This window comes from Enhydra lutris, unplaced genomic scaffold (genome assembly GCF_002288905.1).
Source record: "Enhydra lutris kenyoni isolate GAN:26980312 unplaced genomic scaffold, ASM228890v2 scaffoldscaffold15, whole genome shotgun sequence".
Classification (NCBI taxonomy): Eukaryota; Metazoa; Chordata; class Mammalia; order Carnivora; family Mustelidae; genus Enhydra; species Enhydra lutris.
Genome location: NW_019154099.1, coordinates 41,632,091 through 41,776,269, shown reverse-complemented (window position 1 = coordinate 41,776,269; position 144,179 = coordinate 41,632,091).

The following is a 144,179-nucleotide window of genomic DNA, read 5'->3' as shown; positions in this document are numbered from 1 at the left end:
TGTTGCTCTTTCTAAGCCATCCACATCTTTTCAAAAGCACAAATATTTAGATAAATACAAGGATGTCGCATATATACTATATATATTGTTTCTCCCTCCTACTCCATATGTCATAACTTTCATTCCAGAGATGGAATTCTCTGTTTTTCCCCACCCCCTGCATTCTCCCCTCCACCCTGGCATTAGCCAGTACTCTAGAATCACAGAGATAAGGAAGAACTATATATGCCTAGTGTCCTCCACGAAATGAGGACTGTGTGTGTGTGTGTGTTACCCATGCCTAAGACTGACACATTTCTGTTAATACCACATCAAAATCTTTCATGTATTCAGGTATGATCTACAGTTTGTTTCTAATACCCAACTCACCATATATATAAATTTACCCCAAGATAAGCTTCTCTCATTCCTTCTCTTTGTCCTCTCTCTCTTTGCCATCTTATTTCACTTTCTTCTATTTATTCTGTTATTCTGTTAGTGAGCCAAAGAAAAGCAGACAAAAACAAGTGAAAAAAAAAATTTAAAAATGTTTAAATAATGGCTGAAAAGTCAAGGTAAACGTGAATATTTGGAAAATCAAAACCAAATGGAACCCCATTTATTTTACATTTAATTAGACTTAGTATACGGTTAATCTTTCCAGTGGCTTAACATGCTGATTCCATCTTTTTCCCCAGTTTGGTATTTACTTCCAATTATTTCCAAAACTTAAGTGGCCTTCTAAAGTCATAAGGGTGAGGAAGTGTGAGGGAAGCACTGTGTCAGGGAAAGCTCTGACAAATGAAGCAATGATGGCTGCCATAGATATTCTATATGATGTGTCACCAAATCAAACTGTTCTGCTTGTGGAGTAGTCAAGGGCTTACTGGAGTTATTTATCTCCCAGAAGTTACTGGTGGTGTTCTGTTAATATTACAGAAATACTTCAGGAAGTGATGTTTTTCATCTTAATTTTCCTTCATCTTGTTCTGCCTATACAATAGCGGCGAGAACGTCTGCAAAATTTCTATTTGGAAAAGTTGGATACATATTAGAGACCCTGAAGTCTATCTTCAATGTGTTCACATACTTTTGTAGAAATCATGTTTTCGATAAGTAACAGTATAAGGCAAATCAAGTGAGGAAAATGATGGACGCATGAGCTCATATCACTAAATTTCTAAGAAAACACTTTATTTCTTAATGGCTCTTATGTTTAAAAGGCCCTTTTAATTTTTACTTAAGAACATGGATAATAGAATCATGTTTGTCAGATATTTGGTTTTTGGAGGTACCAGCTTGATAAGTTTGACCTTGGGCAAATGAGTTAAAACTCTGCTTCCTGATATATGCAAACAATTCCTACAAAAACTAATGTGTATTAAGCATTTTTATTGAATTCCAGGATTCATTGAGTATCAATATTGAATATTATTATTGTATGAAATATATTTTTATTAATTTTAATTTATGCTTTATCCATTAATCCCTGTTATCCTCCCGCTAATCACAGAGACTAAATATAACACTTTTACAAACAACAATCCTTGAAATATTTAAACTGCAAAACCATGGTCCAAAAATCTTTATTTGCTTATGCTAAACCTTGTGACTTTAGAAATTATTATGACTGAGTTCCTCATGATTGATCTTCCAGGTTACCATTTTCTGGGTATTTATTAATAAACATTCCTTTTCCATATGAAACCCTGAAATAAATTACTATATTCCAGATATATCTTTATTTAAGATGCAAAGATTAACTATTTTTCAATTTCTTAACCAGCATTATACATTACAATTGATGGCCTTTAAGATTGTTTTGAGCTCTGTCTCTTCCTTGTGATTTTTCTCTTTCAAAACCACTTTATCTTTCCTTCACTTCTTCCCTTCAGTTATTTTTATCTAAGAACAAAGTAGGCATCTAAGTTGGAGATGGGGGAGGCAGTGTTCCAGAGGAGGTACCAGAAGAGTGGGAGAGAATGCAGTAAGATGCTGTGGGGACAGATTTAGTAGGGGATATAGGAGCTCAACTACTGTGAGAAAGGCATCTGAGCAGTATAGGGCCTCGGGACAACACACCAGGGCCAAAGCAAGGTAAGGAGTGTTTCTGTAAGGAATGGATCTGGTAGGGGTTCCCAAACCTAGGCAGCTTAGAAGAAGGCAGGGACAGGAGGAGATGTAGCACAGTGCAGATTGCCATAGGCAATGCTGGGGTAGAGAAGGTACTCGCAGCCAACAACGGAATTCAGAGTCTGAGTGGAGCCTACACACCACACGGAGGAAGTGCAATCTGGTACAGGGTATTAGAAATCGAGCAGGATAATATGGAGGTTCTGTGAGGGGCCATTTAGGTGGAGTGTTCAAGTCCAACCAGATTACAAAGGGAATCCTTGCAGGAAGTGGCCAACATATTGTATTGAAATCTGAATACAGTATGTAGGTTGCCCATGCAGGGGAAGAGACGTAAGTGCAGAGGGCACGGAATATCTGAGTACTGAATGTGTTTTGGTTTTCATGGTGTCCCTGCTCCCAGACTTTGTCTGTGTACTTACTAGAGAATACAAATGTGACCAGATGCATAAGTGTGTACCCACAAAAACACTCATGCATATATGCAGTTTTACATATATATGAATACATACGTGCTTATTCCCTTAATTCTGGCATTTCTAATTCTGATCTAAAACACGAGTTTCCTCTCCTCTGTATTTGCAGATTGCTTCTACAATAGGAGGAAAACCTAGCTCCTGTCCTTTTTTTTTAAAATATTTTATTTATTTATTTGACAGACAGGGATCACAAGTAGGCAGAGAGGCAGGCAGAGAGAGAGAGAGAGAGAGGAGGAGGAAGCAGGCTCCCTGCAGAGCAGAGAGCCCAATGCGGGACTCGATCCCAGGACCCTGATATCATGACCTGAGCCGAAGACAGAGGCTTAATCCACTGAGCCACCCAGGCGCCTGCTCCTGTCCTTTTTAAAAAGATTTTATTTTTATTTTTTGGGGAGATAGAGTGAACGAGAGATTGCACACACACAAGTCAAGGGGAGGGGCAAAGAGAGAGAGAAACAGACTCTCCACTGGGCAGGGAGCCTGATATGGGGCTCCATCCCAGGACCCTGGGAACGTGACCTGAGCTGAAGGCAGATAGATCTTAACTGAGTGAGCCACCCAGGCACCCTCTAGCTCCTATCTTTAATGTTTACCTATTTGAACATTGTGTGTGTGTGTGTGTGTGTGTGTGTGTGTGTGTGTGTGTGGCTTACACAAGTATTTAAACCAAGTGTTAATGATTGTCAAGTGATGAGGAGTTTTAACATCCAATATAATACAATGTTACAAAGGATACTCATTGAATGTAGAAAATACTGGAAATTACAAGTAGTCGTAATAAACAACATTAAGTTTCAGTTATACAGATGAGGAAGTTCTGAAGATCTGATGTGCAGCATGGTGACTATAGTTAACAGTATGGTATTGTACACTTGAAATTTGCTAAGAGTAGATCTTAAGTATTCTCACCACACAGGAAGGAAGGAAGGGAGGGAGGGAAAGAAAAGTAAAAGAGAGAGAGAGAGAGAGGAAGGAAGGAAAGAAGGGGGAAAGGCAACTATGTGAGGTGATGGATATTAATTAGGTTGATTGTGATGGTCATTTCATGATGCATACATACATCAAAACATCAAGTCGTGTAATGTGATTATATATAATTTTTATTTATCAATTATACCTCAGTAAAGCTGAACAAATCATGTTTTTTTTTTTTTTTTAAGATTTTATTTATTTATTTGACAGGCAGAGATCACAAGTAGGCAGACAGGCAGGCAGAGAGAGAGGAAGGGAAGCAGGCTCCCTGCTGAGCAGAGAGCCGGATACGGGGCTCGATCCCAGGACCCTGAGATCATGACCTGAGCCGAAGGCAGAGGCTTAACCCACTGAGCCACCCAGGTGCCCCTGAACAAATCATGTTATACAAGACTACGTAATGGTTTAGAAATTTTTTTCAATATGTTATTTGGGAAAAATAAAAGATTACATGAGTACAATATGACTCCAAAACTGTAAAAGGAAAATGGATATTTGCACATAAAGATAAGTTGGGAAGATATATAATCCCCCCAATACACATAATAAACATGATAAAAGTAATACAAGCATATGGTAACAAATCCGTACAGTAAGAAAGAGAAAGAAAAAGTAAAAAGTCATTCCTCTCTCCACTTTCAACTCCTGTTCTTCCAGAAACAAACTTTTAACCATTTAAGATCCTAGTTTTTATCATAGCTATTATCCCATTTTGAACTATATAATACACTTAAATCTTTATTTCTTCAACCATCAACGTAAAACAATCTCTGTTGAGTTCCCAAACCTGCTGTGAAATATGAAGAGTGTAGCTTGGTTCCCTCTCATAAGACTTTGGGGAGATGAAGGAATGGTATGATTTTGGTCTCAAAACCCTAGAATATGTAGATATTGTTATTAATGTGTTAGCAGAGTAGCCACATTTTTTGTACCCATTACTGTGAGGAAGCTGTGGGTCTGAAATGAGGGAAATTGGCAAACATGTCTTAATTTGAAATTACACCTATTTTTTATTTTAGAATCACATTTTTTTGGAATGTTTCCATTATCAAATTGAAGAGAAAGAATGCCTTTGAATTTTAGGTAGACAAGTTGTTGTTGTTTTTTGTTTTTTTAAAGATTGTATTTATTTATTTGACAGACAGAGATCACAAGTAGGCAGAGAGTCAGGCAGAGGGAGAGGGGGAAGCAGGCTCCCCGCCGAGCAGAGAGCCTGATGTGGGGCTCGATCCCAGGACGCTGGGATCATGACCTGAGCCAAAGGCAGAGATTTTAACCCACTGAGCCACCCAGGCTCCCAGACAAGTTGTTGTGTAGATAATATGTTTGTAGATAATCCCTTTAAGACACAATTTCAGGCCTGGAGGACTAATTTATAAGGATCAAGATGTGCCTTTTTTGGGGAAAAGATAGTATTTGGTTGATTCAGTAGACTTAGGCTCATATATCAAACACAAACTACTAGGTCTTTAAAGATTCATATTACTACAGTGTCTGTTTTCTCTGTTGGAAGGCTTAATGCAATTAGGAGGGTTTTAAACATTGTTTGGGTATTATATTTGATAGGGAATAAAGGCCATGAAACAATTACAACCAGTTCTGTCTTTAGAATTCCTGTCCTTTTTAATTTATTTTAGTGAAACATAGTGCTGCTTAGGCAAAAAACAAAAACAAGATATAAATATAATAATATGCATTCACTTTAATAAGCTAGTTTTAATAACAGTTTATTTTAGAGAATTACCTTATTTTTCATGTTTTTCTCAGTGTTTTGTAACTTCCATATTTTCTTCTAAACTAGCAATATTAGTATATACTATTAATATATACTTATAGCATATGTTACATAGTTACACATTAATATTTAATGTATGATATATTACTTTATAGTGTATAAATGTATTAATGTATATAATGTATATAATTCTATGTAGGAGGTAAAGGAGAATATATTTAAGCAATCTATTAAAAAATTTCAGTTTTTAGTTTTGCTTTCACTCCTAGCTGATAGTTTTACTGGAAATAAAAATTTCAGATTAAAGATATTTTCCCTCTAACAATTCAGTTATTTCCCAATTTTCTCTATCATCAAGTGTTAGTAATAAGCAGCCTGACACCAATCTAATTTTATTATAGGTAGGCTTTTTTTCCTTCTTGGAGACATTTTGAATTTCTTACTTGCTTTCATTGGGGTGAAATTTTACTTGTCATGTAAAAGTAAGATACTGATTTTAAAAGCTATAGACATTCCTTGAAATAATCAATATGGCTCCTGTTTCACTTGCTACAGTATCTCTGAAACTGCCCCCACCGTCTCCAAGAATACATCTGGAAACTCTTGGTGTGCCAAAGAAAGAATGGCAACCATTTATAATATTTCCTTTTTAATGGTCTGTCTAGCTGTGGCTAACATGGTATATGTTCCTATCTACTTGGCCTTCCACATAATGTCTCTTCTTCACATGACTCTTTCCTTTCCTCCCTTTCTTAGAGCTGATATGTATGTGTGTGTTAGCTTGTGCATGTCTATGTTTATGTAAACATTTCTTTAACATTGTTTCACTGGGTCATTCATGTGTTTATCATAAATTGTACAAGAGAATGTTTTCTAACTTCCTAAAATGGAGTGACTTTAGTACTAAAATTTATTGTTAAGAGAAAATCCATCCCTTTTGAAACTGATCAATTTTTTAAAAATATTAATGGACAAAGTTATTTCTTTAATGAATACAATTTTTTTAAGTTGTTTTTTTTATTTTTTAAATTTCTTTTCAGCGTAACAGTATTCATTGTTTTTGCACCACACCCAGTGCTCCATGCAATCCGTGCCATCTCCAATACCCACCACCTGGTTCCCCCATCCTCCCACCCCCCACCCCTTCAAAACCCTCAGATTGTTTTTCAGAGTCCATAGTCTCTCATGGTTCACCTCCCCTTCCAATTTCCCTCAACTCCCTTCTGCTCTCCATCTCCCCTTGTCCTCCATGCTATTTGTTATGCTCCCTAAATAAGTGAAACCATATGATAATTGACTCTCTCTGCTTGACTTATTTCACTCAGCATAATCTCTTCCAGTCCTGTCCATGTTGCTACAAAAGTTGGGTATTCATCCTTTCTGATGGAGGCATAATACTCCATAGTGTATATGGACCACATCTTCCTTTTCCATTCGTCCATTGAAGGGCATCTTGGTTCTTTCCAGAGTTTGGCGACCATGGCCATTGCTGCTATAAAGATTGGGGTACAGATGGCCCTTCTTTTCACTACATCTGTATCTTTGTGGTAAATACCCAGTAGTTGGTTTATTTTAAGTCTTCCACTCAACGAGACAATAATAGGATTCATTATCTATAAAAACATATTTTTGACCCATCTATAGAAGGAAATTTAGACTTTATGTTCTTTATAATTTTATACTAAATGACCATCTAGTGATGTCTGGAGTATAAGAACATTTATATATGGGCATGTAATGTGTGTGTGTGTGTGTGTGTGTGTGTGTGTGTGTGTGTGTGTGAGTGATCCTATAGGCATGTACTCAATCTCCTTTGTGTGCTAAATGTTGTATTTACTAAGCACAGAAATAAACAAACACCTTACCATCATGGAACTTCCATTCTATATACAACCATAAAGTGAGCTAAGTATCAGTAGTGAAACCGAGGCACTTAATCTGACACCTCCTTGACAGATAAGAAGCCCTTAGTGAGACTAGTCATGAGGTGGGCAGCTCTGAGGAAACCTAGGGATAGGAAGAAATTACCTAGAATGTCTCTATATCTCAGTGACTTAGGAACTCTGAAATGTTACCTTTCCATCCTTACTTCACTGAAGATCTATGAACACTATGAAACCCAGACATAATTCAAAACAACATCATGGCACCATAGGAAAATTTTCTGTAATTTAGTATAGCTAAATTTTGAAGCTATTCTTGCCAATCACAAGCTTTATATTCTTTGTCATACAAAAAAAAATTATTGCTCAGTATAAGAATTAATTATGTAGATCCTGTCAAGGGGAAAAATAGCTTAAGTTTAAGTAGTCAAACAGAGGTAACAGTTTTTATTCAGTTGTTGCACACTAAGGGAAATCTGAAGATTAGGTAATTCCCTAAGGCATAGCAAAATTAGAAATTTATAAGTTAAGGAGAAAAGAAAGATACAGGCCCAGGTCACTGTTTTCTTAATCAGTAACTGCCATGAAATCTATGTCAGAATGGCTAGAGATCTTCCATTTTTCCATGCCTCTTGCTCAGGATCCTTGGTTCAGTCTCATTCTGGAAACTGTCAGAACATTTCTTTCCAGAGCTGCATTTATTAAACAGTCGGAGACCAGGTGCTATCTGCATTTGGAATTATACAGGGTTTTTACACTGCAGGTGAAGGGGGCAGATCTTAGGGACTATCTCATAGATTCTTTTATAGATTAATAGATGGTTAGATAAGTAGAAAGGTAGATACATGGGAGTAGGAAGGGAGAAAATGTTACTTGCTGTGGATCTTATAAAGCTCAAATTTTGTATCAGTTCAAAGTATCCTGGTCTTCTACTGTCTTAAAAAGTTGAGAATTGTGAGTATGATGGTTAAATGGCACATATATTAATTATGCAAGATATCAAAGAAGTAACTGAAATGGTTGTCATATACAGTTAATTTGAGAGTAATTTATCTGCAAACCTGCTTTACAAGGTGAATATTTTAGAAAAGTGCTATGAACATGTAAATGAAACATTTGAACGTGCCTTAAATTAGAAACTTAAAAATATACTCTGCACATTATTCTGGGTATATCCTCCTCCCTGGTTACATGAGAATCTATGGGCTAATTTCCCCATGTAAACTAGTGAAAAAAATATTCAAAGAAGGAAATATTATTTTTAAGAGATGATTCTTAAAAAGAATAACCCAAGCTTTCTGGATTGTTGAATATAATAAAATACAATTTTATATTATTGAATATAAGCAGGAAGCTATTTTAAATGAAGGAGTAGCATATAACTTGTAAGGTTCCTTTGAACTGTATGAGGGTTTAGCAACAGGTGTGTTTCAGTAATCACTCATTTTTCTTTAATATGCTCGTCTTTAGAAGCCCTTTCTATAAATAGTTAGAATCTAAGTATTGAATTTTTAATCTCCTTGCTGCAGAGCAATGGGAAAACTTACGTTGTGTCAGTGCATTTAGCACTTGAACATTTTCAAAAAATATTTACACTTGCCACAGTTGATTTTTTTTTTTTTTTAAGATTTTATTTATTTGACACACAGAGAGAGAAATCACAAGCAGGCAGAGAGAGAGAGAGAGGAGGAAACAGGCTCCCTGCTCAGCAGAGAGCCCGATGTGGGGCTCGATCCCAGGACCCTGAGATCATGACCTGAGCCGAAGGCAGAGGCTTTAACCCACTGAGCCACCCAGGCGCCCCTACCACAGTTGATTTTTAATTGTGTCCTCTTGATTGATGGATCTGGCTATAATAATTTTACTAGGAGATTTTTGCAATTTTTTGTTTATTTATATAAAGGACATGGTAGCTACTCCTTTCTTAAAATTATCAAGCAATTAAATGTGTTTATGGTATGGAAATAATAGTATATACAGACAAAACATTAAGAATATGAGTATGCTATTTCAAATGGAAAAATAGAGTTTGCTTACATATGTCAGTAGAAAGCATAAAACTGTCATTATTTTATTTCTTCTTTGGGATGAGGCAGAGGCTGTTATTTCATTAATTTTTATTTTCTCTGTGTTCAGTCCTAAAACCAATAGATCAAAGATGTGTCCAAGAATTAAGTATGTACTTAGAACTAACACAAAATCAGTATTTTAGTAATTTGACTCTGTTGAAATTACAACTGGCTTAAATATTTACCCTTGGAAGTTTTGGATGTGCTTTTGTCTTGATATTTTTTTACATGCTACACCACATGCAAAATTAAAATTATCTGTATTTCATTTGCGATGTAGGCCAACCTATCTCCCTAACGTCTTTCTAACCACTTATATCATGCCTTTTAGAGCTTTTTAATCTCCATTCTGAGGTGCTACAAAGATATCTTAAAAAAGATTAATACTGTTGCCAAAATTGTTAATAGAAATCTGAAAAATCTAAATACCAAATAACTATCTTTTTTTAAACTGATTGCAATACTTTACTTAGCAAACAGCTCCTCATCTAAGTTTTCTTTCCCAGTGATTGGCAGCACCATAAATTCATTTGCCACTGTCTGAGATTAGTATAGCCATTCATACAGCGCATAGCCATTCATATCTCTATGTTTCATTATCAATCATTAAATCTGATTGGCTCCATTTTTATATTCTCAGATTGTTTGTTTCTTCCTACAAGCCTTGTTCTCGGATATATAATGCAGACAACTGATAGTTCTAATCTGGATAAGGGACAGTGTTCAGTCATCTCCCTGAAAACAACCTAGGTGAATTCTTCAAAACAAATTGTCACCCACCCCCAACTGAATTCCCATTAAATTTAAGATGAAGTCGAAATGCTTCAGGGTGCCTATACATTATTATATAAATGCAGCCTAGCGAGACTTGCCCTTTTTCTCACTGTTTCTGAACCAGTCATACAAAATTGATCTGTGATTACTTGTTTCCCCAAACTTTTAAACTTGCAGACATCTCTCTGGTTAAAGTACTGGCACCTGGGTGGCTCAGTGGGTTAAAGCCTCTGCCTTTGGCTTAGGTCATGATCCCAGGGTTCTGGGATCAAGCCCTGCATTCGGCTCTCTGCTTTGCAGAGAGCCTGCTCTTCCTCCTCTCTCTCTGCCTGCCTTCCTGCCTACTTGTGATCTCTGTCTGTCAAATAAATAAATAAAATCTTTCAAAAAAAAAAAAAAAAGTACTGGTCTCTTTCCTCTAGCACTATGTTATCTATCCACCAGATCCACTAATCTAAGACTCAGCTTTTTCAGTCCTGATGCCTGAGTTGATTGTCTTCTCTGTGGGTTGTTATTGCTTGTTCACTTACCTACATTCTCTGTCCTAATTAATGTTCATCTCACTTTTGCCATTCTCATGGACGCATCACAATATTTAGTTCAGTGCCAGATGCATGATAAACATTTGATAAATATTTCGAATGAATCAATGAATGACAGTTAAGAGAATGAAATATAGAATTATTCATGTATCTGTATTATACAATAAATTCATTATTGCATTATTGATTTTGTGCTGGTGTTTTTTTCTTTTTTGGGGGGGGCCATATCAGTGTATCTACATCTGCAATGTGTTATTCAGTCTCCTTTAATTCTATGTCCTTTTGAGAAAAATGACCAAGTGGAAGATTTTGAGGAAGTCAGAGGTGAAAACTCTAGACAATAGATGGGGGGAGGACATAGGTGCATATCCTTTCACTAGTAAATGAAAGAGAAAATGATGAAATTTAAATATAGAAGGGAATTTAGCTCTTTCAGAATGGTTGATTTTTTTTAAAAATGAAGACAGGACAGCAGCAGAGGAGAAAGAGAGAAGCTTCCTCTTTGAAGATGCACTTTTGGTAGATGCTCACCAGGACTAATCTTTAAAAAGAGAAATTTAATCTAAAAATGTTGGAACTTAGAATTTAAAAGTGACATTTTATAATTTATAAGCATTGATAGTGACAGAATCTAGAACCACTGCTAAAGAGTAAGGCTAATTTATATTTTGTTACCACTGAGTATATTTCTTGGCATAATTTTAAAATTACTATCCTTATAAGAGAATTATTACAGAAAACAATGATAGTGAAAACTTCAAATATACTGTGCTCACTGTTACTTTTATGAAGTCCACTGCAGCAAAAGCCTTCATTTTCATCTGGTTGTTACATAGATTATTGAAGAAAAATAAAAATGACTGCTTTAAGGTAAAAAAAAAAATAGAGTGTAACAAAGGAATGAATCACAAAGGTCAATGAAATGGACAAACAAGGAAATACTTTCTATTTTCTTTTGCATTTACAGAGGAAATTTTACCAGTTGCACATAGAGATGTATTTATTTTTTTCTAGAACTATCCCATTAATATTACTAATGTGTGGTATTTTATTTTATTTTATTTTATTTTGGATGGGGAGTGTCTTACTCAGGTTCCTTACCCAGTGTGGAGACCAGCACAGGGCTCGATCTTAAAACTCTGAGATTGAGATCCGAGCTGAAACCAAGGGTCAGATGCTTAACTGACTGAACCACCCAGGCACGCCTGCTCTGTGGTATTGTGATGGCATGTGAATTCATTAATTAAAATGATTAAAATCACATTATATATAAATTCAAATTCTAAGAAAGCATTTTTATTCTTATCTGTATATGATATAGTTTGACATGTTTTTAAAATTTTCCCATTTTTACATTCTTCCTACAAGCTCTTTCCCAAATTCCAACCCATTCACCTCATTAGGCTGATTTTCTTCCCCAGTTAGGAAGAGAGAAGACTCCAGTATTTCCATTCTCTATTACATTTTGTTTCGGTTTGGTTTTCTGGGTGTTTTGTTTGTTTTTACATGTTTTCCAGCTTTACTGAGATATAATTGACTTACAACATGGTGTAAGTTTACGGTATACAATGTGTTGATTTGATACATGTATATATTATGAAATGATTACCATTGTAGCATTAATGAAAACCTCCAACATATCACATAATTGCCATTTCTTTTTTTTATAGTGAGAGCATTTAAGATTTACTCCTTTAGCAACTTCCACGTGTATAATGCAGTGTTGTTAACTACAACCACCATGCTGTACACTAGGTCCCCAGAACTTTTTATCTTATAAGTGGAAGTTTGTACTCCTTAACCAACATCTCCCCATTTCTTCCATCTTTCCACCCCAGCTGCTATTAACCTCCATTCTGTTCTAAGCTTCTTTAAGTTCAGCTATTTTAGATTCTACATATAAGTGATAGAATACTGTATATGTCTTCCCTTTTCTGACATAGCATTTAGCATAATGTCTATGTTGTTGCAAATGGCAAGATTTCTATCTCATGATTCTCATCCGTTATTGTATATCATATATAAATACATGTATTATTATTATAAATTATAATATTATATTGTAATATAATTGGATCTTATATATACAAATATATATATACACACATACACATATACACATACATACACACACATACACAAACCACATCTTCTTATCCATTCATTCATCCAATCCAATAATACCACTTCTGGGTATATATTCAAAGAAATCAGGACCTCAAAGAGATATCTGCATCCCTGTGTTTATTGCAGCTTTATTCACAATAACCAAAATATGAAAACAACCTAAGTATCTCCATTGTTTTAATTGTGATGCTTCCATGAAGTACCAAAACATAGAGCAGAGCTAGGTGACGTAGAAAAGTAGAGTTTCCTATCATCTGTGTTTATATCTCTTGTTTGTTTCCTTCCTCTTTTCACTTTATATCACCCTTATGTTTCCAGGACAACCCACTGAATCTCTAGTAGTTTGTGAAGAACTGTCCAACATTTATCTGCTTAGCATCCCTTAATCTGAGATCTGTGCCCTTTTCAATGTGACAAATAACTAATCTGGAAACCTAATTGTTAATTGTGTGTGAGAGGAGAATTCATTATTCATATGTTCTTGAGACGCTATGGCTATATTCTTACAAGTAACTTTTTGTGCAAAAATGTTAAATTAATGTGTTATACAGCAGGATAAAGACTGAATTACCTTCATCCAAAATGACTATTTTAAAACTATTTTATTTTTTTAAAGATTTTATTTATTTATTTGACAGAGAGAGAGATCACAAATAAGCAGAGAGGCAGGCAGAGAGAGGGGGAGCAGACTCCCTGCTGAGCAGAGAGCCCAATGTGAGGCTCCATCCCAGGACCCCAAGATCATGACCTGAGCTGAAGGCAGAGGCTTAACTCACTGAGCCACCCAGGTGCCCCTTTAAAACTATTTTATTTGCAATTTCTCTTCCATTGACCATGTCATCATACAAACTTTAATAACTGAAATAATAGTGTGGAATACCATCATGTGTCAGTTATCTCACAGAACATTTATTGAGTATTCACATTGAGTTTGGAATTTATAGAGTGGTGTAGAGGTAGCTTCAGATAGAAGGAGCTTATGTGTATTTGGAGATATGACACATAAGTAGAATAATGCCAAATAGAGTGATAGCAAGTATATTAAAGTCCTGTATGGGTGCTGTGTAAACATATCAGTGAGCAACTGATCAAATTTCTGAGAAGAATTTAAGTCAAAAATGAAATGAGACATTGGGAATACAAGGATCTGAACAAAGTCCTAAGCAGAAAGAATGACTAGAAAGAACAACTAGAAAGAAAGAAGAAGAAGAGGAAGCATGATATATAAGGAAACTGCAAAAATGTGTGCAAAGTGCAGGTACACTGGTACTTGAGCATATGGAGAAGGTATTGGGAATAGGAGGAGCAATTTTGGATGAGAAGATCAGTGCTTCAAGACCAGGTCATGAAGGATGTTGCAGGCCATGCTAGGGATTTTGCCCTTTATTCTCAATGATGTTTGCTCTCTTAATGAATATTAAGTAGAACATCATGTGATTATTCATGTTAGGAAGATTATTTATTTATTTATTTATTTTAGCTGAGTCTAGACTTCAGGCAACAAGACTGGAAGCAAGAAGGACAGATAGGTAGTGACTGCACTAAATCAAACTTGGAAACATGAGAGACTGAACTAAAGTCAGAAAGTTAAATTGTTAGAACTTGGACTCTGAGGAGTGAGATGTTGATGACTCCTGGGTTTCTGGATTTTCCATCTAAAATATATGCAACTGTTGGTGTCTTACTTGTAGCCTACATCAGTCAAGGGTCAAAGTTGACTGTACCACCATCTTGTCTCCCCTGGATAAAAAGAAAAAAAAATTGTTCACAATTGTTGGGAGCTTCCCAAATAGGATCTGTGTTGGTCAGTGGTAACTGAGCTATGGAAAGTGAATGAGAGTAGGGCAGACATATGGAGGTGTATACAAGTATTTTTTTCTGAAAGTTGCAGGAGCTGGGAACATACTTAGCTTTTTCTGGTAAAGATTTGATAATGATAACAGAAATGGTGATTATTAAGCTATGATTAGAACCACCTGGAAAAGAATGGCAGCTCTGTTGGTGATTTAAATTTAAGGAGCAACCATCAGTTTGTGAGAGCCCCAACACACATTTCTCTTTGTGAGGAAGGCTTTCAGGGGACACTTTGGAATACAGTGATTTTGTGATACTGGAGACATATTGCGATAGAATAAATACCCTATCTACATATTTAGATCATATAGATCTATATCTATAAAGTTTCTTTCTTTCCCTCAGATTGAGGTTGTTATTCTCCCTCCATTAGTGCAAAATCATTGAGTTTCATTCCAGTAGCAAAACTTCACCCTGAGAGTGGGACAAAAGTTTGATTTAGTTAATTTCCTGGCGGCAGTCTTGGGCAATTGCCTCATATGATTTTGCCTCTCTCACTGGATATGAATGGGTCAAATTCTTGTAAGAGTCATTGATTTGGCATGGATTTATGCACTCCACATCAGAACAATAGAGCCCTTTATTTATACCCATTCCATTACAATGAATATGTTTTCACATCATATTGGATGAGAGGTCCAGCCAGTGACCGTGACAGTCTGTGAGGTGCAGACTTGATTAATGGCTTGATTGCAGTTGGTCACATCAGAGAACAGGCCCTTACCAAGAACATTTGTCAATGGGTCATCTGTTGTTCCCCAAAGAATTTTTCTTTCTCAGAGAAATCTTCCCAATAGGGCCAAAGAGCAGCTTGACATCAGTCAGGACCCACTGCAAAATCTCTGAGATAATTTCTGTCTCCAAATGGACTAAGGTTGGCTTGACATGCTACAGGAGGGTGGGCTGTGAAGTTGTTTAGGTGATACAGTTATCCCTTCATAAGCATTATGCATCAATTTTCTTCACAAGCCAACTATTTGAAGTTTCAGTGATTCACCTGGTTTTGCACACAGCAGTTACAAATTTCACCTTTTCATGCTTAGTATAGATGGGTGTCCCTGTAACTTTTACCTAAAAGGGTTCAGAAATTCCTGGCTACCTAGGAGGACTGAAGGCTGACTGTCATAGTGATGACTAAGTCCACTTGCCCAGAGAATGGTTAGCAACAACCATGGTACCAGTGAAGCAGCTGCCTTTAATTCTGCTTCCTCAGTCTCTCATGTTCTGTTAACCAGGCCACCAAGACTCATCCTTCCTCTTCCTAAAAGCCATATCTCTGTTAGTGTCCCATCCTCATTGCGCAAACTGTCAAGAACTGGGAAAGGTCTGAAATGTCACCAGATATGCAAGTTTAAACATTAGTCTCTTACTATTTCTTGGATGCTGTCAGAAGATATGACTCTCCTAGAACAAAGACAAAGTAATTAGCCATTCCAGTAGCTTTAATCAGAGTGTCAAGGTCTTACTGCACGTGTTCTATAAGCCCATATTTCTAAAGAGTGATGTAAAAAGAGCCAAGTGAGTTTTGCACACACAATGGGTTGAATTACAGGAGAGGAACATTTTTCTTTGGAAATTCAAATCTTTTATGGTGGACAGTAAACATACCTGTTATCTGCTCTGGAGGAAAATATCTTCTAAGGCTGTTTGCTATACACACAACCTTGAAAAGGTAATTTAGAAATAAGGCAGTTAGTGCCTCTGCTGAATTGGTAAGTGGAAAGGGAAGACACCCGTGAAGAATTGTCTCCAAGTATGCAGAAGTGGAGAAAGGGGAATTAAAGGAACAAAGGAAAAGCTTTCTGTTGTATAAAAACCTGAAATGCATGCCCTTGTCTCATGCATGGATGAAACTGTCCTCAAGACCCACTTTTACAAGTCCCCTTCTATTACAAAAATGTCTGAAACAAAACTAGATTACAGCATAAACCAGTTAGAGAAGTGCAAAGCCTGCTTTCAGAGGGCACAGCCTCCACACTGAGGCTGTTAAATAATTTTGCAAAATTATATTGGAGAAAAATCTGTCATTAGATTTGATAGAGTAACTGAGATGTGACTTACCCAACCATCACTTTTTGGACATTAGAACATAGGCAGGACTTAGAGGTCCTTCCCAAACTGCAGTGTTGGGAAACAGATTCTAAGCAGAGCACAGCCTCTTGGAATTAAGGAGACAGTTCAAAGTTAAAGATGTTTGTAACATAAACTTATTTGCATCTTATTTTTACCGTTTCACTCAGTTGGCCATTTCCTCATATTCCTAGGGTTTCAATTAATATACTGTGTATGATTTTTACATTTACTCTAGTTCTCTTTCAATGCATAATAAAAAGAAGACCATACCAAAGTTATAAATTTATGATTGCTGGAGAGTTGACTCTTGCTGGGTACCTAAGATATGAGTGCTTGGTCCAAGGACATTGTTTGAAATGAAAGCATTCAATATTATCCTGAGTATATCTGTCTGCCAGTCTTTCTCTCTCTTTTGTTTTCTAATGTAATGAAGCTTCACTTTTTATATCATGGGATATTATGTCTTTCTTTTATGATTGGAAACCTGTATATAGCTTAACAGTATTTCTTCAAAATTTATAAAGTAATTTAGTAATTTTTTTCTATTTTTTGACCAAGGGATCATGTCTACACAATCTTATTCTTTGAAACATTTGACTAATTTATGTTTTTGAAATAGTGACTGATCTTGTTAATAACTGGTCACTAGTGATCACCAATATTTGGACTCACTTTTAATTCCTGTTTTTGCTGCAATTTTTCAGTATTTAAGCATATTTTTGTCTGAACATTTTAGTGTTTGTACTTTAGCTGTTTTTTTTTAAGATTTTATTTATTTATTTGACAGAGAGAGATCACAAGTAGGCAGAGAAGCAGGCAGAGAGAGAGAGAGGAGGATGCAGGCTCCCCACTGAGCAGAGAGCCCGACGCGGGGCTCGATCCCAGGACCCTGGGATCATGACCTGAGCCGAAAGCAGAGGCTTTAACCCACTTAGCCACCCAGGCGCCCCTGTACTTTAGCTGTTTTTAAAAGCTTGTATATATATGTATATATATATATATATATATACACACACACACACACACACACACACACACACACATATACTTGCTTATATGGTTACACATACACACGCACATACACACACATATATATACACACACATACACATATATATATACACACATACACACACATATATATACTTGCTTATATGGTTCATGATCAAGTGCATAATTATTAGGATAAAATGCCCTCTATATGAAAGTAACTTAAAATTATAACTATTCTATTTTGTCATCCTTTTACCCTTGTGTATATACTTAATTTTCTCTTTTGAACTCGTAGATTTTTATAAATTCAAATGATCCAAATTACCATAATAATTTTTAATATTTAATTGTCTAATTATTATAGTGCGGTCATTGAGAGACCCTTTAATACGGCTTCAGCACATCTTGAATGCATTTTATTTTTCCATTTTATTTTTTTAAAGATGTTATTTATTTGACAGAGATATCACAAGTAGGCAGAGAGGCAGGCAGAGAGAGAGGGGGAAGTAGGCTCACTGCCAAGCAGAGAGCCCGATGCAGGGCTCAATCCCAGGACCATGAGATGATGACCTGAGCCAAAGACAGAGGCTTAACCCACTGAGCCACGCAGGCGTCCCTTGAATATATTTTAAATGTAGATAGTGACAAAAGAGTTCACGCCAAGCCTATTTGTTTCTCCTACCCAAACCCGTGAAATCAATGGTCCTCCAAGGAACCCTAGTAACTTTAATTAGAGATTAGTAACAGAAGTGAAAATAACATCTGAATTATTTTGTAAAGATGTTTGTGAAAAATTTTCATGGACTAAATTGTAGTTATTCTATTAAAATACTTTCAGAAATGATAGAGCTGGAAGACACATCTTTTTGTAACTGATTTCCAACTAATTTCCATTATAGCATATACCTTTCTTACAGTGTGAGGCTTTATAGACACCAAAGACATTGTCATGCCTTGATTTATGTCCTCTCTCCCTTTTAAACTTCAAGGTTGTTATACTTTTAATGCACTGAATTTCTGTGTCAATTAACAATTTAAATTTGTGTCCATTTAGAATTATAGGCCAATGATATGATGTTAATGAGGAAAAGCAACGGTATAGATTTAATAAAGACTGAGCAACATCTTATAAAGATATAATTGTTTTCAATCTCCATTCTAACTGAAGTTTCAATGTAGGGCAGCCAAACCCAGTATATCACAGACTAAATCAGCCTTTCCAGGCTTACTTACTGCAATCCCTCAGGCATACATTTTAAGGAACATGAGTTGACACTTTCATCTCCCAGACTGAGCTTCCAAAGCTAAAATTCTTGAGATCATTCTTTCTCCCCCATTAACTTTATCCCCCACATCCAATTTATTGTCAAGTTCTCTTACTTATACTTCCTGGATATTGTTAGAATCCATCCTCTCTTCAAGGTCATCACTGTTACTGCCTTTGATAAAGCTGATACCATTTCTCCTCTCATTTATTGAATTATCTTCCTAACTTTCCTCTATTTGTCCAGTTTTGACCTTTTCCTGCAATTCCTTTTCAGACTGCTGTCAGTAATTTTTATAAAAGAAACACATGATATTGTTTTATTTCTTAAAAAGCTCCCATGGTTTTCTACTACATTTAGAATAAAGCTCAAAGACCCAGTCACTGCATAGGACAACACTGTATTCTCCTGATAATCCCTTCAGCCTTTCCTAACATCTTAACTTCTTAAACTGAAGACATTTTTTCGAAAGTGCCATTTCTTTCTTTTTTTTTTTTTTTTTTTCTGACTCATAAAACCGGTCTCTGAAATCTTCTTGCTAAACTAATTTTTCTTCCTCTGGGGAAATCTTACTTATCCTTTAAAATTTGGCTTAGATATATCTTTTTGTTAAGGAGCTTACCTACTGTTTCCCTGGTGGATGGAATAATGCTGAAGATGTCCAGACCCTGATCTCCAGAGCTGTTATCTAACATGGCAAAAGAACTTACAGATGTGACTAAGGCCGAGGACATTGAGGTAAGGAGATTTTTCTGCAGTACCTGGGTAGGCCCAATCTAAATATGAGTCCCTAAACGTGGAAGAGAAAAGTGGAAGAGTGAGTCAGAAGATGCAGAGTGAGGACTAGACCTGCTATTGCTAGTTTTGAGAGAAAAGAAGGGGAATAGGAGCCAAGAAATGTGGCAACATCTAGAAATGGTTTAGTTTACAGTCCCGAAGAAAACAAGGGCCTTAATCCAACAGCTGCAAGGAGCTGAATTCTGATGATAATACAATTCAGCACGGAGATGGACTTTGTTCTAGGAGCCCCCAGAGAGGAACACAGTTCTGTGGACTTTTTGATGACCCATACAGGACTTCTGATGTACAGAACTATAAGGATGTTCTTTGCCTGGGATTCTAATAGCAGCTGGGATTATCTTTTAAACATTCATAATGCAGTAATATGATGTCCCTTGACTTGTCAGTGTCCCCAATAGACTATCCCCTTCTAGTTGGCATTGTCTATATTCCTGTGAACCTTCAGAATGCCTGGAACATAGTAAATATACAATAAATCATGGCTGGATTAATGTATAAATATAGCACTATTCATACATTTATGTTTTGTCCTTTATTAGAAATAAAAATATCCTTGTATTTCATAATTGATTTTTAAAGTGTCTCCCTCTGCTTTTTTTTTCTTTTATCTTTTAATTATCTCCATCTTTTTCTCTTTTCTTTCATTTTTTATTTCTCTTATTATATCTGCCTCTCAAATGCTTCAGCATTGCCTTCGTATTAATAGATTTGGCCATTGAATAAAGCTTTTTTTCACAAGTACAAAAAAAAAAACACAGAACTCAATGCAAGTATATTAAATTTGACAATTTAGTACAACTTACTGACAGCCAAGTTATAGCTTATTTATTATAATCTATTGACAAATACATTATATTGGGCAAAAATAATCACTGGGCTAAACAAGGTGCTATCATATTTTTTAAAATTAGTTTTATTTTATTTTTTTTTCAGTGTTCCAAAATTCATTGTTTATGCACCACACCCCATGCTCCATAATACCCACCACCAGGGTCACCCAACCCCCAGCCCCCTCCCCTCCAAAACCCTCAGTTTGTTTTCCAGAGTCCACAGTCTCTCATGGTTTGTCTCCCCCTATCGCATTTCTATTTGAAATTTAATAATGATAAATGGGAGAAGTATAAATAGATTACATGGAAAGTGACAACTGCACAGTATTTCATTGCAACTACTTATAAAAGTTTTAAAATTTCTTAAGAACTACAAGAGTTTACAAATAAACCCTATTAGCATTGGTTAATAACTTAACATCATTATATTGATTATGGATCTTCATATATGAACATTAGATTGCTTATTTTTGATAAACATAGGGTTTCACTGCATATTCAATTAATGTTAGTTTAATTGATTAATTAATTTACAGCCTTAGAAACTGACATGATTTTGATCTTTACTCATAACATGAATACTTTTAAATGCAAATTGATCTAGGAAAAGAGAGAGAGAAAAGCAAGGTATAAATAATAAAATTTGTCTCCATCTTGACAATCATGGAGAAGTATTATTACAATATGTCCTTTCCAAATTGTACGTTTGTCTTTTGATTTCCCCTTTCTCAAAATCCTATAAAATCGAAGTAGAAGAGAGATATTTTCTACATCTAACAAAATGGTGTTCACATCAGCAGGGCATTCTAACAAAATGGATTATATATTTTTTTAAATTTTCCTTTTGAATAATACATTACCATTTTTTCCAGACAATGGTGGAGCATTTGGTAAACTGGCATTTAGAGGAATATATTTTAGTTGCAAGTAGGCCACAACTAACTGTGGAAGAGAATGGAAATAAATTCTCTGGACTGTATTCCATACTAAATGAAGATGAACTAGGCTGAGGAATTTTTTCAACTCTGCTCCTTAGATTTTCAGTAGTATTTTTGGGAAGTGTTTCATGAGCCAACTCAGAATAGCCAAAATCAGGGTCTACCATTCAAGAAATTAGACCCTTATTTTCACTTCAAACAGAGTAGGTTCACCTATTTTTTTTTTCATATCAAGTACTAAGAGTCTGTGTAAGATTTACATGAAATTTTATAATACTTCTATGTTTAAAGTGCTGAATTATAGTATATCAGTTATTAGTCTTAATCTGAAACTCTATTTCTAAGTAGTTTATGAAAGGTTTCAGTGTCTGTGAGTGGTAGAGTCAGAATCCGGTTTGAGTCAAGGTGGTTTCACTATTCATGTTCATCCTACTACAACATGAGTGAGTTTATTATTTACTTCGGCTAAGAATTGCATCCCAAACAATCTTTCATTTTTCTCTTAGAATTCCTTAAGACATAACAATGTGTTCTCCAGAATTAAAGATTAGAAAATGTTCTTAGACACCATATCTTATTTACTGTTCTAGAAGTCTATTGCCTGATTCCTGCAGGGCAGCCCGATTTGTCATGGCTACCGTTTCTGGGTGTTTTGTTGTTGTTGTTGTTGTTTTGTTTTTTCAAAAAAAATTGGGAAAAACAACCTTAACATACTAACTCTTTGAAAGTAGGGGCACTGCCTTTCATGGTGACAAAGGTATTCTCAAAGCTGAATGCAATCAACGGGGCATAGCAGGTCCTCCATAAATGTGTCTTTAGTAGGTGAATCTGCTTCTGCTAGATTGGTTTCTTTATTGTACATATTTGGCATCTTACCTAGATTTTGTAATTGATAACAATTAACAATAACCTGGTAACAGGACATAGAATAGATAACAATAATCTAGTCCACTAGACAATGAACATTTAGACAGTATAAGTTGTGCTTTAGTCAAAGGAATATGTTTACTTCTTTCCTGCGATTTTGATCACACAGTCTAACTCTTAAATGGAGTCTCCGCTATACTCCTTCTAAGGCCCTTTTAACTTCCACTCCTTTGTCATGGAGGAGGTTTACATCCTATGCTAACAATTTCAAAATTACTGTTTACACCACAGTTTGATGGAGTTTTTTCCCTTTCCGTCCTCCCATGATTCATTTTTTACTGAGTTGCATCTTGTACCACTCCCATTTTCCCTTGTGATTAGAGTGGTTTATAAATAAATTTGTATTGAACTAATATTTACTAAAATGCCATGATCTCTGTAAATAATACATGTTTGAAATTTGTTTTCTTTCTTCCCCAAATGAATCTTACTTCACGCTGTCCCAATAATATATTTACTATTTAAGGACTCAGTAACAAAAAGTGTTCACAGTTTTCTAATGATTCACACTTGAAGTCCTATGTATATAATTTACTCAAATACCATGACCTCTGCAAATTACATATGTTTGAAAGGTTATTTTCTTTTACCCCTAAAACAAATTTTAAGCTGTCTCAATAAGATATTTCCTATCTAAAGACTCACTAACAAAAAGTGCTTACAGTTTTCCAATGATTCACTCTAGAAGTACTATGCTTATATTAATTAAATATTTACTTTAGCCAAAAAAGGTGAAGTTGTTTTGAATTTATCTCATAAATAGTAGTTATTTGGGTTAATAATTTTTCTTTTTGTCCAAATAGAAGTAATCAATTACTATGAACCTACTACTCTACTAATAAATTACCATTACTTTTTAAATAAAATTTTTAAAAATTAATTTTTTTAAATTAAATTTTTACTGACTGGCTGCGTCAGTCAGTAGAACATGCAGCTCTTGATCTCAGAGTCATGAATTCAAGCCCCATATTGGGCATAAAGCTTGCTTAAAAAAATAATATTTGTAAGAGTAATCTTTTATTGAGGCACCTGCATGGCTCAGTGGGTTAAGCCTCTGCCTTCCGCTCAGGTCATGAGCTCAGGGTCCTGGGATCAAGCCCTGCATCGGGCTCTCTGCTCAGTGGAGAGCCTGCCCCCGCTCCCCGCCTGCCTGCCTCTCTGCTTCCTGTAATCTCTGTCTGTCAAATGAATAAATAAAATCTTAAAAAAAAAAGTAGTCTTTTATCTAAACAAGCATCTAACAAAATAGTGTATGTTAATTCTAAAATAAATAGGCATGCAAATGTACATGTTATAAGCTCTGTTATATTAACTTTTGCACCATTATAACATTAGTTTCATACCATTTCTCCAAGCCTGTATTTTTCAGATATATTTTGAATCATTTGGTATACAATCAGAAAAAAATATATTTGATAAAATTAAATATGCCCTCAATTTATATTTTGTATTTTTAAGTTCCAATTCTGAATTTCTAAATAAAGAATTTCTAATTCTAAATTTCTAAATGCAATTTAAATTTTGTATTTCTAAATTCCAAGTCATCATCTTTGTACAAAACTGTTACATTTTTTATCATTGCATTTACGAGGAAAATTCAACTTAGTGGCAGATCATACTCTTTTTAGCAAGCCAATTTCTAAGATAGCAAAGTATTTGCACATTTGAACATGATAGGGTTTTGATGATAGAATTCTAGTTAAAGTATATTTAGTGATAATGTGGTTTTCAAATGTTTAATTTTGATAAGAGATACTGAAGTAGCAGAAGAAGGTAGTAGGCTGTGTTTTGACAACTCTTGTTCAAACCTAATCAAATACATTTTAAAAGGTTAAAAAATAGAGCTTTGCCAAAATATTGCAGTATTAGTAATTCAATCAAAGTAAAAATAATGCTAAATAAGGGGCACCTGGGTGGCTCAGCGGGTTAAAGCCTCTGCCTTCAGCTCAGGTCATGATCCCAGGGTCTTGGGATCAAGCCCCACATCGGTCTCTCTGCTCGGCAGGGAGCCTGCTTCCCCCCCTCTCTCTGCCTGTCTCTCTGCCTACTTGTGATCTCTGTCTGTCAAATAAATTTAAAAAAATAATAATAATGCTAAATAAGAAATAGTTTCTATTTTCTTTCAGTGTGATATGTGAAAAAATTTTAGATAAATAACAAAGATAAAGGATATGTTTTCTGAGACTTAAAACAGGCTTCTGACATTTTCAAAGGCTTAGGCTAATAATACTGGCTTTTTCTTAAGCCTCACTTAATTTCAGATTGCATGGTCGTTCCAGTCCAGTCACTGAAATGGAGGAAATATTGACTGACACTAAATAATGATTAAGGTGGTTTTCTGATTTACAATAGAAGGAAAATATTTTTTTCTAAACATCTGAGGAAATTTTTCTGAAAATAACTTTATTTACCTTTGCATATTGCCATTACCATAGCTTCATGATGTTCTCAGTTTTCTTATTTAGTTATTTAGTTATTTGAATACTTAACATGACATCTACTCTCCTAACAGATTTTTACATGTACAATAATTTTTTTTTTTACCTACAGGCACTATATGGTAGATATAGATATAGATATAGATATAGATATAGATATAGATATAGATATACAGATCTCTAGAATTTGGTCATCTTCGATACAATTTTTTTTTCTTTCATCATCTTTTATTTTATTTTTTTAATTTAAATTCAATTATCCAACATATAGTACATCATTAGTTTTAGACGTAGTGTTCAATGATTCATCAGTTGTGTATAATACCCAGTGTTCACCACATCATGTGCCCTCCTTAATGCCCATCACCCAGTTATCTCATCCCCCACCCACCTCCCCTTCTGCAACCCTCAGTTTGTTTCTGAGTCAAGAGTCTTTCATGGTTTGTCTCCCTCTCGATTTCTCCCCCTTACACTCCACATATGAGTGAAACCATATGATAATTGTCTTTCTCTGATTAACTTATTTCACTTAGCATAATACCTTCCAGTTCACTGATGTCGATGCAAATGGTAGGTATTCATACTTTCTTTTTTATTTTAATTTTTAGTGTGTTATGTTAGTCACCATACAATATATTATTAGTTTTTGATGTAGTGTTCCAAGATTCATTGTTTACGTATAACACCCAGTGCTCCATGCAATCCGTGCCCTCCTTAATATTCACCACCATGTCACCCATCCCCCACCCCCTCCCCTCTAAAACCCTGAGTTTGTTTCTGAGTCCACAGTTTATCACGGTTCATCTCCCCCCTCCAATCCCCCCCCCTTTACTTTTCCTTTCTTTCTTTTAATGCTCTTCATGTTATTCCTTTTGTTCCACAAGTAAGTGAAACCATATGATAGTTGACTTTCTCTGCTTGGCTTATTTCGCTCAAAATAATCTCCTTCAGTCCCATCCATGTTGATGCAAAAGTTGGGTATTCATCCTTTCTAATGGCTGAGTAATATTCCAGTATGTATATGAACTACATCTTCTTTATCCATTCATCTGTTGAAGGGCATCTCGGCTCCATTCAATCTTTATACTTATCAAACAATTCCCCATTTCCCTCTCCCTTGCTTCTTTTGTGTTCTACATTACTAACTAGATTATAAACAACATTGTCTTAATTCCTGTCTTCATAAAACCAATCCATTCATATACTACTGAAAACTTAAATGATTGAAATTCTTGTTCATAATATTTATTGTTGTTAAATTAACAATTCAAATCCAGGCTGATTATTAAGTATTTCCTTCATGTTGATGTCTTTAGGCTCAACCACAGACTTACTCAGTTTTTATAAAAATATGAAAGGCTTTATCATTATTTAATTATCCTAGCAATTTTCAAATCTTTCCTGGATCCTACAACATAGCAATCAAAAACACAATATTAGTAGACACTGGTTTTAAAGACCATGTGACTTTCAGAATGATATGAGAAGGTTCATCTCCTTCCCTGCAACACTGAAGTGAAGTGTTACTTGGTTCTCTGAATGCCAGTAACCAACCAGACTATGGGACTATGGAGTAACTGAGTATATAGTTATAAATTAAGTCAGACAGGAAATGAAAATAATATTTTTAGATGATGTGTTGACTCATTAGCAAGAGACTTATATTCTCAGCTGAGTGAATGTTTCTGATATTTATAAATGACCAATTATATGTTTTTATATCTATTAAACCATTTTATTAATACAGGCCATCACTTCTGGTACCAGAAGACAACATTACACAAGTATATATTTGTTTTTTATCCAGTGGCTGAGAATTATATTTGTACATATTGAGCATAAACAGCCTACATTTGATGTATCTGATGTACATATAACCTTTGGTTACCAAGAAAATAAGCAATGGAGAACTATAAAAATCTGCTGTAATAATGAGTTTTTCTTTCCTTTTTTTTAAGATTTTATTTATTTATTCGACAGGGAGAGAGATCACAAGTAGGCAGAGAGAGAGGGGGAAGCAGGATCCCCGCTGTGCAGAGAGCCAGATGAAGGGCTCAAATAATGAGTTTTTCATTAAATATACTTAGTAAGGATACCACAAAAAAAAAAATTTATTAAAAATAAAAATGAGTTCAATCTGGAAGCTAGATTAATTGTTCATAAAAATCAGGTTTAAGTACTTATTTATTTATTTTGTAGGGTTTGAACATAATTAAATAATACCATCTATTACATATAATTCTGCCTTCTATCTTATACATCCCATTCAATAGACAAGTAATAAAGTGGAAATTGATACAATTAAAGAAAAACTAATTTAATGACATAAACCTGTTCAAAATTACTCAAAGATATATATACCACAACGATCAAGATAAGATTTAGGTTCCTGAAAAGCAAATTTTTAAAACAATAAATATAATGCTAAAATATAAAGTAAATTAAAAGATCTAAAAAATACCCAAGTATTTCTCAGACAACTTATTACTGTTTCTAAGAATTGACAAGATAGACAATATATAGTGACACTGATGACATGACAAGCCAAGAAGGGAGTTAAAACTGGAGAAGAAAATTAAGTGGCTTTCAAATTAGGAGATGAAGCAGGCATGGGGGAATACAAATAAAGAGATGAGAGGAACAAAGAACATTAAAAAAGTGACTGGTGAAATCATAAGGAATATAATTTAACCTCTAAATTAAATAATGGAACCATCATTCATGACATTTAATTGTTTTCAGATTTAAAATTCATTATGCTTAATATGACCCAAAAGTCCCTACATAGTCTGGATCGTTTTATTCCTTTTTACTTTATGTTCTCTGCACTCATCTTCAAACTCTCCATCCTTATTGGCCTTCCTCTTGACTCCCAACTCCTACTCTATACACACATTGTTATTTCTATTCTTCAGACATACTCATAGTTAATGTCTCAGATATTCCAATCATTGGCAAGGATCTAAACACTGAGACAGAATGGGATTTATCAACTCCCACACATAGCACATCTAAGTTCTTCACATACAAAAACACAGGAAATTCCAACTATGTTAAGAACACTCTCATCTCTCCATGATGAGCAACTAAAAAAGTTGTCTTCAGGGATTGATATTCTACCCAATAGAATTGTTCATTGAATACTAGTCATTATTAAATGAAGCCTACATAGATAGTGATGTTGTGCATTCATAGTTAGCCTGGTCAAATTGAGTGTATAGTGATACAGTAAGGTCTTGATAATATTTAAAGAGCAGTATCATATCTGATACTATTGTCAGTGGCCATGTTCCCTTTATAGATGAAATCTTATATCCTAGAATATTCTACTGTCTTGACTATGTTTGAATCTCTGCTTGCTCAATCAGCATGCTACAACATTATCATCCCCAAAATTGTTTCATGGCATCTCAGGTTTTCACATGTGGTTATATATGGTAATCTTTAATTAAATACCCATAGATTTTTGTAAATCTAAATTCTGTAAGCCCTTACATGTTTCATTCACCATGATTCATTTGACACATTTTCACCATAATTGCTTCATTAACCGTTTCTCCTCTTTTTTTAATTTTTTTTTAATTTTTTAAAGATTTTATTTATTTGACAGAGAGCACAAGCAGGCAGAGTAGCAGGCAGAGGGAGAGGGAGAAGCAGACTCCTTGCTGAGCAGGGAGACCAAGGAACATGGGGCTGATTCTCAGGACCCTGGGATCATGTCCTGAGCTGAAAGCAGATGCTTAGGTGACTGAGACATTCAGGCACCCAGTCATTAACTGAGTTTCTACTGCTGTAATTTTTTTGTTCATTTGCTTCCTAGATGTGTTTCCTGACTCATTGAAGATTAATATGTGTGAAAATGATTCATCAAATGCTGAACTGAAGAAAGTCCTTTCCTGCTTGTTGCTAGGTATTTGAAAAAGGTGTTATCTATCTGTCTATCTATCCATTCATCTATCCCCATACACCTGCACTATTACATACTAATGATTAAGAGTATAACCCTAGTACACCAGGGCTCAGACACTGAATTTATTATATATTATTTTTAGGACATTTGGGTTATTATATAACTTTTTCAGACCCCAGATTTCCTTGTCTGTAAGAAAAATATTAATATGAGTAATGTTCAGACTTAAAGTGAATATTAAATGATATAATGTATACAAAGCATTTAACCTATTCTTGTCACATACACGTTCTAAAATATGTTACTTCTTTTGTTAGTTTTACTACTGCTGCTGTTGCTGCTACTTCTGCTATTCTACTACTAACACATTACCAAAGTATGTTTTGCTGCTAATTTACCTGTTTTATATCAGCCATACTACTCTTTGGTTATACTGTGTCACACTAATGTAATTAAAGGTAATAGAAATATGAAGCAAGAAGTGATCAATATGAACAATATTGCAGAATTAAATTAATTCAAAAATTATTTGTTTGTTTTGGTGTCATTATTTCTTCCATTCATTCAAGTGAGAGACATTATGTGAATCTATGTATACAAAAATTAATAAGGACTGATTGCTAATTTAAGAAACTTATGTTTGATTTACTAATTATTGTTGGAGCCTTTAGAATATAAATAACTAATATTTTGAGATTATTAATAGAAAAGGCTGATCCTTATTGGGGGCCTTATATTTTTCTAATGATAAGATTGTACAACTTAATTTCACCTAAAAACTGAAATTTATATTTTTATGGCCAAATTTCTGTAATATTAAGCATTCAATCAATTGTCAAGGATTGAAGTGATTATATCCTCATCTATAGAAATGTGGTTTGTTCTCCCTTTAAAATTATGAAAAATGTCTTTTACAAAACTGTAAATTCATGTTTCGTTATATTCTTTTTTCACTGTATCCCTGGCACAGTATAAAAAATGCATGATGGGGGTGCCAGGGTGGCTCAGTGGGTTAAACCTCTGCCTTTGGCTCAAGTCAGGGTCTCAGGGTCCTGGGAGGGAGTCCTGCATTGGGGGAGGGGGTTCTCTGCTCAGCAGGGAGCCTGCTTCCCCCTTTCTCTTTGCCTGCCTCTCTGCCTACTTGTGATCACTCTCTCTATCAAATAGGTAGATAAAATCTTTTCAAAAAATGCATGATGACATATAGTTCCTGTAGAGTAAAAAATAGAGAGGAGTATATTAGAAATTCTCCATTTAGGGAATAGTTTTTCAGTGCTTATGACAAAGGTAATGCTAAGATTGCTTGTTCTTAGTTCCAATGATACCTTTTCAAATAAAGGTCCCAGACAATATTATTTTTTGTTACAATTATTGCTGATTGAAAGAATCACATCAATACATGACATCAGTCACATGTATTTATAAAAAGAAAATGTTTTCTTGACCATGTTTGGAATGTTTAACCAATCACACAGCATGCAGATGCATGTGTGTCTGTGTGTGTATATAAATAGGAAACTTGTAATTTTCATATATATACATATATTTTCATGAGTATAGGGTTTATGTAAGCATAATAATTTTGAAAAATGGATCAAGATCTGTGATAAAGATTATAATCTCACCCTGTTTCATGAACTATTCTTCTAAACTTACTGCCCCCAAAAGTCATTAAATATGTGCTTAACTATTATCAGAAAAACAATATTGTGCATTTTAAGCATAATTTACAAGCATACATTTGATCCCTCTAAATTATTATCAGCATTTAAAAGACGAATATGACGTGAGATAGATCATTTGTTTGGATTATAACCAACACTGGATCCTTCAGCGTGAAGAATGGAGTAAAGAGTCTGTATATATATTAATGTTTTATTTATCAAGATTACCGTACTTATTGACTGGAGAATGTGGAAGTCCTTTATATGTAATTAAAACATAAATATATAATTTTCACCAAGATAAAGACTCCTATAAATTGAAACATCAGATATTACACTTCATGCATTCGTATTTGTTAAATGATCAAAAGGAAGAAAAGACAATTTTGTATAAGGAAATATTACAGCTTCCTACATTCTGAAAATTGACAGATAAAATATAGAGATGATAAAATTAGTATGTTGGAAAAGTTAAAGAGAATATAATGTAAAATAGCTGTCATGTTGAATATTAGTAGTGGTGGTAGAGACGTGGCAGTAAAGAACATACATACCTACAACAAGAAATAAGAAAGTCCAGATGCCTAATGAGACAAAATCTTGAAACCTCAAGGACATCAATAACCTTATGAAACACAAGAGTCTTTGAAATCTCAAGAATGGGAACCACTATGCCAATCTTAACTTCTGTATCTACAGAAGGGAGCGAGACAAAAGATTACACATATCTGAACATTCATCAAATGAAATACTGGAATTTGAAATTATGTAACATTCAAAAATCATAATAATATATGATGATTTATTTCATATATAATTTAGCACTTTTTAATTATTATAATAGAACTGTGTATTCAAGAAGACATCCTCATTTAACAATCTCAACTAACTCTAGGAAAAAAATCAAACCATGACTATGATTAATAGAGTAATTACTAAACCAATTTATTTATAAAAATAGACTTGTTTTCTTATATCTACAATTTTGGTGATCTTTTTATTTGTCATTTTAAGTCATTCTTCATTAGTTAATTAACACTGCTGGGGAGCATTCAAAATTAGTTAAGCTGTGGAAAAATGTGGGTGTCTAAGAATATTAGTCTTAATATTATTTAATTTATTTAGAAATTTCTATTATATCAGTTTCTGTCAGATTACTGAATAATTTTACATTGATAATTAAAAATGTTCTATTTTCATAGGCTTTTCAACATTTTAAATAATGGGTAAAATACCACAGGTGAATTAGACTATGAAGAAAATTTGAAGGCCCCTGAATATGACTGTGATGGAGTAGTAGGTATCAGACATGCTCGCCCTCCAATTAAATCTTGATACAGTAGTTAGAACAATTGTAGCAGACAATCAACCAGGGTAGTGAATGGCTTGAAAAGAAGGAAAGATCATAAAAAAGGAAAAGAAGGAAAGATCATAAATTGTGATCCATACTCATATAATTGTTTCTTTGAGGGCAGTTTCCATACAGGAGCAGAGTAAAATAGAACTATCTGAGCCCATAATCAGTGAAAAATACCTTTAAAAATGAAGGTGAAATAAAGATGTTTTCTAACCTTCCCACAAAAATTTAGAAGAATTCAAAGCTAGAGACTTTTCTTATGAGAAAACTAATCTCCTGATGAAGGGAAGCAGTAAAAGCACCATAAGCAGTAAATGTATGGGTAATTAGAAATCAGTGTTAGATTAATACTAAATACTGTGGGATTTATAGCATATGTAAAATAACATATGCTAACACAATGGCAAAAATGGAATAAAGGGAATATTTAATGTTAAACTACTGAAAGTTTCTTGCCTTTAGGGTAAGTGACAAGTACTAATTTTAAGTAGGTTGCAATAAATCATTGGTAGTATAACTGCTAAAAGAATGATAAAAGAATGTAACATCTATAACTCTTATAGGCAAGAACAGTTGAGTAACATAAGGTATGACTAAATAATAATACATAATACAAGGAAAAATAAGAGCCTAATATGGAAAAAACTGAATAATCCAAGGGAAAAAATGGGGTTAAATATAAAATCAGACAGAACTGTTAGAAAATAAATTGCAACATGACAGACCAAAGCCTATTATGTCAGTATGTTTACTAAATAGAAGTGTTCTCTTAAGTAAAATACGAAGCGTGGTTTTCCTCAGGATTTGTATGGCTGCAGGTCTCAAATTGAGATTTTAATCCATTCTGAGTTGATTTTTATGTGTGGTGTTAGAAGGTGGTCTGGTTGCATTCTTTACTGTGTAGCTGTCTGGTTTTCCCAGCACCATTTGTTGAAGCGACCTTCTCCCTATTGTATATTTTTGTTTCCTGTGTTATATAGACTAATTAACCATATAAACATGGGTTTATTTCTGGGTTCTTTATTTTGTTCTATTCTTCTAGGTTTCTTCTTCTTTACTTTTCTTCCTTGCTTTTCTTGCCTTGCTTTGCCTTGCCTTGCCTTGCCTTCCTCTCCTCTCCTCTCCTTTCCATTCCCTTTCTTTCCTTTCTTTTTTACCAGTACCATACTGTTTTGATTACTACAGCTTTGTAGTATGTCTTGAAGTCTGAAATTGTGATATCTCCAGCTTTGTTTTTCTTTTTCAGTATTGCTTTGGCTATTCATGGTCTTTTGTGACTCCATGGAAATTTTGGTATTTTTTGTTCTAGTTTTATGAGAAATGCAGTTTTTATTTTGATAGACATTTCATTGAATCCTTAGACTGTTTTGGGTACTGTGGACGGTCTGACAATATTAATTCTTCCAATTCTTGAGCATGGAATATATTTCTACTTGTTTGTGTCATCTTAAACTTCTTTCATCAGTGTTTTAGTATTCAAAGTACAGAATTTTTACTTCCTTGGTTAAATTTATTCTTAGGTTTTGTTTGTTTTTTGTTTTTTGGTGTGTGTGTGTGTGTGTGTGTGTGTGTGTGTGTGTGTGTGATAGCAAATCTCTCACACAGAGAGAGAGAATCTCAAGCAGGCTCCCTACCTACCACAGAACCTGATGCAGTCAATCCCATGATACTGAGATCACAACCTAAGCTAAAGTCAAGAATCACTTGCTCAGCCAACTGAGCCACCCAGGTGTCCCAACTAAAACTTTTCTAATAAGTAGATTTTTTCTATTAAAAATGGAATCAATGATGTGAATTCCAGTGTAAGGCCATATGCAATAAATATATAAATGTATAAATATATCAACAATAAAGAAAAATACTGAATAGAAATAATAAAAATGAAAGCAAAAAGCAGTAACATAGTAGTCAGACATGTAATAGAGAAACTCACAAGTTCTTTTTGAAAAATAAAGTATATGGAAAATCCTAGCAAGACTGATAGAGTAATAGAGAAAACTAAGATTACCGATATTGTGAATAAAAAAGGAAACACTATTTCAGATTCTACAGAAATATAGAGATAGAGTATTTATGATAACTTATGCAGCTAATTTAAAAAAAAATTTTTTCATATAGACAGATTGCTTCAGAAAACATGTTATAATAAATGCTACAGGAGAAATAGAGATAAATTTTTCCACAAAAATTACATCAAGTTCAGATGGCTTTACTAACAAATCTTTTCCAAACATTACAGAAGAAATGCTAGCAATCTTACATAAACTGTTTCTTTGTATAGAATAAAAATTACATTCAGGTTTTTCTTCTTTATTCATTTATTTAAGATTTTATTTATTTGTTCACTGGGCTCCATCCCAGTACCCTGAGATCATGACCTAAGTTAAAGTCAGCCACATAACTGACTGATCCACCCAGGTGCCCCACATTCCAGTTTTTCTTAAAAATATAATTGCAAATTAACTGATGAATTACTGAACTCTGATCTGAAACTAATGATGTTCTGTATGTTGGCTAATTGAAATTAATTTAAAAAAATATAGTTACAAATTTTTTGAAAACCTGGCAGAAATAATCCAGAAGTATATAAAAAGAGTATTATGTTGTCAAAAAACAAGATTTAATTTAGGAATAGAAGGTTGTTTTTAACATTGAAATTTAATCAATAGTTTTCACATTAAAAGAAAAAATAAAATAAAAATAATATAATTATTTTAGATGACTAATTGAAGACATATCTATTATTTTGCCAGATCTTTAATCTGGTATGATGTACATAGAAAAAAATAAATGCCATTATTTAATATTTTGCCCCTGAGACTGAGAAAAATGTTTATCCATTATTGCCAGCTCTAGTTTACATTTCATTGTGGGTCATAACCAGTGTAATATGGCAAGATATTAACATGATAGCTGTTAAAATTGAGCAAAAGTTGATTTTTTTACACATGTGAGAATAACATCAGAGAAAATCATCTCCTCCTCAAAAAAGAATAAATGCCAAAAAAAGGAATTAGTAATTGAATTTAGCTGAATACAAGGTAAATTTTTTTGTCAATTACATTTCTTTATACTAACAATTAACAATGATAATGGAATTTCAATAGATAATTCTATTTGTTACAATGTCCAAGCATTAAATGCCTAAGAATATCTAAATAAATGTACAATTTCTTTAAGTTCATTGATTGTTAGACTGGTATTAGTAATACGCCAGTTCCTGCCAAATTTCACTAAAGATTCTGTGCCATCCCAGATGTCAGCAGGATTTTTTTTTTTTCAGAAATTGAAAGGATGATTCTAACATGTGGATAGAAATGCAAATGACCCAGAATATCTAAGGGAATTTTAAAGCAGAATAAAGCTAGAGAACATATATTACTACTTAGGAAGACTTACTATAAATATACCTTCATTCAAACAATGTAATATTGTCTCAGAAACTGACAAATGGTCCAATGGGACAGAATACAGAGTCCAATTAGAGACATACATACTAATTTTAACTGAGTTTTGAAAAAACTCCACTGTAAATTTACTGGGTAAATAATTTTCTTTTCAATCTGGTGGATATCCATAAAGGAAAAAATAATGTTAACCCATTTCTCCTTCCAGACAAATATAAATTAATTTTAGATGGTGCATAGACTTTTAAATGTTAAATCTAAAGTGATCAAACTTCTAGAAGAAAACACACAAATGTCTTCATTAACTTGGTCTGTGCACATAGAAAGCAATAACTATAACAAACTGTTGAAAAATTATACTTCATTAAAATTAAAAAACTTCTGATTTTCGGAAGACCTGATCATTTAGGGAAAAGGAAGCATAATACCTCCACACAGAAACATTCTTATATTTCCATAAGAAAAAGGCTGCAAAGAATTTAACATGTGCTTCACAAGAAATATAAAATAGCTTTTAAAAACTTATGGAAATATTTCAAAATCATTATTCATTATAAAAATTAAATTAATGTCACAAGGAACAATCACTGCATATCCATCAGAATGTCTAAATAAATAAAAACAAAATACCTAGAGTTGTCAATGTAGAGTAATGGAGATGATACTATACTGCTTGTGAGAATAAAAATCTGTAAAACCGTTGTGAAGGAAATGATTTGCAAGTATCTGTTTGAAAAAAAAAAAAATTGCAGAACCCATTCACACCCTTGGAATCAGCACTTCTGTTCTTAGTATATGCCCAATAGAAATGCACCAGAACAGATGGATAGAAGTTATATTCAGAATCCCCAACTGGGAATAAGTCTAATGGCCAGTAACAGTAGAATGAGTAAATTGTGGTACCTTTCTATCTTGGAATTCTTTATAGAAATGAAAAAAGATCAAATTACTGTTATAGTACATTATGTATAAATTTCACAGATATGATGTTGGTAAAGTGAGATAAAAATGAATGAAGTGAAATTAAAAAAAAAGTTTGTGTTATATGATTTCACTTGTGTTAAGTCACAAATAGGCAAAACGAATCTATGATTTTAGGTCAGACTAGCATTTACCATTGGGTATGATTCTGTCTAGGGTATGGCATAAGGGAGTCTTTTGGGGTAATAGTTACACAATCTTGATCTGGGTATGGGTTACATAAGCTGCACATTTAAGATATGTAGGTTTAATATGTGTGATAACTCCAGAAAAGGAAAATAAGAATATTTGCCTACACTAATTCTATGATGTATATTATAAAATAATGCTTTGACAATTGGAAAATATCCTCATTCTGGAACTCACAAAGTAAAATATATAATACACAGATTAATGCACCACTGTGAATTATATTATTCTTACTTAGTTTTCTTGTTCCAGTAGTATAATATGATATTAAAACCATAAAATATTTTAGGCAAGCATACACTTACTTAAAAAAGGAAATTAGCATCATCTTCCTTCATCATCCTATCCATTTGTACCTTACTTAGTGTAGAGAGTTATTAAAAAGATTCTAATAGGGATGCCTGGGTAGCTGTTGGTTAAATGTCTATCTTCAAGTCATGTCATGATCCCAGGGTCCTGGAATCGAGTCCCGAGTCAGGTCCTTTCTCAGTGGGAAGCCTCCTTCTCCCTCTGCCTGCTGCTCCCCCTGTTTGTGCTCTCTCTTCCTCTCTGACTAATAAATTAAAAAAAAAAAAAGACTCTAATAAAGGATAAAATTTCAGGTTTTTAAGAATTTTAACATGATGTGAGATACGAGTATGCATCAGATCACTGAATAGTACCTACATGATACCTGAATATCTTGAATAATAAAATACAATTATCTTAAATAGTATAGCATTGCACTGCACTTTTTAATATATGGAAATAATTACGTATGGAAGTAAAATTCACTGACATATAAAAGTAGAAGAAATTTGATCCTAGTTTTTGAAGATTGTTGAAAAATGAAAATAATATATACAGTGTCAGTCATTTGTCAGACACTATTCTTTATCCTAGAAAGGTAATGTATTACTTAATCTCACAATAAATACAGTATGTATCATTATCTTTTTTATTGATGGGTAAAGTGAATTCGGAAAAAATAATGCCCACATTCAAAAGACATCCATACACCTATGTGTAATGAGACATGAAAGAGTTAATCTTTCCTAAAGCCCTTATAAACAAGTTCTAAACCTATTACAACATTAGCAATGTGATTATTAGTATTGCTTCTACCAGGAATTCTTCCAGAAGTGGCATATTTGGGAGAAATTAGATAAAATAATTCTTGGCCCATTTTATCAGAAGTGATATTTTCTTCTTCTGGTAAATCTGTAGAGCCAAAATGTCCTTGGATAAGTCTTAATTTAAATCCTTCTTAATTATACCTCATCAGTAAAATTGTGAATTTAATTTGGAATATAGATAGAAATTTTGCTCATTTGTGGTCAAGACCGAAGAACATTCTTAGCTACTCTAATACTTACTAGAATATAGCAAAAACTATTTTACATAAAGGTTTCCAATTAAGGGGCAAAGTACCGAGGGAAAACAGTCAGAGTTGTCTTTGTTTTTGGCAGTCCTCCTTGATTGTCTCCTTATAGTAATCTCCCAGACATCTTCCATGCTATTAGAACTCCAATCTGCTGTATTCAGATTGTTCACAAACCTCCAATCTGCTATATTTTTCAAGGGTTCTCTGCCTCTCTTAAAAAACAATTTTTGCCAGAAATAGTGGTCTCATTTCTCTCAGTAAATGATTGTTTTAGGTAAGGGCAACTGACAAAATTATGGCAATTCAGACGACAGAAAAGTTCCCAAAAAGCAATTTATGAAGGTTTTTCTTGTTCCTAAAAGAGATGAAAGATAGAAATATTCTTTTTTCTGCCTCTTGATCCTGTCCTCTACATGTGACGACTTGAAATGGGAGTGCCATCTTGAAATTATTTGTATAGAGTCAACATGTTGAGGAGGGAAGAACCAAAGGCTCCATTCTTATTTAGACATGGAATTAACCATACCTGGAATTGCCATACTTCCATTCCTATTGTTGGATTTTTTGATCATTGCAGCTGCAAACATAATAAGTTTTATTTTTTATATTTTAAAGTTCTACAGAACTAGTCTTGTGTCATTTTAAAGCCGATTCTATATAAATACAATTAAAATGTTTAAATTCTGTATGACTGGAAGGAGAGCCAAAGAGATCACTTCAGAAAACAACTCTGTGTGGGTTCTGTGCAAGGAATGAGAATATGATTCTTCTTCTCCATGATATTAAAGTTGAATAATCTCAAAACAGCGTTGGAGCTATTAAGACCAATGTAAGAGCATCCCATATTTCGTGAGCATAGAGAAACATTCTTACACTCCCAAATGTTTTTTTTTTTTAAAGTGAATAAACTTACATTAGTTATTAACAGATACGAAAATGTGAAACTTCAAATTTCACTCCTTATAAAAGTGTAGTTGACTGTGGTATATTTGAGGATGCAATTTAAGAATGCCAAAGAAAATGAAGTACTCAGTCTGAACATGACTCTTTGACTACAAAGAAAGTTAAGTTGACAATGAGCTACTCTTCTTCTTATGTCAACACTTTGAACGTGTGAAAGCTTATGGCACACAAAGAGAAAATTGCAAGAAGAGAGCCAAGTGGCATTGGCAGAGTTTTGCAAAGAGTGTCTAAAAGGGGCATACACTCTTTATGATTCCATATTGCATGTAAATGAGCAGAAGAATATTTTTACCAGGCGTGGCTGGGGTAAAGAAATATACACATACATAGATACGGATATGCACTCAATCTGTGAAACCTAAATCTATACATTTCATAAAAATTTAATACTTTTCATTTCTTTTTAAAAAACTGGAAAATGTGCCTGCACTGAATTTGGATTCCCAAAGGGCAGCAGTCAGCTGTGACTGCTTGAATTCTGTCTCCTTTAGTTGGAATATGCACTTTCTCTCCTGTGGGCCACAGTCATCCCAATTCTTGATTGCTTCTCAGAACATTAAAATCAGTGACCAGCTGCTATCTACTTTCAAACCCCAGCAGCATTCATTTCTCCATGAGGCTGACAGCTTGGTACATAAGTGTATTTGTGTTTGCAACCTTCATGTGGCTTCTTCAGACTGACATCTTCAGTGAACTCACCAAAGAGTTTTAATTTTATGTTTGCTCCTTGACCATTTTGAATTTTTAATTTTAAGTCTCACTTACCTTACCCTGGCTTTGCTTAGGAACAGATTTTTTTTTTTTTTTTTTTAAAGTTTTCAGCTCCTTTCTACATTGTAGATAGTGCTCAGGTCATGGATTTGTACCATTGACTAGATAGGGTTTTTTAAACTTTTTTTATGAGCACTGTTCTCAATACAGACTAAACACTGTAGGGATCTACATGTTGAGAATAAGATACTAAATCTTTTAAGGGTTAAAGGTGAAAAAGAAGGGAGTTACTTGTGAATGGGAAAATTGGCTTCTAATTCCTAATTATGTAGCTTTCTCCAGCATCCCCATAATCACTTTTTTCCCTTTTATTGTTAACTTTTTTCATTTATGATTTTCATTCCAGTTTGCACACACTTGAGTTCCTTTAGAATCTATATGATTGACAGGAGACTATGAAAAAGATCCATACATTTAAAATATTTTTATCAGTAGTTCACATATACTTCCAATTTTTTTTTTTTTTTGGTCACAAGTCAAAATGTGAAAACATTTTATAATTAAATGTATATTATGCGTATTGTTATATTTCTTTTATTTTCTTAATGTACATCATTTGGGTAATCTCTAGTTGGGACAAATATAAAACTACTAGGAACATTTTTATACAAATATTTTTGTGAGCCTAAGAATTCCATTACTCTTGGTTAGACATCCACAATTACAATTTCTTAGTCATAAGTAGGATTATGTTTAATTTTATAAGACATTGCCAAACCTTTTATCAAATTGGCTGTATCATTTATGTTTTCAACAAAGTACGAAAATTCCAGTTGTTCCATATCCTCATCAACATACGGTGTTGTCAGTCTGTTTTTAACTTTAGCCATTCAGATATGTATACAATGGTGTCTCTGATTTTTTCCTTGTATAGTAAGAATTTATTTGTTTTGTAAAGAACCATCAAAGTGGCTTCCAAAGTGGCTGTATCATTTTGCATTCCCAAGAGCAATGGATGGGAGTTTCTTTTTGCTTAAGTTTCCATTTAAATTCCAATTAGTTAACATACAGTAGTATTAGTTTCAGGTGCACAATATACTGATGTAACACTTCCATAAACTACCCAGTACTGACCTCAAATGTATTCCTTAATCCCCATCACTCATTTTACCCATCCCCCCACCTACCTTCCCTCTGGTAACCATCAGTTTCTTTTTTTTTTTTTTTATTTAATTTTATTTTCTCAGTGTTCCAAGGTTCACTGTTTGTGCACCACACCCAGTGCCCCATGCAATACGTGCCCTCCTTAATACCCACCACCAGGCTCACCCAACCTCCCACTGCCCCCCTCCAAAACCCTGTTTGTTTCTCAGAGTCCACAGTCTCTCATGGTTTGTCTCCCCTTCTGGTTTCCCCAACATACTTCTCCTCTCCTTCTCCCAGTGTCCTCCATGTTATTCCTTATGCTCCACAAGTAAGTGAAACCATATGATAATTGATTCTCTCTGCTTGACTTATTTCATTCCTCCATTCCTGTCCATGTTGATACAAAAGTTGGGTATCCATCCTTTCTGATGGAGGCATAATACTCCATTGTATATTTGGACCATATCTTCTTTATACATTCATCTGTTAAAGGGCATCTTGGCTCTTTCCACAGTTTGGCAAGTGTGGCCGTTGTTACTATGAACATAGGGGTACAGAGGGCCCTTCTTTTCATTACATCTCTATCTTTGGAATAAATACCCAGCAGTGCAATTGCAGGGTCATAATGTACCTCTATTTTTAATTTCTTAAGGAATCTCCACACTGTTTTGCAAAATGGCTGTACCAACTTGCATTCCCATCAACAGTATAAGAGTGTTCCCCTTTCTCTATATCCCCTCTAACATTTGTTGTTTACTATCTTGTTAATTTTGGCCATTCTAACTGGTGTAAGGTGGTATCTCAATGTGGCTTTGATTTGAATCTCCCTGATGGCTAATGTTGGTGAACATTTTTTCATGTGTCTGTTAGCCATTTGTATGTCTTTTTTTTTAATTTTTAACAATTTTTTTATAAATATATAATATATTATTAGCCTCAGGGGTACAGGTCTGTGAATCACCAGGTTTACACACTTCATGGCACTCACCATAGCACATACATTCCCCAGTGTCCATAACCCCACCACACTCTCCCTAACCCCCTACCAACCCCTGTGATGTCCATCTGGTCCAGTGTGTCATTTAAGGCCTTTATTTCCTTGTTGATCTTTTGCTTGGATGGTCTGTCCATTTCAGTGAGGGGAGTGTTAAAGCCCCCTACTATTATTGTATTATTGTCAATGTGTTTCTTTGATTTTGTTATTAATTTTTTTTTATATAGTTGGCTGCTCCTATGTTCAGGGCATAGATATTTTAAATTGTTAGATCTTCTTGTTGGACAGACCCTTTGAGTGTGATATAGTGTCCTTCCTCATCTCTTATTATGATCTTTGGCTTAAAATCTAATTGATCTGATATAAGGATTGCCACCCCAGCTTTCCTCTGATGTCCATTAGCATGGTAAATTGTTTTCCACCCTCTCACTTTAAATTGGGTCTAAAATGAGTTTCTTGTAGGCAGCATATTGATGGATTTTGTTTTTTTTTATCCATTCTGATATGCTGTGTCTTTTGATTGGGGCATTTAGCCCATTTACATTCAGGGTAACTATTGAGAGATATGAATTTAGTGCCATTGTATTGCCTGTAAGGTGACTTTTACTGTCTATTGTCTCTGTTCCTTTTTGATATACTACTTTTAGGGTCTCTCTTTGCTTAGAGGACCCCTTTCAATATTTCCTGTACAGCTGGTTTGGTGTTTGCAGATTCCTTCAGTTTTTGTTTGTCCTGGAAGCTTTTTATCTCTCCTTCTATTTTCAATGATAGCCTAGCTGGAGATAGTATTCTTGGCTGCATGTTTTTCTTGTTTAGTGCTCTGAATATATCATGCCAGCTCTTTCTGGCCTGCCAGGTCTCTGTGGATAAGTCCCCTGCCAATCTAATATTTTTACCATTGTATGTTACAGACTTCTTGTCCTGGACTGCTTTCAGGATTTTCTCTTCATCGCTAAGACTTGTAAATTTTCCTATTAGATGATGGGATGTGGACATATTCTTATTGATTTTGAGGGGGATTCTCTGCACCTCCTGGATTTTGATGCTTGTTCCCTTTGGCATATTAGGGAAATTCTCTCCAATAATTCTCTCCAATATACCTTCTGCTCCCCTCTCTTTTTCTTCTTCTTCTGGAATCCCAATTATTCTAATGTTGTTTCGTCTTATGGTATCACTTATTTCTCAAATTCTCCCCTCATGGTCCAGTAGTTGTTTGTCTTTCTTTTGCTCAGCTTCTTTATTCTCTGTCATTTGGTCTTCTATATCACTAATTCTTTCTTCTGCCTCATTTATCTTAGCAGTAAAAGCCTCCATTTTTGATTGCACCTCATTAATAGCTTGTTTGATTTCAACTTGATTAGATTTTAGTTCTTTTATTTCTCCAGAAAGGGCTTTTATTTCTCCAGACAGTGTTTCTCTAATATCTTCCATGCCTTTTTCGAGCCCGGCTAGAACCTTGAGAATCGTCATTCTAAACTCTAGATCTGACATATTACCAATGTCCATATTGGTTAGGTCCCTAACCTTCGGTACTGCCTCTTGTTCTTTTTTTTTTTTTGTGGTGAGTTTTTCTGCCTTGTCATTTTTTCCAGATAAGAATATATGAAGGAGCAAATAAAATACTAAAAGTGTGGCAAAGACTCCAGGAAAATGTGATTTAACCAAATCAGAAGAGACCCCAAACCATGGGAGGGAGGAAGGGGGTAAAAAGTTCAGAAGAGAAAAAAAATTAAAGAAAAAAAACATAAAGAAAAAATATAAAAATGAAAAAAAAATACATATATGTATTAGACCAGTGAGTAGAACAGGGTCACCCACTTAATTTTGGGAGTATTTTAGTCTCTTAGAAGAAACTACCTCCCAAAATTTTAAAGAATGAAAAACATATATAAGGATAAACACAATGAAGGGATGGAATATGACTATAAAGATGAAAAAAAATTTTAATTTCTAAAAAAGGAGTTGATAAGTTAAGTTGGTTTGGAGAATAAAGAAAAAGAAAGTGGAGAGAATTTGCTCAGGCTGGAGACTAGAACAAGCCCAGTGCTAGATTTAGGGTGTATTTAGATCTATTAGAAGAAATTGTACCCCAAATTTTTTAGAAGAAAAAAACCCTATGTGTATACAAAATATAAAGTTAGATACAATGAAGGATAAGATATGACTATAATAATGAAGTTTCAAAAAAGATAATTTTTTTAATGAAAGGTATTGTTGAGATAAACTAGATAAAAAACGTTAAAAGAAAAAAGTTAAAAGAGGAAAGAGTAAAAGTTAAAAAATATTAGCAGAAAAAAAATTTAAAAAATTAATTAACTTTGCGGGACTAAAGAATCATGGGGAGAAAGCCATGAATTCCAGCCTTTGCTTTCTCCTGCCCTGGAATTCCAGCATTCTCCTTGATAAATGAACATGGTCTTGGCTGGATTTCTTGTTGATCTTCTGGGGGAGAGGCCTGTTGTAGTGATTCTGAAGTGTCTTTGCCCGAGGCAGAATTGCACAGCCCTTACCAGGGTCTGGGCTAAGTAATCCCCTCTGGTTCGCTTTCAAGAGCTTTTGTTCCCTGAACGCTTTACATAGAGTTCCAGAGGACGGGAATGAAAATGGCGGCCTCCCAATCTCCGGCCCCAGAGCACTCCTCAGTGTGCCCTCAGAGAAAAGCGCTCAATCACTCCCATCTCCCCAGCCTCCAGCCCCACTCGGAGAAAAGTGCTCAGTCACTCCCGTCTCCCTGGCCCCCGGCTGCACTCTGAGCTCACCCAGCCTGTGACCAAGCGTCTCTGTCTCTGGCACACAGCTCCGCCTGTAGTCTCTGGAGCCCCCAGATCCCTGAGCTCTTCCAGGGAGGTTCTCCCAGGAACTTGTGGGGACCCCACTCACAGAGCATTGGCCTGTGCCACGGATTATGGTTCAAGGTTACCCCGGGTTGAGAGCTCACTCCTCGGTTCTGTCTCTGTACCCGGCTTCCCAGTTTTAATACCTGCGAGCTATGTGACACAGCTCTGCGACAGACACCCCCAATCTTTCTGTGACCCCGCAGGACCTGAGGTCACGGTGTCCCCGTGTGGCCTTCACCCCGGTTTAGCCTCTGGAGCAATGTCCCTCAGTGGAGCCAACTTTTAAAATCCTGGTTTTGTGCTCGGTTGCTCTGCCACTTGCCGGGCGCTGTCCCCTCCCCCCACAGTCTATCTTCCCGTCGCTTTGGATTCACTTCTCCACAGGTCCTACCTTTCAGAAAGTGGTCAATTTTCTGTTTCTAAAATTGTTGCTCTTCTCTTCAATCTCTTATTGGATTTGTAGATGTTCAGAATGGTTTGATAAGCTATCTAGCTGATCTTCTGCTACCTGATGTCATCTCAGCCTGCCATCTTGACTCCTCCCCTAGTTGTTCTTTTCTACTTGCAGAAGGGGCCATTTGTATGTCTTTTTTGGAGAAGTGTCTGTTCATGTCTTCTGCCCATTTTTTGACATGATTATCTGTTTTTTGAGTGTTGAGTTTGAGGAGTTCTTTATAGATGCTGGATATCAGTTTGTTCTCTATAGTTAAGAGTCTCTTTCTTGGTTTACCTCTCTCTATTTTTCCCCCTTGCTTGCTTGTTTTGTTTCATAAGTTCCACATATGAGTGAAATCATATGGTATTTGTCTTTCTCTGACTGACTTATAAATTCAATTATTTATCTGACATACATTTACTGAGCTGCTTCTTAGTGAGCTGCTCAAATTATTAAGAGAAATTGGATAGTGCAGCAGTAACAATTAATGTAACATAATATAATATAATATAATATAATATAATATAATATAATATACTTTTTTTTAAAGATTTTTTTTAATTTATTTGACAGAGATCACAAGTAGGCAGAGAGGCAGGCAGAGAGAGAGGGGGAAGCAGGGTCCCTACTGAGCAGAGAGCCCAATGTGGGGCTCAATTCCAGGACCCTGAGATCATGACCCAAGCCGAAGACAGAGGCTTAACCCACTGAGCAACCCAGGCTCTCCAATATCCTTTTAAGTTGGTCCCTAAATGTTAAATAATTTTGCATGAAATTTCTTTTCATTATTATTATTATTAATGGCTATATAAAGCAATGCAAAATTATTTTCCAGGCTATAGTATTTCTTTATCATGAAAATGGAGTCAAACAAATCAAATTATGGGATAACCTCAGGAAAAAAAATGCATAAGTAACTAAAATATGACTAACTTCTTAGCTAGGATAGCAGTACTCATAGTCTCCACTCTGGGGGAAAAAGGGGGGGGTAAACAGTACAGTCTCAGATATAATTTCCTAGGATTGCTTTTTTATATTTTCCCTATAAACTTTCTCATTTATTTTATTCACTATAACCCAGATTTAAAAGGACACATTTAATTTCTGTCTCCTCTGTCTCCTTCCTCTCCTCTTCCTCCTTCTTCACCCTCCTTCTCTCCTCCCTCTCCTCCTCCTTATTCTTCTTCTTTCTCCTCCTCCTCCCCCCTTCTTCTTCTTCTCCCACTCCCCCTGCTCCCACTCCTCTCCATCCCCTTTCTTTTCTTCTTCCTCCCTCCCCTTCCTCTCCTTGCTCCTTGACCATTTTGAATTTTTAACTCAAATTTGGTTAACCTCCCCCTCCCCCTTCCTCTTCCTCCTCCTCCTCCTCCTTCTTCTCCCTCTCTCTCTTCTCCTGTTTGTCCCATTCCTCCTCCTCTTCTTCTTGCACAATCACCATACATTTAAACAGGTATCACAAATATTTGTATGGTGTTCAATGGCCTAATGTTTCTAGAGAAAATGTAGTCCTCAAAGAAGGTTTAGTTGAATACCTAGCAAGGAAAAATCAATCAGCCATACACAGCAAGTAGAGGTTATTGACTATTCAAAGTGATGGTAAGAAAGAATGATTTAATTTTTGGACTTAATTTAAAACTATGATTACATAAAATTGGTATTAATGTTATAGTATTACAATTTGATTTTAATTTGATCTGTTTTTTGAATTATAGAAAATATTATCCCATCATTATTTCCAAAATTATGCCATTTTTTTTTAAAGATTATTTATTTATTTATTTATTTGACAGATCACAAGTAGGCAGAGAGGCAGGCAAAGAGAGACAGGAGGAGGAGGCAGGCTCCCTGCTGAGCAGAGAGCCCGATGCGGGACTTGATCCCAGGACCCTGAGATCATGACCTGAGCTGAAGGCAGAGGCTTAACCCACTGAGCCACCCAGGCGCCCCCCAAAATTATGCCATTTTTTAAAAAGTTTTTATTTATTTGACAGAGAAAGACACAGCGAGAAAGAGAACACAAGCAGGGAGATTGGGAGAGGGAAAAGCAGGCTTCCTGCCAAGGAGGGAGCCTGATGCAGGGCTCAATCCCAGGACCCCAGGATCACAACCTGAGCAGAAGGCAGCCACTTAATGACTGAGCCACACAGGTGCCCGCCCCAAATCATGTCATTTTATAAAAACTTCAACTTCACAACAATTTCTCATTATTGTTATTTTATATTGCCCCTTTACAAAGGCATACCTATATTATAGAAACATTTTTGTTGTTGTTTCTCTGCATTTAATGTTATCTACCTTACAATTTGGAGAAAGACAATTGTCAAAAAGGCAGAGAAATGTCAAGAGAATATTTGCATGAACCATAAGGAAATATTTAGTTATTCTGACAGAGATGGTTTCAAAATAGGTAATTCTGAAACAACATTCATGTCATATTACAGTATAAAAAAACATAGTCTGAAAGGGAGACCACAACAAAAGAAGAGGAAACAGACATGGTGCCATTTACCTGCTTATAGAAAGTTACTGGACAGGTGGCCTTCATAATCACAAATTTATGAGTGTTTTGGCTACTAAAGTTTGTTTTTTGTTTGCTTGATTGTTGTGTTTAGGAAATAAGGGGAGAATAAATTTGGTATATTTATTTTAGAAGCAACTTTTGTTTTACAAACAAAAGGTATGTTAGTGATGAAAACTAATGAGTAAAAGAGCAATATAATAAGGGGACAAAGATGACAGTAGAGGGCACCTGTACACCTCAGGGTACAAATAAGAGAAGGACAAATAGCAACGTAGTAGAAAAATTACATTTCAGTCATGGCAGTGTGTAGTTGACCTAATGACAAGGTCGAGTATTATGCACTGAGTGTAAAATTAATGTCAAGTCGAAATAGGCTTTTCATCTGGATGGCACTTGCTAATGCAAAGCATTTTAAAAAGAAGCCATCAGCAACACTTGGGGAAAGATAATTCTGAAAGGGGAAATAATTCATGTCATTTATTTTAAGAGGAAAAATAAACCCTTGAGAGCAAAGCTTTCATTTCCATGTTTAATTTTGAAGAAAAAGAGTCAGATGCAGACAAAAGTCAGATAGATATCAATAATTACTTCTGTCCACCTGGAACCAGGATAGTAACTTAATTTGAATTAAGGGAAAATTGTACATTTTTTTTTCTTTTTACTGATAAAAGATCTTTGGTATAATGTCCAAACTTAACCAAAGTAGCACTTATTATTTTAAAAAGAAAATGGTAAACAATGTTACTTAGACTAATAATACTTGATGTGTTAGATGAGAATCAGGTCTCCAGCCAGCACTAGACTTTCCAGGCCCCTGGAGACTAAATGCCTCTGTCAAAGCATGTAGAAAATAGGTCCTGCTTCTCAAACTTTTCTCTGCCAATCTGCCATTGAATGCTAAGGATACAGATACACTAAGAAATGGAAAGAATTCTGGTCCTTAGATCATTACATAGAAGTCTACTCATTGCCTTGAACCATCCTCATTCAATGAAAGTGAGAACAAGAACAAACTCTATAGAGTTAAACCACTGAACTTTTGAAATTTTCTTTTTCATACCTAACTAATCCACCTGCAAAAACTATACCTGTATTTTCCTTGAAAAACAGTGACTCTTCACACACTGTTAAAGTTTAAGAGGAAACTTTTAAAATCTGAAATATAATAATGTACCATACAGGTTTGGTAAATAAATATCCATCTTCTAGAATCTTGTAAGAAGGATTTCCACATGGGTATAATCAGTCTACGGGAACATAGCCAACAGACGAATAATTTATTACAAATTCAGTCCAGGCTGGGTTTTATCTGTTTGTTTTCTAATTTTCAATGTTATAAATACGTATTTTAAATTTCCATTCAATATGTAAGTAAATATTTGGGGAAAAATCTGTATTCATTTTATTTGGAGGAATTTGTGATAAAATATACATCGAACTTGATACCTGGTCAATTTAATACCTTCAAATAAATTATGAGAGTCTCAAGAATGAATACTCCCTTTTTTGAAGGTTGAGTAATCACCTTATATTTCTTTGTCAGTAATTTCAAGCTTCAATACCAATTAAAAATAATTAAGTCAAATTCCATATTAACAGGTTTTGCACACAATGTTGAGAACTGTATCATAAAGGTTGATTTATGGTAAATAAAACATCAGTGTCAGGAACGGAGTTTGTTTTCTCAAGATCCAGAAGAATAGAGAGCAAAGCAAAATTATAAAACTGGAAGTCAGAAAGTAACAGGCACACATATATGAAAAATTTAGTAGCAGAAGAACAATAATAGTTTGCTTAAACTGAGCCTGGAGACACGTTTCTTGTGGTTTCCTCTTAGCTGTTCTTGATATGTTGGTTAACACACATCTATCTTTCTTTCCTTCTTTCTTTCTTTCTTTCTTTCTTTCTTTCTTTCTTTCTTCTTTCTTTCTTCTTTCTTTCTTTCTTTCTTCTTTATTCCTTTCCTTCCTTCTTTCCTTCCTTCCTTCTTTCCTTTCTTTCTTTCACTCTCTCTCTTTCATTCTCTTTCTTTCATTCTTTCATTCTCTCCCTTTTCCTCCCTTCCCCCCTTCCTTCCTTCTTTTCTTTCTTCTAACTTTCTTTCAAAATTGTGTTTATGTTGAGTGCCTGCACCCTTCCCCCTTCCAAACTATTCACATTATATAATACAGAGTGTGTACAAAGACATTTAAATATGAGACAAAAATAACTACTTCATAGATTTTATTTCCAAGCTGTTATTGCCCAGAATGGACTAATATATTTGAGATGTATCAGATGTTATATTAGACAACATCCTTCTTTGCTTAGGATATAATATTTTCTGGGAATAATAAAAGTTTTGAATTTAAACCCTTTAAATAAATAGCATATTGCCTTATTATGTGCAGAGGATATCACAATAAATAGCTAAATATTTAAATAAAATAAATAACATATTGCTGATATGTACAGAGGATATCACATTAAGTTGCTAAGTATTTTTACATTATCAATATTATATTACTAGCACTTGTGAAGTAAAATAAAATTCATGGCACAAAAATCTTTTGAACTCTTACTATCTGTACTATCTATATATATTTTGAGTTTTATCGTCTGTATATATGAACCAATGTGACAAATTTCAGTCTTTAAATACCTGATATTATAGGAATACAGTAAGGAGATTGATTGTTTCAATATAGGATTAATAAAATAATATTTTAAGTTGTCAAAGTCTCCAAAGGAGAGATATAAGTTAAAGCTACCACTCTGTTATAAATGGTAGTTGGGGTGGGGTTGCTGGGTAGCATTTATCTGAAGAAGCTGGGAATTTTCTCTTTCAAATTAACCCAGTTGCATTATTTTTTTGTTTTGTTTTGTTTTGTTTTCTGGGGATCCTTAATGAACTTCACCTGGGATCTGTAGTTGACTAACCTCCCAGGGATATATTACAATTGCTATTCTGCCTTCTTCAAGAGTATGATGTGTTTTAAGATTCCTTGAAAGACTTCCCTTTGCATAGATGAAGTACAAGATCCCATGTAGTAATGAAAAAATGTGCTATGGACTGGATAGACTAATGAGACTATATGGGTAACACAAAAAAAGGTTAGTGATTTTTTTTTTTTGCATATTTGATGGTTTAGCTAAGAAAATACACTTAAATGGGTTGAAATGAATTGGCTCTCTTCTCTAATTGTAAATTTTAAATTTGTCATCTTTATTGCAATTTACAAATGAAAAGATTTTGTAGCTAAATCTCACTCACTTAGCAAATGAGAATGTGTTTTTTCAAGTTACATAGGACAAATGTTTATAGTGATTGAATCTTAATTGTCTTAAGAAATAAAAATTGTGGCAGACTTTATGTACTATACTATTTAATTTTTATGTAACTCTAGGTCACCTTTGAATACTTGGAGAAGGGCATGATGTGAGAGACAATGTCCATACATGAGAAAGAAAAGATAACTAGTTAATGAGGATCTAGACCAGGCAGAAGCAAATGGAATGTAAGGCAGATGCAGAGGTAGCAGCAGAGTGCATCACAGGTGATGAAGGATTCATCTTTGGTAAGGGCAATCACACATGCCGTTTTGAATCAGGAGAAAGAAAGAGATTAAGTAAGGAAGCAGGTGGATTTAAGATTTGGTCTCTGAAAGTTGAAAGTTTCTTCCTAAGTATCTATTTTCTTAATGATATGTGAGAAAAAGGGGAAAGGAGGGCTTAAAAATGAGATTTAAGAATGGAGAAGGTATATGCCCAAATTATTTTAGAAAGGAAATTATTTTAGGAAAAGAAATGACCAATGAAATATATAAAAATCTCTCTGAATTGCTGAGCACCCAGATAGGGTTGCTGATTTATATTTCCATTTATCGTGCTGCTTACTTAGTGAAAAGCTCCCCAAGCCAGAGAAAGAGGATGACTGGAAATAACCAGGGCTGTGGGTGTCTTATGTGGATACATCAGAAAGATGGAGCAGAAGGCAGGCCAAGGGTATTTGTGAGGCAGTGACTGTAATGATAGAAACTAATTTAACTTATGTGATTTTATTCAATATATTTTAATAGAATATACATAAGAGAACTATGTAAAAGCTAATGGTGTTAGACTATACTATGCATGAGATACATGAAATGAAAGATGGAATGCTTTAATATGTTGCATTTATCACAAAGTCAGTAAACATTACAACATAAATGTATGGCATTTTGAAAGTTATGTTATAAGATCCTTAATTACATAATATGCCTACATACAGAAATACAATGATTATTGACACATCATGTTAAAAATACAATTTAACTCCAAGTTTTATTAAAATTATACTTGAAAGTTTTCTATAATCAATTTTAATAATAAGTAATAAGAACATTTTATTCTTTCTCTAAAGTCACCTTCTGGAATGGAGAACAATTGGATATTTTACACAAGCATGTTTTGGGGGATTTTTTTTGAGCAGAGTTTTACATTTTCAGCCACATTTTGTCATAGTTTAACCAATCTTGAAAAGAGTATGAATCAGGCAAGATTAGGTTACAGGGCAATAACAAAGAATCCCAAACACATTGATAAAGTTATAACACTTGCCTTGTTTGTTTCCATTTTTCCTTTCTCAATTTCTCTCCCAAGTCACATATATAAAAGGTTCATTTAGGGCCTCTCATCTGTGTCATTGTCATCCTCATGAAGTAGCCACCCACTATTAGAAATATTGCCTCAAAAGGGGAAAAAAATGACCCTAAGCATCCTCTATATTTATTAAATAGTCTACCTGGAAATGAGACAAATCACTTTTGCTCACATTTTACTGGAAATAATAACAAGAAAAAATATAATTTTAAGATGAGAAAGTTCAAGCATACAGAGTGAGTGAAGAAAAAGAGCTAGCATATCTGTGAAGCAATGTCATGTGCATTAGACTCCTTGTTAAATAAAAGACACTGAAACTTCTTGTGGTGTAAATGTCAAAATTCTGAAGTAAACATTAATTTTTCTGTGTGTCTTCCTGATTAGAAAAATTGATTTACTTTCTCTATTTCTCATGTCAACTAAACATCAAAGTTGAATTTGGAATTTAACTGCCATTTAGCAATTGGTTGAGAAAAAAATATTTTTTCAGAGTTAAAAATGGAGAAACATTCCTTGTCAAGTTAACTGAATGCAAATGGTACTATAAATTTGATTCCAGCTCTATTGAAAATAAATTCCACATTTATGAGCTTCTGTAATTAGTTCCAATCAGCATGCTATAAATATGTAAAGGTTTTACCCATCTATCACTTGTATCTTCAGTTTAAAGCTCTTCAGCTGAAAAGACAAACACAAATTCTGAGCTGGCATTCCTTCAGAATGGATTTGACTGTGGCTAAAATAAAAGCTATGGATAACTCCTTTTATTTTCTTGAGTGTTAAAGTCTTATTTTTCCTTCTACTGAATAGAGTATTCATTATTCTCTAAAATTAAAAAAAAAACAACAAGAGAGGTCATGTTAAAATTGAAAAGAAATAAATTTTGGTTATCACGGAGGCTTGAGAGATGGTGATAAATCCTCTTCATTAATCATCTAAAAGTTTATACAATGATAGCAATAGCAGAATAAAAAAAGAAAGGTTGCTTAGTAAATATTTAGTTGAAAGAGTGTGGGAGTTTCCCATAATTCCTTGCCTTTCTCTTATACTGTAGGTCCTCTATTTACATCAGTAGTGTTCAATACATTTGCAACATATAAGAAGTCTGACACACTTCAGGCAGTAGCAATCCTGCACTTTTGCAATGATCCTTGTAAAGGTTTACAGGTGGGATGGAACACATCACTTGAGGGATGCTTTGCATTTCAAATTTTCTCAACAGGGTGATGCCTTAAAATATACAATTGGAACATTACCTCTGTAAAGGGTTCTGACATACCCAGCTTCAAATAGGTTATTTTGGTTGAGAGTAAATGGAAAAATATCCCAACACTAATTTTCTTTATATGTAAAATAAGAAGTCAAGCCTGGGAATTTCAGTGGGTTCATATTCCTAGAAATTGTCAGAATGTCATGTTAAAAATTTTACTAGTATAGCTTGAAATCCATTCCATCAGAAGCATCTATATAAATAAATAATACCCAACAAGAGCAAACAAGAACAACTAATAATGGAATAACTATTCCAGTATGCTTGGGCTAGATAAGTTTAGGTATAATACAACTGATTTATATCCAATTTGTGAATTTATTTCAGTTCAGGTAATGAGATTTCGATCTCAAAACCAGTGTAAATTTAATGGAATTTTGTTTGGGAGCACCTCATTTTTATAGATACTACAGATATTCGAAGATAGTGTATTATTATGAATCTTTCTTAATATCTCAATATAAACACGCATTTTAAAGGCATCCATTACTCATTAACTCATTTATTTAGCATGTGTTTATTGAACACCTCCTATGCCCACGCATTGGTAATGAAAAGGTGAGGAAAAAATGATACATTCTGGAGCACCTGGGTGGCTCAGTTGGTTAAGCATCTGACTTCAGCTTAGGTCATGATCTCAGGGCCCTGGAATCAAGCCCATATCCTCAGGCTCCCTGCTCAGCAAAGAGTCTGCTTGTCCTTCTCCCCCTCCTCCTTCCTGTGCACCCTCACTCTCTCTCTCAGTGGATAAATAAAATCTTTTAAAAAAAGATACATTCTATCCTTGTAGCCTAGTGGCAGAAGACAGTCACCCAAGTAAATTAAAAATTACCAAATACAGGTAATTGTTATAAAAGGAAACTATAAATCACTACTCAAAAACATATAATGCACACTTCACTAACTTGGAAGATAAGGGAAGGTTTCCTGCAAAAAAAAAAAAAAAATGACTTTTAGCTATAATATAAAGAATTGTTAGAAGTTAAATAGACAAATCTCAATGTTTGGGAAGCAGAGCTCTGCAGAGAGAATTTCTTGGACCTGAACAAAATACATGAAAGTCCTAAATGCAGAAAATAGTATGAGATGTTTGAGGAACCTGTATCAAGCCAGTGAGAACAAGAGGGCAACCATCTGGAGAAGGAAATGTAGGACATAAAGCCAGAATGCTTTACAAGGTATAGAAAATATGGGATCTCATATGCCAACTTATAGGTGTGTGTTTTGGGACCATGAGTAATGAGAACTTAAGCAGATTCATTAAATTAGATGGTATTAATAAATTATTAAATTGGCATTTTTAAAAGATAATTTTGCTTCCAATGTGAAGAACGAATCAGATGTGTGGAACACAATAAACTATGTAACATATAAAATAAAGTTTTTCCTTCACCATGCAGTAATCACCATAAGACTGTTAAAGGAACTTTTTTCAATAAAAATTACTCTAAAAATAATGCCCTTACGGAATTTTTTGAAATTTTTTGATAATCACTGTGGAGATTTTCCATCTAAATACACATATGTATTCAATCTCTAAAAGGAAAGGCTTAGTAAATTGAAATAGTTGCTATGTGATTTAAAATGAATAACTTAAAAGTGAAGATTAACAAAAAAAAATGATAGAATACATTGCACAGTAAGAGGCAACTATAGGGTTTTTTTAAATTTTTTTTTTCTTAAAGATTTATTTACTTGACAGAGAGATCACTAGTAGGCAGAGAGACAGGCAGAGAGAGGGGGAAGCAGGCTCCCTGCTGAGCAGAGAGCCTGATACAGGGCTTGATCCCAGGACCCTGGGATCATGACCTGAGCCAAAGGCAGAGGCTTTAACCCACTGAGCCACCCTGGCACCCCTATTTTTTTTTTATTGGAAACAGTATTTTGAGCGTTTTTATACTGATTATGGTACTATAACTTTTTTAAAATTTATAAGATACATTGTTGACAAACTCACTATATTACAGTATCATATCATATTGTATAGTATAGTATATTACCATAAAGCTATATTTCCCTATCTATACTAAAAAAACCTTCCTCTATTAAAACAGTAAAATCCAAATGGCTAAATAATTACAAAATTTATCAAAGATGTACTAATTCATGGAGGCTATCTTATTATTGATATATTGTTAATGTGGAGACAAAAATGCAAACAGATCTAATTCTTACCTAGTTTGAAAATGGTCCTATTAATTCAAGTAAAATGACTTTTTTTTTTCAATTTTTTTTTAAAGTAGGCTCCATGCCCATCATGGTGCCCACATACAGCTTAAAACTTGGGATAAAGACCTGAGCTGAGACCAAGAATCATATGCTTAATGGTGAGCCACCCAGGTGCCCCGTAACATTGCCATTTTAAGTCATATTCTTAAGTGTTAATAAAATATAAGATGTGATAATCATGTGCTGCTTTACTCTCATTTTAAGGAAAAGTTATTTAAGATACATAAATGAGGACATTTTCACTCTTTGACTACTATAGAAAGAAATAATGCAGACTCAGGGACCATCCTCAAAAACCTCTGTTCACATACTCTGGAAGGCCAAGAATAACTTCCAGATGAGGGCATAATTGTCCATTTTACAATTTTTTATAAAATGAGCTTTCTCCCACTTGGCAGTCTCCAGTAATACATTAAGTCATGGCAGGTATTAATTAATGATGGGTGCCCTTCTCTTGACATCCTGAGTCTCAAAAATACTTTATCTTTCACTAGATTAGAGACTGTAAGAAATGACTAAAACCAAGAATAGGAATTAATTAAAGATTTCCTTAACCTCAAAGGTAATGTCTGATTTGTTTTCAAGCTGAATTTCACAACACCCTTGTCAGAATCAAGCTCAAATCAGGTGACTTAATGGAATATCTACTGAGTGAAGAATTAGCATGACTGTTACAACACTTGAAGTCATATGATTATATAGAATAGACATTTAGAGTTTTATATTAATAAATATGATTAGAGGTTCTTTTTGATTATTTCTATCACCAGCATATTGAGGCAGTCAAATAAGTATACATTGTGGTTTTGTTTTGTTTTGTTTTTTTAGTTTATAAAATGTCTTACACCCATTTAAAATGAAAATCCATGTCCTTCTTTTAATAGCATTATACATATAGTTAATATAAAAAATGTGGGATAATAAAATGGAGAGAATAACCTGTAGTCCTGGGATGGTGGTTAATATTTATCCTATAGCATCATAGTTTTCTTTTCATCATCAACATCATAATAATTGTAGGGATGGATTTATTTTTTATTAGTCAAAATGTCATAATCAAAACATGTCTCAAAGATGATGCTTAATGGAACAACAATTTAACTAGGAAAAAATATTGTAGAAGGAAAATATTCAAAGTTGTTATAACATTTTCTGCAGTGGTTTTGTTATTTTGACTATTGTCTAATGTCAAGTTCTCTAATTGGAGTCTCAGTGAGTTAACTCCATCTTGGACTATTCCTCTAGAAGGAATAGCAAAATTTCTATTTGTAAGGGTCCTTAATAAAACAAATGTGAAAATCATTACACTAAAGGTATGTATGAATTTTGGCCAAGGATAAATCCTTATGACAACAAAAATAAAAGTGTATCCCAGTTACATTGCAGTAGTTAAGGACATATTTTTGCAAATTCATTTGAAATATACCTGAATTCAAATAAGCACCAGAAGGTGCTAACAATCTTTGTATCTTGACTTTTGTCAAAGAAACACATCCATCCTTTTACAAGAAGGAGTACATCTCTAATTATAACAAAGAAGATATATAGCATATATTTTACTGGAAATTTTCATCTAAATGAAAATGGGATAGTTTATGTATTTATTAAATTTGTAGCTTCTAAAACTGAAATAAAACAAAAATAAACTATTGGGACTGTATCAAAATAAAAAGATTTTCCACAGAGAAGGAAACCATCAACAAAACAAAAAAGACAACCTGCTGATGGGAGAGAATATTTTCAAATGATATATCTAACAAGGGGATATTATCTAAAATATGTAAAGAACTTGTACAGCTCAACCTTTCCCTCTAAAAAAAAACACAATATGGTAAAAGAGGCAGAGGACTTTAATACACGTTACTCAAAAGAAGACCTACAGATAGTGAACAGATACATGAAAAGATGCTCAACATCACTCATCATCAGGGAAATGTAAATAAAAATCACAATAAGATATAACTACACACCTGTCAGAATGGCCAAAATAAAAAATAAGAAATAGCAAGTACTGGCAAGGATGTGGAGGAAAAGGAATTCTCAGGTACTCTTGGTGGGACTGTAATTAGTAGAGCCACTGTGGAAAATGGTATGACATTTTCTCAAAAACTAAACATAGAAATACCATATGACCCAACAATTTCACTAGTGGATACTTACCCAAAGAAAACAAAAACACGAATTTGAAAAGATATATGTACCACAAGGCTTATCGCAGAACTATTTACAGTAGCCAATATATGGAAGCAACCTAAGCATCCATAAACAGAAAAATGGATAAGGAAGAGATAGTGTACACACACACACACACACACACACACACACACACACACACACAGGAGAATTATGCAGCCATAAAAAGGATGAGTTGGTGCCATCTGCGCTTCAATGGACCTAGATGGTATTATGCTAAATGAGATAAGTCAGACTGAGAAATACAAATACCATAAAATTCACTGATATATGGTATCTAAAAAACAAAACAAAACAAATGCATAAACAAACAAACAAACAAAAAGCAGAATCAGACCTAAAAATACAAAGGCAAGCTAATGGCTGCCAGAAGGGACATGGGCAAAATGAGAGGAAGGCCATGGGGGATACAAGCTTCCAGTTATAATGAGTCTATCATGCAAATCAAAATAACAGGATAGGGAATATAGTCAGTGATACTGTAATAGTACTGTATGTTGACAGATGGAGCCACACTTGGCAGGGAGCATGGTATAACATACAGAGATGTTAAATCACTATGTGGTCCACCTAAAACTCATGTAACATTTTGTGTCAAATATACTGAAAAAGAATTATAAAGTAAAATGTATGATATTTAAGCTAATCCATTGCTTGATAAGATGCTATCATTTGGCAAGCTCTAATCATAGGAAAATATTCCAAGGTCCTTTCTTGGAAACTTAAACAGATTTAGCTCTGCATATTATTCATAAGTGACATAGGCTTTAGACACTTTTTTTTTAAAAGATTTTATTTATTCATTTGACAGATAGAGATCACAAGTAGGCAGAGAGGCAGGTAGAGAGAGAGGAGGAAGCAGGATCCTGGCCCAGCAGAGAGCCCGATGTGGGGCTCGATCCCAGGATGCTGGGATCATGACCTGAGCTGAAGGCAGAGGCTTTAACCCACTGAGCCACCCAGGTACCCTGGCTTTAGACACTTTTGATAGTCAAGTAGTATTTGTATAAATTCTTCATCATGTGATGAAATGAAAATTCCCCTGGGAGTCAGGAGTTGTGCATTTTCATCTCATTTCTGCTGCTTCTTAGTTAGGCAAGTCACTGAACTGGCCAAATCCCTAAGTTCTTCATATATATCTGTACAATTCTCATTTATAACTTCTCTAAGGTTTTTTGTTATCTAATATTCTATCGTTTTTACATTAACATTTCCAGAAGTGGAAAACTCCATACTCTTTATTAACCAATACATAGATATTTTGCCTGAGTTTTGCTGAATGATAATTATACCCAAAAAACTATTTTGGAATTCGCCTACATAAGACCACGATTGTATGTGTCAAAATAAATGACATTGTATAAAACCTGTATAAATAACTTAAGTGAACCTTAAAACTTAATCTCAAAACACCCTATGAGATGCAAACATAGATCTAGTTACTCCAAATTTAATTGATTCAGGAATTGATGCTTTCTTATTTGACTTGTACAAATTTAGTATAGAGGCACCTGGGTGTCTAAGTTGGTTTAGCATCCAACTATTTTGGCTCAGGCCATGATCTTGGGGTCCTGAGATCAAGTCCCATGTCGGGCTCTACTCTCAGTGTGGAGTCTGCTTGGGATTCTTTCCCACTTCTTCTCCCACCCTATCTGGCCCTCTGTGCACTCTCCCCACTCTCTCTCTCTCTCTCTCTCTCTCTCTCTCAAATAAATAAAATCCTTAAAATAAATAAAAGAATATATAAATAAATTTGTAAGTATAAAAAGGTCATCACTAGTACTAAAAATGCAGCCCTCTGATTTATATATCAAAACAGCAATCATCATTGGTATAGCACTTTAAATTTTCAGTGTTCTGTTTTTCACACATATTATTTACCTTATTATTTTCCTGGGCTTGAAAGCGTAGAGGACACTGAAACCATCTACTTGGGTACCAGTGGGAACCACAGAAATCTAACACATAGATAAAGGAGTTAGTAAGGGAAGAAAAAGGAATATGTGAATAGATGCAGGAGAAAGAGGGAGAGTGAGGGGAGCGGGCAGGAGGAGGAAAAAGAAAAAGAACCATGTAGAAAGTGATAAGATTAATACTGGCCAATCATTTACAGCTTATTTTACGACATCTGCCGCCCAGGGACTTTGAAGCAGGAAAATCTCTCCTATTGAAGGATTTGGCATCACTAATTACTGCAATATAGCATAAAGTTTTGTTAGATCCAACCATTAACTCAATTCCCAGCTCATTTCATATTATCTAAATTCACAAGCTGACACTTGAATATAAACTCTTATAAATGAACTAGTTTTGAAGTGTATTTGTAACATTCATTCAGTAATATTTCAAGTACCACTTGTGCGTTATGCTCTGTGCGAGGTGCTTAGATACAGTGAACATAAGCGCTGTCTTCAACAGAACAGTTCCTAAATTGTAATTTACATTAAGAGTCACCAAGGGGTGGGGCGCCTGGGTGGCTCAGTGGTTAAAGCCTCTGCCTTTGGCTCAGGTCATGATCTCAAGGTCCTGGGATCGAGTCCCACATCAGGCTCTCTGCTCAGCGGGGAGCCTGCTTCCCCCTCTCTCTCTGCCTGCCTCTCTGCCTACTTACCTCTCGCTCTTTCTCTGTTGAATAATTAAATAAAATCTTAAAAAAAAAAGGGGTCACCGAGACTCTTGTTAAATTCTTCAGTGCTTGAGCCATAGCAAAATAATATGATAAACTGGTTGTAGAGTGGACTCCACAAAATTGGCATTTTGAGTTATGAATACAGGTGGTTATAGCTCCAATATAAAAACAAATCACTTTGGAGTCAGAATATGAGGATAAATAATTAATTAATTGAATAATATGAAATAATATCTTTTTTATTAATTATTTTTATTAACATATAATGTATTATTTGCCCCAGGGGTACAGGTTTGTGAATCTTCAGACTTACACACTTCATAGTACTCACCATAGCACATACCCTCCCCAATGTCTGTAACTCAAACACTCTCTCCACACCTCCCTCCCTGCAAGCAACCCTCAGGTTTGTTTTGTTAAGATTAAGAGTCTTTGATGGGGGGCGCCTGGGTGGCTCAGTGGGTTAAAGCCTCTGCTTTCGGCTCAGGTCATGATCCCAGTGTCCTGGGATCGAGCCCCGAATCGGGCTCTCTGCTCAGCGGGGAGCCTGCTTCCTCCTCTCTCTCTGCCTGCCTCTCTGCCTACTTGTGATCTCTGTCAAATTAAAAAAAAAAAAAATGTTTAAAAGAGTCTCTGATGGTTTGTCTCCCTCCCAATCCCATACCTTTTTGTGTGTGCAAGCAAAGTACAGGATAGTATATAAGGAAAATAACCAGAAAAAAATGAATCCAGTCTGTGGTGAAGATCAAGTAAAACTTAGTTTGAGACCTGGAAGATGTATAATACTTAGCCAGATGAAAATGTTACGTTTTCATCAATTCAAATGTTATATCTTGGAAGAAATTTTTCAGGAAGAGAAAACAACAGGTATGAAGATCCCAGTGATTGGGAGGAGTTTAACCTGTATGTCAGAGGATGTGTGAGTATAACTAGAATCCAGAAGGAGGATAGCTGAGGAAAGAAAAACCAATGTCTTTACCCTGAGCTCCTTAGGCACTCCTAGTTCTCCGTAGGAACTCTCCAACTCCCCAAGATCCAAAAAACACGAGATAATGCCTAGCACAGCAAGAGGTCATTGACTGGGATGTCTTCTGGCAATTCCACGCCTGTGATATAACAGTGTTTAAATAATTTCAGTGTGATCTCTGTATATGGACAGAAGATTAATCTGGAAAGTTAATTGGGAGCTAATGATGAAACACTTTGTGAATAACGTTAAGAATTTTTAACTGCATCCTGAGAATAATTAGAATCCACTGATAAAGTTTAAGCAAGTGAATTCCATGATTAGAAATATATCAGTATCAAAGCGTCTGCGGATAAGAGTGTAAAAGAACAGAGGCAGAAATACCTTCTTTCAAAGCAGGACAGCGGAAATGTGCAGAGGTCTATTTCACTGTGAATGTTGAATATTAATTCTCAGAACATGAGAATCAAATTTAGAGTTCTCATCTGGTCACACAATATTGAAATAGTGTCTAGACTTGCTGATTGGCATCTGAGTGCCTGTTTCTCATTAAAGTGTAATACTCTAGCTAAACACGAGAGTAGTTGAGTCTTCAAATGAGATTTTCTATTCAGAGCCAGTATAATTTGGTTCTCCTCTCACTGAAGTCTATTATCACTTTGTCAAATTATACTACTGTATAACGTAAAATCTAGTTATAGAGACTTGAAATCCAGATTTGGCAACATTTAACACATTTTTATCTTGCTCCAAAAATCTCTTTTACCACTATAAGCTCAAGTTTTTCAGCCTATCACATCTAGGCAGGCAGAAGAATGCACAATTACTTCATAGTTCAAGCCATAAACTTTGCACCATCATGCAATGAGGTAATATGTATTGCGATTTTTCTCTCAGTTTTGTTTCTTCTAAAATGTTGTTCTCATTTCTGATTTTAATATTAAAATGTTTTCAGTCCTGCCATAAAAACGTGTAATGTGAATGTTTGCATATCTTCTCTGCCCAGTGAATAATGCAGTCTCCTAAATATTAAAATATTCTCATAATTAGTAGTGTCTGCTGTATCCACTTAATGCTGGGTGTGCTTCAGCTTCTTTTGATGCTTCTGGTAATTTACTCAAGCAAACTGCATACTGTAAATGAAGTCAGCCATTATATGTTGCACACTGTAAACTAATGAATATACATTTAAGAGTCTTTTCTCTCCACTTACTTATGTTATATTTTATTCATTGAAAATTAGGAGAGATGTTTAAATTACTGCTGAATTGATTAATTTAACTTGATAACACAGTTCATCAATGTGACTAGGCACTAAAGCAATTTCTTTCCTGTTTTTTGTTCTGTCCTATCCTTTTTAAATGTCTTCATTGTTGACCCGACTTCCAGAAAATTAATTCTTCACACATTTTATTTGTTCTATCAGCATAACAGAAACAAAAACTTCCAGCCATAAATTGTACTTGCAGTTAGAGCTCAATGATAAATAGGTTCTTGTTCTCTGCTACTTCCAGTGATGAAATGCTATTAGCAGTGAACTCTTACTTTACTACTCTAGGCCCAATGAATAACATTAATTGTATTATAACCCTACACCAACTCATTCTGCCTGATTCATAAAACAGTTATGCACCATTTAGAAGCATTTCTCAGTAGGCTTCATTTTCCCCCTAAAACAAAGACTTTGACTTCATTAATCTCCCTTTTTCCCTCAAAATACAGCAGGAACTTTGAATTATACACTACATTTTCACAATTCTCATAGTCTCTGAATTAGCTGAGGCAGAGAAGATTTAAAGTACATCTAAATGTAGATTTAGCACAAAAGAGTTGTAAGGAAAAGATGTCAGTTATTTTTTTTAAGATTTTATTTATTTGCCAGAGAGAGAGAGAGCAAGCAAGTGAGCACAGGAAGGCCGAGTGGCAGGCAGAGGCAGAGGGAGAAGCAGGCTCCCCACCGAGCAAGGAGCCTGATGTGGGACTCGATCCCAGGACGGTGAGATCATGAACTGAGCCGAAGGCAGCTGTTTAACCAACTGAGCCATCCAGGCGTCCCGATGTCAGTTTTTTTTTTTTTTTTCAAAGGTTTTTTTTTTTTTATTTGAAAGACAGAAATCACAAGTGGGCGGGGGGGCGGAAGGGGGGGGGGGGGGGGGGGGGGGGGGGAAGCAGGCTCCCTGCTGAGCAGAGAGCCTGATGCGGGGCTCCATCCCAGCACCCTGAGATCATGACCTGAGCCGAAGGCAGAGGCTTAACCCACTGAGCCACCCAGGCGCCCCTGATGTCAGTTATTTTTAACAAATACTTCTGTTACCTAAATTTATTTCAGTTAAAATATTTTAGCAAATATTAGGCAAAAACGATATTTGGTGCCTAAACGTCAAAGAACAAAAATGATATTTGAAGTCCACCACAAATGAACACTTAACAGCAAGTGCTATTCAGACCAGTATTCAGAAATATGAAGAAAAAATATAAATCCTGTATTTATAGTTCAATGAGAGGTGATAGGAAAGATTGGCTTTAATTCTTGGCCAAGGCTCTGAATATTCCAAATTATGTAACCCAGTAATCCAGAAAGGTGGAGAGAGCAGGCAGTGAAATTAAATTAGTAATTAAAAATCTTTTACAAATCTATAAAAGCATTGTATGAGGAATTTTATAAAGAATATTGTATCTCACTATGGATATGTAGAAAGCCATGTTTAATATGTGTTAGTGTAGAATGCAATCTTCTAGGTAAATGAATTAAGTGTTGACTTGTATTAACCATTAAGACAAAGTAGTAAAAAAAAAGTTTTTGTTTCATCTTGTCTTCATTTTCTTAGGCAGGATTAAAAAAATAACTAATAATATGTACATCTCTGTTTTGAGCACATATGACATGTTAAAAAAAAAACTATTGGAAAATTAACCACTGGAAAATATGGATCCGTATGAAACAGCACAAGCTTAAAATGAGTAAGAATGGGGCAGACTCACAAAGAAGACCATGTATACAAGACAAGAATGCAGAGTAGACATCTTTTTTTATTATTTAGATGGCACTATTAGAAAAAAAATCCAGCCTCCTTGTTGTTTCTGCATTAAAGATACACCAAAAAATCGAGGCCAATTTAAATAACATGGTCCAGAATGAATCAATATGTAATGATCAGAAGGAATCAACATGTAACAAAAATAAGCTACATATGGGAGAAATAACTCTGTCCATGACCCCAATAAATGGAGTGCATTTCTTTCATTAGTTACTACTATTCAGAGTACTGAAAACAATTGGATCACAATAAAGGATTAGAATAGGCAGTCTTTATGGCTATACATTTAGCAGCCATAGGAAATCTACACACTTCTAGAATTATCTGATTTTACTAAAAGTGAAGAGTATTTCTAGACATGCTTTAAGGTTTTTATCTCCATAATCATTCAATAAGATTTTTTTTTAATTAGGCACATGTTATAACAGAATTAAAATAACTAAAATAGCATCAGTCTTTATCTTCCTTCCATATAAAACTACTATAGTCAAGGATCTAAAGGGAAAGTTTATGCTGTAATATAAATAACAATATTAATAAACAGTAATGAAGGCAAAGAAATATACTCGTATATTTTGATTTTATAAAATATATTGATAATCATATCTATTGATAATCATAGCTTGACACATATATTTAAGATGACTGCTGCATAGTTGCTTATCTCTTTATTCAATTGTAAGTACAGTGAAGAATTATACAATTATTTATTTGGATAAATATTAACACTAGTGAGAAGTACAAAATTCTCTCTGACAACATAGAGAAGAATGTCCAGGAAATGTATACATGTTTTTGCCTGGTGGAGAAGGTTGGAGAAATGACATAGGGGAATGAGCACGATTGTGGATCAAACGCTTGTGTCTTCTGCAAATTAATATGTTGAAGCCCTAACCCCCAATGTGATCTACTAGGATGTGGGGCCTTTTGGACATTGTTAGGTTTAGTTTAGATAAGTTCATAAGGGTAAGGTCCTGAAGATGGAATTAGTGCCTATGTTAGAAGAGACCAGAGAATGTTGTTCTCTTGTTCTCCCTCTCTCTTTCCATCAGGCAAGTATATACCAAAAAATTGCCTGTCTGCAAACCAGGGAGTGGGTTTTCACCAGGCATCAATTATTCTGGCCCCTTAATCTTGGACCTCCAAACTTCCAAAACTGTGAGAATGTCAGTCGTATAAGCCACTGAGTTTATGGTATTTTGTTATAACACCTCAAGCCAACTAAAACAAGAACAACTGCCAAACATTCTAGTGACTTCTATTTCATGTGTGTGTTTCTGTGTCTTCGTGTATGCGTATGTATACCAAGTTCCTTATTAGCAAGTATAACAAATTCCATTTTAGTGTGTGTATTTGTATGTGTGTGTTCTTCATGAATAATTTTGTATAAAGATACTGTTTGAATAAGAAAGGGCTTTCCTAAAACTTTTGTGGAGATGACTTTGGATTGTATTTCTACATGGAAACAGTTTATTTCTATTTGATTAATTTTATAAACTAACTCATAATTGTACATATTGCAGTAGGAGAAAGTAACTAAGTAGGATAGGCTAGAAATGGCTTATGTTGGGTATAATAAACTAAAATTTGAGAAATAAAAAATAAAAAGAAACTAAAAGATTTTTAGTGAATCAAATATTTTATAATAATCTGACATCTTTGCGGCGCCTGGGTGGCTCAGTGGGTTAAGCCTCTGCCTTCGGCTCAGGTCATGATCTCAGGGTCCTGGGATCAAGCCCCGCATCATCGGCTCTCTGCTCAGCAGGGATCCTGCTTTCCCCCCTCTCTCTCTCTGCCTGCTGCTCTGCCTACTTGTGATCTCTCTCCTTCTGTCAAATAAATAATAAATAAAATCTTTAAAAAAATAATCTGACATCTTCATCTCTGAGAAGGCAGTTTTTTACCTTTCCATAAACACATGGTTGTTAAATGTAATGCAGAATTCAACCCTTAAAAAAAATGACTTCTGGGCACCTGGGTGGCTCAGTGGGTTAAGCCACTGCCTTCGGCTCAGGTCATGATCCCAGTGTCCTGGGATCGAGTCCCACATTGGGCTCCTTGCTCAGCGGGGAGCCTGCTTCTCTCTCTGCCTCTCCCTGCCACTTCGCCTACTTGTGCACTCTCTCTCTCTCTCTCTGACAAATAAATAAATAAAATTAAAAAAAAAATGACTTCTAAATAGTGTAACATTTTATACAACTATCAAACTTACATATGGACAGTCCTATGCTTTCATTTCCTTATTCTATGTTTAAACTATTTTTGAGTAATTGGAAAATGCAGCACATAAACTAAATAAAAGTCTTAAGGCAGTAAGGAGAAATATATTTTAAAATATAATGTATAAATAGCATATTTCATGGTCAGTTTTATATATCAACTTGGCTAAGGTATGGTGTTTGATTGAACATGAGTCTAGATAGGTGTAGAGATGATCAAAAATCAGTAATGAAAAATCAGGAAAGTACATTACCCTGGAGAATGTGGGTGAGCCTTATTCAATTAGCTGGAGGCCTTAAGAGTAAAATTGGAAGTTTCTCAATGAGGAAGACATTTTTCCTTAAGTCTTCAGCATAGAAATCTTGTCTGAGTTTCCAGCTTGCCCTGTGGATTTCATATTTGCCAGTCCCGGCAATTATGTGAATCAATTCCTTTATCTATAAACACACAAAGACTAAGAGTTATGATATGCATAATATATTAATGTTAATTTGGATCAGGGTGAAGATAGTGGCATTAAATAGGACATACTGAGAAACACTTATGTGACCCTGCATGTACCTATGTGCACATATACTGAAATTTGGGACAGATTTTTGTGAAGGTTAAAAAAAGAATTTTCAAGGAAAACCACTTTGGCTGAGTAAAATAATTTATTATTGCAACTAAACATGTGTAATTTCATGTAGATTCCATGAAGATCTAAACAATGTGTGTTTATGACTTTTAATTAATTGGCATTTGATTATAAATTTTTATATAATGAGATTTGCTAGAAAATGTGGATTTTTTTGTTGAATTTATCAATTTGTCCTGGACTTTCTAAGTTCAGTGACTAAGCAATGACTTTTTCCAATGATATCAAAACATGCTTCTAACCTTTGTTATTTTTGAAGTTCAGAACAAATGTCAAACCAAGAGAAATTATAGCACTTTACAATAGAGTTTTCAAAATGAGAGTACATACATCAAACCAAATTTTATCTTTAATGTTCTATATTATAGACCATTTTTATCAAAGTAAATGATTTGTTGTATCAAATTTTTCAAATTATAGCTTCTCAAATAAAACACAATTCCTTTTTATTTAATTATTAAAGAAAACAATTGTTTTGAAATAAAATGTACTTACATTATACTTTGAATTTAAGGAAACTGTTGGTTTCATCATCACATGAATCTGTTTGCCTATTACATCATTTCAAACCAATGTTAATGCACATTACATAACTTATGCCCATACTTCTTGGGTAATTTTTGGTAAAAGTGTGTGTCACAAGTGACAGACACCGGTAACTCTACTGGACTCTATTCTGATCTTGTGCTTAAAAAATCCCACTAAATTATTATACTTAGAATCATAATATTCATCATTATATATATATAAGCAAGGTCATCTTGGGTAATCCTTTGATATGATCCAAAAACTAGTGGAGATACACACATATATACACACATACACAGTTTGGGGGAGAAACTGAAATAAATAACTATCACAGGAATTTGGCTAACAAAGCATTCAAAATGTGAATGGTAATATTTAAATAGATCTTACCCTTTTATTTCTGGTAGCAACAGAAAGAAATATTTGGAGCATTCAATAATGATAATCTTTTTTTTTTAGAATTATTGATGAACTAATCTAAAGATTTTCTATTTTTTAATTTTTCCTTTAAAAATTTTATTTAAATTATGTTAAACTAACATACACTGTATTACTAGTTTCAGAGGTAGGATTTAATGATTGATTAGTTGCATGCAATACCCAGCGCTCATTACATTAAGTGTCCTCCTTAATGCCCATCACCCTGTTACCTCATCCTTTTACCCACCTCCCCTCCCGCAACCCTCAGTTTATTTCCTATAGTTAAGATTCTGTTATGGCTTGCTCCCTCTTTGTTTTCATCTTATTTTATTTTTCCTTCCTTTCCCCCATGTTTATCTGTTTTGCTTTTTAAATCCACATGAGTGAAATCATATGATAATTGTCTTTCTCTGACTTATTTCACTTAGCAAATGCCCTCCAGTTCCAGCCACATCGTTGCAATTGGCGAGATTTCATTCCTTTTGATGGCTGAGTAGGATTCCATTATATATATATATATATATATATATATATATATATATATATATATACACACACATATATATACATATATACATATATATATATATGTATATATATATAATCTCTGTTGATGGACATCTGGACTCTTTCCATGTTTTGGCTATTGTGGACATTGCTGCCATATACATAAAAAGATTCAAACTATAGACAAAATGTATATATAAAAATTATTTAATTTTATTTCTTTCATAATGTAACCACATTTTCAATTCTGGTTTCTTCCTTTACATTTTATAGGTATGTGTGGATTGGGTTTCTTGTAGAAATACTTCAAAGTCTTATGTTTAGTTGAACTGAGTTTGTAGTAGAATTCTTTCCTTAAAACACAAGACATGAAGAAGTTAAAATTTTGTGAATATGTTTTCTGAAAGAAGTCCTGGCTAGTGAATATGCTCTCTGGAGGCATGTCTGGATCAAAACTTTGAAATAAATAGCACTCCTTTATCTTTCATTCATTCATTGTCACCTACTTTCATCCCAAGATATATTTTTTTAAGATTTTATTTATTTATTTTCTTATTTGAGAGAGAGAGCATGAACAGGAGGAGGGGCAGAGGGACAAGGGAAATAGATTCCCTGCTGAGCAGGAACCCGATGCAGGGCTAGATCCCAGTATCCTGGGATCATTACCTAGCTGAAGGCAGATGCTTAACTGACTGAGACCCCCAGGTGCCTATCATCCCAAGATTTAAGCATGTAAAGCTAAAGAAGGAAAACAATGACCTTGACAACATTTTTTATTTTGGGGGAAACAAACTACAAGCAAGTAAAATATAACTAAAGAATATAAACTCAAAGAGTGGTAAGTAGAATGATAAAAAGTAAGCTTGAGTAACTTAAAAATATTAATTGTATAATAAAAGACATGCAATCAAATCTAATCATATTTCCTTCTTTTACCAATATACTTATTACTCCAAAATGTTTCAGCAAGAGTGGAAGAGACACCATTCTGAGGTAACTAGCCTTATTTCCCTAGCAAACAAGAGCACATTTTTGCCTGGGGTTCAATTAAAGTGCAAGAAAAATAACAATCACAGAGTAAATACAAAAATGCAACAGTCATCTGTTCCAATTCTATGTGGACAGATAGATAAAAGTCCAGAAAGTGGTGCTCCAAACTCTCCCTCCTCTTTGTACCACTCCCTTAAAAAAAAATCTAATGAGAACTAAGGATCAACAGCAAGTAGCCAGATGCAGAATGGCTTCCAGACTGCTTTATCCAAGTCCTTTTTTTTTTTTTTGTCATCCTACACAATGCAAAAATAATACATCAAAATTAGAAAAATACTATTATTTTTGTGACCAAAATGGACCTGGAATCAACCACCCATCCCTACACATTGCTTCCACAGCAGTTTATATGATCTATATTCCCAAATTTCTATTCCTGTTCCTAGAGCATATATTCTCAATGTTTGGGCTTCCATTCTTATAGATGGATGTGATTGGTGACAGATAGGATCTTGGTGAGCTATCCTGGTCCATGACATGACTTCACTGCTCTTAGGTTTTCCTTAGGCTTATTCTAAGAAAATTAAAAGTGTCTGTTCAGGACTCAGAATATCAATGAGACAGATAGCTTGCCTTCCCTGCCCAAGGCTCCCACTGTTATAGAGATTCCTTTCTTTTAATTTCTACCCCCAAGAAATCTGTCTATTCCTGACTCACCCTTCTTTTCAAAGACAATTATATCAGAAATAGTTGCCAGATTGTTTCCTCAAAAGGCACAGTGAGCAAGCCCTGATGTTTAATTATTATTCAAAAAATATCATATGTAAAATAGTCACAAAATAGTGAAAAATATTTCTGATTTAACAAATATTCCTAAACAAAACACTCAAATTGTAACCCCAAATAATACCAACCTTTGGAAAATACCCCTAATCAATCTGACACTATTCTTTTATTTTGCTTATATGAGATAATTACAAAAATACATATAAACATGCATTTATAAAGAAGTATATCACTATTCTTGGCCTCCACACTAACATGAGAAATAGTCAAGATCATTTCAGGTTCATGAGATGAATTTTTCTTTTTCTCCATCCTCAGACTCATAGCCACACCTCAACAAAATGTCTGACGGCATTTGCACTAAGTCTTCCCAGATCTATGTCTTTATCTTATATTACTCATTATAAGGTGCCCCAAGCCCAGTTGCATTTCAGTCTCTAAATCCCATATTTTACCTCATAGTCCATTCCTCATGAACACCACAAAACTTTCAACTGTAGCCTCTGGAATTCACACTCCACATGCAGCATAATCTCTAAACTTTGTTTCTCCTATTATGTTCACATCACCTTGTCGTAGTAATGGATATAAACTTTTTTTTTAATTTCACAAAGATACTGACAAGTGACTCATTCTAATACAACTTTAATTCATGGTAATTCCAATTTTCACATGGCTGAAAATTTCAGTACTTTGATTTTTCCTAGCTTGGACATCTTATTACCTTAGAATTGCAATATAATTATATCATAATTATATAATGATGTATATTATCATATTCCATTATAATAATATATATTATATAAGTATAATGTATTATATAAGTGTATTTTAATATAATTATATGATAATATAATTATTTTTATAATAATTCCTCTAATTATTTTGTTCTCTGGTCTTCCTCAGCCACATAGTTCCATGGTCATATGTTAGATCTTACCATAAATTGGAACCAGGAGAGGCATCAACCTCTCTTACACCACCTCCTTTATTTCCTAATCACTTTGGATAGTAATCTGATTCCAGCAATTCTTCAGTTACCCCAGGATCTAAAATCCATTGTCCCTACTGTCTTGAACTCTCTCTCTCATTTCCCCCACTTTCTTTCACCGGAAATCATATTGCTTTATTATTACTATGGATTTCTTGTGCATTTCTTCAATTTCCTTGTCCTTTCTCCCTCCACCATACTCTCTGAAATCATTACCAACTTGTTAAATCCAACTTACTGTTCACGCTGTATGTGCTAGGTAATACTCTCCCTTTTCCACCATTGATTTATTATTCTCTTTTTCCCCCTTCATCTATCCCAGGTTAGCTTCTATGGGCTGCTTCAACTGAACTTCCTGCTTTCTGTTTCCTGCTAAGATCAACTAATGGAATGAAATAGAGGGAGGTTGGAGGGTGGGGGAGGTATATTTAAGGTACATGTTCTTCTGGCTTGCTTCCTGTCAGGTCATGCGTGTGCAGAGGCTAACAGTTCTCTTGCTAAGCTTCAGTTCCTAACGAATGTCTTTCACACCTTCAGCTTTGGTCCTCTCCATGCTTTTAGTTTATCTCTGAACCATGATCAGTCATTGGATATCTTCTCCCTCTTTCTATCTTTCCTCCTCTGCTGATCTGATCCATTTTCAATACTTTAAATTCCAGTTCTATCTATGATAATGAATGTCATCTTTGATCTGCAGTACAGACTTCTTTCTTAAATTACAGAATCCTTTGCAATCCCTGCACTGGGATGTTTGATAATTTCTCATTGCCTCTCACTGTTCCCTTACAGTCTCAATCTTCCTTTTGTTCATGCCACTTCTTGCAGTCCTTAAGTATACCAAACTTGTGTATACCAGAGGGGCTTTAAACTTGTTACACCATCTATCTAGATTAGTGTTTCCTAGATATGTGCTGGCTTAACCCCTCTCTTCAAGCTCACTGCATAAATATCATTTATTCAGGAGACCTGCTTCACCACCTTCTAGAAAGCAAAAACATACCCTCACCCCAGGCTTCCCTATGTCTCTGATTTTACTCAATTATTTTCCACAATTTATATCACTACTTAACATACATATTTATTTATGTTTTACTTACTGCTTCCACACTGTTATATTTCCTAGAATAGAGTCTAGCATATAATGTGTGCTATATGAGATAATAAATATTTGCTAAAAGAATTAATGAGAGATGAATAACAGAAGATAGCCAGATAGATAGATGATGGAAAATAGATGTTGTATATTCTCTATATAATCATAAAATATTCTAAAGGTATACTAATGTTCTCTTTTTAATATTATCACAAGACAGAGTAAATGATGTATTAATACCCAATAGATAACCTCCAGAACTGTGATAAGATATTACAAATAGAAGAAATTTGGTGTTCCAGCAACTTTGTACTTTACATGAATTAAAAATGATTTCTTTTCCACATTAAATCTCTCATGTCTTAGTATATAATTGAATAAACATAGCCCTTTTTATTAGAGACTAGAAAATTACATTCAATATGAATGGCTAAAATGATGATTAAAAAACAAAACAAAACTATGATTGTCAATGTATCAGACTCCAGTGCACTTCTAGGCTGTTTTGCATCATGATTTTCACTTAAATATTTGTTTAATTTATACTAATATAGTTCATAGATTTTCTAAAGTATATAGATATTTGTTTGGATCATCATGCCTTCTCCTTCATCATATCAATAAATACACACATAAATGAGGTATACCTTCCGTATGGTGTTTCTTAAAGTCTATACATTTTTTTTAAAGATTTATTTATTTATTTATTTATTTGGCAGAGATAGAGAGCACAAGTAGGCAGAGTGGCAAGCAGAGGGAGAGGGAGAAGCATGCTCTCCATTGAGCAGGGAGCACGATGCAGGGCTCGATCCCAGGACCCTGGGATCATGACCTGAGCCGAAGGCAGTGGCTTAACTTACTGAGCCACCAAGGCACCCCTAAAAGTCTATACATTTAAAAGACAACCATATATCTTTAAGACACATTATAGCAGAAGCAAAATACTAGGCAATCTTTCTAGAAAAAAATAGTATATTATCAATGCCATTAATGTGCTTAATAAAATTAGAGTTTTAATATACTATTTTATGCAAAATGTATTACAGAATCCAAAACACTTTTCTGCAATTGCTTAATAATGTTCTCAGTCAGCTGGGGATGCCTGGGTGGCTCAGTCAGTTAAGCATCTGACTCTTGATTTTGGTTCAGGTCTGGATCTCAGGGTCATGAGATCAAGCCCCATGCTGGGGGCTTAAGATTCTCTCTCTTCCTCTACCTCTGTTCTTCCCCCCTTAAAAAAAATAGTCATTTGGTCTAAATTGTATGTCTGGAAATATTTTTACTTTACAGGTCATTGTAAACAAAAGAGACAAGAGAAGATTTTAGCCATCCTGACTGGTATGAGGTCGTATCTCATTATGGTTTTGATTTGTATTTCCCTGATGCCGAGTGATGTGGAGCACTTTTTCATGTGTCTGTTGGCCACTTGGATGGATAGAGTTAAACTGAATAAAAAATTGGTACAAATTAATTATCTAACTCCTCAAGTTACCTCACACTTAAGCAAATTTATGCTTTTTCAATAAACCTTTAAACAGTGTCCTGGCCTGATTTTAGAATCCATATATGTAACAAATGAAATACTTGTTAATCCCCATACTTCCCTATTTTCCTTCACCTTAATAGATAAGTATTGCCAGGAGATATCATAAATTTTAAAATTACGTTAGGCCTTAGCATACTACCCATTTTGCAGCACTCCATATTGTTCTGGTTGTGTTTATTTCATCATCATGATATAAAAGGAAATAAGGATATAAATCATATCATCATTTTTATAGAAAAAATACAAATATGATATTTTAAATTTACTTCTCATTAAATTAAATACATATTTATACTTTATACTATATTACACTGAAACTTAAAATATGACTACATTGAAATATTTGTAATCTGTTCTCTGCATGAATTTGTCTTCTTTTTTTTTTTTAAATTTGTCTTCTTAAAAGTACCTTTGAGTTAGTCTAAACAGGAAAGTCTTATAAAGAATGCATTTCTATGAAGTATAGCTATTAGTCTAATCCCTTAAAAATGTCAGATGTAAATGAAATAAATTAACTTATGACTATAGGTGACTTATAATATTGAGATTTTTTTAGCATTATCAGCCTTCACTTCGCATTTATATTTATGTATAGGGAAATCAGTTTATTCATTAGTCATTATAACATCCTAGGATACAAGAGAAAGTTTGTTTGATAAAAGAACAGACTTCATTTTATACAGATTTTCTATTCATACTCAAATCAGATTAAATATGTCTATTTTGCCACCACATTGGCTAGAAATTGTCTTCACTAACATACAACTGCACAAATTTAAGTTTTGATTTAGAAACATCAGCAGCTAATTTTGAAAAATAATATATTTGATTTTTTAAGTATTTTTCTATCTAGGCACTATTCTATTTCCCTTCTAAATGTTGTTAAACTTCCTCTCAGATAAAAAAATTTATAGAAATTTAACATTAGAAGTAGTAGAAGAGGAGGGTGATTTTTTTGGTATGATAACATCTTTTGTATGATAACATCTAAAATATGAGAAATTTCAAAAAATTTAGGATGCCTTGGTGGCTCAGTCAGTGAAGTGTCTGCTTTGGGCTCAGTGTTACATTTGTGGATCTCTGAAAGAACACCTATAAAGTTTGGCTCAAACAATACATAGATTTATAATTCATCATATTTTACCTACTTTTAACTCCAAGAGAGCTGACTTTTCCCCACAGAACTTGACTTCAATTTCATCCAACACAAGAAAAAAGGTTCTGGAAAATTCAGTGTCATGCTAATTAACTAATGAACTAGATTTATTAATTGGTTTTTACCTTCAAGTACATGAGGGATCCATTGATACAGCTAATCACTTTAAACTTGCCGTGGCATAAAATATGTTTTCAGAAGTATCTACTAAAGAGTAGAGCAACAGGGGATGCTAAAGAGACATTAAACTCATGATACCTTAATAAATCAAGTTCATGTAGAAGATACTTCTTTTTTTTTAACTCACACTTTTTAAAAAATTTTTATTTTTATTTATTTGACAGAGAGAGAGAGATCACAAGTAGGCAGAAAGGCAGGCAGAGAGAGCAGGGGGAAGCAGGCTTTCTACTGAGTAGAGAGCCTGATGTGGGACTCAATCCCAGGACTCTGAGAACATCACCTGAGCAGAAGACAGAGATTTAACCCACTGAGCCACCCAGGCACCCCTAGAAGATACTTCATTAGATATAATCAGGCCTATTAAGAGGAGGGGAAGAAAAGCGTGTGTGTACATGTGCATACAAACTAAGGGAAACAGAACTTGTTTGGGAGCACTTACATATTTCCGTGGAATACTTGAAAGTAGTGGGAGGAAATACCTTTCAATCATTCCAGATAAAATAAAATAATGATGTACATCAGTGATATCTGATCAACACTTCAGTAATTGATAGTGTGGCACCTCCAACTCAATTATATATAGATGAGCACTTCTCCTCACTTCCTGAAAAATAGTTACACTATAACTAATCCTTCTAATCAGAGTTGACAGGAAAAGCATTAATGTTGATCTTGCCCAACATAGTCATTCTGCAGATGAAAACACTAAGACTAAAACAGTTAGTTTTTTGAAAGTACCTTCCAAAAAAAAAAAAAAAAGTGATCGATTGAAGGAGAAAATTTGAATTTGAGCCTATGTCTTTCAGTTCCAATGTCTAATTATTAATGGATAGAATGCATGCTTATTAAGTTTTGGTTAAGTTGGTTAAGTGTTGGTCACTGTAGTGAGTTTTGGAGAGCTAGTTGTGAAGTGGAAGTCCATGTTCTCTTACATCTCTATTCTTCATCTAGTTTACATCATCATACAGGGAGGTAAGCAGGAACTCAAGATATGCTACAATAAGCTACAGCATTAATGGGAGAAGAACAGCATGTTTTCAGATCAACTAAGAGCAATATCTGGCTTAGTCTCAAATAGACCCATGGGGTGTTTTAGGGAAGACTGGTTGGATGAGGTGGTATAAATTAAAACCTGCAGTTTGGTATTAGCCAGGAAGAGCAGGAAGAACATATGTTCCTGGCATGTGTACCACCACCCTGGGTGTAAGAGACAACACAATTTGAAGCATGGAGTTCAGTTTATGAACTGTCCTTCTTTGCCTCTTTCCCTTTTTCTTAGACAGCCTTTGCAAAGATGAAAGATGAGATGAGATGAAATGTAGAGGAGAGAGGGGGCGATAAGAGGGAAGATAACTGGCAAAAAGACCTTCACGTGCAGACCTCTAGCACAGATGACACATTCCTAGTCAGCTGTTTGTAATCAATTTTCAATAGTTGACAACTTCTGGATATCCTTTTTTTGATTTGCCCATGTTTAGCGTTTTTCAAAAGGGGGAGAGGTACTTAATCCTGATTACAACAGGTTTAATAAAATAGACCAAGTTTTCCAGAAGTTTCTCCAGAAAACTTTCACACTTGGAGAAGCTTGAGTGGGGACATTCTATTGCCTATTTCTTACAGAAAGGGAAAATGAACCAAATTCTCATGACTGCTCAGCCCAGTGCAAGATTCTATTTATAAACTCTCTTATATATTCAAATTAGATGATAAGAAATGGTTCTCTTATTCCTCAATGTGTTAAACACGAAGTTATATAGCCCAGAAATTCTATCCCTAGTTATAGACCTAGTAGGTAGAAAGCATATGCCCATCCATTCAAAAACATATGAATGAATGTTCATAGAAAAATTGGTCTAATAGTCAAAAGGCAGAAACAATCCAAAGGCCAATCAATGATGATTATGTATAAGCAAACTGTGGCATTTCTATGCAGTGCCATATTATTTGGCAATAAAAAGGAATGGCATTCAGGTACATGCCACAATGGGAATGAACCTTGAAAACATTATGTTAAGTGGAAAAGCCAGACATAGAATACCATATATTATATGGTCCTTGAATTCATATGAAATGTCAAAAATAGGTAAATCTATAAAGACAGAAAATAGATTAGTGTTTGCATAGGACTGGAAGTAGGTGGATGAGGACTGACTGCCAGTGGGCATGGTGTTTCTTTTGGGGTGATGAAAATGTTCTAAAATTAGACCGTAGTGATGGTTGCACAGCTCTGTAAATACACTAAAAAACAATTAATTGTACACCTTATTGACAAACTTTGTGACATGTGAATTTTGTTTTTATGTTTTTTAAATTAGTGTTTACTTACACTCCTTGTAAGTCCTTCATAGATATCTTGCACTTTGTTTAAGATTAGCCTATGTGAGGGAAAAATAAAATTAGCCTATGGGGTACTTTACACCAGTTGTTTACAGCTTTGAAAACAAATCCCAAGATAAAATATTTATGTTAACATATATATACAATTTTACTCTCTTTAGTCACAAATAACTAAAGATGGTTTATAAGAATACATATAATACAAACAGAAAAGTATATTTTTTATGGAATCCAGGGCCAAATATAAAATTAGAAAAGTAATAGGTCAGTAAAAAGGATAATTCTCAGGAATGCAAGCCATAAACTTTTTATAAAATTTCAAGACCCTAACTATATATTAGTTATAAAAAGTGTCATAAGCATCCTAGCCACCAAAACAAGTAGGAAAATATCAGTTGAAAGTCTAAGTTTGTAAAGATTAAAACAAACCTAATTTTCAAGATATGCAGGGTTTTTTTTTTTTTTTTCCAATACAGATAACTGAGAAATTTTTCTCCCCAGGGACATAAAAGGATTCTAAAAGATGCAGACTAATGCAGCCTTAACGTCATTAAAACAATAGGTACAATTTAGAAAAAAAAAAAAAAAAAGTCATGTTGTTCTTTGTTTTAAAAGCTTTTAATGTTAGGTAAAGGTATACTCTGGAGTCCATTACAAGAAATGAGACCAATAAAGAAACTAAAACGATACGTTTCCAACATTTTGTTCTCTGATTATCTGTCTTGGTCCATTGTTTCCAGTTTAAGTTGAATAAAAATAGAAGCATTACCTCCAAATTAGTTAAAGCCATGTCCCATTATTTAAGTGGGCTTTTCCTTGAATAGCTGAAAATTTCAAAATCATGTCCTCTGAAAAGAACATATTTTGTGTTGCCTTTCATGGAAGGGCCCTTTGGATTATTAATTAATAAAATACAGTAATATAAATATAAGAAACCCTAAATACATCAACCAAGGTTCCAACAGAAGACCAATTTCATAGTCATTTTGGGAAATTTGTAGAAACTTTAATAAGGACCACTGATAAAATCCTGGGAGTATAAGATAAACACAAGAAACAGCTCATCATTCTAGGAGCTAGAAATAGTAGGGTTCTTCCCACCGGTAGTTCCTGAGGGGACAAGGACAGGAAGCAATGATCACAATCCAGACAGAGAAAGGGAGGGGAGACAAGGCTGGTTTCAAAGAGCTGTGATCTCAGATCAAGGGAAACTACCAACCGAGACAATCCCATAATGAGAGAGGAAAATAAGAACCCAGGCCTTCCTCTTCTCCCATGCATTGATTTCATACCCCCATGGTTATATGCAAGCAAAAGCCAGAACACAGGAAAACCTATTGATATTTGGATTCCCTATAGATCAACCTGCTGGGCACTGATCAGGGTAGAAAATGATTGTCAATGGATCAGGAGGGACAACACTGAAATTATGCATCCAAATAGTAGAATACCTAACTCATATTAGAAAAGTCACCCTTGTTACCAAACTCAACTTAAATTATGTACCTTTTTTTTTTTTTTTTTTTTTTCAGAGAGAGAGAGGGAGAGAGAGCAAGCACAGGCAGACAGAATGGCAGGCAGAGGCAGAGGGAGAAGCAGGCTCCCTGATGAGCAAGGAGCCCGATATGGGACTCGATCCCAGGATGCTGGGATCATGACCTGAGCTGAAGGCAGCTGCTTAACCAACTGAGCCACCCAGGCGTCCCAAATTATGTACTTATTTTTATGTAGTATTTTCTACCACCCAGAGACTATCCTTCGAATAATCAACATTACTATAGATGTTTTTTTAAAGATTGAAAGGATCAATATTTAAGGTGATGTCAATAATCGAGCAATGCTGTTGCCAGATAACAGTTGGTTTACTCTAGATGAGAAAATATTGGAATGAAATATTTAGTTTTTAAGTAGCAATAGGACTTGTAAAGTCATTTCAGCATTATATTACAAATGCCCTCCTACCAACTCCCCTAATCTACTGTTTTTGTTTTTTTTTTAAGATTTTATTTATTCATTTGACAGACAGAGATCACAAGTAGGCAGAGAAGCAGGCAGAGAGAGAGGAAGGGAAGCAGGCTCCCCGCTGAGCAGAGAGCCTGAAACGGGGCTGGATCCCAAGACCCTGGGATCATGACCTGAGCCGAAGGCAGAGGCTTTAACCCACTGAGCCACCCAGGCGCATCCCTAATCTACTGTTTTAACCAAATTACTCTGAGTGAGGCATGTTCATGTCAGAAGCAGATTGAGGGAAATTGGAAGGGGTGGTGAACCATAAGAGACTATGGACTCTGAAAAACAATCTGAGGGTTTTGAAGGGGCGGGGGGTGGGAGGTTGGGGGATCCAGGTGGTGGGTATTGGAGAGGGCACGGATTGCATGGAGCACTGGGTGTGGTGCAAAAATAATGAATACTGTTACGCTGAAAAAATAAAAAATTTAAAAAAAAAGAATGTAAAGCTATGTTTTTCTCTCTAAGCATAATAAATGCCTTCTGCAAATATTAAAAAAAAAAAAAAAGAAAGAGGAACCAGAAAGAATATTACAGTTACAGTTCTGTTAGTGAGAACACCTGGGTTAGTCATGAGGCAGAGGGAGAAAGGAGAGTTGTCACCAAGAGCGCCTATCATGGTTCCCATGGGAAATAATGCTTAGAATTAGTAATTATAATTTCTGCGGCACAGGGGCTGTCCCAGATTATCTGATATTTAGCCTGGGGGAGATTAGGAGTGCTGTATGAGTTGTGAAGGCCTGCTAAGGCAGGTGACCAGGGTGTGAACTGATTCAGCCATTTAATAAGGGGAATTGGCTGGCCTTTAGCCAGTATTTCAAAAACTGGTGAAGATTTTTTAAAAATTATATTACATCTACTCACCTTCTAAAACTATTTAAAAGTAAGAGGAAGAAAAAAAAAGAGGAAAAAATTTATAGCTTCAGTAGTGAGAGAGTCATGTTACCTCACTTTTTCTACTATGTAAATCTGCATTAGGAACATTTTATTGTAAGGCAATTTTATTTATTTTTTATTATAATTTTTTTATTTCACAGATTTACATAAATTGATCACCAAAAATATGTCCCTTTTATTGATACAACAAAATTATCTCTCCAGACTCATATCCTAGTATCTTGTTAGAACCAGTGACTACAATAAGGCAGAAATAATATTATTTTTAAGTGTTGAATTAAAGTAAACATTTTATCACCCAAAATAACAATAATGACAAAATTAGTTGACTGATTACTGTGGGTCAGGCACTGAGCTGTTTTACTTATGTTGCTTATGATCTCACAGGAAATATTTGAGGTACATATGATATTCTCCATTTTATAGATCAGAAACCTAGGGCATTAAATATTACATTGCACAAAATCATTTAATTACAAATAGCAGTGAGATTTGAATTATACCTTCTGCCTTGAGTACTCATGTACATAACCCCTTATTGTTAATATTAAGGAATTATTTATGTTGCTTTATATATTCTTGGGTTTGCAGTTAATATGAACATAAGAAACAGGAAGCAATTATGACTAATTATATGAATATTTTATGGATATATTGAGCCAAAGAAGCTATGGTTATTTCCCTCAGAAAACTGTGTGCTTCTCAATTGGTTTACAAAGTGTTGGGCAGAGCAGATGAGCACTGCTAAAAGCTTTTAAGCATTCTAACACATTATTTAAATAATATAATATTTATATTGTTATATCTTCTGTGATTTTTAAGAAAATAATGACAATAAAAATATCCAAGAGAAAAAAAGAAATGTGTGTTAAGCTTCTGCCTTTGGCTCAGGTCATGATCTCAGGGTCCTGGGATTGAGCCCCACATTGGGCTCTCTGCTCAGCGGGGAGCCTGCTTCGCCCTCTCTCTGCCTGCCTTTCTGCCTACTTGTGATCTCTTGTCTGTCAAATTAATAAATGAAATCTTTAAAAAAAATAAAATAAAATGATCATTTAATGAAATTAGAAAAATACATAAGCAAGAGATTTGTATAAAAGCAGTGCACTAAAATTCCTTAGTTATTTCACCTAAATATTCTAATTCATTTTCTAAATATTTTACAATGGATATGAATTTTTCAAAGCATTTTATATTTGTATGTTCCCTAGAAAGATCAAAGTCATTATTTTAATTTTTTTCATGATACAACACAGTAAATCTTATCTGGTGGTGGGCATTGTTTTTAAAAAGTATCTAATGGGTACAGAATTTACAACGAGGATGTTATTTAAATACCTCATGAGTATGGTGCTGTAAGTCTGGCATGGACTGGGTTTTGAAGTATAAGTCTGCACCTGGAAATGATACAGTAGATGCCAAGGTAATCTTGAGGAAGTAAATCATGACAAGTTATAGACTTTCCTACTATCTCTTATTTCTGTGGTGCCTTTATCTAATGTGATATAAAGATCCATTCAACTTCTGTTCTACTTCTAACTGTTCTATGTTCTGATTAATGGCATATTTGGAAAAACTACTGACTTGGGAAGGTAGGAGGAAGTGCCACTTTGTATAAAATATGTAATCATTTTTGTACAAGTGGGAACATTTTACTGTCCTCACCCTGGGTTTTGAGGGTATGAATACCAAAGACTTTTCTATAATATATGTGTTTCTTAACAGCATCTCTCTTTAACCTTAGTGAACAATTTTCCTTCACCTTACTGAGGGAAATTAGTTTATGAAAGATATGAATGACTACTTACACAAACCAAGAAGGACAGAGAGGAGGTAACTAGCAGTTAGTAAAAGAAAATAAAGCGGCTCAGAGAATATTTCTCCTATCAAACAAAATGAGTGATATATACCATATATATCTATATCTATATATCTATATATAGATAGATATCATATGTATATACATATATATGTGTGTATATATATATATATATGAATGACCACTTTCCTCATCCTTTGAGAAATATTTAAAAAGCTTATTGTGTTTTGTATTAATGGCTATCTAGTGGGATTTAAAATACCTAATGATTCATAACTATTTTGCCTTAGTTTATAAGGCATTTCTGCATAAATTATCACAAATAGTCCTCATAATTATTCTAGGTACCTCTTATATTTTATAAGCAAAAATGTTTAAGTTGCAAGGTAAATATCCATAAGGTATGTCCAATATTTCATATGCTGGTTGAAAAATTCTTTTCCTGCTCTCTTCTCGTTTAAAACACTCAATGGAATAAACTATAAGTGGGTATGAATCACAGTACCAATCCCTGAATATCATAACCTTTCAAAAATATCTCTTCGATCTGTGACGAGTCAGAATTAATGAGCATGAAAATAAAATGCCTGAGGCTGAAGGCTCATAGGAGGCTACACGGACCTTCACTGCCTGATTTTGTAAAGATTGTTTCCGCTCTTTGGTCCAACACTAGCAGAGTTGTTCTTTAATGGGTCAGTAGTATTTGTGTATGTGTGAAGCGGGTAGGTGAGGTCACATTACACACTCTATTTATTCAAGATCTCAGGCAGTCCTTGCTTTAACACTCGATATGGCATACTCTAGCAGAGACACTAGCTTCTTTCCAATGGACAAAGGCATAGTTGCTGAACTATATTGTTGATAAAAAATAATGCTTTCTTTGAGTGTATATACATGGGTGAATAAAAATAATTTTGGGTTATTGGACTTCTAAGAAATTTGTGAAACTGATTGCTCCAGATTTCTAACTGTTGCCCTTATACAGAAGTTTATCCATTTTAATTTGGATTTTATTTTTTTAATTTTTTTAAAGATTTTATTTATTTATTTGAAAGACAGAGATCACAAGTAGGCAGAGAGGCAGGCAGAGAGAGGAGGAAGCAGGCTCCCCGCTGAGCAGAGAGCCCAATGTGGGTCTCGATCCCAGGCCCCTGAGATCATGATCTGAGCTGAATGCAGAGGCTTAATCCACTGAGCCACCCAGGTGCCCCTCAATTTGTATTTTAAATTGTATTTTATTATTTACTTATTATTTTATAATTTATCTAATGCTTTTACAATATTTTCAGTTTTTCTTCTGAAGTTCATAAGAATTTTCTATATTAAAATATATTCTAATATTGCCTGAATATTCTCATGCTCCCCATTTCTTCATCTGTAATTAAGTTGAGCAGGCCATGTAGTATACAGCACTACTTTCTAAACCGATATGCATATTTATCTCTACACTTCCTTCCAGTATGTTTAATTCCTTTACCTGACACCAATGAATTGTGTCAACCTCCTGGTAGATATGACATTTTCAAATAAGCAAGTAATGAAACACAGACACCCACCCACATGCTCAGACACACAGAGATACACAGATTCATAGACAGATAAATTGATCGAGACTTTTGAGATCACAACCTGATAAAATATATATTCTCCTTTATATTACCCATTCTTTCATGATTATCTTTTTGTTTGTTAGTATAATCATGTTCATGGGTGCATATTAATACATGTGTTTTACTTTTATAAATACTGAAATTTTACCTAAAGTAATGTTCAATTTTGTTTATATCTTTTAGGCCCAAACCAACAATATTTCCAAGTCAAGTGACTAAAAAGTGTGTTATGCTTGATCCATCGGTTTCCCAAATCACATTGATATGTTTTCTGGCAAATATATCATTGCTCTAGAGGCACATTGCACATACAACTTAACCCCTTGATAGTGCTGAATAGCAATCCTTAATGTCTTTCCAATTTGATAATCAATGAATATATTTACATTTTAATATTTTATTTAATAATTTGCTGAAGAAGTTGACAATTCATATATTTTGAAGTAGTCACGCATTAAGTCTTACAAAAGATAAAATGTTTTATAAGTATACTATTTAACTTATAATATTTTTAAGGTAAATCATAAGTTCAATTATCCAAAGAGAGAAATTCAGTGAGATGAATATTCACAATTAATATTTATATCTGTTTTGTAGGAATCCATATCAAACATAGACTCTATTCCTTCAGCTCCCAACATTTTCTTACCATGTTTGTAGAAGATCAAGCAAGAGAAAAACTGAAATATGCAGTTACCCCCCTTAAAATAATTTATAGCCTCTTCTAACACTTTGGTAATGGAAAGTATCAGAGGTAGAGACTCTTGATTTATTTGAGATGATAATTTTTAAGTGAAAATGACTGCTACTCATACATTTTTGCATCTGACACTTTATTAATATCTTCAATGCCAATATTTGCTCTCTCCTCTTCATTTTCTGATTATCACAGCTTTTAAAAACACGTCTAGAGGCTTTTGTGATCCACTTGCTATGTGAATGAAAGCGTGAAAGAATTGCTGCTGCAACCACCCAAGCTTCCTTCAAATTTCTTAGGACCAGCTGTTCTTCATATTTCCAATGTTTGATAGGAGAAATAATCAGATTGCTCTATTCCTACAAGACAGCACTGATCACTCCCCGAAAAAATTGCTATGTGTAACTGAGAAAAAAGATATGTATTGTTTTAATATTTATGTGTATGATTACAAAAAAGGTTTCTCTGAAAATATATGGTAACTGTAGTCTTTAATATTTCTGCACATTAATCAGTATTTTAATTTTTTCTTTATATAACATCTTTACTTCATATTCTATAAATTCCTGGAAGAAAGGCAAAAATAACTAATAATCTTAAGTTAGAAATTATAGTGGAATTTGATGGCTTATCAGATATAATCATTTTAATCCTCCTATAAGACAGTATTAAATACTGGCCTATGAAAGTGACATTAATGGACATAACGTGAAATCCATATTTTTGTAGTATTAATTTTTCAGAGAATATACCTATTATATTATATTATATTATCATTTTTAAAATAATTCGTGAGCTTATATTATGCATGTGTACATGTTTAGGGAAAGTGGAACTCCAATCACACAGTGTGAGATCTTTGCAAACAGCTGCTTTATTTTTTTTTTTAAGATTTTATTTATTTGACAGACAGAGATCACAAGTAGGCAGAGAGGCAGGCAGAGAGAGAGGAGGAAGCAGGCTCCCTGCTGAGCAGAGAGCCCCATGTGGGGCTCAATCCCAGGACCCTGAGATCATGGCCTGAGCCAAAGGCAGAGGCTTTAACCCACTGAGCCACCCAGGTGCCCCTCTAGATAATGTCTTTTTTTTTTTTTTTATTATTAATTTTGTTTTTTATAAACATATATTTTTATCCCCAGGGGTACAGGTCTGTGAATCGCCAGGTTTACATACTTCACAGCACTCACCATAGCATATACCCTCCCCAATGTACATAACCCCACCCCCTCAACCCCCCTCCCCCCATCAACCCTCAGTTTGTTTTGTGAGATTAAGAGTCACTTATGGTTTGTCTCCCTCCCAATCCCATCTTGTTTCATTTACTCTTCTCCTACCCCCTTAACCCCCCATGTTGCATCTCCTCTCCCTCATATCAGGGAGATCAAATGATAGTTGTCTTTCTCCGATTGACTTATTTCGCTAAGCATGATACCCTCTAGTTCCATCCACGTTGTCGCAAAAGGCAAGATTTCATTTCTTTTGATGGCTGCATAGTATTCCATTGTGTATATATACCACATCTTCTTTATCCATTCGTCTGTTGATGGACATCTAGGTTCTTTCCATAGTTTGGCTATTGTAGACATTGCTGCTATAAACATTCGGGTGCACGTGCCCCTTCGGATCACTACGTTTGTATCTTTAGGGTAAATACCCAGCAGTGCAATTGCTGGGTCATAGGGTAGTTCTATTTTCAACTTTTTGAGGAACCTCCATGCTGTTTTCCAGAGTGGTTGCACCAGCTTGCATTCCCACCAACAGTGTAGGAGGGTTCCCCTTTCTCCGCATCCTCGCCAGCATCTGTCATTTCCTGACTTGTTAATTTTAGCCATTCTGACTGGTGTGAGGTGATACCTCATTGTGGTTTTGATTTGTATTTCCCTGATGCCAAGTGATATGGAGCACTTTTTCATGTGTCTGTTGGCCATCTGGATGTCTTCTTTGCAGAAATGTCTGTTCATATCCTCTGCCCATTTCTTGATTGGATTATTTGTTCTTTGGGTGTTGAGTTTGCTAAGTTCTTTATAGATTTTGGATACTAGCCCGTTATCTGATATGTCATTTGCAAATATCTTCTCCCATTCTGTCAGTTGTCTTTTGGTTTTGTGGACTGTTTCCTTTGCTGTGCAAAAGCTTTTGATCTTGATAAAATCCCAATAGTTCATTTTTGCCCTTGTTTCCCTTGCCTTTGGCAATGTTCCTAGGAAGAGGTTGCTGCCTGTGTTCTCCTCAAGGATTTTGATGGATTCCTTTCTCACATTGAGGTCCTTCATCCATTTTGAGTCTATTTTCGTGTGTGGTGTAAGGAAATGATCCAATTTCATTTTTCTGCACGTGGCTGTCCAATTTTCCCAACACCATTTATTGAAGAGGCTGTCTTTTTTCCATTGGATATTCTTTCCTGCTTTGTCGAAGATTAGTTGACCATAGAGTTGAGGGTCTATTTCTGGGCTCTCTATTCTATTCCGTTGATCTATGTGTCTGTTTTTGTGCCAGTACCATGCTGTCTTGATGATGACAGCTTTGTAATAGAGCTTGAAGTCCGGAATTGTGATGCCACCAACTTTGGCTTTCTTTTTCAATATTCCTTTGGCTATTCGAGGTCTTTTCTCGTTCCATATAAATTTTAGGATTATTTGTTCCATTTCTTTGAAAAAAATGGATGGTACTTTGATAGGAATTGCATTAAATGTGTAGATTGCTTTAGGTAGCATAGACATTTTCACAATATTTATTCTTCCAATCCAGGAGCATGGAACATTTTTCCATTTCTTTGTGTCTTCCTCAATTTCTTTCATGAGTACTTTATAGTTTTCTGGGTATAGATTCTTAGCCTCTTTGGTTAGGTTTATTCCTAGGTATCTTATAGTTTTGGGTGCAATTGTAAATGGGGTTGACTCCTTAATTTCTCTTTCTTCTGTCTTGTTGTTGGTGTAGAGAAATGCAACTGATTTCTGTGCATTGATTTTATATCCTGACACTTTACTGAATTCCTGTACAAGTTCTAGCAGTTTTGGAGTGGAGTCTTTTGGGTTTTCCACATATAGTATCATATCATCTGCGAAGAGTGATAGTTTGACTTCTTCTTTGCCGATTTGGATGCCTTTAATTTCCTTTTGTTGTCTGATTGCTGAGGCTAGGACTTCTAGTACTATGTTGAATAGCAGGGGTGATAACGGACATCCCTGCCATGTTCCTGACCTTAGCGGAAAAGCTTTCAGTTTTTCTCCATTGAGAATGATATTTGCGGTGGGTTTTTCATAGATGGCTTTGATAATATTGGGGTAGGTGCCCTCTATCCCTACACTTTGAAGAGTTTTGATCAGGAAGGGATGCTGTACTTTGTCAAAGGCTTTTTCAGCATCTATGGAGAGTATCATATGGTTCTTGTTCTTTCTTTTATTAATGTGTTGTATCACATTGATTGATTTGCGGATGTTGAACCACCCTTGCAGCCCTGGAGTAAATCCCACTTGGTCGTGGTGAATAATCCTTTTAATGTACTGTTGAATCCTATTGGCTAGTATTTTGGCGAGAATTTTTGCATCTGTGTTCAACAAGTATATTGGTCTGTAGTTCTCTTTTTTGATGGGATCCTTGTCTGGTTTTGGGATCAAGGTGATGCTGGCCTCATAAAATGAGTTTGGAAGTTTTCCTTCCATTTCTATTTTTTGGAACAGTTTCAGGAGAATAGGAATTAGTTCTTCTTTAAATGTTTGGTAGAATTCCCCCGGGAAGCCGTCTGGCCCTGGGCTTTTGTTTGTTTGGAGATTTTTGATGACTGTTTCAATCTCCTTACTGGTTATGGGTCTGTTCAGGCTTTCTATTTCTTCCTGGTTCAGTTGTGGTAGTTTATATGTCTCTAGGAATGCATCCATTTCTTCCAGATTGTCAAATTTGTTGGCGTAGAGTTGCTCATAGTATGTTCTTATAATTGTCTGTATTTCTTTGGTGTTCGTTGTGATCTCTCCTCTTTCATTCATGATTTTATTTATTTGGGTCCTTTCTCTTTTCTTTTTGATAAGTCTGGCCAGGGGTTTATCAATCTTATTAATTCTTTCAAAGAACCAGCTCCTAGTTTCATTGATTTGTTCTATTGTTTTTTTGGTTTCTATTTCATTGATTTCTGCTCTGATCTTTATGATTTCTCTTCTCCTGCTGGGTTTAGGGTTTCTTTCTTGTTCTTTCTCCAGCTCCTTTAGGTGTAGGGTTAGGTTGTGTACCTGAGACCTTTCTTGTTTATTGAGAAAGGCTTGTACCGCTATATATTTTCCTCTCAGGACTGCCTTTGTTGTGTCCCACAGATTCTGAACCGTTGTGTTTTCATTATCATTTGTTTCCATGCATTTTTTCAATTCTTCTTTAATTTCCTGGTTGACCCATTCATTCTTTAGAAGGAAGCTGTTTAGTCTCCATGTATTTGGGTTCTTTCCAAATTTCCTCTTGTGATTGAGTTCTAGCTTCAGAGCGTTGTGGTCTGAAAATATGCAGGGAATGATTCCAATCTTTTGATAACGGTTGAGACCTGATTTAGGACTGAGAATGTGATCTATTCTGGAGAATGTTCCATGTGCACTAGAGAAGAATGTGTATTCTGTTGCTTTGGGATGAAATGTTCTGAATATATCTGTGATGTCCATCTGGTCCAGTGTGTCATTTAAGGCCTTTATTTCCTTGTTGATCTTTTGCTTGGATGATCTGTCCATTTCAGTGAGGGGAGTGTTAAAATCCCCTACGATTATTGTATTATTGTCGATGTGTTTCTTTGATTTTATTATTAATTGGTTCATATAGTTGGCTGCTCCCACGTTAGGGGCATAGATATTTAAAATTGTTAGATCTTCTTGTTGGACAGTTCCTTTGAGTATGATATAGTGTCCTTCCTCATCTCTTATTATAGTTGTTGGCTTAAAATCTAATTGATCTGATATAAGGATTGCCACTCCTGCTTTCTTCTGATGTCCATTAGCATGGTAAATTCTTTTCCACCCCCTCACTTTAAATCTCGAGGTGTCTTCAGGTTTAAGATGAGTTTCTTGTAGGCAACATATAGATGGGTTTTGTTTTTTTATCCATTCTGATACCCTGTGTCTTTTGATTGGGGCATTTAGCCCATTAACATTCAGGGTAAGTATTGAGAGATATGAATTTAGTGCCATTGTATTGCCTGTAAGGTGACTGTTATTGTATATTGTCTCTGTTTCTTTCTGATCTACTATTTTTAGGGTCTCTCTTTGCTTAGAGGACCCCTTTCAATATTTCCTGTAGAGTTGGTTTGGTATTTGCAAATTCTTTCAGTTTTTGTTTGTCCTGGAAGCTTTTAATCTCTCCTTCTATTTTCAATGATAGCCTAGCTGGGTATAGTATTCTTGGCTGCATGTTATTCTCGTTTAGTACTCTGAATATATCATGCCAGCTCTTTCTGGCCAGCCAGGTCTCTGTGGATAAGTCTGCTGCCAATCTAATATTTTTACCATTGTATGTTACAGACTTCTTTTCCCGGGCTGCTTTCAGGATCTTCTCTTTGTCACTAAGACTTGTAAATTTTACTATTAGGTGACGGGGTGTTGACCTATTCTTATTGATTTTGAGGGGTGTTCTCTGCACCTCCTGGATTTTGATGCTTGTTCCCTTTGCCATATTGGGGAAATTCTCTCCAATAATTCTCTCCAATATACCTTCTGCTCCCCTCTCTGTTTCCTCTTCTTCTGGAATCCCAATTATTCTAATGTTGTTTCGTCTTATGGTGTCACTTATCTCTCGAATTCTCCCCTCGTGGTCCAGTAGCTGTTTGTCCCTCTTTTGCTCAGCTTCTTTATTCTCTGTCATTTGGTCTTCTATATCGCTAATTCTTTCTTCTGCCTCATTTATCCTAGCAGTGAGAGCCTCCATTTTTGATTGCACCTCATTAATAGCTTTTTTGATTTCAACTTGGTTAGATTTTAGTCCTTTTATTTCTCCAGAAAGGGCTTTTATCTCTCCCTAGAGGGTTTCTCTAATATCTTCCATGCCTTTTTCGAGCCCGGCTAGAACCTTGAGAATTGTCATTCTGAACTCTAGATCTGACATATTACCAATGTCTGTATTGATTAGGTCCCTAGCCTTCGGTACTACCTCTTGTTCTTTTTTTTGTGGTGAATTTTTCTGCCTTGTCATTTTGTCCAGATAAGAGTAGATGAAGGAGCAAGTAAAATACTAAAAGGGTGGCAACAACCCCAGGAAAATATGCTTTAGCCAAATCAGAAGAGATCCCAAATCGTGAGGGGGGAGAAAGGGGATAAAAGAGGCTCAGAAAGAAAAAAAAAAAAAGAAACAAAAAAAGAAAACCAATAAAGAAAAAATGTAAAAAGGAAATATATATATATATATATATATATATATAAGATAAACTAGTTAAAAAACGTTAAAAAAGAAAAGGGTAAAAGTTAAAAAAAATTAGCAGAAGAAGAGAAAAACAAATTGAAAAAGAAAAAAAAAAATTAACTGCAAGGCTAAAGAATCATGGGGAGAAAGCCATGAGTTCCGTGCTTTGCTTTCTCCTCCTCTGGAATTCTGCTGCTCTCCTTGGTATTGAAACTGCACTCCTTGGTAGGTGAACGTGGTCCTGGCTGGGTTTCTTGTTGATCTTCTGGGGGAGGGGCCTGTTGTAGTGATTCTCAAGTGTCTTTGCCCCGGGCGGAGTTGCACTGCCCTTACCAGGGGCCGCGCTGAGTAATCCGCTCGGGTTTGCTTTGGGGAGCTTTTGTTCCCTGAGCGCTTTCCGTAGAGTTCTGGAGGGCGGGAATGAAGATCGCGGCCTCCCGGTCTCCGGCCCGGAGGAGCCGAGAGCCCGGGGCCCCACTCCTCAGTGCGCCCTCAGAGAACAGCGCCGATTTACTCCCGTCACCCTGCCTCCGGCCGCGCTCCGAGCTGACCGAGCCTGCGACCGGTTCAAGGTAACCCCGAGCTTAGAGCTCACTCCTCGGCTCTGTCTCTGTAGCCGGCTTCTCTGTTCTAATACCTGTAAGCTCTGCGACACTCAGACACCCCCGATCCTTCTGTGACCCTGCGGGACCTGAGGCCACGCTGGCCCTGCGTGGGCTTCACCCCGGTTAAGCCTCTGGAGCGATGTCCCTCAGCGGAACAGACTTTTAAAAGTCCCGATTTTGTGCTCCGTTGCTCCGCCGCTTGCCGGGAGCCGGCCCCTCCCCCTGCGGTCTATCTTCCCATCGCTTTGGATTCACTTCTCCGCCAGTCCTACCTTTCAGAAAGTGGTTGATTTTCTGTTTCTAGAGTTGCTGTTCTTCTTCTCTTCGATCTCCCGTTGGATTTGTAGGTGTTCGCAATCTTTAGATAAGCTATCTAGCTGATCTCCCGCTACCTGAAGTAGTCTCAGCTGCTACTTCTCCGCCATCTTGACTCCTCCCCTCCAAACAGCTGCTTTTTAAAGGTAATCAAGAAACTTATATGATATCATGGTGTTAATCAGTAATCAACTTTTGACATAGAGCGCTAATTATTTGTTTTATAAAAGAAATTTGCAGGAACATACACATCAATAATTTTAATAGTTAAAATAATAATTAGTTGTTATGCCTCTTGCTGATAGAATGATAATCACAATGTATGAGTTCTCGAATTCTGATTTTCTTAACAAAATAGAATTCATATCATTTTTTTCTGTCATAGAAATGGATATATTCAGTCTTGGATCAATAAGGAGGTATCTTATTTACCCAGTGCAGCAGCCTCTGTTCATAAAACATCATAATCTTATCTTTCTACTCATATATTCTTCTGAAAAGTGAAATTGTCTCTCTCCTATCCAGAAGTAGAGTAGTGTATGTCACTCACTGAATCTGAAACAATGGAATATCATAGAAGTAATGATGTTGGGCCATCAGTGAGCACAGTCTTTAAATGGCTAGCCATTTACATTTTCCAGAAACCCTGTAGGAAGTGCAATTACCCTGAGACAAACATTCCATTGGGGGGAAAAAAAACCTGAAAGAAAGCCAGAGCCTTAGAAACGAGATGAAATACAGACAGGGAGAGAACGAAAACACTTAAGATGTGTAAGAAAAGGATCCGCCAATTCCAGGCACTCCATTTTCTGCCAACTGGACACGAACCACAAATTGGGCCCTTCTACAAAGCCATGAAAAAAATGAATTTTTAAAATATTTTTTTAAAAGATTTTATTTAATTATTTGAGAGAACGGGAGAGAGAAAGAGCATAAGGAGGGGGAGTGGCAGAGAGAGGGAGGAACAGGCTCCTCTCTGAGCAGGGAGCCCAATGCGGGGCTCTATCCCCAAGTATCATGACCTGAGCCCAAGGCAGAGGCTTAGCCCACTGAGGCACCCAGGTGACTGAAATTTTTTATTTTAAACCATTACTTTGGCTGGTTAGTTATGAAGAGATCTAAAACATCCATACTTGTATGGAGGAAAAGTAAAAACATAGTGAAAACGTAGGTTATTAAATTCTATTAATAATAGAGAATAGTAGATCAACAATTAAATTTAGACTGTGTAGTGAACTTCAGTTACTTTTTGGCTGTTTAATTTGTTTTTCCTTTCAGGAAGTGTCCTTTCCCCACTGATGGTGTCAGCATTGTCACTGTTCTGCAGTACTTTTCCTAGATAATGACCCTGGATAGTCAATAATATCCCATTCCACTCCTGATAGTGATGGTATTAGAGGTTATACAAAGGTAGATAATAAGCATCCTTTTATGAGATCATTACTGATTCTAGGAATGAGGGAATTTCTCTTTTTAAAATGGATATGACTGAGAAACAGGTGATCCTTGGACTGCCAGGGGATATTAAGGCCAATATGTGGAAGGCCCGCCTAAGAATTAACTTTAAAAATACATAAATCAAAGTGAATCAAAGTAAACAGAAAAGGATAGACAAGCTAGACAACTGATGACATCTTTTGAACCCCAGGGCCCAGTCATGTCTTAAGCAAGAGCTTTCCCTTTCATTTCTCAGAATTGTGAGCAGCAAGATATGTTTCCTCTTCAACCAGTTAAAACTGGTGTTCTATCACTAACCTAACAAACCATATGGAATATTTTATGATCTGTGGAGATGGAAAGAAATCATTACAGAGATCCTGTCCATCATGAATTTATTATGAAGTTAAATTTACCTTGGATGTTGCCTGAACATTCATTTAAAAATAATTGTTAAACATTTATTATATGCAAAATGTGTACTAGACATATAGAGGTAAATACATGTGTCTACACATGTTCTCAAGGAACTAATAATAAGCTAAGACTTCTTATATTGTTAGGTAATACAAAATTAATGGATTTCAAGAAATGAGAATTTTGGATTAAAACAGAGCCATTTATCACCAAGAGTTCCCATGGGAGCATGTAGCTATTAAACACTGGAAAATAAGTTAGAAGAACCCTTTTCGTCACCCTCTCCTTTTGTCTAGTCCATTTTTTTCCTTTTATCAGTTTCCTTTTATCAAATCTAAAGAGATTAATGTGCCCATACAACACTAGAGTTGTTTGAGTGCATAGAGCAGTATTATAGGAAAATGTTTCCAAACTATTATTTTCAAATAGTTCTTCAGTTTGGACTGGAGGACTTACATAGATAACAGTATCAAATCCATTTGAGGGTGTGATTTCACTTCTACTATCACATCCAGCAGAATGATGCTCCAATGTAAGACACTTCCGTCATGGAGTGAACCATGCTATTATCTCTTCCACTATTTAGTTTCTTATGTATTTAGCAATACATAATTTCCCCAGCTGAGTCAGTCTCCTCTCAATACCATAAACAGTTTTTTTTTTAATTATTTTCTTTTCAGTGTAACAGAATTCATTGTTTATGCACCACACCCAGTGCTCCATGCCATATGTGCCCTCCATAATACCTGGCTCCCCCAACCTCCCACTCCCCACCCCTTCAAAACCCTCAGATTGTTTTTCAGAGTCCATAGTCTCTCATGGTTCATCTCCCCTTCCAATCCATAGACAGTTGATTAATGTTCATTTCTTAAAGAAATATCACTCTTCCTCTTGAGACTTTTGATTTGCTCTAATCTGGGACCAATATCTCCTCTAGGTTTACTGCATATCTGGCATGTTAGGAATGCAGTTAATGAAAACTACAATAATAATAACACAGATAGTAATTAGTATTCCTAGGCCTTTCAGTAAGTGCTTTATCTTTAATAATTCAATTACATTTATTTTTAAAAGTTCTACACATGAAATTTTGAGGTAAATACAGAAAACCTGAATTGCCCAAGGTCATACAACTAACAGGTGATAAGGGCAGGATTGTAACATAGGACTCTGTCTCAAGTACTTAAAAGGTCTGAAAATGACTTTTAGTGATCGTTTCAGAAGGTATAAAATTTTATTGAAAACTGTTGCTTTATCATTTCCCTTCTTTCTAGCTCTTTGAAAAAATCTGATTGATGACTCTGCAGCCCATGTCATGTTGGCAGCTGGAACTTCTTCCAATCAACATAATCTCTCCTATCTGTGTCATTGACTTGCTGAACTCTGTAAATATATCTTTTCTTAGGTACTTCCATCAGATCAGTTTCCTCACTCCCATTGGGAATGCAGACCAGCATTGTGCACCCAGCCCTGTTGTTTTATACAGGATTGATTGGTTTCCACTGTCAGGATGCACCTTTTTTACTGTAAAACAATATTTGACAGTCTTATCTGAGATTTGCTACTGGTTAAGTCCCCCCAAGGATTCTTCAAGTAATATTCATTACATTTTCCTCCATTGTTCAGCCCTTACTCATGAACAGTGATTCAAAATTACAGATATCTAACAGCTTCTATCAGTACTTTTTGTTCTGATACTTCTCTGTGACCAAACTGATTGTATATTCCCTTTCTCTTTTTACTTTTATATGTTTCTCTCCATCCATTCATGTATTTACTAAAATTACTTCTCTGTAGCTTATTCATAAATTTGAGTTTACAGTGACCACTTATTTCTTGAGATCCAGATTCATATTTCCAAACTATATCCACATCAAGAAAGTAAACAATCAAGCAAACAAACACACCCCAAAGCAACTTACCTCATAATTCCTATCCTTAAGGATGTGCTATCTCCAGGTAGTCATGTATTCTATACGGTTACTCCGGATTCAAACTTGTCATTGTTCCTCTTCCTCCTAATTTTCACTTACATTCAATAAGTAACAAATTGTATTGATTCTATCTCAGCAGTGTTTCTAAATCCCTTTATTTCAGTTGCAGTTAACTCCTTTATTTCATAACAGATTATCTCCCTCCTATCACACCTATCCCATCCCCTCCTATACAATGTTCAGGTTATTCTGCAAAGGAAAATTTTGAACATTCTCAAGGATATTCTACTTCCCTTGTTTCAGATAATGAATTGTCATTTTATTTTGAAGACTATATAATTTATAAACGAACACATTTTAGAATTATATTTTGCATATAATTATGATATATAATATACATACTAAAATAAGTAATGAAATATATAGACTTTTAGAGATGTCTTTCATTTTCTTCCCTTAAACTCATTTTATAAATGAATTTAGATTCCTAGGAAAAGAGAGTATGCTAACTATTGTTAAATAAAAATTTAAAAACCTCATAAGTCAACTCTCAACATTAATTAGCAGTTATCGACAGGGAACTTGATATATTCATACTTTATTCATATAAATTCCATATTTTATTTCAAAATAGAAACCTGAAATACAAAAATAAAAATATTATCTTTAGATAATTAGCAAGTTTATTCACTAAATGTTTATCAAATTTTATGAAAATTATAACATTTTTATGAATTTTCTAAATTGTTCATTATTTTCTACTGAGGACCTTAAGAAAAATTGTAGAAGTACATATACACCCAAGTGCCTCCCCAACTGAATCTAGTTAAGTAGAATGAAGAGTATAAAATCCATGTCAAAGTTAACCGAAATCATCATGAATTCCAGATCCCTCAATATTTGATATTTTCAAGGACAAAACTAAAATAAAAAATGTCTATAAAATAAGATTTCTTTATTTCTTAATTTCTCTTTCTACTGCTTTGCTATTGGTGTGTAGAAATCCCACAGATCTCTGTACATTGACTTTGTATCTGTGACTTTACTGAATTCGTGTATCAGTTCTAGCAGTTTTTTGGTGGAGTCTTTCAGATTTTCTATATAGTATATCATGTATTCTGCAAATAGTGGAAGTTTTACTCCATCCTTGCTGATTTGGAGGCCTTGTATTTCTTTTTGTTGTCTGATTGCTGTGGCTAGGACTTCCAGTACTATGTTAGATAATGGGGGTCAGTTACAGTTTCTTCTTTTACATTTATGATTAAAATTAAATAAAAATTATACTGTTAGAACCTACAGTTTAAAGTTATAGAATCTTAGTAACATTTGGCTCAACTAATTATTTGTTAAAGTTTAAGAAAATGCAAAAGTGCTATGAAATATAAAACTCTCTTTTTTTTACTGTTTATTATAGATTTTATTTTACATGTATCTACTATCCATGCTTAAATAAAAATTAATAGTATATTTTGTTAATATATAAAGTTAAATATCATATTTACATACTTATTTATTTGTGTTTTGTTTTCTAACTATTTAGTAAGTCTTTTATTAATGTGGGCAGCATTTACTGTGGACACTAAAGAGTGAATTGCCCCTATGTTAAATGAGGGAGAACATCATTTGTCTCCAATTGAGGTACCCTTTGATAAGGACTTTGTTCCAGTTTAATTTAAGTAATGAGATGGGAGGATACAGATTTTATATATGAGCAACAGCTCTTGAGGCCATATATAAGAAGAAATTATTACTCCTATACTTCTCAAAAGATTTTATCTGATTTACATTCTTTTAGAAAGACCTAAATAGAATAATTTCTATATCCTTACTCTTTTTATTATGTTTTTATTTATACACTTTTTTATTATTTTATTATCTTTGACTATATTTAATGCTTATGCATGTTTATTTTCAACCGTATTGGCTCTTTGATGTGGAGCTTTGTCAAATTATTTTTATCTACTTATACTTTATAAACCTCTAAATATTTAGTACATTGATAAGTCTAATACATAACCGTTACTGGAATTTCAAAATTCATGACTTCTTAAGCAGGAAAAACTAAAAAAGAAAAGTTTCTTCCTTTTTTTAATCTTTAGCTTAAAGTATTATCTATTGCTGCCATAATTACTAAAATTCTTTGAACTGAATCTCTTTCTCTTCTTCTTCTCCTATCTCTATCCCCAAAGCCTTTTGATTAAAATTTCAAGTCTCTTAACAGCACTCCTTCTTTCTGAATAATGCCACATGCTTATAGGCATTCCCTTGGGGTTTTGTTCAATTAAAAATATCACATGAGATATAGAAAATTCAGAAATAATATTCAGAGCATTTATTCACAATTACCAGAAAATGTTCTAAATAAGGCACATTTGTACTTGGGACAAAACTAAATGTAATATATTGAAGTTGTATGAGACGTGGTAGGCATTCATAAAGGATCATACAATTTTTAAACTAGATATTTCAGACTTACTTAAAACTGTTTAGCTTTTAGCAGGCTGAACTAGTTTTGCTACATAAATAGAGTAACAATGCATAAGGAATAGAAGCTGATGTGGAAAATGATTATTAATAAAGACTGTTTTACATAGCATCTTATTAAAATGTTGACCTTGAAATCAAATAGAGATTTGGGAAGTTAAAATTTATTTTACGTGGGAAAGCATATCAAAACTGAAATAATTAGCTGAGATTGGAGTCAATGAGTATAGGTTTTTTTTTTTTTTCTTTACGTTTGGGGTGGAAAATACATGACTAAAGAATTTATGTAGTCTGTTCTAACCTGACCCCGAGGACTGTCCTCTAACAATTAATTGTGGTCTTTTCCTCTGAGATTTGGTTTCACTTTTAATTGTGGTCCTTTCCTCTAACTGAGATTTGGTTTGACTTTATTCTAATAAATTAGCCTTGTTGTTCATCATTTTATTTTTTTTAAGTATTTTATTTATTTATTTGACAGACAGAGATCACAAGTAGGCAGAGAGGCAGGCGGAGAGAGGAGGAAGCAGGCTCCCTGCTAAGCAGAGATCCCGATGCGGGGCTCGATCCCAGGACCCTGGGATCATGACCTGAGCCGAAGGCAGAGGCTTTAACCCACTGAGCCACCCAGGTGCCCCTGTTCATCATTTTAAATGCTCCAGTGAACACACGCATTTTCCAGTTTCAAATGAATCCAACTGATGCATTGCCATGAATGTACCTTGATGCTATGTTTCAATAGTTTATAGAAGTTCAAGTTAGCTCCTCGTTAAAGAAAGTTTCAAGAAAAGAGAATTTAAAAATTTACATCCCATTGTTGTGGATTAATGTATCTTTTAAAATATTAACTCCATATTTCTAACTCAAAGTGTTATATCTCAAAATGTTAAGGAAGCTATGGGACAATCAGAAGAACAGACTGTGTTAACTGATGTATTTTAAAAAAAAGAACTTTAGAAATTATAGTCATTTTAGATTGGCACTACAGGTGATTTGAAAAAGAAAGTCTTCTGGTCTTTTAACAAACTGTAGGCAACAAAATGGTGTAGATACTAATAATTTAACATAAATTTGAAAATTCTGTCACGATTTTGGACTGTATAAACAGAACACACAGGTTAAGATAACAATAATTAGAGCAGCATTTTCAATAATTGTTTCAATTATTTTATTATTATACTTAATACCCAGCTACTTTTGATGAGAAGTGTATTTGTAAAATTATTTCATTTGCTTATAGATGAATATTTGGAGAAGATAACTCACTCATTACACTTCCAAGGATTTTTCTCACACACACAGATTTAAACGGGGGAAATACTGAAATATTAACCTCTCATTTACACACTTAGAGTAGTACAGATTGCCCCCACATTAATTTTAAAAATAGCATACCATAAAAAGTCTTTTATGACCTGATTCTTGTTCTTTTTTAAATTATATCGATAGCCACATTTGTAATTTTAATATTATTTCTCCCTCCAGGGCAGATGTACATTCATCATTTCTACCTGGAATTCTTTTTCCTACCTTCACCATTTCCTATCACCTGGTAAATACTATATGTCCATTATGATTCAGTTTCAGATTTCTTCTTTGTCCTCTCAAGACACATATACCTTCTCAGGTTAGTTAGTACATCACATTGTCCTTTTAGTAATGTTCTCAGCAGCTAACATAATATGCAGAATAAAGTAGGAATGTAGTATTCAACTGTGTCTCATTAGGAGCCCAAAAAAATAATTGCACACAACCAAATCACACTCTTTGAGATTAGTTTGAACTGCTTCTTTTAGTGATCCTTTTATGAGTGGAATACAGATTGGAAAAATGATGAATGAGTAAATGTTAGAAATTTAGAGAGGATGAGAACAATATTACAGAGGGACTAGATTGTGCAAATCTGTAAAATTTTAAGTGGTTACGGTCTACTTGGAGATCATAAATGAAGTAGTTGTAGGAACTTTATAGACTGTGAGAAGTCAGATTTGATCTTATGAGAGATTCTACCTGGGGCATTTTAGATCTGCCACTAGATTTTCAGGCCCAACAAGCATACTGAAAAAGTTATACTTCAAGAAAGTGAGAAAAGTAAAATGAAATAATGAGAAATGAAGAAATAAAAGAAAAGAAAAAAAGTAAAACACTGTTAAAATTGTGGAAAGGCATACTAGGTGTATCAGTATAATGAAATCCCACACTCTGATGATGCTGTCCAGAATGAACTCTACTGACCATCCTCAACCTTTTCCATCTCAGCCTCCATTTACACCATTCACACTCTTAAAAATTATTGAAGACCCAAGAATGATTTATGTGAGTTATATCTCCCAAGATTTATAAATTATAAATGAGAATGGAGAAATTTTTAATATATTTACTCTCTTTAAAATAATGAAAATAATCCCATGCTAACATAAGTAACATATTTTAATAAAATGCAACCGCATTTTAAAATTATTTTTTAGTGATTTTTTTAATTTAATTTTATTTTTTCTGTGTTCCAAGATTCATTGTTTATGCACCACACCCAGTGCTCCATGCAATATGTGTCCTCCTTAATACCCATCACCAGGCTCACCCAACCCCCCACCCCCCTCCCCTCCAAAGCCCTCAGTTTGTTTCTCAGAGTCCACAGTGTCTCATGGTTCATATCACCCTCCGATTTCCCCCAATTCACTTTCCCTTTCCTTCTTCTCATATCCTCCATGTTATTCCTTATGCTCCACAAGTAACTGAAACCATATGATAATTCACTCTCTCTGTTTGACTTATTTCACTCAGCATAATCTCTTCCAGTCCCGTCCATGTTGATACAAAAGTTGGGTATTCATCCTTTCTGATGGAGGCATAATACTCCATTGTATATATGGATCATATCTTCTTTATAGGTTCATCTGTTGAAGGGCATCTTGGCTCTTTCCACAGTTTGGCGACTGTAGCCATTGTGCTATGAACATTGGGGTACAGATGGCCCTTCGTTTCACTACATCTGTATCTTTGGGGTAAATACCCAGTAGTGCAATTGCAGAGTCATAGGGTAGCTCTATTTTTAATTTTTTAAGGAATCTCCACCTGTTTTTCCAAAGTGGCTGCACCAACTTGAATTCCCACCAACAGTATAAGAGGGTTCCCCTTTCTCCACATCCTCTCCAACAATTGTTTACTGTCTTGTTAATTTTGGCCATTCTAACTGGTGTAAGTTGGTATCTCAATGTGGTTTTGATTTGAATCTCCCAATGGCTAATAATGATGAACATTTTTTCACGTCTCTTCGACATTGGCCACAGCAACTTCTTTCAAGACATGCTTCCAAAGGCAAAGGAAACAAAAGCACTTTTGGGACTTCATCAAGATACAAAGCTTCTGCACAGCAAAGGAAACAGTCAACAAAACAAAGAGGCAACCCACAGAATGAGAGAAGATATTCACAAATGACACTACAGAAAAAGGACTGATAGCCAAGTTCTATAAAGAACTCAAACTTGGGGCACCTGGGTGGCTCAGTGGGTTAAAGCCTCTGCTTTCGGCTCGGGTCGTGGTCTCAGGGTCCTGGGATCGAGCCCCGCATCGGGTTCTCTCTGCTTGGCAGGGAGCCTGCTTCCCCCTCTCTCTCTGCCTGCCTCTCTACTTGTGATCTCTCTCTGTCAAATAAATAAATAAAATCTTAAAAAAAAAAAAAAAGAACTCAAACTCAACATTCAAAAAACAGATAATCACATCAACAAATGGGCAGAAGGCATGAATAGACACTTCTCCAAAGAAGACATACACTTTTAAAAACAAAAGAAAATTTAATTGGTGAATGACATTGTTTTGCATTTTTGGAATTTCTGTAATGAATAGCTTAATCTGTTGCCAAATGTTTTGGGTGAGGTCTATACAAGATTTCTGTTCTACACAGATGTGGATTTGAAAAGAGAAGACCTTGAGAACTTCAGGGGTCCTCAGATCCCATGTTGATGATCATGTTGATTAAAGGGAATATGAAAACTGATCAAATATGAGACTGGTATAACTCTTAGGTAAAAATATAAATGGTTTCATCCAACTGCTTAACATACAAAGCAATATTTTTTTAACTTGCCAAGACTAATTCCTAAATGAAGACATTTTAACTCCCTAATGTGTACCCTGGAATGTAACTGAATATTCATTAAACAACTTTCATGCTGCTGCAAATATTTGCAACAATATGGTTAAAACAAATTCTAAAAAAGTAGTCTTATGAATGTGTTTTATGCAGTTGCTCTCTTTCTTTTGTAACAAGGCAGAGACAATGTAACAGAGATCAAAGGGACTTTCACTTTATCCCAATGAGTACTCATACATGTTCTGGGAGTGCATCTGAGCAGATGCAGCCTAGCATTGTCACAGTGACACAATATACATCTACATGTTAGGTAATGATAGAGAAGAATTTGCTTCTATTATTCCACACCTTTCCTACCTCCAATAGGCCTCATCTCTTTCAAACATCTGCTCCCCACATGTCCATCAAACTCTCACTAGTAATAATGTTTATTATTTATTTAATTATATCTCATTAACAGCTAATTACATGTGCAGCTAATTATATGTCATCTAGAGGCTTTATTTCTTATACAAAGATGGATCATATCGGTGGACTTAGCATTTCTCTTATGATATTTGGTTAATCCATCCCTGTGCAGTACTGAATTTCTCCTTGATTAACTTATATGGAATAAATCCTCTATGTTTTCAGAACCAACTATTTTTTTATTAACATATAATGTATTATTTGTTTCAGGGGTACAGGTCTGTGAATCATCAGTCTTACACAATTCACAGCACTCACCACAGCACATACTCTCCCCAGTGTCCATCATGCAGCCATGCTATCCCTTCTCTGCCTCAGTAGCCCTCAGTTTGTTTCCTGCAATTAAGAGTCTCTTATGGTTTGTCTCCCTCCCTGATCCCATCTTGTGTCATTTTTCCCTCCCTTCCCTCATGAACCCCTGCCCTGCCTCTCAATTTCCTCATATCAATGAGATCATATGGTAATTGTCTTTCTCTGATTGGCTTATTTTACTTAGCCTAATACAGTCTAGTTCCATCCACATTGTTGCAAATGGCAATATTTCATTTTTATGGCTACATAGTATTCCACTATATATATCTCACATCTTCTTTATCCATTCATCTGTTGATGGAGACATCTAGGTTCTTTTCAAAGTTTGGCTATTGTAGATACAGCTGCTGTAAACATTCAGGTGCAAGTGCCCCTTCGGATCACTACATTTGTATCTTTGCGGTAAATACCCAGTAGTGTGATTGCTGGGTTGTAGGGTAGCTCTATTTTCAACTTTTTGATGAACCTCCATACTGTTTTCTAGAGTGGCTGCACCAGCTTACATTCTCACCAAAAGTGTAGGAGGGTTCCCCTTTCTCTGCATTTTCACCAGAACCTGTTGTTTCCTGGTTGATTTTAGCCATTCTGACTGGTGTGAGGTGGTATCTCACTGTGCAAAACCAACTATTTTAAAAACAGATGTCTTTAAGTCAACCTTTTCTTACACTTGTCTACTACTACTACTACTACTATTTACTGGATATATATATACCATGTAAAACAGGACAATATGCACTTCAAAGAAGACAGAAGACATTCATACATGTCCAAAGTATCTATATGAAAATAACCAATAATCCACAATGAAAAAGGTAATGAATAAGTAATATGAATGAGTTTTTGTAAAAGGAAAAATACCATCTTTTCTTCAATCATATAACCATATTTTTTCTACTTGATTTCTTGTCTTTTTTTTTTTTTAAGATTTTATTTATTTATTTGACAGAGATCACAGGTAGACAGAGAGGCAGGCAGAGAGAGAGAGAGAGAGAGGGAAGCAGGCTCCCTGCTGAGCAGAGAGCCTGATGCGGGACTCGATCCCAGGACCCTGAGATCATGACCTGAGCCGAAGGCAGCGGCTTAACCCACTGAGCCACCCAGGCACCCCATTGATTTCTTGTCTTGAACAATCTATATTCTTCCTGCAAATGTGTCCTATTAGCCACATATTTTATCAGCTCTCAATATGTTCTTTCAGAACTCTACTTTCTATCAGGTAATATTGCTGTTCCATTGCTTTAACCTTTGCTTTTGTGCAGATGCTTCCTGAATTTGTATTTATAATTCCTCACCCCAAATCTGTCTGGGAACATGACCAGAGAGTTTTCACTTTGAAATCACTCTAAAATCCAATTTTTGCTTTTATTCCTATCACTAGCATTTAGATCATGGACTCCATATGTCTTGCTTAATAATTTCGCCAGTGTCCAAACTGTTATTTTTATTACCATACTGAACAGCTTTCAGTGCATTCAAACACTTACCATTTTATCTTCCCTGAAACAGAGGTGCATTTTTGCCATTATAGTGTTCGAATCCCTTAATATGGATCATGGACTAACATCCAGACCCATATGTTAAAATTTGAGGCTATCCTTCCCTTATACTTCATTGCTCTTCTTTTAAAATTCTTATTCAAGAAGACAGAAAGCTGAATGAAAAGAAAATAGATGGAAAATTGCTAAAACAATTTAAGGGGCAAGAAAGAGCAAGGATAGGTGTGGTGATGGTCAGCTGCTATGCAGATAATTCATGACTTTACAGGAAAGTTTCTCCTGACAATTGGTGGTCAATGAAAAAAAAAGGGGGGAGAGAGACCATTTAGTTCCATAAAGATGAATATGCTTTATTTAAGGAAGCTGCTTCAGCCACTGTCAAAAACAGAAAAAAAGAGCATGCTTGGAAATTCTCAGGGGCTTCAACAGGCAATCCAAATGAACTGACCACATGAGTAACAACCACTAAATAAAAGTGGATTCAAATGAACACGTTTGAACCTGGGAGTTGTTCCAATATTTGACTCATCTAGCTTTGTAGGAAGGTGAACCATCTGTTTAATCCCATGCTTGTGCTATGGCAGGGGAATGAGGGGCAGGTGCACTGTCATCCAAATGGAAAGGATAAGTGGTCTTCAAAAAGTGACTGCATGGATGTAGTTTCTAATGAGATATTACAAAATCAAAAGGCTCTGCAGTTGGTCATAGTGACATCTTTCTAGATATGTCTCCTGACCCAAGGAAAACAAAAGCAAAAATAAACTATAGGGACTACATCAAAGTAAAAAGCTTTTGCACAGTAAAGAAAATGACCAATAAAACTTTAAGCCAACCTACTGAATAGGAGAATACATTTTCAAATGACATATCCAATAAAGGGTCAGTATCCAAAATACATAAAGAATTGATATAACTCAACACCCAAAAAACAAATATCGACAAATATTAAAAAACAAAAAATCTAATTTAAAAATGGGTAGAAGACACAAACAGACATGTTTCCAAAGAAAACATGCACATGGGCAACAGACAGTTGAAACTCACTCATGTGAGCTCAACATCACTTATCATCAAGGAAATGCAATGTCAAACTACTGTTTGGCATTTGGCATTTGGTATACTCACACTGTCCAGAATGGCTAAGACCAAAAATTCAAGAAATAATAAGTGTTGACAAGAATGTGGAGAAAAAGGAACCCTCTTACAACTGTTGGTGGGAATGCAAACTGGTACAGCTACTGTGAAAGACAGTATGGAGGTCCTTCAAAAAATTAAAAATAGAACTACCCTACAATGCAGCAACCACACTACTGGGTATTTACCCAAAGAATGCAAAAACACTAATTTGAAGGGATATATGCACCCCCATGTGTTTTGCAGCATTATTTACAACAACCAATTATGGAAGCAATCCAAGTTCTTTCCATTGAAAGAACAATCTATAAAGAAGATGGGATATATGTATAAAGGAATGTTAGTCAGCCATAAAAATGAATGGAATCTTGCCATTTGTAACAACATGGATGGACTTAGAGAGTATAATGTTATGTGAAATAAGCCAGCCAACTGGAGAAAGACAAATACCATATGATTTCACACATATGTGGAATTTAAGAAACAAAACAAATGAACAAAGGGAAAGAGAAGGGAAACAAAAAATAGACTCTAATTGTAGAGAACAGATAGATGTTTACCAGAGAGGAGGTAGGGGGAAGGAATGGGTGAAATAGATCATGGGGATTAAGAATACCCTTATCTTCATGAACACTGAATAATATATAGAATAGTTGAATTCCAACTATATTGTATACCTGAAATTAGAATAACACTGTATGTTAACTACACTGGTATGAAAATGAAAATGAAAAAAAATAATAAATAAGTAACATAAAATAAGCTGAACTCATAGAAACAAAAAGTAGATTGGTGGTTGCCAAGGGCTTAGGGTATGGGAAATGAGAAGACATCAATCAAAGGGTATAAAGTTCCGGTTATAAGAAGAATAATTCTTGGGGATAAAATGTATAGTATGGTGACTATAGTTAAGAATACTGTATTGTATACTTGAAAGTTATTGGGAACATTGGTTTTAAATGTTCTCACCAAAACAACAAAAATGATAGTTATGTGAGATTAAAGGATGTGTTAAATAACCTTAGTTTAGTAATCATTTCTCAATATATGCATGCATCAAATCATTACATTGTGCCTCTAAACTTATACATTTTCATATGTTAGTTATATCTCAATAAGCTGATGGAGGGGAAACAAGCTCTTTGACTGGCAGAAAAATTTGAACCTACATTAAATCTTTTGACAGAACTGACATAAGTTTACTTCTGATCATTATGTACCCAATCTAGTGAAGATATTTTTGTATCACTATGAAAAAAAAAGAATTACTTTGATCAGACGGTTTAAAACTAGGGATAATATAAAGTATACAGTACTTGTGTAATGTTACCTTCCTAATATCTGAGAAAATAAAAGGAAATCTGAAATCTATATGGCCATAAGAGATTTGAATAAGCCATGGTGGGATGGTGGGTCTGAATAGCTGTGATAGTTATAGAAGAAAAAGACCCCATGACACCGCAGAATCAATCAAAGAAAGAGACCTCTCATTAACCTCATCACCCATAGGAAGGAGTTCTTCCTTTGAGCAAAGTGTAATCCTGAGGTAAGGCTAAATAGTAAGAATTATTTTCCTTACAAAATTACATGTTTCCATCTTAGAATCCAAGTGAGGAGAACAGAATTAATCAATATATAGTTTTTAGTTTGTGCGGCATGTATGACTATAAATGATTACACTAACAAGCATGAAAGTCTATCCATTCTCCTTATTATCAAGAAAAGATCTAGCTATATTTTAGCTTTTACATTCAGGTAGGACATGCTTTTACTGTTGCTGATGTTTGTTTTTTTCTTTAAAATTTCCCAGGGCAAAATACATAATACATATAATGAGTTAGAAATGATCGTTATTCATTTATAGCCTCTCCAGTTAGACTGAAATACTGTCGTTTTTAGGTCATTGTATAATGGTGTTTCTGGCATACGTGAATTGAATAAAGTAACTTTCAGTGCCAAGGTTAATGTATCAACTTCAGGTAGTTGCTTTGTTGAATTTTGTTAAATATTCTTGAGCTTCTCTAACCTTCTGAGACAGACTGAAATGAAAAGGAATTTAATTAGTGTGTGCTGGGAATGTAATGTGATACATTAAGATTTTATTAAGAAAACTGGTACTGAACCACAATGTTATTGGTTCTGAAATTATCTTTCTAGATAAACAAAACACACATATGTGTAGATACACAGAGTAAATGTAAAGGGAGCCTATCAAAAAGGACTAATTCAATGAAAGTTTACATCATAAAATGATTTTGAAGGAAAAGATTTTTCTTATACCACATAAAACTCAGAAATAAAGCTCCTGTTTAATTTTGGAAGCACTGTTCAAGAGCAGTTAGGCTGTACCGTTTTAGTCATTGGGATTCAGTACTTCTATGATTAATTTCAAAGGCACATTGGTCCAGGATTATTATTAGGTCGGTCTGTTAATGCAAAATCTGTCAAGAAGGCCTTGAAGTGGAAACTACACAGATGCATACAAAGTTCTGGTTTAAAATACCTTTAATTCAAGGATTTGGCTATTTTAGTTTCATTTGGTGAAGGAAGCTCAAAATTAAGACAATTAATCCAATTGACCCATGTTCTTAGCAGTGTGTAATACATTTTTGGGAATAAAAACACTGATACTTCTCAAAAAAGCTCAGTTTAATAGAAGCCTGTTTGTTCTAAGGAGCTAATATGAATTAAAATTATTAATATTATGTTAAAAATTAATAAAAGTATGTATAATAACATACAAAATGAAAGAGATAAATTTCATAAATAGCAAAAGTGTTTTCCAGAATTTTAAAGTGTGACTAAAACAGATAAGACTTTTTTTCCCCTCTGCCTCATCATGCCCACAGACAGTATTTATATTATTTTGATATCAGTCATGTGTGACCATCTCATATATTGCACTTGAAATTTAAATTTCCAATTCAACTAATCCATCATCACAATATTTAACCTGATTCATTCACTTTAATATAATCTATTATTTAAATTATCTTAGTAATTATTTAACCTTACTTTTAGTTTAATGCATGCAAATACAATGTCATAAAATAACCATTCTATTTTATATCACCTTGACTACCTCAATCATCCACTATTAGAAATCAATCACTTAGAATATTTTATATAGGTTTTCTAACTTCTATTATGGTTAGTTTAAAAAAGGAAATTTCATCTTTTGACCCAAACACCATAAAGTGTACTACTATGTCATGTGCTTTTCTTATAATCAGTAGGTTTATTTTCTTTCTTTTTTTTTTTTTAAGATTTTATTGGTTTATTTGACAGAGATCACAAGTAGGCAGAGAGGCAGGCAAAGAGAGAGGGGGAAACAGGCTACCTGTGAACAGGGAGCCCGATGCAGGGCTTGATCCCAGGACCCTGGGATCATGATCTGAGCCGAAGGCAGAGGTCCTAACCCACTGATCCACCCAGGCGCCCCAGTAGGTTTATTTTCTAAAGAATACTACAAACAAGTCTGACTTATGATGGTTCAACTTAAATTTCTTTGGGGGGGGGGTTGATAGTCCAAAAGCAATATGCTTTTAGTGGAAACTGAAGTCAATATTTAAATTAAGTTCAAAAATTAAATGTTGAATTTTGCCCTTTCCCCAGGCTAGAGATAAGCAGTTGATATTGTCTCATGATGCTGGACCCTGGCAGCAAGCCACAGCTCCCTCCCCGTCAGCCACGCCACCACGAGGGTCAAACAACTGATATACTTAGCAATGATTCTATACCCATCCAGTGTTCTGTTTTTCACTTTCAGTACAGTATTCAACAAATTAGAGGAGGTAGTCCTTATTTTACTATAAAATAGGCTTTGTGGGCAAGGATTTTGCCCAACTGTAAAAAGCTTTGTGAGCATGTGCAAGGTAGGCTAGGATGTTCCAGAGATTAGATATAGTCAGTGGATTTTCAACTTAATGATACCTTCATCTTACAGCGAGTTTATCAGTACAAACCCTATCATAAGTTGGGGAAGATCTGTAGTTCTTTTCAAAGTTCCTTTTAAAGTGACAAATATATTTTTTAAAACTAAATGGATTCTAGAACATATTTAATGCAAACTTGTAGATTTTAAATCTTTTACCCTCAAAAATTGTAGGCCTTTTGATGAATAAACATCACTTTCAGTGCTTATATTTAAGGAGACTTATTCTGCCAGCTAGGAAGGGAGTCTTGCCAGGAACTGAAGCGACAGGTGCCTTGTTTTTGGACTTCCAGCCTCCAGAACTGTGAAAAATATGTGTCTGTTGTTTAAGCTACCCAGTCTATGGTATCTTGTTATGGCAGCGTGGCTGACTTATACATCTGCCAATATCATAATATTACCTCAAAATGAATTACAAGTCAAAATAATATGCAATGTATATTCTGAACCCAAAGCAAGTCATCTCTTTTCTGTTTAGAATAGTAGAAATATACATAATGTAACCAGTTCTTCATGACTTTATGTTTTTCATTAGTCACAACATTAGCAGCTGTGTTTCTCTTTACCAAAAGATCCTAGAAATAAATGCAGGTGTTCCTGGAGACAAATGCAAATGATATCAACTTCCTCATATTTTAATCCACTGAGTGTTTAATTATGAAATGTTGTCTTTAGATTTTATTTATGTTAATAGTAATGCCTTACAAAATAGATGGAGAGCAAGAGTTAAAATTTCAGAAAAGTTCATGAATTATTCTCATCATCAATCACGTCACTGTTGACAAATGCTCCATATGCTCATAACGTCTCGTCCTTTGCTTGATTTTTAATGTGCTTTGAATATCAATACTTGCATAAAACCATATCTCAGTTATAAAAGGAAGATAGGAAGCTACTCGGTAACTTTAAATGTTACTTTACCTTTATCTGTTACAAAATCCTGACTTACATCCTTTGCTACATTTATATATATATGTATCTTACTTAACTGAAATGGGAACAATGTAAAACTAGGGCCCATGTTTTATACTGTTTCCTGATTTTAATAACAATTACAGGGCCACATTTCAACAGGTGTTATGAAGAGTGTATAAAATTTTATAAATGAGAGTTATTCATAAAATATTTTGTAATTCTCCCTCTGACCTTCACCATGTGGTTGTGACTTGAAAGTCTTGGATACTTTGCCTGTGTTCATAGAAAATGACTTCAGGCAGATTACTTAGACTCACTGGGCCTCATTCTGTCTTTGAAAAGAAGGATGTTCAGGGTACCTATCTCATTTTTGTTGGGGGATTTAGAGGTTTTGTAAAGCCCAAAATATAATGGTAGATATGGAAGCTCTATATAAGTGTTCACTACTATTTTCTAACTATGTTTGATTATATTAATATTAATTTATCATTTACGGAAATATGAATATATGCTAAGAGGCTTCTGCAAACATTCCCTGAACACAGAGGGGTATTTAACAAATCCAGGCAAATAAATCCAGTCGGCAATGACCAGTGGCTCCATGCTCTGATCGTTGTGATTCAATCCTTCAGATGCATCTTTCTTGGGGACTCATTTATAGAAACAACCCAAGTTCTCTTACTATTCAGTTTACCTCTTCATGTTCCCTTTAAATCACTCCTCATCACCATCCCACTTCTCTTCTTTATTCTGTACATTCCTATAAATTCAGAAGTGAATTTTTAATCTGTGAATTTGTAATCTGCGCTGGGGGACATAACTTGCTACATGGATAAATTCAGACTTATACTGAGCCTTTTCTTGAAGCTACTATTTATTTAGAACAATTTTGCCCCATGGAGTATTCGGTTTTTATAGTAATTATTTATAATTCTCAGAATTTCAAGAAATGAATAAGGAAGCATGCTTGGAAAACAAATGGCTTGTCTAGTTTTAGGCAGCTAAGAAATGACAAATATTTGTTTCACCTCTGACTAAATAGGACTCAAAATCATATGTTATTTTCAAAAGATTGATAGGATCTGAATATATATGAGGAGTAAAAATGTACATTTTGCAGTTTAAAAACTCTCCACTATGAAATTTCTAGTAGGAGAATTAAAGTACTAATACAGGAACCCACAGACCACAGAGTCATCTGTGAATGGAAATCAAGGCGTTTGTGAATTTAAGTGGAAAGAATATAGTTCCGTTTTTATTAACCTCAGACAGAAAGAGATTATTTCTTTCAATCATAAATATAGGAAATAAATAAAAGCAGCACATTTGTTAGCAGTAGAACTTAAAGATTTTAATACAATATTGCAGCTTTTGTAGATATCCCAAATAAGTTTTTCTCATTACTACTTCAAAATTATCATTGTTATTAAATATGCTGCTATATCTTATCTTACCCTGTTAGTAAGGAAACATAAGTTCTAATTTTTGTGGTTTTATTTTGATGAGTAAATTTTACACAGTCTGTTTCCTCTGCATACTCACATCTTTTATTTTATGTATTTAAAAATTATTCTGGAAAGTGATCCATTGTCTTCACTGCATGGTCCAAAGGGGATCACATACAGAGAAATTTAAGAATTTCTTTACTACAATATATGGTACCTGAAAAAATGAAATTTTGAGAAATACATTCAAAACATTGGTTGATTTTGTTAAGCAAAAACAAGCTCATGATTTCTCTTGTATTTCACAGGGTATGGAATAATACAAAAACATAATTATACTATCTACATATAGAATTTATAACATCTTACTAATGGGCTTAAAAGAATGGTATAGGGTAATATTATAACACAGTTGGTTAATAGATCCAAAGATACCAATTAAATCAAATTTCTGATTTTTTTGAGAATATATTCATTAAGCACTTACTATCATAGTTTTGGGGTCAAAGGAGAAATGACCTGTGCAAAATACCCAGTCGTTTGCAATCATTATGATTTTTATGCCCTGGATGGCTATAAAAGGATATAAAACAAAAACAACGAATAACAATATGGAAAATGAAAAAAGAATACAATGGAATGGAATAGAGTTGTGAACAATGTTCTTTTATAAAACAAAAGAGAAATTTTATTATACATATGAAATGCTTCTTGACTAACTTGAACGGTAATTTTGCTGAATAACAGGGCCCTGAGATAGAAGACACCACTTGTTAAAAGAAAACTTGGGTGGTGACCAGAAATTTGGTTTCCATCCTATTCAATCTTAAGAATCTCACTCTATGAAGCTGCTTGTCATGAACTGGGGGCATTTCAGAATTAGATAATAGAGAAGTTCAGTGAACTGTAATGTGCATTAAGAAATAGAGAAATTTTGTGTTACCTTTGGGGAAAATGTCCTTTGGTTCCACTTGAGATACACTGTCACTGACCTGCATTAAACATAAAATGTAATATTGATTTTTAAATGCATTTTTAAATGTATTCTACATATACTACTTAGATGAGAAATCTTCTATACTTACAATAAAAACCTTGATACTTCTACATGATGACTCCGCCAACTGATTTTAGATTAATTCTTCGCTAAGCAACAATAGCTAAATAGTAAAATTTGATAATTTTAACTAACTACATGAAATTAATTAGATCTAACAGCTTATCATTGTTAAGATACGCATTTTTATGTGAATTCCTGCTAGGTGTCTCTAATATAACTTAAACACTAGCACTAAATATATAATTATATCTCTACTTAGATATTGATATATGTATATATTTATGTAAAATCTCATTTGAAGAGATATGCCATGTGTGAACTGACAAATGGTATCTGTCCAAAATAAATGAGACCCTGTGAACACTTGTTTTTTGTGATTTTTGCTGGGATATGTTAGGATTACTTAAAGAATTATTTTAAGAAAAAATTATCTTGTTTTACACTCTTCCTTAGTTATCATTTTCCACCTGATTGCTTAATTTTTTTTAACTTTTCTTAAACATCTGCTAGGTGCCAGGATGACATTCTGCTGGAGTGGTCAGAATTTTTGCCAACTAATTCCTCAGAGCTAGTCTAGAAAAGGGTAATAAATTAACCATTGAAATGTACTATGATGTATCACAGTACAGTATGAGAGACTGTGAACTCTGAGAAACAAACTGAGGGTTTTGGAGAGGGGGTGTTTGGAGAGCCTGGTGGTGGGTATTATGGAGGGCAAGTATTGCATGGAGCACAGGATGTGGTGCATAAATAATGAATCTTGGAACACTGAAAAAATTAAATTTGAAAAAATATATGTATATACATTTCAATACAAAACATCTGGTTCTGGGGACGCCTGAGTGGCTCAATTGGTTAAGTGTCTGCCTTCGGCTTGGGTCATGATCCCAGGTCCTGGAATCGAGCCCCCCGTCCAGCTCCCTGCTCCGTGGGGAGTCTGCTTCTCCCTCTGCCTCTTCCTTTCTCTCTTTGTGTCTCTCATGAATAAATAAATAAATAAATAAAATCTTAAAAAAAAAAATCTGGTTCTGAAGTTTAGAGCTTATATATCTGCAACTGGCATATTATCTATGACTACATAACAAAACGGTAGATAGTTTTATTATTATGTTATATTTTTATAAATTAATTATGTAAGTGAACAAATGAGAGTCTCCAACTGAGTATTCTTGGGAAAGATCATGAGAGCTTCTTGTTGAGCTTATGATATGCTTAAGTTGATTTGTAAAGAGCAAGTAGAATTTGTACATCAGAAGAACATGATTATAGAGATGGGCTGGGAGCTAAAACCCACAGTACAATAGAAAATACAGTTTGCTAGAATCTTGGAGAATACAGAAGAAGATGGTACTGGTTCCACCTTCATGGAACTCCAAAAGAAAGTGCACCATGAGAGGAACTAAAATGGAAACATAAATAAAAGTTGTGGTAGAATAGAATACGCAGTGGTCCTTTCTGACCGGTAGCAACATCAGAGTGATAATCCTAAGGCACTCTTCTGATTTCTGGAGACATTACAGAGATTGGTTGGTGAACATACCCCAAATAGTTTAAAGGCTATTAAAATGGCTAGATTTTTTTTTTTTTAAACTTGTAGGACAATAAAATGAAGAATACATAGAAGGAAGGAAGGAAGGAAGAATACTTACTGGCTTGCAAAGGAAGAAATAAATTTGGAAAGATTCCAAAGCAGCAGACTATAAAGGCATTCATCATCAGCAGTGGAAAGCTGGTGGAGGAACGAGTCTAGTTCAGTCCTTCTCCAGGCCTCTGTGTGAAGGGTTCCTGACTCAACACTTCTGTAAAATACAATAGAGATGAATTACTAGAAAAATAAAATGAAAATTAAAAACCATAAGAATATAATTTACTTTTATTACCGGATTCAACGGACTTAAACTAAAGGAATACAACAAGAACAAAAATAAGAAAAAAGAAAAATCTTTCAAAGGGTGTATACATTACTCATTAAAAGGGTGTGAACCCATACTTAAACCATAAATTTTGAAATTATGAAATTATGACAAAACAAAGTTTTGAGTAGAATAGCAGCTCTTTATATGAACTTCATATACACACTATTTGAACTAACAACACTGTACCAATTTTTGAAGACTTTTATATGACAAGAGAGCTTGCTTCTTTTCAGACTTACCAAGTAGAGACTAGATTGATGATGGCCCTGCACTAAGGAAATAATGTGTAAATTGCTTATATGTTTTTTAAAAACAACTTTACCAAAGAATGATATAAATACAAAAAAAATCACACATATTTAGAGTGTATAATATGGTGAATTTTGACATATGTATACAGCCATGAAATATCATAATCAATAAAATCAACATATCGAACACCCCATATATTTTTCTCAGGCTTCACCCCATGTATTTTTCTCTGATCCTTTCCTGCCACACTTTCTTTGTCTGATCTACTTTATGTCACAATAGATTAGCTTACAGTTTTTAAGAAATTTATGTAAATGGAACTATATGATATAGTTATATTTTTGTCTGGATACTTTCACAATGGATAATTATTTGGGGATTCATTTATGTTGTTGCATATACTTCTAGCTCATTCATTTTTTTTTAAGTTTTTATTTAAATTCCAGTTGGTTAACATACAGTGTAATATTCGTTTCAGGTGTAGAATTTAGTGTTTCAACACTTACATAACACCCAGTGCTCATCACAACTGTTCATCCGTTTTTGTTGCTTGGTAGTACTACATTTAATAGATATACCAAAATGTGTTTATCCATTTACCTGGGTTATTTCCATATTATGGTTTATATGAGTATAGCTGTTATATACAAAAGTCTTCGTAAAGATCTATGCTTTGTTTTATATTGGGTCAAGAGGGATGGTTGGAGCATAAAGCGTTTGCTTACCTTTATAAGAAACTACCAGGGGGGCACCTGTGTGGCTCAGTAGCTTAAGCCTCTGACTCTTGATTTCAGCTCAGGTCATGATCTCAGGGTGGTGAGATCGAGTCCCATGTCAGGCTTTGTGCTGAGTGGGGAGTCTAATTCCCTCTCTCCCCTTTTCTCCCTCTGCCCCTCTCCCATTCATGTTCACTCTCCAGTTCCCTCAAATACATAAATAAATCTCAAAAACAAAAAAGAAACTACTGGGGCACCGGGGGGCTCAATCAGTTAAGGGTCCAAGTATTGATCTAGCTTAGGTCTTGATCTGAGGGTCATGAGTTCAAGGCCCATGTTGGGCTCTATGCTTGACATGGAGCCTACTTAAAAAAAAAAAAAAAAAATTAAAAAACTACCAAACTCTTTACCAAAATGGCAATACCACTTTATATGCCCACCAGCAATGTATGAGCATCTCCACAGGTGGTAACTGACACTATCCCAAACTCTAGGTCAACTCCAGGTACTGTTACCTGTCAGAAGTGATTGTTCTTTTCCCAAACTCCAGCATTTTCTTCACTGACCTCCACTAGGCAGTACTCAGCTGAACACATGAAGGGGGACTCTCTTCATGTTATTTCTGCTCTTCTATTCTGCAAACTGACAGTCTTGGCTTCTGTTGAGATTCAACTCCACTTCTTTCACCTCAGGAACCTGTAGGGTTCAACCTAGGCTCCAAATACCACACTGCGGTTAGGAAATTCTCTCAATGTAGTAAAGTGAGGCAATCTTAGAACTCACCTCATCTATTTTTCATCTCAGGGGTATCACTCACGGGGATCATGTGTATTGTCTTAAAATCCACTGTTAAATTTTTTTTTATTTGTTTCAGGAAAGAGAGTGAATCTGGCCTTGGTTAGAATTTAATGTTCTCTATATCCTAATGTATAGAACTATAGGAATTGTCAAGGTACAATTTCCAAAGGAAATATGGTGGGAATTGAATAAAGAAATTATTAAGAATTCAGGAACTTAATTAAAAATTATATATACATAAAAATAAGTTACATTATAGTTTTAAAATTAATTTCCAAGTCTTAATCATGGGCCTGTTTCAACTTGTTTTTAAAATCTAAGATAAAAATATGTTATCATTTAAATGGATTCTGGATCCATGAATTTCCTGTGTAAAGATGTTTAGTTTGATATAAAGTAAAATGGAAAAATGTTTTTATATGGTATTTGATGATGTCTTTAGCAGATGTCATATATCTAGATCATTACCTACTTCAATATTAAAACATAGTTATAATATGGAACATGTCACAACTTACTATAGAAACTCTATCTTTCCTTATTTTCCATTGGAAAACATATTGCCTTCTTTTCCTTGGATAGAAATATAAAAATAAATTTAAAATAATAAGTAAAAATAAATGGTATCAGAAAAATAAGTGGTCCAATCAATTAGGAACTATTCAATTATGCTATTCAATTAGCATCTTTCAAAATTAGGGGACCCTGGGAGGCTCATTCATTAAGCTTCTGCCTTTGACTCAGGTCATGATCTCAGGGCCCTGGGATCCATGGCCAGCATCAGACTCTCTGCTCAGCGGGAAGCCTGTTTCTCTCTCTCCCATGTCCCTGCTTGTATTCCCTCTCTTTCTGTCTTTCTCTGTCAAATAAGTAAATGAATAAATAATTTTTAAAAAATAAAATAAGGAAATAAAATAAATAATTTTTAAAAAATAAAATAAAGAAATAAAATAAAGAAATAAAATTTTTAAAAAATAAATAAAGAAATAAAATAAAGAAATAAAAACAACCAAGTTGTTTTTAATCTTGCAGATATACTATATGTTTATTCCACAGTTCAAACATTCTTGGCAGGATTTCTCCATGATATCTTTTTTATTTTAGTATGTATTATGAGTTGTTTATAATCAACTTTTATAGTATCATAAAACAACTATATTTAATGATATTATATTTTATATAATTTATAATATACTAGCCTCTTCATCATTTGCAACTTTACTATGCCACTAAGCATACTGTTTATTTCACTGATTTTCTTTTTTCATAGAAATTCTTCTTTAAGGAAGGAAGCATTCTGTTGATTTATATTCTGACATGAGTTTCTTAATGTGGATAACTATTCTAGTATGTTTTTTGTAACTGTAGCTGTGTCATCAGATTATATTTCACAACAAATTTTAAACTTCAAATTATATATATTAACAATGTAAACCTTCATAGTTCAGTTCAATATGACTATTTGTGAGCAATTAAGCTCAAAACGTATCCTCTCTTTATATTGTCAGTATATTCAAATTGCACATACGCTGGAAGAATGTCTATGTTAGAAATATATATGCGTTCGTCACTTTATAATGAGAGTTCCAATGCTAAGTTTTTTTGCTGTATGATTTAGCCAAACTATGAGCTATGATGTCATTGGAAATTGATGCTTCAGCTCACTTCTTGGCCACAAATTAATTTTATTCTGTCACATATCTTTGATGCAGGCTATGATTAATGTCTTGTCAACTATATATAAGAATTTATTTTAGTTTTAATTTATTAAGAAGGACAAAACATTAAGTTTGATATGTAAAATATTGCATACTGTCCTCTATCGGCTTTAAATATGGTTCTCTTTCTGTCAAAGACATCCGAAGAGGTTTTTAATACTTACCGGCTATACTTTGCATGTAAATGTCGCTTATATAAAATTGCAATGAAAGTTGTCTCTCAGATGATTTGCTTATATCATGGACTCGTAGACCAACAGTAATTTGTGGAGTAGCACAGGTATAATGTGGTTTTCTAACTGCTTTGATTTTGGTGATATAATGAATAGTGTCCTAGTAACCACTGAGGGGAAAATGGAAGGAGAATGTTTATGCCAACCAGGCAGGCTGAGATCACTTTTCAACATTTTGTGATCAATATTCCTCATGCTGCATACTTTTCATTGTGAAAATGCTGGTCTAAGAATTGAAGAGATTGATATTAGTAAGAAGAATGTGCTTGAAATGTTTCTTTTCTGGTCTGCACTGAGCTATTAATATAATATAAGAGAATGCATATGGAGAATGGGAAATAGGGATAAGTCAAAGGTTTGTAGTCTTGGTAAAAGGAAAGAGTAGGGTTTAGGGGAATCATGAATATGGGACATTTGGAGAAAGATGTTTCTTGTGGATTTTGCCCTCTCATTATCTATAAGACTCTTTGAATTTCATAATCTTTATCCATTAAATGAGAATTGACCCTATTTCTTACATTCCAATTGTTGTAGCATTGTCTGTTTCATAATAGAGAATATGCCTTCACACCGATCTAGCTAGAGAGAGAAACAAGAGCCAAAGTCCTCCGAAATACTTAACATGCCTAGTCGTTATGGCTTGCTTTTCATCTCTCTGATTAAAATGTTTAAACTTTTCAATAGTTTTACTGCTCAGGATTGATGGGCTCAAGCAAAAGCAGCTTATCACTGTAAGTTACACTTGGTTGCCAGGCTCAACTCAGAAAATGTAAAATATCTTCAGGCCTTCCGATATTTCAGTGCAGTTTCTGTAATATGTATGGAAGAATGGAAAACTCACAACGTCATGCTGAACTGTTCGCTTAAGTCTTTGCATTTGATAATTCATGAATATTTCTAGTGCAAGGTGAGGATAGTAATAATGAAAATAATCTGGCTTGTGGAATAATAAAACAGGCTTTGACATAATTTGGAGGAACATATTATCTATAAATAATAATATTTTACAGTGTTTTTTTTTCATGTTGTTTGTAAAAAATTTCCTATCCTGACCTAGGGATTCTTATATATAAAAGATATCATATAAACTTGCTGCGTCTATATTTCAGTTAAGGGTGCAAGGTGGAAGGCCACTGAAAGCCTCTATGAGTGTAATGATCGTAAGCGGAAGCTCCATTCAGAGATGCGCTGCTTTTTGTCTACCAGAGATGTGTTTCAACCACATCGGACCACTGATCTACAACTTGAATTTCTCTAAGTAGACACAAACCCAAGAAGATTGTCATTGGAACCTGGAAACATAAGAAAGACATTGCATGATTCCACTTGAAGTAAACTTAACTGTATACGAAGAGGAAACCATATTTTCTTCTTATATGTTTGATATCATGGCTGCAGAGAATATGCAGAAAAGCTTCTAGCGGATTTTGAAAAATTACTACTTAAAATGGAAGATGCAAAAATAATTTCAATGCTAAAGCAGCACTTGTGATCAAGAATTATTAATAATATGAGTATCTATATAATCTTTAAAATAATTTCATATTCTGTGTGTATTGTATTACAATGATAGTATTCTTATTTTGGATAAAAGTATTTTAAAGCATCGGTCGTGATTTCCTCTACTGCTTTATGCCAAGCGAACAAGGTGAAATTAAAACATGCGTCACCTCGTGGTCCAGAAACATATGACTCAATTTTATTGTTTGGAAAATGGAAGGAGAAATCCTTAATTCCCATTCCTCCTCCAGGTTCCAAGTAAAGTGGAAGGACTATAGTAGAGTAAAGGACTATAGAACTGTCAAGGAAAATTTGCACCCAGAAGGAGTTAAACAGTCAAGGAACGTTTTAGTCAGAACTATTGCAATAGAGAATTAAGACTATTGGCCTGGGGAGAAAACGTGTTTTCAATCGCTGAAACAAAAACCGACTGTGGAAAAGCACTGAAGGACGTTAGGGCTGAATTGCGCAATGTGAATAGGCTCTATTCGTTTGCTAATGGCTCTTACAGAAGCCGGGATCCTACCCTCCTGGTTGATCTTAAGGCATTACCTTCCTTGAGGATCCTATTTAAAGGGATGGATCCCAAGTCCTTGAGAATGGCATTCCTAAATTCCAAGCAAGAGGCAGGGAGAAGATTTACATTTTAAAAGGGTGGAAGAAACTTGACAATCTCAGATTTTCTAAAGTAGAAGTTCTAAAAACTGAGAGATCAGGGGACTGTATTCAGGAAGAAACCTAATGCTTAGTTGAAAATAGAACTTTAATGCCATCTTGGTCAAAGCGCGTGCGCTTCTTTGCGCGCGCACATACACACACGGTTTTCCCCTCTTTCTCTCGGTTTCTTGCTAACATGGTAAATGACTGGGGCAATTAGTTTAGTTTTCATAAACTTATTTATTTGCGACGAGAAATGTCCAACGTAGTTTAGTTTTCTTGTGGTTTATTTTTTTTAAATATTTTTCATTACTAATTGATTACCCATTACCTGAGAAAATTCCACAAAATACGTTTAAATGAAAAATTTCTAGAAATCAAGATATGCATTTGGAAACCAAGATGTGCTTCAGGAATAATTAAAGCATAATGGAGTTCTGTTCATTCTTTCTTTCCTTCCTTCCTCCCTCCTTTCTTTTCTTTCTTTTCCTTCCTTCCTTCCCTTCCTTCCTTCCTTCCTTCTTTCCTTCCTTCCTTTCTCTTTTTTTTTCTTTCTTTCTTTCTTTCTTTCTTTCTTTCTTTCTTTCTTTCTTTCTTTCTTTCTCCTTCCTTCCTTTTCTTTCTTCTCTTTCTTTCTTTCTTTTTCTCTCCTTACTTCTTTCTTTTCTTTTCTTTTTTTCTTTCATCTCAGTTTCTACTCACCCACAGTCTGTGACAATCATACCTTATACTGGTATCTTGTTCCCCTATGTATCCTCTCAACATACTGTGGGTTATCACAGGAGTTAGTAAACCAAATAATAATCTTAGAATTCTGAATCTGAAATTAAATTTACTTGTTGGTTTGTGCCTTTAATTTATGATTCCATTTTTGTATTTTCCCAGCTTTTTGATGTCACATTGTGATATGTAAAATGGAAAATGAAACTTAATCAAGCATTATCATTAAGGGAAAAGAACAAATGTAATTTTAAATGAAGATATTTATTTGATGACACATAACTAATAATCAAAACAGTTAAAGTAGTTACAAAGTAATTAACTTCTTTTTCACCTGATGACTTTTCCTCATCCTTTGAGGAGATTCTTTTCATCTTGCATCCCAGAAAACCTATCTTACAGCTGATCATTAAAGCTGTAGCATAGTTACCTCTAATGCTATCAATTTTCAAAACATTACAGTTTTATTGACACTACTGATGAACATCATATTATATAAAACACAAACTAAAAACGGAATGTATGCGCTCCCTCTTATATTCCTAAGAAGGGACAGGGATAATTTCTTGGAGAGAAATTAATTAAGGGAGAGACCTTTATACATAGGATGCCACTCTTGATTTGATCATTTATCAGAATTCTGTATTATGTTTATTTTTTGCAGGCATTTTTAGGGTGAGTTGGTAGATTTGAGTTAATTTATCTCTTTAAATTGAATAACTTTTAAAAAAATGTTTAACTTACCAATATTTTGTAAGATATTCCTGAAGCACTAAATTGGGGGGAGGGGGACTCATTTGACTTAATCTCAGTCATTTCCAATATAACTTTTTTTGTAGACAATTAGAATTTCATTAAAATCTACTTTCTCTCTGAAAATGAGCTCTAGAACAAACAGCTTGTCGCTGAGAAAGCTTGGGTAAGCCTAATGAACTATTGTATTTAAAGTAAATACATTTCTATGTTTCCTTCTTTTTAAAAGCTTTATTTATTTATTTTTTTAATTTATTGAGAGCATGCATGATTGTACACGCTCCTGTGCATGCTTTTAGGGAGAGGCAGAGGGAGACAATTTCAAGCATGAAGCCAGGTATGGGGCTGAATCCCATGACACTGAGATCATGACCTGAGCCAGAATCATGGGTTGGTAGCTAAACCGACGGAGTCACGCAGGCATCCCTCTATATTTCCTACTTAAGTCTTTAACTATTCAAAAATCTTCAGATGGTTATAATTTAACAAATATGCTTTATTCTTCAGTTTTGAAAAGCTGCATTTCCTCATTCCAGCATTAAGAAAAGCATAAAACTCATTAAAACTCATTTTATATAATCTCTACCCTTTCCAGCTGACAGTGAAACAAAATCTTTAAATAGAAAGATAAGTAATTTGGAAGGTGAGTAATTTGCTTCTAATTATTCCATTGAAGAAACCTGTAAAGTTTAGCAGAATTTGAAAGATTCATTCAATATAATAATATTCCAGTATCTATACAAACTCTAAATGTATCTATTTACCATTCATGGAGCTGAAAGTAAACAGAAATGAAAATATTTCATGTTGTAAATGATGTGGATGAAACAATCATATTGTATAGTAATATATTCTAATTTGGAGGATATGTAGTTTATTATATACTTGCCCTTCTTTCAATGAAGGAGGAGCCATAGCACCATTTTATACAAATATGACACGCCCATTCATGTGTGTATGTTTTCTTTTTTTCCCAAATACCCTTGGAATACCTCTCTTCCTAATAAAAGTCATTTAATGTCACCTCCATTTCCAGATTTCATCAAACTCTTCATCAAAATGATCATTCCCTACCTTGTGTCCCTGCTATGACCAGTTCTGCCCCCACTATAATATCTATACTTCTATAAATTCTCCTTTAACTTCATGGAAGTCCCTTCAAGTGAAAAACTGTTCAATTTATCCTCCCATCTTGAAGATCGGATAAAGAGAACTGGTAAAATTAACTATGGAATTATAATAGACACCAGTGAAGTCCTATTTTTTCTCCTTTCTTCTATTTACTATTTTAAAAAGCAATTGCACAAAATAATCGATATATGTTATTATAGATATACACTCTCTCTATATATATATTTGCACACACACACGCATGCACACACATGCGCGCACACACACACACATATATATACAAACATTATTTAGCAATAAAGAAGAATGATGCCCTAATCCATATTACAACCTGGAAGAAACTTGGCAACACGCCAAGTAAAAGAAGCCTGACACAAAACACCCCATATTGTATGTATTATATAATTTCATACAAAATGTCCAGAATAGGAAAATCTATAGACACAGAACATAGATTACTACTTAGATTATTAGGTTAGATTGGGATTGTTGGAGGGGATAGATAACAGGGAAATGATAGCTAAAAGAAACAAGGCTTCTTTAGATTTTGTTAGATTTTTTTTTTTATTCATTTATTTGACAGACAGAGATCACAAGCAGGCAGAGAGGCAGGCAGAGAGGGAGGGAGGAAGCAGGCTCCCCGCCGAGCAGAGAGCCCGACGCTGCGCGTGGCTCGATCCCAGGACTCCAAGACCATGATCCGAGCTGAAGGCAGAGGCCCAACCCACTGAGCCACCCAGGCGCCCCTTTTTGAGGTGAAAAAAAAATGTTCCATCGGCTGTGGTGATGTTCACACATGTCTTGGAATATACTGAAAAATATTGAATGTACACTTTAAATAGGTGAATTGTACAGTATATGAATTGGATCTCAATGAAGCTGTTAAAAATTTCATGGGATAACATACTAAGTGGGAACCAAAAAATAGAGTTTGAATTTTTGTTTCATTTCATTCACTTAAAAGTCAACAAATATGTGTAATAAGTTTTTTCTTGGTAATACGATATTTTCTGTGATCACAAGATGACACACTTAGACTAAGGGGTTTATACTTATTTTTTTACTATGAAGCCTTGATGAGACTATTTGTGGCATGATTTTTTAATATTATTTAGGGTTTCTATGATCAAAGAATGTGGTTGTGTCATTTACCTCTTTTCAGTATCTTTTCCATAGTAACATTTTATGTGTCCTATGACCAAGCATTTCAATGTATATGTGAGGAAATCTCTAGCCTTATATGAATTTGTAAAGGAAAAATACTCAAAAATTTTTATTAAGTGACATAAAAATGGAAAAAACTCATTTATTTTTAGATTTAATATTTATAAATAGCTCTATGAAAAATAATTTTTTACTTGGTAACTACCAAATATTAATAGTGTAAAAAATCGCTGAGGGAAAAAAAAAATCCAAATTCACCTCCAAATTTGTACAAGATTTAAATTTCCATTATCAGATAGTAGAATCTTTTTTTCATCCTTAGGAGATTCCCTGGAGAAGTTTCGCATGTAAGTTTTTTAGCAGTGATCTTTGGAACAAAGTTTATGAAGGAGTCAAGGCAAGCGAAGATGGGCAGAAGAAGAAGTCATGTTGGTATATAGTTGCCACAACCTATAAGCAAGTCTGGAGCTGAGATGGACCTTCAGAGATGTTTTTCATTGAAGTAAAGGATGGAGGACTCTTACTCCCTCATCACTCAGTTTATAGAACAAGTTGTCTGTCCCCCAGGGAGTGGGTCATTTCCTTGAAGGAAACAACTCCCTTAAGCCTGGGGAAATCTGGGAAGGCATTGTATTATAAACTCCCAGCAACCACAGAAATGGGGGCCTCTGCCCTGAAGGGTGTATTTGGGTTGGTGCCTACACTATAGCTTGCAAAAGAAAAGGGAGAAACTGAAAGAAAATATTTAATACGTATAACAAGTTACATTGAGATAAGGCAGGAGAAGTAGAAGCATGTAAAGTATAAAATCAAAACAAAAAAACATTTAAAGTTTAAAAATTCCTTTATGTTGGATAATGAAATATATCATTTCTTACCATGTATTTTGTATTTATTGAACTGTTAAAAAATCCATGCATACTCAGCCTTAACATACATGTTGTATGCCAGGTAATTCACATGTGATAAAACTAAATACTAATCTTTAATGATAATCTAAATATAAACATCCACTCTCTCTTATTTTTCTTCCAAATTAAACTACCAATGATTTCTTTTACTTTTGACCAAAATATGAAGAAAAAAATCCTTTTCATTACTGAAGGGAAAACACTCTTTCTTTGCTTCTGTATACATTTGATGGATTTTTACAGCCTCTATTACTTAGGTAAATCCTCTGCTATGTTTTCTTTCCCATTCTTTGTATATTGTGTTAACCATGTCATCTCAAAGCCACCGTCAGCCTTCATGAGGGGAAGGTTGGACCTTCTATATCTTTATAATTCAGAATGACAAGAACTGAACTTTGATTTATAGATGTTAAATCCACGTTGGATACTCAATTATTCTGGTAATACTTTCAAGGACTTTTTTTCCCCAGAAATCTTAAAAATACAGAAGAACAGAAGTATATAAAAATAATAAAATAAATCACTTCTGTTTCCATACCCAGAATTGACAACCATTATTATTTTGCAATTTTCTAAGAAAATGATGACTGCTTCCTCTCTCCAAATAGCCTAAACCTAATTATTTGAAAATAGTCATTCAGAATCTTCCAATAAAATAATCTGGACTACATTTAAAAAATTATTATTGATTTGTCTTTCTTATTGAATTTTCTCATAGATTTCAGAGTTTGGGCTTGCCCATAAATTTTGAGTAAAGCATACAGTTAAATATCTACTGTCCCTATGTCCCTTGTGCGTTGCCTCCAATATTTGACTTGTCAATGGCTTCCAATAAATCCTCTGTAAGACCCATAGAAAAACAGATCTTAGTATGTCAGTGTTACCCCACGGTGATGAGAAAGAAAACACGCAGTCTTGACAGCTGACATCTGGTATCTGGTCTAGTTCCCATCAGCTAGGTTGTCTTGTTCTCTTGCTGAAAATAAACATTTTCACAGAATATCAACATCAGATGTGGACTCTCTGTGATCATGATGGAACAAGACAAAAACAAGACCATTCTGTAATCAGGAACTGTGAAAACAAACATGCAGCACAACCACATGAATGACCAAGCGTCCCTCTCCACCAGCTCACTTGAGGAGCTATGGCTTCTTCTCCAAAGATAACTCAGCTCAGCTCATTCCTCTAACCTACTATATAAAACACATTATGACACCCAGTCCCTCGATTCTTTCTGCTTTCTGACAACACCCACTCTGAATCAGACTCCCATGTCTTTGAACCTTCCTCCCACTCACTGAATGCTGCACAAATCTTAAACAAGGGCCTTCCAAGCCTTTCTGACATGGAAAGAGACATACCATGGTTCTGATGGTTTGCATCGCTCTGTGTTACACTGAGTACTAAACACAGCTTTATTGGACTGTGAGTGTGTGACTGATGATCTTTGACTTTTTTTGCCTCAACTGTGTGATTGAATATCTTGGCTCAGTTCATGGTGCACAGGTCGTCTCTGTGTTGTCTTTCTCTAAGCCCATATGCCTCGCTCCCAGAAGAATTCAGTCTCAACATTTTCCACCATCTTTTCATCAGTTGAAGAATTGTATCCATGGTCTTTGAATTTCCACATTAAACATGAATCATTCTCTCATTTTTTTTTTTTAATCAGTTTCCCCTCTTAAGGGAAACATTTTAAACTCTTTTATTATACCACTTTGAATCAAAAGCCCAGCAGGTCTGCACTTCAGCCTGCTCACCATTTTTGTTTTTCTCTTTATGTCCTGCAGAGATGTTTATCTTGTCTGAAATCCTCATTAAAACTTTTGCTTTCCTCTTTATCTGATAGCAGTGTGTGTTTTTGATAGAGGGGCAGTTAAACGGAACTGAACCATCTTGACCAATGAAACAGGATTCATACGTTGGTCTTATTTCCCTCAAGTTTTAAAAAAAAATAAATAGAACATTTATTTATAACATCAAAGTCTCTTTGGACAACCAGCACAAACCTATACCTTTATTCTATCCCCAAGGCAACCATTCTCATGAGTTCGTGATACATCTTTTCTGTCTCTATTTTTCCACTTTTCCACGCAACATGTGCAACCATGTAGAATATGTTATTCTTGGTCTGTGTTTTAAAATGTACATAAATGGCATCATGGTCTTTGTATCATTCTGTAATACTGTTTTTTTCACGGGATAGTCTGATTTCAGACCTACATATGCTGGGCTCCGTGCTTCTACGTATTTCCGTTAACTGCTGCCTCCTGGACAATAGAGTTAAGTATCACCTTTTCGTTAAAGGATTTTGTCACCAGAAAATAAACATCGGATTATCAGTTCTCATATATGTACAAGAGGAAACACGTGTTCTAAGGCTATTTGAAGATGCTTAAAGCATTCTTTAGAGTATGGTTATTTTCCAGAATTATGATCGATGTATTTGTGCATGAATTTCCAACATTCATAAGGTCTCTAAAATGCCCTTTTGTAGTCTGTTATCTATTTTTCATGCTCTATTAAGGCAACTTGAAATGTTTGCAAAGCTTAAATCTTTTTCTTCCTATCTTGCTAATTTTAATTACTTTTCTCCATTCAAAGGGTTAATAATTTAATAAGTTGATGAGTCTAATAATCTGAGACAATGACTACCTAAGTCCTAAATTCTGCAGAAAATTTCTGCCTGTCTTCCTAAGGTTTAAGAAAATCCTTACTTATAATTCTTAGCTTGACTCAGGATCTGGGATTTAAATTCAGCTTCTTTTCACTACATCTGTATCTTTGGGGTAAATACCCAGTAGTGTAATTGCAGAGTCTTAGGGAAGCTCTATTTTTAATTTCTTGAGGAATCTCTACACTGTTCTCCAAAGAGGCTGCACCAACTTGCATTCCCACCAACAGTGTAAGAGGGTTCCCCTTTCTCCACATCCTCTCGAAAACATGTTGTTTCCTATCTTGCTAATTTTGGCCATTCTAACTGGTGTAAGGTGGTATCTCAATGTGGTTTTAATTTGAATCTCCTTGATGGCTAGTGATGATGAATATTTTTTCATGTGTCTGATAGCCATTTGTCTGTCTTCATTGGAGAAGTGTCTGTTCATATCTTCTGCCCATTTTTTGATATGATTATCTGTTTTGTGTGTGTAAATTCAGCTTCTATAGATCTACCTTCTACCTTGTGGTCTAGCAATTTTACAATGTGATTGTTCCTTTCCTGAGAATACCTAAACAAAGCATAACTAATTTAGAAGGTCAGAGGAAAGAGCAGAAGAAATAAAGAGACTGTAAATGTGTTGTGCAGACATGACTGATTGGTAAGAGAGAAAGTTGCAGGGAGGGCAAGTTTCAGAAGGAGATAGCCTTTCAGGATCTGATCTTGGATTTGGAATTTTATTTCTGAGCCTCTATATGCTAATTAAAGAAGATGACTATTTAATATTTCAAATGATATCTCTTTTTTTCCCCTTTGAGTTCCTCCAAACATATTAATTTCTAGCTTTTGACATGTAAAAACTTTCCCATAATGATGATCTTCATTTAAGGTCAAGATTTTGCCTTTTATAGAAATAGGTGAAACTTTACATGGGAAGCAGAAGGAGTTTCGGAAGGAGACAGCAGATCTGACATTTCTTAACAGAAAGAAGCCCTTAGTTGGTGAGCCATGGTTTACAGTGTTTTGGGTTTCCCTATCAGAAACTAGAAAGAGGCTGTGTGAATAACAACCTGAAAATCACTGACCCCAAAATATGGAATAAACACAGAGCCAGAAAGCAGTTTCTTGAAGGTTTTATAGGAGATCCAAGGGGAAGTTGGACAATTCTGCTCGTTATCACAAAAGTCATTAGTCGAACAGAATTCTGACCATTAGTTTTCAGAACTAGTTTTTATTTCTCACCTTTCTACATTATTATATATTAAAGTAATTGCTAATTATGAGAAGCATCTATCTGCTTTTAAAAAACTCAACCCAAGTATCTGTGGTTTGAAATTGTACACTCTTTCTATCCTTTTTGTTCCTATTTAGTATGAATTTTCTTTGCTTAAGAGTGTGTGTGTGTGTGTGTGTGTGTGTGTGTATGTGTATGTATGTATCTGTGTAAACATGATTAAAAACATATCCTTCTCAGGATACATCTAATTTTCAATTATAAGGATTAATATCTTCTTGAATTCCCCACAATCTTCTGTAATTGAAATCTCCTCCCTTCTCGGTTCAGAGTTTTGAGAACTCCAATGATGCATGCTTTATTAGTAAGCTCCTTCTCTTTAAATTTTGTGACTAGTTTATACTTCCTATCCTTCTAACTCTGTTCATACAACTTGAAACATTTATTTGATTCTACCATCTAGTTTGCCAATTATGATATTAGTTGTTGCACATCCAGTTTGTGGGATTTTTAAATTATTTTTCCAGTGACTTTATTAAAACAATGTCTGTTTTTTCAAGTACATCCATTCTTCTTTTATGGGCATTATCTTCCCACCCTATTTAAACTGAGGCTACTTAAAAAATACTTCTACATCTTAAAAAGCACTTTTAATGCATTATTAAACTAATTTAATGAAGTGTAAATTTGCCCATTTGTTGCACCTGTTGCCAATCATATCAATCTTGTGTCAATCATGGCACTGGGATTCCCCTTGGAATTAAAAATATTTTTGTGAACTCATCTTGAATAACCTTCTTTTCTCCCTAAACAAGCCAGCCATTCAAGTTGTATATCTCTTTGTCTCTTCTCCAAGACTTAACTGCTTTGGGTCTCTCCAGCTGCACAAAAAAGTTCAATTCTGCTTCTAAGGTTATAACCCAATATCTTGTCAAGCAGATACCTTTATGTTTCCCCCCACCCCTTTCAAAAAGGAATACAACCTTTCTAGGGACTAGTTGAGGATAGTGGAAATAGCTATTTGCCCTTAACCCATAATCGTGGAGATCAACCAAAAGATTAATGTACAGATCTTGGTTGATTTGCAGGGTATATTTAGCTCCCATTCTAAAGCAGGCATTAAAGCATCAGTTCTTATTCCAAATGCTTAATATCCAGCCCTCCGTAGACCCTCAACTTAAGGTTATAGATTTTCTCTTTATTAAGTCCATGGTGATTTTCTTTGTGTTCATTATTATTGTTGTTACTACCCTATCCTTCAATTCTTTACAAATACCCTTTGTGCTGTTTATCTATGTTTGGATCAGAGAAAGGATTTTCTCCCTGTTCCAAGCAACTCAGTGGTAATTTTTTATTACCTTTTTAGTGTTTTGTCTGTTGAACTCAATTTTTTGGTACAGGGCTAAGTCACTATTCTATAGTTTTCATTGTCTTCCCAACTAGAATGTGATTTAAAATACTGGAAGAACTACTCCTGATTCATGATTGAGTGTGTTTCATTTAAATTGTTTTGCTAAGGGAATTCTGAAATATATGGAGGAGGAGGAGTAGAGGGGTGAGAAGTTGGAGGAGTAGAAAAGGAAGATGAGGAAGAAGAAGAGGAGGAAGGAATAAAATGTTACATCTTAAAATGCCAAATGCTTTTTATTTTCCCCTAGAACACTAACCTCTACCAATATAACTTGCTCTAAAGTGAAAAATCGCAGTCATTTTTATTCATGTGTCCCCAAAATGTAGCCAAGAGCCCGATATATAGCAGATCCTCAAAAAGTGTGCATCACATTATTTTATCATGTTATTGCTGGGGAAAAGTTATGGAACTGCAGCTAATTTTGCAGAAACTGGTTAAGGTTAAAGTCATTACAAACAAAGATATAGCATGAGGGTCTCCTATAGAGTTTCTTCAAATTCTATATAGCTGGGAAACATGAGAAAATTTGGATTTCTCATTTCTAGGGATGGCAAAGAAAAGTTATTTCTGTGCTGACACTTGTCAGTTGTTGCAGTTGTCATGATTAATATTTAGAAAGAGTTGCACCTTGCTGCCAGGCTCTGTGGGTGCCATGACTTCCTAAGAAAACTGTGGTTCCCAGACCAGTTATAGAACATCAGTAAATCTAAATGCAAGCCCATTGCCCTGATACCATTGGTTTACTTGTAAAAAGGAGCTCTTACTGTAAAGAACTCTTTGATATCAGAGACCAGGCATCTTTGCATTTGCCCTCATAGTGAGCATAATGAATATTTGTTATTGCCTTCTCCATAACATCTATACTCAGCCCATCTCTCTCTTCAACCCGTTATGAATGGAGAGCAATATGGAACTGCAGCAGAAAAAAACAAAAACAAAAACAAAACAAAACCAAAAACAAAAAAACCACACATCAGATCCAGTCGCCATCACCAGGCCTGCAGTAAATTTCCCAGTACTTTGTCAGTTTAATTTAGTTATTTTACCTTGAATCCCACAGTACCCCCTTTAAGCACTTTTCATCCCCTTTATTTCTTTTTATCATTACCCAGTTCTGAGTAACCTTCATGAAATTTTCTGGGGCCACATTTGAGGAACTATTGGTTTAAAAAGTAGGTTAGTGTTCTTTTGTCTGTAAGAATTTTTCCTTCTCTTTTCTACAGAGTTTGAGTAATATGATCAAATTAGACAAATACATAAAAATCTATGTTGCCAATGAAATAATAATAAAAATTTCTTATTATAATTTTTCTGTAAAAAATTATTCAATTTGAGATAATTCTTTCTTGTGCAGCCTCAAAAGTTTATTTTCTGATAAAGTAAAATGTACTTAATTATAAACTTATCTCACAGCTTTTAAGCAAACATTAGAGAAAATCTTGAGCTTACACTGATTTAAGAAGTATTCTTTATTTACTGATTTTTTTTGGTAATGTATTGTGTACACAGCAAAAAGGGGAAAAAACAACTTACTGTACATTGTTCTGGAAATTATTGTTCGTCAACAGAACAGATTATTGGTGAATACATATAATAAGATATGAAAACTGAATGATAAAGCATTGTTGACTGATTAATAGTAATAATTGCAATACATTTGTATACAGAGTTTTAAAGTTCAGTGTTTTTAGTGGTCTCATTCCGTTATATAAAAATATAAAGTAATTCATAAATCTTTGAGCACTACGAACCAAGACTTTTTTTCAGTTCCTTCTGCATGGGTCAATTTTTCCATTCAGTGTGGGAATTAGTTGACTCAGCTAGGAATCTAAAAATTGTGTTTGCTAGCGAAGAAAGAAGGCAATTGGCAGACACTCATAATCCAGTTATTGTTTGACTTAAACACTCTAGCTGCCAACTCCAAGAGAAAGTGGTAGAAAAAGAGCAGGAATGGGCTTAAAATTCATTTGTTGATTTGGTGGAAAAGCACAATACAGTTTCACTACATTAGTTGCTTTTCATGTTTTCTTTCATTAGACAATTTTTTTTTCTAGTCTGCAGGATTTAGAAATGATGTCTTGGTACACAGTTACAATTTAAATCATGTAGCCATTTGTTGTTTTCATTTAAGAAAAGCAAGTTTCCAATTGAAATAGAAGGGAAACAGAAGTTCTTACAGCATCTCTGTATTTATCAATGAAAAGGAACAAATGTTTGGCTCCTCCAGAAAATTCAAAGGTATTTGCCAGCTAGGAAGGGTGATGGTGATCAGAGAATTGGGGGAGTTAAACTTCTTCTAACAAACATCTCTTTGCAAGAAAACTTTGCAAGGGGGGGGCAACAGGTGCTTACTTTCTCACAATCCTGAGAATTTTAATGCTACATTTTGAGTTTTAGAATAGAACACAGAACAGAATACAAAGAGCCCAAACATTACATTCTGTCTTCCTCAGTGCTGTTTCTCTTTATTCTTAAAGTGCAATGGCTCAACCTCCCACTGATTCTATGTGGTAATTGCAAGCAAGGTGCTTAAAAAGTGCTTTTCCCTTAATTTTTATGAAGGTTGAAACCATAGGATCTATTCAACTGAGAGTAAGCAAACTCTCTTTTGCAAAGGATCCAAATGTTCCCAATGTGTTAAAAAACAAAACAAAAACTTTTAAAAGCTGTCTTAATTCTAATGAGGTCTCCTTAACTTACTAATGAAAACACAGACTAGTCCTCTCTGTTTAAGGAACGGGAGTTGCTCTGGGGCTGGTGGGATGGACTACAAAGAAGTGTTGTAATTTTACAAAATATGTTCTAAAAGCCATAAATACCTCCTTATGACCTTTACTATAATCCTAGTACTTTGGTCAGAAACTATTCTTAAACAATTACCAGTATATTTCTTAATGTGTTCTCTCTATGGCTTGTTTTAGAATCAGAGTTTTTGTTAAAAATACAGATATTATCTTCTACCAACTGAATCTATATTTTAAGGTATGAGCCTACGAATCTAGCTCTTTTTTTTTTTAAGATTTTTATTTATTTATTGAGAGAGAGGCAGTGAGAGAGAGCATGAGCTAGGAGAAGGTTAGAGGGAGAAGCAGACTCCCCGTGGAGCTGGGAGCCTGATGCGGGACTCGATCCAGGGACTCCGGGATCATGACCTGAGCTGAAGGCAGTCGTCCAACCAACTGGGCCACCCAGGCGCCCCAAGTCTGGCTTTTAAAAAAGTCCCCCTAAGGGTACCTGGGTGGCTCAGTGGGTTAAAGCCTCTGCCTTCAGCTCAAGTCATGATCCCAGGGTCCTGGGATCAAGCCCCACATAGGGCTCCCTGCTCAGCGGGGGCCTGCTTCCTTTTCTCTCTCTGCCTTCCTCTCTGCCTACTTGGGATCTCTGTCTGTCAAATGAATAAATAAATAATCTTAAAAAAAAAAAAAGTAAATGTTGTGCATTCTAAAATTTGAAAACTATTTTTCAAATGTATGCCATATATATGCTTGCTTTACCTGTCTAGTCATCAGGTATCTCTACAGTACTGGCCAAATAGGCCAAACAATTTCCTATTAATAAAGATGAGACTTAAAAAATGCTAAAAAAAATCTTCATTTAAAAAGTGAACAGAGAGCGACATGGACTCCTCCATTTTCCTCCATCTTCAAATCTGCTCAGGTACGTTTCAGGTACGTTTCTTCCCCCCCCCTTTAAATGCCAGTGTAAGGCTGTTATAAAGATGACATAGATAATCCATGCAGAGTACTTGGCACCAAAGTGAAATCAGACAGTAAAAAGACGAAATGTCATTTATTGAGTGTTTAGTACACGCCAGGCTCTCTCCTGGGTGTTTTATATGTACCGACTCATCCAAACCTCACAGCAAACCAGTGAAATAAATGACTTTGTATCTGAGTTTTATAGATAACAAATTGAGGCAAATGTGAGATTCTAAGCTCCAGAGCTGGTAAGTGAAAACCCTAAGCCTGGGGCTCCAGTCCAAGTAATGGGCTTAAGAAACACGAGTCAGACTGGCAGGGGATGCAGAAGTGACACAGGGAAGCAAAGGCAGAATGCTTTGTAGCATTCACCATCAGCCAGCTAACGCTGTGGGCAGTTCGACTTCATACAGTGGGGAAAATCAGGAGACACTGTAAATGCCCCATGGGGGGATGCCACAGGCCCCAGAGGACTGAGCTGGAATAACGTTAGAGCAAGTATCCAGTCATCCGTTGAGGAATGCTCCTGTTGATTTTACTCCCTGGGCAATCACATGCAGACAGTCTTGCTTTCCACTGACGAAAAGGGAAAAAAGAAACTTCAGGTACACAGATGGCAGATTCTGGTGGTAGGATGCAAACGGAAGCAGACAGAAAGTTCCCAGGGATACGCGTTGGACACAAAGAACCTTCGTTGCAGTGGCCCCCTGGGGCTTTCTTTCTCTATCTCAGTAATATAAGATCATATCTATTACAGTCCATTGCTTCTCTGTATTTTAACAAAATCCCAGCACAAACGTAGCTCTAACAATTTTAATATAGTTCATATGTCTTTACTAATTCATTGTTTTGGGCTGCTGTCAGCCATTTTGCCTATAATATGGCAAATTTGCTTTATTTATTAACATTCATTACTAGATGGCTGAGTGAATCAACATGCGTAATAAATGGGCTCCAAATTCAGGGAGTATAATATATTCTAAAGGAAATGATAGAAGTTAACAGATACAGCATGCACATCTGATTCAGGTCAAGTTAGAATATTGCGTATAAAGTTAGCAAACTTAATGGTCTTTAGTTGTAGTTCTAAGTCAGAACTTAACATACTCAGTTTACATGTAATTAGGGGATGCCTTTTAAGCCATATCTGTAGTAAGTACTTGGAGTAAAATTAAAAACTATGATGATAAGGCTCATGTGGCACCGAGAGAGAAAGAAAGAAGCACACTCACAGTACATAGATAATTTAATGAATGGGTGAGTGATATGAAAAATGCAGAGACAGACTAAAAAAAGAATCATTGTGTACCAATGGCTACCTTGGCTTTGATGGTCAAGAAAAACCTTCAGAGTAATTCAATGGAATGCAGAATGATGAGAAGTAAGCAGCTTTGAAAAGCTCTAGGGAAATCTAGAACTCGGAAAATGATCAAAATGGAAATACTAATAGAAACCTAAATGTAAGTTGGGAGAGAAAGGACTAATAAGAAACAAATTAGTAAAAGCTTCCATGTATTGAGAAAATACTGTGTGTCAGAAAACACACACTCACATACAAACACACAGACACGTCACTTGTTAATTTCTCAGTTGTTTCACAGGGTAATGTTACCCACGGTTTAAACATTTGGAAATTAAGAGACAAAATTAAACTGATAAAATTGAACTAAGATCACACACAAATAACAGTGACAAAATCTGAACCCAGATGTTTAAACTTGAAATTTCTTTACCTGTTCAGTGGTTCTTAAGGGTGGATGAACAAAAGAATCCTTTGGGAATACTGCAACTTAACCGTGGAAGATTCTGAATTAATTGCTCTGGGTCAGTTGCATGTGTCAGCATTAACGCCCCGGCATTCTAATATAAAGGAGTGTGGTGTTTCATTGTCCTGCATCTCACTTCAAACCAAATAAAGGAGACTAAGGGTTGGCACTCTGATAGGCATGTTGCTATGCCATCTCATTTAGTTCTCAAATAATTCTGCGAAGTTATTTTTAAATGCACTTTCAAAAGGACAAACGTGGTTAGGCTTAGAAAATCTGAGCATAGTGGTAGGAAGTGACAGAGTCTGAATTCTGACAGTCTACTTAAATAAAATTTATATTCACAATCTTATTGATATTCATCTTTATTAATGAAAATTTTTGAATATTCTTGTTTATAGACAGACCTCGAAAAGTACTCCAAAAATACTCCATGGACTTCACAAACACAGTATAGTCTCGCTTGGCCAAATTAGTATGAGCACCACATCCTACTTATTCTGAAAGGATTAAAGAATGCATAATGTATTATCACCCCATAACTTACGAACAGTTTTTAGTTCATCAAGAGAAGAGGTTTGCTATCTTTTCTATCACCCAACCGATGTTAGTATCATGCTTTATGTAAACCACATTAAATGCCTGCCCACTAAAGCTCTTCTGCTGTTTCTCCTCTTGGAGCATAAACAAGAGATTTCTACTCCGGACAATGTCGAACTAAGTGTTTTGGTTCACTCTTCCACTGAGAAAGACTGGATAAATAGCTTGTGCTGGGTGTGATGGGGACCCTATTTCAAAATTTTAAGTTGCTAATTAGGCACTCTAAAGAATGCCAAGAGAGACCACAAAGTACTTGGGTTCTCTGCTTCACTGTTAGGGTCTATTGCCAATTTTAGGATCAGCAACCTTTTTTTGCAAATGATTAAATAGTAAATATTTAGGCTTGTGGCCCTTAAAGTCTCTGTTATACTTTCAAACTCTGCTGCTATTGTAGTAAAAAAGAAATCATAGACAATATGTCAGTGAATGGGCATGACTGTGTGCCAATAAAACTTTATTTATAAAAAACAATCCTCATGACAGATTTTTTCTCCTGCTTTAGGTAGAAAACCTAGTTTGCCAACATCTGATTGAAGTGGATGAAAGTTTCAGAAGTCACTAAATATTGGAAGTTCAGGGTTAACTGGTCGACACAGTGCTTAGGTTGAAACCTGGAAGTATGAATTGGGGAAATATCTGACCCTCAGAAGATCTGAAAACCAGCTTAAAATGTTTACAGTTCTGAATAATATTGCTAAATTGTCAATGATGTTGCTGAAATACTACACCCTAACCTTCTGCATGAAGTAAATATAAATCTTCTCTGTAAGAAGATGTAAATAACCAATTTCAAATTATGTACACATTTTTCATATATGATGTATAAAAATCAGTGGGAAAGGACCAGGCACACCAGACACAAGTTTACATGATCAAAAACAGGACAGTACATCTGCACAAGGAGTTTCTAGAAGCAGACTGTGAAATAACTACACTTAAGAAAGAAAAGACAAATTTGAGGATTTTAGTAGGTAACTATACAATTTACAAGAGGACAAAAAGGGGATTTTATAATTGAAAAACAAAATTCCATAATTCTGTTTCACAGTAGATTAAGTATTGCTTAATATAGACAAAACAGAACAGAATATAGATCAGAAGAAAATAAATAGAATATTGCCCAAATATTAAATAGATTAAGAATATGGAAAAGAAGTTTCAGGGCATACAGATTAGTGTGAGAATATCTATCATTTGTGTCATAGAAGTCCCAGAAGAGGGGGAAAAAAAAAGAAAATAGAGACATATAAAAATGTATTTGACAAAATAAGGGCTAAGGCTTTCACAAAGTTGATGAAAGACAGAAAGCTGGAGATTTAAGAAGCTCAACAAATTTTAAGCAGCAAAAATAAGAGGAAATGCACTCTGAGGCACATCATAGTCAAACTGCCAAAACCAAATACAAAGGGACATCTTAAAAGTAGCCAGAGCTTGTATGGGTGGAGTGGGGACGGTATATCACTTTCAAAGGGGCAGCATACAAAACAGGCAAAAAAAAAAAAAAAAAAAAAAAAGAAAAACTGAATGTCAAAAGACAAAAAAATTGTATTTTCAAAGTACTGAAAGAATTAGCTGCCAGCTTAAAATCCTATACACAGGGACATAACCTTTGAAAAAGCGAGATAAAGATATTTTAAGGAAACACAACTTCCTACCTTTTGTTACCCTGGATCTGCACCAAAAAATTATATACTAAAGGGTAATCCTCATGAAGAAGACAAAGAATCCCTTTGTGAAAATTCACAAATGCAGGATAAATTAGAAAACATTTACATATGCTGTCAGAATATATCTTTTTCCACGAATAATTATGGAACATTAATAACAACTGACCAAACGCTGAACCTTAAAGTAAGTGTCAGCATTTGCAAAAAATCAAACCATACATTGTTTTTCTCTGACATGAAATTAAGCTGAAGTTAAACTAAAAAAACCTGTAATTGAAAAGTCTCTAAATGTTTAGAAATTGTGAAATGCACTTCTAAATAATATTTGACTAGCAAAAATCATAAGCGAAATTAGAAAATATTGAAATGACTAATAATGAAAATATTACATATGGAAATTGGCAATATGCAGCTAACCTGTGCTTAGAAAAAAAGCATAACTTTCAATAAAATCATTAGAAATAACAAAGGCAAAGATAATCAGTCATTTAAATGTTCTCTATAGAAACTTAAAAAAGGAAGCAGTATTGGATAAAAAATAGAATAATATGGATAAAAATAGAAGAACTGTATGAAACAGAAACAAATAACAAGAGCAAATTAGCCCAAAACTAGTTCTCTTAGTATTTCAGTAAAGTTGATTAGCCTGAGATTAATAACCTAAAAAGCACTACGGAACTCACAGGTATTAAAATTTATCTTAAAAAAACATGTGAATAAATTAGAACATTTAGATGCTTTATGTATGAAATTACTAAATTTGAATCAAGAAGGAACAGAAAATTGAAAAATTTCATAAACGTTAAAGATATAAAGCATGTTTAAATTTTAAATATTTAAAATTTCCTATAAAGGAAATCCCAAGACCCAAACTTATTGGTGAGTTCTACCAAATGTTAGAGGAAGAAATAACCCCTATCTCAGAGAAATCTTTTAGAGTTTTCAGCGTAGTAAAAGAAGAAACATTTTGGAATATATTTTACAAGACCAGCATCAATTTGTACCAAAATCCGGCAAGGACATAATAGGAAAAAAAAAAAAAAAACAAAACCAAAGATTAATGCTTCTCATGGACATAGATACAGAACTATAAACCAACACAACCAATTCAACAAACTGAATTCACTGTTTGAATATAAAACAAACCTATGAAGCAGGAACCTGCTTCATAAAGAATTTTCATTCATCCAACTATTATAATGTTATTTTAGCATTCAAAAAACATCACCATAATATGCCATATTAAAAGAGTAAAGAAATATCTATCATTCATTCAATTCAATAAATGTAGAAATAGCATTTCTACATGATGAGTTTAAAATTCTTAGCAATCTTAGCAGAATAGCGCTAATAGTGAACTTTCTTAATCTGAAAAACATATTTAAAAAAAACGTGTTTGACATGATACTTAAGACATACAGTAGGTACTAAATCACTTCTTCCTTCCTTCTCCTGAACACTTATTATAAATGAATCCCTGTATGTTTTACTGCATTATTTAATTAAATCATGCCAGGATCCTCAGTAGCCAGTTTCTGAAGTTTTAGCAGCAAACGCAGTATAAATATGCCATTAAACTAATAAAAGGCTTAAAATGTTTACATTCTCATTTCTCTTTCCTTAGAATATTTTAACACCTAACCAACTAAGAAAATAAGAATTAAGATTAGCCACAGTAAAGAGCAAGAAAAACAAACTAAAGACAACAATGAACTTTACCTTTTATTCTTTAGCAAGCAATTTGGACCTGCTCATAATTCACATTTTGCCAATGAAGTAAGTGGTCATTACCAGAATAAATTTAAGTTTACTCTTTGGTCAGATTTCCTGAAAATGTGCATTTTTCTAATGAATAGTAAACATTCCAAGAAAATTGCAGAGCCATTTTCAGCTAAAACCATTCAGCCTTGGAGGTTTGACTGGACAAAGCTTCCAGACGAGTTTGCTATAGCTCTTATCTTTATTTGCTTTGACTCTAAATTAATCTCTGTCATTGTATAGTTTGCTTGATTTACAGTCATTACGAAGGGTTGAAATAGGCAAATGTTTGCTTGAGGGACATTATTGCCTCAATTCAAAAGGAATTGACTCCTAACAACTCTGCTTCATTGCAGAAAAACGTTCTAATCAAATAGATTCAAGTACAAGAGCTTTAAAATATGGTCATTTCTGCTTCCTTGCCTTAAGTGAAAGTTTTTGAGTAATGCTTTTGTCTATTTCTTTTGTGTTCTTTTCTGTTTTAAGGTACTTTGGGCGGCTTTAGCTGATGGTTGCTTATTTCAAAATATGCTTCTCTGATTTTATTTTATTATTATGTGATTTTTTTTCCGAAACAAATCTAGCCTGCTATTTTATTTGATTATCATATCAATATTTCTTTTGTTGCAATATAAAAGTTACCAAGGAATATGTCATCACGTTTGAAAGATGTTAAAATCACATACCTAAACTCCTAGTACAGAATGTTTTATCATACTTAACAAACAAATTCATCAATCAATTCATTCCTTTTGAGACCAGTTCTCTTCAGTACAGCAGAAATAATCACTTATTTCACATGTCCCTCTATTTTGATTTTTATGACAATTAGTAAAAATGGAAGTACAGACAACTTCTAAGTCCTCATTTTTCTATATCTTTAAATCATCCATCTTCTTTTATTATTTTTCTACATCTTGCTTTGCCCATCTCACCTGCAATGTTCTTTGCCTTTCCTTCTTTCCAGCAGGTAGTGGAAGCAGAAAGAAATGAAGCTTGGAGTTAGTAATTTGAGACTTTACTGCATCTTCCATTAGCCACAATTCACTGAACAAATTGGACACTCTGGTAGACTACTTTAGTAAATAGATAAAAGTTTCTTTGGCTTACTTGTAGGATCTCTAATTTTCTAGCATTTATGATACTTTACATTAACTAATTTTCCTAAACACATATATTTTAATATATGAAGATTATTCTAGGATCTCCAGATACCCAGTACCAGTTAAGAATGGAGTTCTTGCCAATAATTTAACGGAGAAGATAAGTGAAATTTGTGATTTGTGAGGGAGAATAATAACATGAGTATTTTGTGACGTAGCAATAAAATGTAGACCCCAGTGGAATGAAATTACATTGGTTAACCCAGGTTCAGGGACATTGTGGATCTGCCCCAACTTTATTTCAGTGTAATTTCCTTTCTGCCCTTATAGCAGCCAGCCCCAAAAAGTTTTCTTGCTCAGGACCCCAGCCTGGAACTGTCCTCTGTATCTTTATAATCTTCAAGGTAATATAATTTGTAAAGCCATCATACCAGTTCCTCTTGGAGGCATGTAGTCCTTCAGTGCTCTATATAGGTATACTCAATAATTTAATATTTTTGAGTGCTTATTCTTAGGGTATCTATGTCCTTTGATTCCACCAACTGTACTTGCCATACACTTCAGACCAACCTTGAGCTATTACACTCACTTTGCCTGGAAAGAAGTGACTGGGAGGTTATGCCCACACTCCCCGCCCCACTGCTCTGCCCAGTTCTACTCTCCAAGTATTCACTCCTCCACCGGTGTCGCTCAGGAAGAACGCTTGCTCCAAATGCTCCTGAATAGAATCTCCATCTCTGAGTGTGATTCCTAGAGAATTATACCTGTTATGGTTTGCAAACAGGACGCAAACTACTCAGGAGGACCTGAGTCAAAAATTCTGTCTCAGCAAAAGAACAATTGAATTGCTATCAGCTGAGGTGGGGTAGATAGTGGGTGGAGCAAGTTCGAGACAAGAGCCAGAAATTAAATTTTGGACATAGTATGCTTTTGAGATATTTATCTATTAAATATTCATGCGGAAGGACCAATTATATGGAAGGTTCTGTAAGTCAGGATTCAAAAGAGATCAGGTTGGAGAAATAAATTTTGCAACAATCAGTACATTGTTATTTTTAAACTTATTATTTTTGGCATTGGAGAGAATATTATCTGCATGATCTTACATCAAAGAAAGATACAATCTGTATTGGCTTTCAGAATTTATTGAAAGCTTCTTTATCAAATATTCTTCTAAATGTGTATGTGTGGTTGAAACTGGCATGTTATCTCTTTGTTGAATGTGGAGTTCTACAATAACATTGTAAATTTATTAATGGTATTTTTGTCATATGTACATACAAACACATGTATATGTAGTTATAGCTTATACATGTATGTGTTTAATTAATTATTACCACATATATGCACTAATTTTAATTAATAATACTATTTTATCTTTAAATAAGAATACTACTTACTTTTTTTCAACTTGACCTATTTGCTCTTGAGAAAGATTTGTTAAAGTCCTTGTGGAGTTTTCTATTATAGCCACAGCTTTCTCAATAGCAGCTTTGTGTATTTATGCAAATGTATTGCTAATGGCATATATTTTATAATAATTAAATGTTTTTATTCTATCATTTCTTTTACCAATGCATGTATTTTCTTTTGTTTCTTATAATATTGGTTGCCATAAATTCTATTTTGTCAAAAGTAGCACACATCTTTTATTTTTTTTTTAAGATTTTTAAAATTTATTTATTTGAGATAGCAAGAGAGAGAGAGGATGGGTGGGGGTGAAGGGTGGAGGGAGAGGGAAAAGCAGACTCCCTGCTGATCAGGGAGCCAGAAAGACAATGGAGGATCCCAGAACCCTGGGATCATGACCTGAGCCAAAGGTAGCCGATTAACCAACTGAGCCACCCATGTGCCCCCACAGCTGACTTTTAACTGATATTTTGTCTGATACAATTTTTCCCATCAGTTATGTTTGAAATGGCTGTGTGTCTTTAAGTGTTTCTTCCGAAAATAATAGATGGCTGCATCCTATATTGTTGTTTTTTTTGTAATTTAATTTTAAAACATCTGAATTTAATAGTTTAGCTTAAACAATTTCTATATATTTAATTACTGCTAACATTTAGGACTGATTTCACTCATTGCTCTTGTTATTTCCTACTTGCAGTATTTTTTCTTCTTTTCTGACTTTCAATAGTAAGATTTTTATAAGTGTAATGTAATCTATTTTCTTTCTTATAGCAGTTATCTTAAGATGTACACCCATGTTTATCATGGTTTCTTAGGTTTAAAGAAATAATAGTTTTATCTTTTTATAACAAAACCTTATATTATGTCATGCTTACATATCCTTTTGATCTCCCTCTGGTTCTCGTCATCTATCCATCATTTGATGTTTAGGATTTTAATTCTAGCATGTTCTCCGCTACCTTCTCCTCTTCTTCTTCTACCTCTTGCTGCTTCTTTACTAGGATTTCATTAGACAATAATCATATCTATTGCAACACTTTCCAAGGCTTACTTCTCTTCTCACTGAGTACCTTTCTAAGAGTGTTTGACAGCGGATCTTTATATGATAAACCTGAGACCATGGATATCTGAGAATATTTTTATTACATCCATACCTTTGACAATTTGATTGGATATAAAATTCTAGGTTCAAAGTTCTTTTTCTTCAAATCTCTTCTAAGCATTACTTGATTTCTTTTTTACATTCAAGTTTGAAGTCTTATCAATCTGCTTCTTGTTTCTTTATAATGGTAGCTTTTTACAATTTGCTTTTGCCCTCTCATCCTTTAGAATTTGATATTTTT